The sequence below is a fragment of the Natrix helvetica genome (genome assembly GCF_964273705.1).
Source record: "Natrix helvetica genome assembly, chromosome: 4".
Taxonomy (NCBI): Eukaryota; Metazoa; Chordata; class Lepidosauria; order Squamata; family Natricidae; genus Natrix; species Natrix helvetica.
In genome coordinates, this window is record NC_138550.1 from 68404155 (window position 1) to 68540092 (window position 135938).

The following is a 135938-nucleotide window of genomic DNA, read 5'->3' on the forward strand; positions in this document are numbered from 1 at the left end:
AAGTTGGAAAAACTAGTATTCCTCACAGCAAAAGATGAAGGGGTTGGAGCCCCAAAAACTAAAGGGGAGAATGAAGATATAGAAGATAAGGACAAGACAACAGATGAATTTATTAATGGAGCAAATGTGGGTGAAAGTGGAATGAAGGACACATGGAAGAGGGATTTCAACAAATTGGAGCTCTGCCCCAGATTTCAAGATACAGAAGAAGAAAAAAGGGTAATGATGATGGATTTAAGAAGAGAAACTCTTTCAGAAACACAATTGATAACCAAAAATAAGCTAACTTTAAATATAATTGGAGGGCAACGGGATTACCTGAGAGATCCTTCAAGCAACAAAGTGCAGAGAGAAATCTATAAAAACCTTATAAAGGAGATAAAAAGAAGACTGACACCACAATTGGCAAGAGAGATAAAACTATTTTGTTATTGGAAAGATACAGGTTGACAATGAAAGTTGATAATAAAAAATTAGTTAATCTTGGTTGAGCAATAAGTAGGAATTTAGTAATTTTTAGATTGTTTTAGATTGTTATTAAATGTTTATTCATCAACAATTAAATAACTATAATTAACAGTAATGGAATGATAATGGATACAACTTAATGATATATACTATGTACTGTTAAACTAGTAAAAGAAATCTGGATATAGATTGCAAATTGTGACCTGGGAAAAAGACCTATAAATTCTACCAACAAACTTCTATTTAGGTTTTGTCATAAAGGTGTAGTTTTGGGGGGGGGTGTTGATGAGAGGAGTTGGGGTGATAAATAGTAAATGACTTTTAGCTAATTATAATAACAATAAGGAAATGTTAATGGATATTGTTTAATGATATATACATGCTCTGGTATTGGTAAAAGCAACTTGGATATAATATTCTAAACAGCGAAAAAAAAAGCTTAGAAACTTCATTAATTGATTTTTACTCAGAATAGGCCATAAAAGTATTATGTTATTGGAGGATTTTTGTAATAGCTAACAAGTGCCATTATGTGGTTGTGTTTTTAAGTATGAATAAGTTCAGGCAGAAGCATGTTCAAATAATTGTAGTCAAATGAGAATTGTGATATATTGATGGTAAGATATATAAAGATTTTTTATTTAAAGTGTATAATCTATTATGAACTACAAGTAATGACTATGGAAGAAATGCACAAAAGTTATTTGTAACCAGTCAACACACTTTCTACAAGATGTATTGAAGGATGATTCTTTTTTGTGTTTTTGTTCAATTAAAATAAAAAAAATCTTTAAAAAATTACTAGAACAGGGTGTTGATTTATCATGGTGACCACAAATGTAAATGCAATTGAGGTATGATAAAGATGTTAAGATATATGGCATTTATAAAGAGCAAACAACATTTGACCAAATACTGTTAACAGTAGATGAAAAGTTAATTAAGAAATTATATAACTTTTCTCCTGAAGCATAAAATGGAAGAGGAAATCGTGAAAGAACAAATGATAAAATGGGCACAGAACTTTGGCTATAATATTGAATTGGATAAATGGGAAAAAATTTGGGGAACAAACTTAAAAATGACACTATCAGTTGCATACAAGGAAAACCAGTACAAAATGTTTTACAGATGGCACCTGACACCAACAAGGTTAGCTAAAATCTCAACAAATACTTCCCCAAAATGCTGGAAATATGGATCAATACATGGAACATACTACCACTTATGGTGGACCTGTGAGGAGTCTAAAAGTTTTTGGAAAAGGATCAAAAAGTGGCTAGAGGTAATAACAGGTGTTAAAATAGAATGGAAACCTGAAATTTTTTTATTAGGAATAATGACTGCGAAATATAAAAAAGAAATTCAGTATTTAATATTACATATAATTACAGCAGTGAGGATTGCCTTTGCCCAGAAATGGAAAAACAAATTAATTCCAAGTGAAGATGAAATAATAAGAAAGGTTATGGACTGTGCTGAAATGGACAAATTAACAAAAGAATCCAGGGAAAAGAAGAAACAGAACACTACCAGATATGGGATAAATGGTATAGGTGGATGGAGGAACGAAATAAGGATCAATGAAGGAAGACAACAAAGCCCAAAAATAGTAGTTAAGGAGAATTAACACATATATATGTATCCAAGTGGTTTAAATTTACTAGAGGTAATCAGCCAATATAGCAGATATAGTAAGATAAGAGGGTTAAGAATGGTGAAATGCAAATGAAATATAATAGAAGGGGAAACAATATTAAGGAGAGCGATATTGATTGGCAATTGCTATTAGAAAGAACAGGAAGCTCCTGTTCGTATTGTATTGTGTAAATGTGGTGTACGTCTAAGTTTTGTGTGTGTATATTTTACATGTTTGTAAATAAAATTTTAAAAAAAAATTAAAAAAGAAATTATATAACTTTTTACTAAGCCTAAAAATGGAAGATGAACAGGTGAAAGAGACAATGATAGTATGGGCAATTTTTTTTGGATATACTATGAACTAGATAACTGGCAAAAACTTTGGGAAAGAAACTATAAATTGACTATGGCAACCACTTATAAAGAAAGCTTGTATAAAATGTTTTATAGGTGGCACTTACCACCTGCGAGACTACCAAAAATGTTTAAAAATATTTCCACCAAATGTTGGAAATGTAATCAGAAACCATAGGCATATACTATCACCTATGATGGACATGGCCAAAAGCAAAAAAAAAAAAAGGGGGGGGGGAGAAAATACATATGTGGTTAGAAAAAATGTTAAGACAGCATATAGATTTTAAGTCAAAATTATTTTTGTTAGGCATAATACCAGAAAAATATGATAAAGGGAATGTATATTTGATATTATATGTGCTAATAACAGCAAGAATTGTATTTGCACAACATTGGAAAAGCAAGGAAACACCTACGAAAGAAGTTATAATTAAAAAAATATAGGACTGTGCAGAAATGGACAGATTAACACTAAAGATAAAAGAAGACACAGATATTTTCAAACTTGGGACATTTTTTCAATAGTTCCATAACAGGGATAGAAATTAGGAACTTAAGAAATATTATTATGTAAATGAATGGACCCAGACAGTACACTGCTTATTAAGCACATATTGTATGTTTCAAAAAAACTCAATTAAAAATTAACTGAAACTGAACAAAAGTGGACAATATGGGACAAAGGCTTTTGCAGTCAGGTGGGCACTCCTGACTTGGAGACCCTTCATGGAGGGGTGTAAAATACCCTTCCAGATGTGGACTGACCAAAAGTTATTTGGGCATAAGCACATACATGGAACATATATTGCATACACCAATAGTATCAGTCACCTGTTCCAGGAATAAAAGCTGAGAAGCAAGCAGAACGTAATGACATCTCCTCCCATAAAACTATTAAAAACAGTTGGGTCACAAGGATTTTGTGATAGCATTAATTGGGGAATAAGCAAAACAAAAATGTGCCTTGTTTTAGAGATTCAGTACAGAGGTTAGTGTCCAGGAAATTGGATGGCCTGTGGATGTATGGAACAGTTCAACTGAATATAGCTGGACAAATTTCCTGCTTGATTGTAACATGGGGCGCCTCCCAGTATCTTCGAAAGGAAATAGGAAGCTGCTTCTCTATTGCAACTTAGTGCAGGACATGTACCACTTATTTCAGTTCAATTACCAGTGAGCAGCCAAGTTCTTAATACTTTCAAATTCAGATCCAGTTTCATTATTTAGGTCTCCTTCACAGCCACTTATAGCTGAGGTGCAGTGGTGGGATTCAAATAATTTAACAACTGGTTCTCTGCCCTAATGATTTCTTCCAACAACCAGTTCACCAAACTGCTCAGAAGATTAACAACTGGTTCTCTCGAAGTGATGCGAACTGGCTGAATCCCACCACTGCTGAGGTGTCCAAAGCAGAAGATACTGTTTCTGAGCTTGCCTATTTACTGACACGAGGGAAACGGAAACAAAGGTTGAACTCTGATTTGCACAACCATAGATTTAGTCCAAAGCATCACCATTTAGTTCAGAATTCAGCTGAGCAATTTCCCCAACCCTGCCCATCCAGCATCACCAAAAGGAAAAAAAGCCCTTAAAAAAAAGATTAATAGCTCAACTCAGGGGTAGAAAGTGTCTGGCCTGAATGTGTGCACTTAATGAATTGTGTACAACTCATAATATTTTATTTCTATTTTTTGTACTTGAACATATTTGAATAATACACAGACACACACACACACACACACACACACACATGAGAAGTTTTAGTTTTCTTTTATTTTTATATTTTAATTTGTTTGATTGATGTGAACTGCCCAGAGAATTGGATGGCATACAAGATTTATTTGTTGTAAGTCCCCAATTTATGACAGTTCATGTACTGACCGTTCAAAGTTACAACAGCACTGAAAAAAGTGACATGACTATTTTTCACACTTATGACTATTGCTGCACCCCCATCGTCATGTGATCAAAATTCAGATGCTTGGCAACTGACTCATATTTATGATGGTTGCAGTGTCCTGGGGTCATGTGACCATATTTTGTGACCTTCTGACAAGCAAAGTCAATGGGGAAGCCAGATTCATTTAGCAATTATGTTACTAACTTAGCAATTGCAGTTACATATTTAATAACTGTGGTTAGAAAGGTCATAAAATGGGGCAAAATTCATTTAACAAATGTCTTGCTCAGCCATAGAAATTTTGGGCTCAATTGAGGTTATAAGTCGAGGACTACCTAATGTCAGTGTTCCAAATAGCATCCAAAATTAAATCAGAGTCCAAGGCAAAGTATTGCTCAAAGTTCCAATTTATTAAGAGAGCCATGTTGGCACATCTGGGAAAACCCGAATCTGAAGCTTCTCGGTTTTCCCCACCCAGGTTAAAATTCACGATCTTGCCCCCACACCCACAAGTCCATCACAGGGTCCAATCTTCCACTGTCATCCTGGCAGTTCCACCCATCCAGTTCCTGTCAGGTGCAGAGGTGCCAAGACAAAGGATGATCTTGGCATTCTAGAAAGGAATTTTATTTTGGCTACATAGCATTTTACTCCATACTATTCCCCCTCCCAAATCCTCACCATAGAAACAACATAGAAGAATAATAGAAAGTGTGGCAGGCCAAAGATCCAAAAGGAACATGGCTGCAGGCCTGACAGCTATATTATCAAAGCTCTTATTCCCATAACCTCTAACTAGTGAAACCATGCATCATATGGCAACAATTTGTGAATAAGATACCTCATATGGGCTAATTTACAGTATATGTCCAAAATGGACTAACTTAAATGTAGATGTGCAAAATCTGGGACCTATGATTCCCATGAAAATATTTCATGACATAAAATTATCATAGAACTGTTTATGGCATAATACAAAATGTCATAAATCATTTCCTGGCCTATTTGACTATGATATTCAGTTGAACATTGGCTATTTTCACAGCATATATAGCTCTGAATATATCCCAACCTTTCCAGTGAAGACGTAGATTAAGTTCTGTCATTGTTGAAGGCACTGAGGAATCTGGTAAGGAAATAACTGAAAGGATGACCCAATGACTCATATGTTGCTTGGTTATTATTATTATAACAATTATTATAACAATAGCAGTAGTACTTAGATTTATATACTTATATATGATATGTATAATATTATATTCAATGGGTGGCAATGACTGAGGTGAGGCAAGGCCCGACTAACACGGCTTTATTAAACAGCTAACACAACAGCAACTCAGAACCCAAGATAAAGAACAGTTCCTGCTTGACAGCAATTTATATGCAGGCAGTCCTGCGGTTAGCCAATCAGAGAACAGAGACTCTCCCACTCTGACACACATGCACATCTCAACCAATGGCAAGCCTTGGAGATGAAGCCATGACTCCAAGGCTAGGACATAACACTCCTCTCCACCAGTCAGTACAAGCGTAATCTTGCAAATATGCAGGCCGCCTGCACGTGCGGTCCGATCTTCTTTGCTCGGCTGGAACTGACGCCGTAGAAGGGGCAGGAGGAGTCTTCTCCAGGGGAACTGCCTGCTACTGTACTGTACTGCCCAGCGACTCTGGATGGCTAAGGTAAGTCTGGTGCCAGAACACCGGACTGCCAGGATGGGCAACACTGAGTTTCAAAAGAGGTGTCCAAAGTAACCGGAGAATCTATAGGCCCAACTGGGAAGAGATCAGCTGGCATCGGTGTCGAGGCCATCTGCAGTTGTAGCTGAACAATGTGGTGCCGCCCAATGCATCCATCGCCTAGGCCAACCCTGTAAGAGCAGGACCTGTTAATTGCAGAATGTGTCCCGGTAACCACCTCTGCTCAACCCCATAGTAACGTGCAAAAACCAGATCCCCCATTTTGAAACCCCTGGCGGGGTTATCGTTGACAATAGGTTTGTCATTGCAGTAGCTGGGGTGAAGTCGATCTAGGTTAGTCGGGAGGTGGCGGCCCATTAACAGCTGTGCAGGGCTGTTGTTGGTTTGGGGACATGGGACTGTGTGCTGCACTAACAGGTATCTGTCAATTCGGGCCTGACAATCCCCTGGCCCTAGCCTAGCTAGGGACTCTTTAACAGATCGCACCATCCGCTCAGCCATGTCATTGCTGGAGGGATGGTAAGGGGCCACCAGAACGTGGCAGATACCGTGACCGCTAGGAACATCTGGAAAGATGCAGATGTCAATTGGGCATCATTATCTGACACCAGGACATCCGGGCACCCATGAGTCGTGAACATCCTAATGAGAGCCTCAGTAGTGGTCGATGACATTAGGACGATTTCCACCCACTTTGAGTATGCATTGACCACTACCAGGAACATCTGGCTATGGAACGGTCCTGCAAAATCCACATGCATCCTAGTCCAGGGAGCCTTGGGGTCCTCCCATTTCCTAGGTTTTGCCACAGGGGGAGCTGGCCTGGACTGCTGACATTCCTGACACCTAGTCACCCACTACGCAATATCCTGATCCAAACCAGTCTACCACACGTAGCTCCGACTGAGGGCCTTCATCCTCACTATTATTATTATTATTTATTCACATTTCTAAACCACCCCCTCTCCCAAAAAGGGACTTGGGGCGGTGTACAGTCCACAATAAATCACAGATAAAATGCAAATATAAATAGGGCTATAAATATATGTATGTATGTATGTGGAGGAGGTTAAAATTAATCCCAGGATGCCCTTCATGCAGACAGTGGAGGATAGGTTCCTGCAATTGAGGGGGAATGACCACCCTATGGCCCCACAGCAGGCACCCCCTAGTACCGACAGTTCATGTTGCCTGTGTTTGAATGGCAGGAACTGTGAGGGAACTGGCGTCTGCGGCCAACCCCTCCTTACCCAGTCTAAAATCTGAGCCAAAGTAGCGTCCCTAATCGAATGAGTGGCAACATCTGTGGCTGTCAAGGGAACAGGGAGGTCCTCAATCAGTAAAACTAGAGGGTCAGGATCCAGGTCATCCCCGGATGCCAGCAGGGGGCAATGGCTTAGGGCATCAGCATGCCCCACCTGCTTCCCAGGGTGATAGACAAGTTTGTAATTGTAAGCAGCAAGGAAGATGGCCCAATGGGACATGTGAGGCGATAATATCACAGGAGTTTGTCTATCACCTGCTAGTAACCCTAATAAAGGCTTGTGGTCTGTCACTAGCTCAAAAAAACATCCATACAGGTAGCTGTGGAATTGTTTAATTCCAGCTACTGCTGCTAATGCCTCCTTGTCCAATTGGCTATAGTTGTGTTCCGGAGCGGACAGGGTCCTGGAAAAGTACGCCAAGGGTGCCTCAGATCCATTAGGAAGCTTGTGGCTCAGGACAGCACCCACCCCAAAAGGAGATGCATCACAAGTGAGCATCAGGGGAAGGTGGTCACAATACTGGACAAGGACAGCGTTGGAAGTTAATAGGTCCTTGACAGCCATAAAAGCGGCTGCTTCCCTCCGACCCCACCTCCACGTGGCCCCACTATCGAGAAGCCAATGCAGGGGTTCTGCAATAGATGCTTTATAGGGCAAAAAGACAGAGTAAAAATTGAGGGGCCAAGTAAAGCTTGCAATTGGGCCTTATTGTTGGGTACAGGAGCCTGTTTAATGGCTGAAATTTTAGAGGGGGTCAGATGGATGCCTGTGGCATCAATCAGATACCCTAAGAATTCCACTTCGTGTACCCCTATATGACATTTTGAAGGCTTAAGTTTCAACCCCACCACCAGGAACTTTGATAAGACGGCACGCAGCCACGCCATGAGTTCAATACTGTGTCTGGCGGAAATAAGTACATCATCAAAGTACAGGATGACCCCCGGAATGCCATGGAGCAGTTGCTCCATGAGGCTCTGGAAAGTGCCCGGGGCTACACTGACCCCAAACTGGAGCTGCCAGCATCTAAAAGCTCTCCTGTGGGTGATGATGGTCTGCGCTTCCGCAGCAGCAGCATCCACAGGGAGCTGCTGGTATGCTTGGGCGAGATCCAGCTTGGCGAAAATGGAGCCCCGCCCCAATGTATGAAACAGTTCCTGTACTACAGGGACAGGGTAGGGGTTGGATTGGAGACCCCTATTTATGGTACATTTAAAATCTCCCCATAATCTAATGAAGCCATCAGATTTCAGGGGAATCATGATGGGGGTTTCCCATTTGGAGTAATCTACGGGCTCTAAGACCCCTTGGGCAACCAATTTGTCTAGTTCAGCATCCACTTTCGGACGCAGGGCCAGGGGGATCCTTCTGGGCTTGAGACGGATGGGAGCGATCTGTGGGTCCAAATTAAAACTAATGGGGGTTCCCTTATAGTTACCTAATGACCCATCAAAAACTGCAGCAAACTCCTTCATCAGGCTTTCGAACTGATCATGGCCTGCCGTTGCATGCACGCCAGCAATGCTGAGGCCCAGGGCATTGAACCAGTCTAAGCCTAGTAGACTGGGAAGGTTGCCCTGGACGACGATGAGAGGAAGCCTGCCCTTAAAACTTGGAGTGACCACTTGGAACCGGCCACTACCAACTATTGGAATATAGTTTCCATGATAGTCCCGCAACTTCATAAAACAAGGTGACAGGCTAAGGAAGGTACCAAATGCATGATATTGGACCAGGAGACAATAATAATAATAATAATAATAATAATAATAATAATAATAATAATAATAATAATAATAATAATAATAATAATAATAATAATATATTTATTTCTTAGCCGCACCCTCTCCCGAAGGACTCGGGGCGGCGTACAATGAAACATATGAAATAAATATGTGGACAAAACAAACATATAACAGAGACATATACTGAGACACACACAAGGAGGAGGTCGGCTGATCAATAAAAACAATTAAAATACAGTATTTAAAAACCCCTAGAAATTAAATATAATTAAGATACCCAGTTAAAAACCCGTCAGGAGCGATATGGTTAGATCAAAGTTGAGCCAGGCCAGCTGCTTGGAATAGGTGGGTCTTAAGCTTAATACGAAAGGAGCGGAGGTCAGAGGTATTCCTAATATCCGGAGGGAGGTCATTCCACAGGGCTGGGCCCGCCACAGAGAAGGCTCTACTCCTAGGCGCCGCCCCACGACACTGTCTAGTGGACGGCACCTGGAGGAGGCCCTCTCTGTGCGAGCGAATTGGTCGCAGGGATGTATGGGGCAGAATACGATCCCGCAAGTAACTAGGTCCTAAGCCATGGAGCGCTTTAAAGATAGTTATCAAAACCTTGAAATGCACAATAGACTTGGAAGAGCCGGCATCCACCTCCATGCAGCAGGGCTTGCCCTCGAGCTGGACGCTGAGGTAAATCTTCTTTCCCGACGTTGCGTTGGCTTGGCTGGTCAGCGGAACGGCCTGCCACTGTTCGTGGAAAATTGCAAAACAGTCCTCCGATGTGTGATAAGACCGTAGCTTTGGCTTGCGGTTATATGATCGGTCAGCTGGTTGACCCTGAGGGGGGAGGATGATGCGTGGCACACCTTAGCTAAATGTCCCTTCTTTCCACACTTGTGGCAAATAGCTGATTTGAAACAACACCAGGCACGGGCATGGTTCCCACCACAACCAGCACAATGGCTCTGAGGTAAATTTTTCCGTGATCGCCCTGCACCACCTAGGAGGCCTGGCCACCATCAAAGCACGGGGGCGGTGGGTGGTAGCTTGCTTGGCATGGTCAGTCTCCTAGGCAAGTCCAGGGTGTCTGTCCCCCACAACTGGTTCCCCACCTCCCTTCCCGGTGAAATTTTCCAAGGTGTGGTTTCAAAAGCAGCCTCCCATCCCTTGTGCCCGGCTCCTGCTGAGCTCTGCAAAGGAGGAGAAGAGCCTTTGGGGAGGGAGGAGGAGGAGGATGGAGGAGGAGGAGGCGCGTGCATGGGCCCATGCCAGCTGGGCAACCAGTGCTAAGAAAGAGCCTCACAGCTTTTGAAGGGAGGAGGGGAGAAGGAAAGGGAGAATGCGGAGTTGCCTTTCAGGGATGCCAAAGCGGTGGGAAACCAGCACCGCCACCAGAGTCTAAAACTTTCAGCGGCTCCAAACAGGTGAGGCTTCCCTTGCTCCCCTTGCAAGGGAGTAGTAAGCGTCATTTTTGCATTCCTGCCTCCGCTGGACTTTGACCTGGAGTTTACCAGCCATCTTAAAGAGAAATGGATGCTCAGACCTGCACGGTCCTGAGTGATGTGGCTCTCTCCAGGTAAGCACCCACTCTCCTTCCTGCTGTTTTTTGTCACTGAGGGGCAAAAGGCAGAGTGGGGCGCCCCATTTAGCAAAGTTCAACAGGTGGGGAGGTAAGTGGCTCTCCTGTTCCTCTACCTCCTAGTGCCCCCTTCCTTTAAAAAAAACATGTCTTTGCTTCACTTAGGGGAGCTCTGGGGATGATGGGTCTTATGGAGGCAGTGACCAGCTGCCCTCAGGAGGGCGAGGAGAACAGTCTCTTTGCCTTTGCGGTGGTTTGACTGGGAATGGCAAGCCTGGCTGAACTTTTAGGGGAGAAGAGTCTCTGAATAGTTACGCTGGATAAACATGCATAGAGTTGTGTGGTTGCACCTTATTTGAAAAGATACAAAGACCCTAAACCAGCTGGGTTTATTCCTAAGTAAGTTTCGGTTTTCTGTGAGTTGTGGAAACTGGGAAGATTTATTCTGAATGTCCCCAAATCTTGAGGCTTGAGTGAGGAAGTAATTATTATTTCTTTAAAGGATGGGGGGAAGAGGAAAATCTTCACTTGATTGAAAGCAAAGATAAGTTAGCAACCCTTAGTGGAGAGGAATGTGAGTATGGTATACTGTGTTGGTGGAATAATAATAATTCACCTTACAAAGCATTCCTGTTTGCTTGAGTAGAACAATACTCCTTAGCTCTGGAAAGGGCAAGTCAGCTCAACTTGATTTAAGAAAAAAAGCTTATTGTTGGACTTCTAAGTGTTGAAAGATAGTGCTTGCTCCTTCCTTGAGCATACTAAAACAAACTTGAGTAGTTATGTGGATTTAATGTGATATTTTGCAAGGACTGGGAAATCTCTCATGCAGTCTCTGAACAAGAAAAATGTATTTGCATGTTAAAGGGGAAAACAAGTGGGCTAATTATAATCTTAAACTATTTTTGGCTTACTATATAGATAATTTAGTACAAAGCCATACACAACAGCATTAGATTTCTGTGGTTTTATCTTCTTTGGTTGGTTTTGGGGGAAGCTATGGAAAGCTAAAACAAATGCTGTGTAACAAGGAAGCGTGAAACATTCCTTTTGATTCATTGGAGAATTAAAACCAACATTATTTCAAAGGAGAGAAGTTTCATATCATGCAACTTTCATCAAAACTACTTCACATGCCCTTAAATCTTGGGGGAGTAGGGGGGGGAGACAATAGTGAACATCTAGGAAGTAGGGTAGTAGTGGCAAATATTTTAGAATAACATTGTGATGCAACTATTATAAATTGTTCAGCAATAATTTAACTAAAAGAATTGTGCATACTGTTAGATATTCACTCTAGCTACCAGAGTTTCCACTCTGGTCCTCTGTTCCAGCAGGAACAGAGGTTTAGTCCTATTGGCTAAGAGGTCTGACAGCTCCCTATAAAAAGGGCTGCTGTCAGACCAAGCGTTGCTGGATTGTACATACTTGTCTTGTTATAATAAAGAGCTGTTGTTACGTTAAGCCAGTGTCTGCCTTCTCATTACCCGATCTAACACTGGCGACGAGGATGGGATTGAGAGGCAGATAGGTGAAGAAACGAACAACAAGACATCCAGCAAGTAGATCCAGCCCGGAGCTTCCATTTTGAATGGCAAAATCGAATTGCCTCAACTAAATGGCCATGCACGCCCCACCAACTCCGTATGATCCGGTTGCCAAACACTGGGAATCGTACATGTTACGGTTCGAATGCTTCCTCGAGGCAAACCACCTCATGGGCATCCCAGACACCTGAAAAAAGAACCCCTTCCTGGGGTACTATGGCAGAGAGGTCTTCGAAACAGCAAAGGACTTATCGGAGTCAACCCCACTCCAAGTGGTTCCTTGGGTGGCATTACAGCAGACCCTGAAGACCCACTACGTGCCCAAACCATCGAGGCACATTCGCCGCCACGAATTCAACATTAGAAATCAGAAGGAAGGCGAATCCATCAATCAATACGTGGCGGCACTGCGAAAGGCGGTGACTTATTGCGATTTCCATGACCTGGACAGCTTAATATTAGACCGCATAATCTGCAGCGTGTGGGATATTAATCTGCAGAGACGTTTGCTTGCCAGATCAAACATGTCTCTGCAGATCACACTTGATGAGGCCAGAGTGTCCGAATCAGCAGACAAGTCCATGGAAGACTTGCAGCGTCAACATAATGTGCCACAAACCATGCAGAAGCAAACATGCGTCCATCACGAGGCCGCTGAACAAGAACCCTCTGACAGCGAAGAAGATGACAGCTACTGCATGTGCAGTAGCCGCACAAAGCTGGCACAAAAATTCAACTCGTGTTTGCCACCTTGCGCTAGCTGTGGAGGAGACCATGCCTGGTCTACCTGTCAGTTCTGAGACGCAACCTGCCAGCGTTGCAATAAGAAGTGGCACATTGCCAAAGTGTGCCGGAGCGAATTCCCTGCCACTGCTTGGCAGCCAAAAACCACTCCAAACCGCCAACAGAGACCCAACCCAGGGGCCTGGGAGAAACCACAAGGGTGCCCAAAGAGAGAACCAAAGGTTACCTATCAAACCACGATAGGACAAGTCCGTACTAGCCGGTCAAACAAGCTGAAGGTCACTGTCCTCATTGAGGATGCTCCTTGTGAGCTAGAAATTGACACAAGATCATCTTTAATGATCATCTCATGGTCGACCCTGAAGCAAGCCATCCCGAGCCTGAAAAAACAGCACCTTCGCACCCCAGACATTAGCCTGCGCGACTACCAGGGGAACCAAATCCCCATCGTAGGCCAAGGCACCTTCCAGGTACGCTTCAAGGATTTCTGCACCAAGCTCCCTGTGACTGTGGCCAAAGCACCTCTGCAGAGCCTTGTGGGGCTCGATTGGTTTGAAGCCCTAGGCTTGGAAGTGACCGGAATCAACTCCGTGAAAGACGATGGCGCTGAGGCCATCTTTAAGGAGTTTGAGGATGTCTTCAGTCCCGGCCTCGGTAAGTATGTGGGGATGCCAATCTCTTTTAGCTTGGACCCCAACATAGCGCCTATCAGGCTTAAGCCCAGGAGAGTACCTTTCGCTCTCCACCCTAAAATCGATAGGGAAATTGACAAGCTCATGAGCCAGGGAATCCTAGAGCCAGTTGACCATGCACACTGGGAGACCCCTATTGTGACCCCGGTCAAGCCCAACGGATCAGTCCGCATATGCATGGACTATAAATGCACAATTAACAACGTGGGACAACAAAGCGCATACCCTGTATCCATTGTACAGCACTTACTACATTCACTAGGCCCAGGAATTTTTTTTGCTAAATTGGACATGGCACAGGCATACCAGCAGTTGCCTGTAGATGGCGCCACAGCGGAGGCTCAAACCATTGTAACACACAGGGGTGCATTCAAATGCCACTGCCTGCAATTTGGAGTTAGTATCGCCCCTGGACTTTTCCAAAGCATCATGGAACGGCTTTTGCAGGGGATACCAGGAGTCATCCCCTATTTCGACGGCATCTTGGTATCGGCTGCAAACGAGGCGCAACTTTTAAAATGGGTAAGAATGGTTTTGACCAGAATTCGCGAAAACGGCCTCCAGCTCAAAAAAGAAAAATGCAAAATTAATGTACCAAGGGTTGAATTCCTGGTGTACATGATAGATGGCTCTGGGATTCACCTGACATCACAAAAAAGAAACGCCATTCAGGAAGCCCCCACACCCCGCACTCAAGCTGAGCTGCAGGCGTTCCTCGGGCTCCTTAATTTCTACAGCATCTTTCTCAAACAGAAAGCCACCATCGCTGAACCATTGCATCATCTCAAATTTCAAATTTCAAATTTTTAATTTGTTAGCCGCTCCCTCTCCGCAAAGGACTCAGGGTGGCGTACAATAAAAATATACATACATACATATAGACATACAGATCCACACATATACATACATATACATACATGGAGGAGGTAGTAATCAAACATATATCACATATAACCGCCCTGCCGCCCTGTTTAGGGTGACTCGCTCCCTTTTATCGCAGGGGGCGCGGGGGACACCCTTACAGGGTAGAGCAGAGGAGTTTGGGGAATATCTTCAGGACAAAATCGATCAGATCCGGAGCGGGTGGACCTCCGTCAGTGGACCAGACGAGCCGCCAACAGCGAGTCTTGAGAGACCATTCTGGGAGGAGTTTGACTCTGTTGCCCCCGAGGATTTGGACAGGTTGCGTGGACGGCTGCGACCCACCACTTGTTTAACGGACCCGTGCCCCTCCTGGCTGGTACTGGCAGCCTGGGAGGTGACACGAGGCTGGCTCCTGGGCCTGGTGAGCACCTCACTGAGTGAGGGATACTTACCAACCGCCTTGAAAGAGGCGGTGGTGAGACCCTTGCTCAAGAGGCCTGCGCTCGACCCAATGGAGCTAGCTAACTATCGTCCAGTCTCCAACCTCCCCTTCTTGGCGAAGGTTGTCGAGAATGTGGTGGCGCAGCAGCTCCCGCGACACCTAGACGAATCCGACATCCGGCCCGGACACAGCACTGAGACAGCCTTGGTCGCGTTGGTGGATGATCTCTGGAGGGCCAGAGATAGGGGTTGTTCCTCTATCCTGGTCCTATTAGACCTCTCGGCGGCTTTTGATACCATCGACCATGGTATCCTATTGCGCCGGTTGGAGGGGATGGGAGTCGGAGGCACCGTTTTGCGGTGGTTCGGCTCCTACCTCTCCGACCGGAAGCAATGTGTGTTGACAGGGGGGCAGAGATCGTCCCTGAGGCCACTCACTTGTGGGGTGCCACAGGGGTCGGTCCTCTCGCCTCTCCTGTTCAACGCATATGTGAAGCCGCTGGGTGAGATCATCCGTGGTTTTGGGGTTGAGTACCATCTTTACGCTGATGATACTCAGCTGTATATTTCAACCCCAAACCACCCCAACGAGGCTGTCGAAGTGATGTCCCGGTGTTTGGAAGCCGTCGGGGTCTGGATGGGGGACAACAGACTCAAACTCAACCCCTCCAAGACCGAGTGGCTGTGGTTACCGGCACCTCGGTTCAGCCAGCTGACTCCATCGCTGGCCATAGGGGGCGAACAATTGTCCCCTGTGGAGCGGGCGCGCAATTTGGGCGTCCTCCTTGATGCCCGGCTGTCAATGGAGGACCATGTGGCAGCCGTGGCAAGGGGGGCGTTCCACCAGGTTCGCCTGGTGCGCCAATTGCGCCCCCTACTGGACCGGAGTGCCCTGCGCACGGTCACTCATGCGCTGGTGACGTCTCGCCTGGACTACTGCAATGCCCTCTACATGGGGCTTCCCTTGGGACGCATCCGGAGACTGCAGCTAGTTCAGAACGCAGCCGCGCGGGTTATTATGGGAAGTACACGTTACTCCCACATAACACCTCTCCTGCGCGAGCTGCACTGGCTACCTGTGGCCTTTCGGGTGCGTTTCAAGGTATTGATCACCATCTTTAAAGCGCTCCATGGCAGAGGACCTAGTTACCTGCAGGATCGCATCCTACCACACACGTCCCTGCGACCTATCCGCTCACACAGAGAGGGGCTCCTCCTGGTGCCGTCTGCTAGGCAATGCCAGCGGGCGACACCTAGGAGCAGATCCTTCTCTGTGATGGGCCCAACCCTCTGGAATGACCTCCCCCCAGACATTCGAACTACCACCGACCTCCGTTCCTTCCGGCAAAAGTTAAAGACTCACCTGTTTCAATCAGCTGGCCTGGCACTTTCTTAGTTTTACCTCCCAGGGATTTATTTTATTTTAGGGTTTGGGGTTTTAATTGTGATGTTTTAAGATTAGAATTATTTATTTCTTAGTACAGCCTATCTCCCCCTCCAAATGTATCTTAAATGTAGTTTAAATGTATTTAATTATTATGACTGGTTTTATAATATTGACTGTACACCGCCCCGAGTCCCTTTTAGGGAGAGGGGCGGTCTAAAAATCTAAGAAATAAAATAATAAATAATAAATAAATTAATAATAATAATAGAAAATTAAAATTAGCCATTAAAATATCCCATGATAAAATACAATTTAAAAAGGACTGTCAGGAGAAGGATAAACTACGGTTGAGCCAGGCCAGATAATTGAAAGAGGTGGGTCTTGAGCTTTACACAGAAGGAGCGGAGATCAGAAGTAATCCTGATGTCAAGGGGGAGGTCATTCCACAGGGCTGGGCCCATCACAGAGAAGGCCCTGCTCCTGGGTGTCGCCCCCCGACACTGTTTAGCGGACGGCACCCAGAGAAGTCCCTCTCTGTGTGAGCGGATTGGTCGTAGGGATGTATGGGGCAGGATGCAATCCCGCAAATAACTAGGTCCTATGCCATGGAGCGCTTTAAAGATCGTAATCAAAACCTTGAAACGCACCCGATAGACCACAGGAAGCCAGTGCAGCTCGCGCAGGAGAGGTGTTACATGGGAGAACCTGGTCCTCCCCATAATCACCCGCGCGGCCGCATTCTGAACCAACTGTAGTCTCCGAGTGCATCTCAAGGGAAGCCCCATGTAGAGAGCATTGCAGTAGTCCAGGCGAGACGTCACTAGCGCATGGGTGACTGTGCGCAAGGCATCCCGGTCCAATAAGGGGCACAATTGGTGCACCAGGCGGACCTGGTGGAACGCCCCCCTTGCCAAGGCTGTTACATGGTCATCCATGGACAACCGGGCATCTAGGAGGACGCCCAAATTGCGCGCCCGTTCCATGGGGGCCAGTTGCTCGCCCCCAATGGCCAGAGATGGAAGCAACTGGTTGAACCGGGGGGCCGGAAGCCACAGCCACTCCGTCTTGGAGGGGTTGAGTTTAAGTCGGTTGTCATCCATCCAGACCTATACGGCTTCCAGGCACCGGGACATCATTTCGACGGCCTCGTTGGGGTGGTCCGGGGTGGAGATGTACAGCTGAGTGTCATCAGCATACAGATGGTATCCCACCCCAAAGCCACGGATGATCTCGCCCAGCGGTTTCATGTATGTGTTGAACAGGAGTGGCGAGAGAACCAACCCCTGTGGCACCCCGCAAGTGAGGGGGCTCAGGGTCGATCTCTGCTCCCCTGCCAACACACGTTGCGTCCGGCCGGAGAGGTAGGAGCCGAACCACCGCAAAACGGTGCCCCTGACTCCCAACCCCCATAGCCGGTGCAACAGGATACCATGGTCGATGGTATCGAAAGCCGCCGAGAGATCTAATAGGACCAGGACAGAGGAACAACCCCTATCTCTGGCCCTCTGGTCACGTGTAAACTCCCAGGATGCCAGTACAAGCCAGGAGGGGCACGGGCCCAATAAACATGTGGTAGGTCGCAGACGTCCACGTAACTTGTCCAAATCCTCGATGGCAACCGAGTCAAACTCCTCCCAGAATGGTCTCTCAAGACTCGCCACGGGCGTCTCCACTGGACCACTGAAAGGGACCCATCCCATCCGGATTTGAGCGACTTTGTCCTGCAGATATTTCCCAAACTCCTCTGCTCTGCCCTGTAAAGGGGCTTCCCGCGGCCTCTGAAACAAGAGGGAGCGAGTCACCCAGAACAGGGCAGCAGGGCGGTTATCTGCAGACGCAATAAGAGTGGCACAATGGTGACGTTTGGCCGCTCTTAATGCCACAAGGTACGTCCTTAAGTAGGTTAGTTCCTGTGCTCGGTTAAATTCGGAGCGGGAGGATCTCCAACGACTCTCTAGGCATCTCTTATGGCGTTTCATCACCCTTAGCTCCTTGGTAAACCAAGGAGCCAGGGTGGTTCGTTGCCGCAGGAGAGGCCGCAGAGGCGCCACCCGGTCAAGGGCCCCGGCAGTCGCACTATTCCATGCGGCTACCAGGTCCTCCACCCGGGGGCGGGTCAGGTCTACAGGAGGTGGCCCAAGCTCCGTCTGGAACTTATCTGGTTCCATCAGGCGCTTGGGGTGGAACCATCTAATGCCTTCCGGCTCCGCCTCCCCGCAACGGGGGGTAGCACCAGGGAAGTCAAGTCGGAGAAGTGAGTGATCCGACCATGACAGGGGAGTGATAGTTAAATCCCCTATTCCCAGATCACTCGTCCACTGGCCAGAGACAAAAACAAGGTCCAACGTGTGGCCCCCTTCGTGGGTAGGGCCCTGAATTAATTGGGTCAGGTCCATGGCTGTCATGGAAGCCATGAACTCCCGAACCCCCTCAGACTCTTCTCCCATCGACGGCAAGTTGAAATCCCCCATCACTAAAAGTTTGGGGGTCTCAACCGCCACCGATGCGATCAGCTTGAGGAGTTCAGGCAGGGCCGCTGATGTATAGCGAAGAGCCAGGTACACTATCAGCAGGCCCCACTGCCTCCCTGGGCCCCATCTCATGACAAGGGACTCACACCCGGATGTCTGCGGCACAGTGAACTCTCTCAGCTCTAAGTCTTCCCCGATAATCACTGCTACCCCACCGCCCCTTCCCTGGGCCCGAGGCTGGTGAAATGCTCGATAACCTGGCGGGCACATTTCCACGAAGGGGAGACCTCCCTCGTGGCCCAACCAGGTCTCAGTTATTCCTGCGAGGTCCGGCTCCCCCTCCAGAGTTAGATCATTGATGAGGGGGGCCTTGTTAACAACTGACCTCGCATTGCATAACAACAGTCTCAGGCCCTGAGTCTGTAGATCCTGACCACCTAGTATGCGGGGGTTGGTACAAGTGACCGGGTATAACCAGCACCCCCGGTCTCCCAACCGACTACGAGTTCTTAATCTGTCCTCGCACCTGCCCCTCCCCACGACTGTTGATATCAGAGAGCCCTGTAATGGAATGCTGTCTTCCGCCTCCTCCTCCACTCCCTCCTCTTTCGGCCACACCTAATTGCCTGGCTCTACCATCACTCCTGACCTGGTCCATCCCCCCCCCATCCCTGGAACCCCTTACAATTTTTAAAATACAATTAATTAAAAAAACCCTCAAAGAACGCTTCCTCCACCTCTCTGGGTTAATCAACCCGTCCTCGAGGTGGGCCTTTGAGAGGGCTGGAGGCCATAACTGCGAGAGGGGGGACTCTCGCAGCTGCAGCAGGTCTAGCCTCGAGTATATCATGTTAAAACAGGGCTAAAACACGTCAAGTGGGAGCTGTCGATGTTAGTATGGGTTAGTGAACCACCGTTTCCCACTAGGGGATAAATACACATCCTAGATGGAACGGATGGAATAGTCCTGTCTGAGGGGATAGGCAGATGGATATAGTCCGCATCTTGATGGAAATGATGGGCTGATGGAATAATAAGATAGGATAAGATAGCCAACTGGTAAATAGAGAGGACTGGGAGGTAATGGGCGGTAGGGGCGGGTAGCCCAGGTAAATGAGTGGTAAATGCGTGGGGGGGGGGTTGTGTTAGGCATGGCAGGGGTATAAAGTCAAACCTTCTGCCTAGGCCGCTGATGTTCCTGCAGCCGCTGATGTTCCTGTGGCCTGCAGCCTCTCTGCGGCCCTCCTGCTGTTCTTTCAATTCCCTCCGGCACCTCGGGCCTCGCTCTCCTTCCCTTCCTCCTTCCGGTGCCTCGGTGATCTTTCAATTCCCTCCGGCGCCTCGGGCCTCGCTCGTGCCTCTCTCTCCTTCCCGCGGCCCTCCCGCTGGTCTGGGCTCACAGCTGATCGCTGTTCGGGCCGCTCGGTTCTCATGAGTCGCCGCCATCCTGCCATGAATCTTCCCGTCCTTTCAGTCCAGACCAACTCCGTCATCCAGCTCCCCTCCGTTCAGGGCCTTCACCGCCTCGCCGCTCCATACCGCTCCGTTCAAAAAACGCCAGTCACCACGCCAGCCAGCCAGCCAGCCAGCCAGCGCACTATCCACCTTCTGCCCGGCTGCCAGACCGACCTAACGGGCCAGCCTGGGTCCCGGGCGACAGCCAGTGTGGTTAGCAACAAAAATCCCGACCCTCGAGCTGGAAATGAGGGTCGGCAGCATCCCTGCCCGTCAAAAAGCCCATCGCAATAAGCGGAGCTCAGAGGCAGACCTCCATTCCTCCGGAAGCTCCTCCTCCAGTTCTCTGGCGAAGAGCGCCAAGTGGTCCTGGGGCCGAGCCAAGGCCGCCCCAGTCAAGCACCTTCTGACTGTCGATTCCCGGCTGGTCCAGAACAGCCAGACCCTGCCGTTGGTGTTAACCTGCGACGCATCCCCTTTCGGCGTTGGCACTGTTCTTAGCCACCGCATGCCAAACGGCACAGAAGCCCCCATTGCTTTGTACTTGAGAACCTTGTCTTCCGCGGAAAGAAACTACAGCCAAATGGACCAAGAGGCTTTGGCTGCAGTAGCGGGAGTTAAAAGGTTCCACGAGTACCTTTACAGCCGGGACTTCGAACTTGCGATGGACCACAAGCCTTTGTTGGGACTATTGGTTGGGGACCAATCTACCCCGGTCTCTCATGACCAGGTGGACTGTTTTCCTGGCTGCTTACTCCTACAAACTGATCCACCACCCTGGTTCCACGTTGGGACACGCAGATGCTTTAAGTCACTGTCCCCTACCTGAACAGCTCACTGACCCCACTCTCGAGACACCAGTCCTACTTATTGACTGCCTGGACACTGGACCTGTCTCGTCCAATGACATTATTCTGCGAAGGACTCCACCATCAAGCAAATCTTGAACTGGGTGTGGAGTGGGTGGCCCAAGGGGCCTATTGGGGCCGAATTTAAAATTGTTTTTGCAAAACGTGATGAGTTGTCCGTAATCAAAGGCTGTTTACTGTGGGGGGGACTGGGTGGTTGTTCCAAACAAACTGCGTAAGGCAGTATTGGAAGCATTACATGTGGGGCATCATGGAATAGTCAGGATGAAGTCTTTGACTAGGAGCTACATGTGGTTGCCCAACATGGACAGGGAGATAGAAGAATGGGTGACTACCTGCACTCTGTGCCAGGAATCTAGACCAGCTACCCCAGAGGTGCCCGCTAAGGAGTGGGAGTGGCCTCAAGCACCCTGGTCTAGGGTGCACATTGACTTCACTGGCCCCATTCATGGCCAATCGTTCCTTGTAGTTGTGGACGCATACTCGAAGTGATTAGAGGTAGCCCTAATGACCTCCACCACAGCAGAGGCGGTCATCAAGGTGCTACGGAGACTTTTCTCCATGCACGGCCTGCCCGATGTCTTGGTCTCTGACAAAGGGCCCCAATTATTGGCCATGCAATTCGAGACCTACTTAGCAAGTCAGGGAATCAGGCATGCCCTGGTCGCACCGTTCCATCCGGCTTCTAATGGTCAGGCGGAGAGAATGGTGCGATCCGCAAAAGAGGCCCTCGCTAGGATGGGCCCGGGGGATTGGCAAACACAGGTTGATCACTATTTGTTAATCCAACACATTATGCCAAGTGCCACTACCGGGAGAAGCCCCTCCAAGTTACTCATGAGTCGCCGGCTAAGGTCCCACTTAGTGTCAGGCCTGTAGTTATGTTCTTTTAAGGATCTTTGGCCTGCCACACTTTCTATTATTTTTCTATGTGTTTCATTAGTGTAGTAGTTGGGATGGGGGAACAGAAAGGAGTAGGATTGTGGAATGTTTTGTTGTCATTCTTTCTAGAAGCTCAAGGTCATCTTTTGTCTCCGCACCTCGACACCTGACCGGAAGCAGAGGGGTGTAGATGCCAGCGTGGAAGATGATGATTGGAACATGTGATGGATTATGGGGTGTGGGGATAGATCATGAACTTTCAACTGGGTGGAATTCCAGGAAAAAGATCAGAGTTGGAATTCAATAGTAAAGTGCTAACTTGCCTGTATGATTAAATTGGAACTTTAAGGATGATTCTGCCTTGGTCTCTGATTGATTTCATACATGGTATTTAGAACGCTGACACTTAGACCGGCTACACCAAACTACTCTGCTGCATCGCCCCCTGACTCCACAAGCAAAATTCAAGACTTTAGCGTAGGTTTCTTTAAGAATCTTCGGCCTGTAACACTTTCTTATAATTTCCTATGCTGTTTCATTAATGTAGTAATTGGGAGGGGGGAATAGAAAGGAGTAAGATTGTGGAATGTGTTGTTGTGATTCTTTTCTAGAAGCCAAGGTCATCTTTTGTCTCCGCACCTCGAAATTTGACCAGAAGAAGCTGGGTGGAGATGCCAGCGTGGAAGAAATGGATTGGGGCATGTGATTGATTATGGGTGTGGGGATAAATCATGAACTTTCAACTGGGTGAACTCTCAGGATGTAAATCAGAGTTGGAATTCCACAGATGTGCCAACATGCCTGTATATTAAATTGGAACTTTAAGGATGATTCTGCCTTGGACTTTGATTTATATCTGCATGGTATTTGGAACGTGGACATTCAGTATATGCCCACAACTACGCCGGGGGAACTCTGTGGATCCCTGCCACAGTGATAGGCATCACCGGGCCTCGCTCTTATCTGTTAGAGCTAGAGGATGGTAGAAATTGGAGGAGGCATGTTGACCAACTCCATGGTCGCCTCTCCCACTCCAATCTTAGAACACCAGACGAAACTCCTGAACAAATCAGCCATAGCCCTACCCAAAAGGAGCAAACGCTCACTCCTTCTACAGCCAGCTCAAACCCGAGGGTACTGGGAAATTTATCTGAATTTGTTGCAGGCCCACAGCGAGCTCCAAGCGAGCAAATCCCAGAAGCTCCAGCCGCGGCTGGGAAAAGTTCCAGCAGGTTCCACAGAGTGGAGCTGGAGAGCAGACAGGTCCATCTGACCTACCTGAAGAACCGGTTCCAAATGAACTGCGCAGGTCTGGTAGAGTAAGACAAAGACCCCCTACTTACTGGACTTTGTAACCAATAGGAACATCCCAATGAAGAGGGGAGGGGTGTTAGATATTCACTCTAGCTACCAGAGTTTCCACTCTGGTCCTCTGTTCTGGCGGGAACAGAGGTTTAATCCTATTGGTTAAGAGGTCTGACAGCTCCCTATAAAAGGGGCTGCTGTCAGACTAAATGTTGCTGGATTGTACATACTTGTCTTGTTATAATAAAGAGCTGTTGTTACGTTAAGCTGGTGTCTGCCTTCTCATTACCCAATCCAACACATACTATATACAAATTGTTACTTCTTAGCAGGAAGTCCAATATTTTTTTCTTTGCATTTTCCCATTTGGCTGAGTTTTTCAGTACTCCGACATACTATTCTTTTTTGTTTTAAAGAATTTTATTGGTTTTTAAAATTTATGGGAAAAGGGTAGGTGGATATACAAAAAATTTTTGGCAGCTCCATCGTGCTAGAGGTAGGAATCTCTCCAATTCTCACAACTTTTACAGGAAAAAAAAAAACAAAAGATAAAAGTTAAGCAGGAACAGCATCTTATTATACATTGTATCAACCATGTGTTCAATCATCTCTTTTGCCTTTTTCTAATATATCAACAATTACAATGATATTCCAGATATATTTATTTTTGTGACCTAAGTCTTTCGATTATTGTTCCCTCCTCCCTGTCCCCAGGTGGAGCAGCAGCCCCTCCCTCCTTCATGTCTTGTGTATTGTCTTTTTCACTACCTCTTATATTTCTGTCCTCTAGGAGGCCAGTATGTTTTTTAATGAAGGCCTCTGCCTTCACAACTGTGTTAATTCTAATTCTGTTTCCCTCCCAGAAGATCAGCATTCCTTCTGGCAATAACCATCACCGCCCCGAGTCCCTACGGGGAGAGCGGGCGGTCTATAAATTTAATAAACCTAAACCTAAACCATCTAAACCAAATTCCTTTATTATATAATTTCTTTGATAAGGAGGAATACTTCCTCCTCTTATCTCTTATTTTTTTCGGAATTTGCTTCAGAATGGCAATTTCTTTATCTTTATATTTTAGTGGTCCCCCCCTTTGAGCCCCTAGAATCTCATCCCTCACGGCCTTCCTAAGAAATTCAACATGTACTTCCCTTGGAACATTATGTGTTCTGGCATATGCTGAATTAATCCTATAAACCAGATCCATATCACACCACAACTGTTCTTTATCTCTTTTAATATATTCTGCTAAAATTGTACTCATAATATCCTTAAGATCTTCATCTTCTGTCTCCGGTAGGTTCTGGAATCTGAGAAAGAAGGACATTCTTTCAAGTTCTATCTTTGCCATAAAATTTTCCAATTCTATATTCCCCTTCTGGACTGCCTTAACCTCCTCCCCCAGCCCAATTGCACCCTCCTCCAGCACACCAATTCTCTGTTTATTTTCTGTTATTTGTTGCTGCACACTTTTAAGCTCTTCTCTAAAATCTGCCACCTCCTTTTTCAACTCATTTTGTCCCTGAATAAGAGCCTGAAACATTTGAGTAACAGATAAATCTTTTGAACTCTCTCCAGTCCTTTCTTGTTGTGAAAATGATGAAATTTTTGTCTGTTGAGTCATTGGACTGGATGTAGAAGAAGTCGGTGCCGAGACTGCTTTGCCTGAGGGTGGTTTTCTGGGCCCCATTGTCTAAGTTCAGAGATGAGTATAAATCTTTTGCAAAAGAAATGGTGTCTGTGAAGCACACAGCCGAGCAAGTCCGAGAAGACAGGCAAATCCAAAAGTGAAAATTAACCCTCCGTCACAGTTCCAAGCCAAGAAGTGACTTAAAAATATATATCAAATAATCCAAATCCAGAAAGACCACGTAACAGGAGAGGCTCCAAGAGTCCTTCATGGGGGGTAATATAAAGCCAGACTTTCTTCGAAGGTAGTTTCAAAAGGCAGACTTCATTTATAAGTGTGAAGAAGAAGATGGAAGCAGACCATCTTAGCTCCCCCTTTCACAGGGAACCAGGAGCAGAACATCAAAATTTTCCATAAAGTTTTCAAAATAACTCAGCAATCACCTCTTGCAATTGTGATATAAATCTTTTCACATAGTTAGTTCAAGTGGCTAATTCAACTTTTTGCTCTCTCTCTCCATTCCGAGATTGAGAGATAGTCCAAATGCCGCTTTGCCTGAGAGGGGTAGAAGAAAAAAGAAGCCGCCCTCCAATCTTCCAACTTCAAACAGATTGAATCCACAACTTACAAAAAAGCCGCTGCTCATCAATTAAAAGCAGTTAAGGAGATTGAGGCGAACTTCTCACCTCCAGCACTTCAGCCGCTGCATGTAGTTAACTCGTTCCTTACGGAATCCATTCATCGAAGGTGCGGCTATGCATCCCCTACGCTCCCTGGCTCCTGAGGTGAAACTGGAAACCCCCCCATGGCTGCCGCCTATCCGGGGGGTTCCAGCAAGCCACCCTATGGCAGGTGGTCCCTCCAAGACTGCCTGTGCTCCTAAAAGGAGCCCACCGGGGAAGCGAACAGTGGACCAACATCCGTCGCCTTCGGAAGCCGGAAGCGATCTCAACATACTATTCTTTTTTATTGGGGACATATTTATTGGGTTTCAGTCTCCCATCAGTTAAGAAGACAAGAACTGCAAAGCAGGTGGTTGTGCAAATATCAAACGTATTTTTGGAATGTATGTGTGATGCTACCATTGTGAATTTCTTGTTAAGAACACTTATCAAGTTTTAATATTATGACTGTCTAACTTATTTAGAGGGCGAGTGCTTGCTTGTTGCAGTAAAGTACAAATGCCATAAGCAAAATACCTGTTTACTCAGAGGTATATTCCTGCTTAAATTGCTTGATATTAGTGTTAAATTGTATAGCTCACAGCAGTACAGAAACCTTACATAGCAACGGCTACTCTTGAGGGTCCACATTGGCTATTTCTGCTTCCAAGTGATGCTTTTGAAATCTACTGGAACATAATAGGGATTTCTGCACTGAGAAGCAGAAGGCTTTTGAGACACTGGAAAGCAGTGGGAACTTTTGCTACTTCTAAGTACTTCCAAATCCAATAAGAAATGTATTATCTTTCCTTGAGCCTCTTTATGCAGGAACAGGCACTGAAAAATCCTTTAAAGAAATGGAAACAGTGAGTGAGTGTGTGTCTGTGTGTTGGGGGGGGGTGTTTCTGTTGTGTAGGATTGGAATATAATTTATTGGCCCTGGATTTTGAGGGTGAAGGGAAGTTGCAGAAGCTGAAATGCGGTTGGGACAGACTGGAAAGTCCTATGTCTTCTCTATTTTACATTTTCAGAGATTATATACAGTATAAAGAGTTAACAGTTGCACCGATTGTACTTTATGTTTGTGTACACAAAACAAAGAACAGGTAGTTCAGCACATGACAGCCTGTCAATCTGAAATACTCTGAAACAAATAGGTTTTGTTTCTGATGCACATAATTCCAAGGCCAAGATCTTAAGAGGGTGGCCAATCCAAGTAGTTTCCCCTCTACTTACACAGTATATTGTATATTATGCTCTACAAAGTGGTTTAAACAACAAAGGCAAGTGTGAGAGAGCACACTGTTCTGCAAATAATCTTACTAGCCTTTTGTATGTTGCTTATGTGTAGTGGTGTTAGTAATAGCACAAAACTAATTATATTTACACACTGCATTTTCCTGTAGATTGTGGTATGAATTTATTTTTTAAGCAACAGGCCAGAGCCTGTTCATATTAATAAGTAGGAAATCTGTTGGACATCAAAATTATTTTAAAAGTCTCATTATGTAGAACTCTTTTTAGTAGTCTGGATTATGGAAGAATTGCAGGAAAATATTAGTAATGCATATAAAACAGAAACAAGCTAAAATAGGGGTGGTGGTGAATCAACTTCTTGTTTATTGCCCATGTTTTGTTACAAACTACTCTGTTGCCTGTTTTTTTAGCAATAATGGTTACATTGAGTATGATATTAATATATAAAGCATGTGATATGGTTCCAGGATCAGAGCTAGTCTTTATTTGAATGGCCTGAAGGTGTGTTAACATTCAAGGAAGCTAAAGCTGCAATCTAGGAAATGCAGTTCTTGGCCCTCTAAGTACTTGGAAAATAGACCACCTGTGAACCATATGTAAAACCATCCTGATTGCCATATGGAAAAAAAGTATGAAATAGGCCTGTATAAATCATTGGATGGGATTTCAAAGCATTGGAAAGTTGTGGGAGTACTTTGGAACATCTGCTTCATTGACCAGATCTGGAGGAGTGCTCAGAGCCCTGTAAAATAACTTGCCTAGCTTTAGTACAAATGCTAGGACTGCATGGTACTTTGGGTTCTGTTCCAAACAAAGTACTGAAGAGAATACAAGACTGTAAATATAGTACCCACCCACAACTCTTTAAAGTAGATACTTCATGAATCCAGGAAAAAGGTGCCGCTGCTTTAAAAAGTACCAAGTAGATGCTGTGACTGTTACATTCCTATATATTCAAAAACAGTGCATAGCCCTAACAAACATTATTATTTAATGAATTTAAGTTGTTTCCACTGCTTTGAAGTTAAATTCAGATGTATGGATGCCTCTTTCTTTTCTGTGTAATTTATATCTCTATCTTGACTGGGAATGCTGACATCGTATTGACCACTCCCTCCTGGTCACATGACTGCCAAGCCACTCCTATCCAGTCATATGGCCAGCAAGCCACTCCTACAAAGCAGGCCACACCTACAGAAGAGGTTCTTAAAAATTTTTTAAAAAACAAGATTTTTATTGGTTTTACAACAAATAATTGGGAAAAGGGATGGTGGGTAAGGTTACAAATTTTGACAGCTACATTATGCAGGAAATGGCCCTCCCCCCCATTCTCATAACTTTCATTTATTAATACATTAAGTTGTTACTAAATAATATTTTGTCAGCATATTTTAGCCTTTTATCTTCAAGTAGTTTCAATCATTTTATATCAAACAGATTTTCTAGTTCATTTTTGTGATCTAAGTTTTCTCAGTGTTGCCTCTTCTCCCCCCACCAGCAAGGCTCCAGCACCTCCCGTGTCCTGTGTGTCCCGTGTAGTGTCATCAGATTTGTCCAGGAGGACTTTGTTTTTTTCCATGAAGGCCTCAGCCTCCATAGTTGTGTTGATTCTAACTCTAGTGTCCTCTCAGAATATCAGCATACCTTCTGGCATAAGCCATCTAAGCCACACCCCTTTCTGGTATAATTTCTTCACTAAAAGCGAATATTTTTTTTCTTTTATCTCTAACTTTCTTTGGGATTTGTTTCAAGATGGCTATTTCTCTATCTTTATATTTTAATACTTGCCCCCTTTTTGCACTCAGAATCTCATCTCTTGTAGTCTTTCTGAGAAATTTAATGTGGACCTCCCTTGGAACATTGTGTGTTCTCGCATATGCTGAATTTACTCTATAGACCAGGTCAATATCCCACCCTATATGTTGTCTGTCTTTTTTGATATATTCAGCCAATAAATTTGTCATGATGTCCCTCAAATCTTCATCATCAGCTTCAGTTACATTTTGAAATCTAAGGAAAAAAGACATCCTTTCAAACTCCATTTTTATCTGATGGTTCTCAAGTTCTTGGTTTCCTTTCTGGACCCACCCCCCACCTCCCTCCTCATCTCAGCCGTCCCCTCCTCCAAAAGTTCCAATCTTTGTGTATTTTGGGCCGTTCGGTTCTGGTTTTCTCTGAGCTGTTCATTCATTTCTCTTAGTTGATTCTTTAGTTCCTCCTGCCCCTTTAAGATCATTTGAAATCTGTTGAGTTGGGTCCACCTCAAGGGGCTTAGGCTGGAGCAAGGATGTTAGGGTCTGTTGTCCAGTGGGGCTGGACACTGAGGATGTTGGGGCAGAACCAGCAAAGCCTGGTTTCCCCGGTGGTGGTTTTTTTGGCGCCATTGTGGTAAGAAGAGCTCAGAAGTGTCTGTGTCAATACAGGGAAAAGGCAATTGTAAAGGTAGATAGCTGAGAGAGATCACGAGGCAGGCAGTCCAGACAAATAAAGACCTCTTCTAAAGTCTAAATCCAGGCAATAAAATCCATTGTTCCAAGTCCAGGATAAAATGTAACAAGAGATATCTCTGAGTGTCATGGAGACAAAGACAAAACACCAGCAATTTCTGTGGGTGGAGTCAAATTTCAAAGTACATGAAGACAACGGAAGTGTGCCATCTTGCCTTGCCAGCACCGGGATCAGAAGGCAACAAACCAAAAGTTTTCAAAGTTTTCAAAAAGTCAGATCATCACCTCATTTCACAATTGCAGTAAAATAAATCTACTGGTTGCTATGAGCGTGACTTCATTCCAGAGCTCGCCCCCTCCTCCTCCTCTGGGGGCAGAGAGCAGTTTAGAGCCGCTTATCCAAGGGGGGGGAAATCCCCCTCCCTCCAGTCACACTTCCCAGGAGCGGATTGAATTTTTTTTTTTTAAAAAAAGCTGACATTCCATTTTTTTCCTTCAGTCAAGAAAGGGAACGGGGGGAATTTCCACCTCACCGCATTGCAGCTGCAGCCTTCGAATCGTCAATCTCGCCCAGCTGCCTCGACGCAAAGGCGCAAAGAAGCGCCTCCCCTTTTGCCTCCTGGTGCCTAGGGCGATGCAGGGAGCCCCCCTCAGCCGCCGCCAACACAGGGGGTCACCCGCTAAGCCGCCCCCTCAGCAGGGGCCCCTACAAGGCTCCCTTTGCCCCCCCCCGATCTGGGGGGAGCCCACCAAGGGCGCGCAGGGCGAGCAAAGCATGCCCGTCGCGATCCACAGCCGGAACCGGAAGTCTCAGGTTCTAAAAAAATTTTGAAACCCACCACTGTTGTACAGGTATCTGATGTTATTCTGCCCAGTTTCACTTGCTGATTCCTGTCTGTTGGAAAGCCTATGATTCACTTACATGTGTGGTCAGGCACAGGTAACTGGTTTTGTTTATGACTGACCATCAAAACAACTCTGGACAACCAACACAATAAAAATATCAATAATACAATAAAACAAAAATAAATAAAAAAAGGTGATGGCCAAGGATAAACTGGTCAACAGCAAATTTGTATAATCCCCAGGTCTGAAAGAATCGCCATAGATTTGGGGGGATTTTGTAGCCAAGGAAACAGTATCTTTATTCTGCAAGATTTAAACAAGAAGTAACTCAAAATTCGGCAACCCATCCAGGAGTGCAGCTTGGCCTCTCCCCCCCCCCAAAAAAAATTGGCCTGCTTTCACAGGGGAGGGATGGGCGAAGGGGAGAAATGCGCCTGCCCTCCAAAAGCAGGGATGTATCTAGATGTATATTCATATTTGAATCGCCATAGATTTGTAATCTACGTTAATCAGAAGTTGTCATTTCCTCAGTATGTATTTATAGACCTTACATATGAAGATTCTATTATATGTAACAATCTTAACTGGCAGGATAATGAAAAGGTTTGCAGGACTAAAATAAATCTTTATGAGTTTTATTTTTCTAGCTTAGCTATAACATTGATGGCGGTGGAGTGTACAGGCATAGTGCTTGAAAATAAGCCAAGTAAGTCTACAAATTAAGGGCCAATTCTTAACAAGAGTTTCTTGTTCCAAAAAAGATATAGATCAATATAAATATTCAATATCAGTATGTTCCCATTACAGTTTAAATTCTTATATTCAAAATGAGGTATACATATACATGTAATTTATTTATTTATTTATTTATTTATTTCTTAGATTTTTAGACCGCCCCTCTCCCAAAAAGGGACTCGGGGCGGTGTACAGTCAATACAATAAAACCAGTCATAAAATTAAATGCATTTAAGCTACATTTAAGATACATTTGGAGGGGAGATAGGCTGTACTAAGAAATAAATAATTCTAATCCTAAAAATATCACAATTAAAACCCCAAACCCTAAAATAAAATAAATCCCTGGGAGGTAAAACTAAGAAAGTGCCAGGCCAGCTGATTGAAACAGGTGAGTCTTTAACTTTTGCCGGAAGGAACGGAGGTCGGTGGTAGTTCGAATGTCTGGGGGGAGGTCATTCCAGAGGGTTGGGCCCATCACAGAGAAGGATCTACTCCTAGGTGTCGCCCGCTGGCATTGCCTAGCAGACGGCACCAGGAGGAGCCCCTCCCTGTGTGAGCGGATAGGTCGCAGGGACGTATGTGGAAGGATGCGATCCTGCAGATAACTAGGTCCTCTGCCATGGAGCGCTTTAAAGATGGTGATCAATACCTTGAAACGCACCCGAAAGGCCACAGGTAGCCAGTGCAGCTCGCGCAGGAGAGGTGTTACGTGGGAGTAACGTGTACTTCCCATAATAACCCGCGCGGCTGCGTTCTGAACTAGCTGCAGTCTCCGGATGCGTCCCAAGGGAAGCCCCATGTAGAGGGCATTGCAGTAGTCCAGGCGAGACGTCACCAGCGCATGAGTGACCGTGCGCAGGGCACTCCGGTCCAGTAGGGGCGCAATTGGCGCACCAGGTGAACCTGGTGGAACGCCCCCCTTGCCACGGTATAAAATATTCTGATGTAGAGGATCATTGCCACATTCACAGGAAAGTGAATAATTTCTGTTTGCAGGGTGAGAGAAAGCAATAGGAAGGAAACTTCTCTTGAACAATGGGAGGAAATGGAAGAATGAGTTGGTGTGAGGGGGAACAACAGCCAAGTAGTAGGAGGAGCTGCTTCATTTGTGGGAAGGTATCTACATCTGAACTGTTCTCCAAACAGGAATTTGAAGGATATCTTACAACTCGGGTCTTACATAACCAACTGTAGTGACTTTTAGTGAAGAGTGGGATAAAAGGTAAGTGTTTCTTATCAATATATCATATCAGTATAGTCAAGATCCATTTTTTTGCAAAGAGAAAAAATGATGAAGGTTTCCAAAATAGCAGGAAAGAAGTGACAGGGATTAGCAAAGAATCCTCATAACATGTTATGGTTAAGAAATTGTTAAAATTGTTTGGGGGCTGCCCAATTTGGTATAAAATGGGTAGTTATATAAATATTTTAAATAAATAAATAGAAAGTCCTGCTTCAAATCTTGTTATTGCTATTATTCCATAATGTAACACTTTAATTGTTTGAATTGTCTGCCAGTTCAGATAGTAAATATGACTAATGGCCAGCAAGCTATCAACTACAAAATTTATTTTATCTCTTCTGGTTTACTCCATAGATAATCATGACCAGAACAAGTGCAAGGCTTGAAAAATATTTAGAAAGTTGATAAAGCAAATTTCTTTTACCAAGAATGAAATTGTTAATTATTTTAATGATTCTAAATTTTGTTTTGATTTTTGTTGTATGTCTCATAAACTGTATTTGTATTGATGTAAGTAATATTGACCACTGGAATAAATAGATATGTGCAGCATAAATTCAATAAAAAATAAATAGGTGAACATTAAACTAAATAGGCTACCATGAGAAAAAATATACAAAACTTTAGTTTTTCAACATAATGGATTGTCATTGTTTATCAGGTGATAAAGATGTAGAAATAGTTACACAAATTCTGAGTTATCCTCATTAAAATCTGTTTAATATAAAAGAAACCTATTTATGATGAAACACGACCTGTTTGTAAGGAACGTCCATGCCAAATTCCTAATAGGTTCAGGTTTTGTACAAAAGTAAGATATTTTTTCTTAGATTCACTGAAGACTGAATAGCTGAAAGTGCTCTATAATAATTTGTTAGTCCTCGTTTCCTGGGAAAGGAAGGTCCCTATTGTTAAAATAGGGTGTTTTTGTCATAAACAGAATATTAGCCATAATAACTATATTGAGTTCAGGGAACAGCAATTTGAACTCTTTATTTGAACTGAGCATCTATTTATTTTTGCCAGCCAACTGAAGCCAAAACTAAGAATTCAGACTAGAAAACCTAGTGTATTTATTCTTTTTTCACTGATACCAGATTTAGTATAGACTACTATACTAAAGCAGAGCAAATCAGGAGATCAACATACCGCAAGTACAAGCCTTAAATCCGTAGATTATATCTCCTTCTGTAAACCTAAAGGGAACTTTAAAAAAATGGCGCCGGAATAATAAAGGGTGTGGTGAAAGCGAAAGTGAAGCGGAAAGCAGAATAGCACTTGTTAAGTGCTTGTTAGTGCTGTTGGAAGACTTGAGAGAACAGGTGGATTTTCCGGACAGAATAAATTGGTTGTTAAAAAGCTTGATTTGAATACTTTGAAATGGCTTCAAAACAAACAAAATTAAGTGTCTCTAAAAGTGCTGGCAGTTCTCCAGCGCAGTCACAAAAGCTGCAATCTTTACTATCTCCGGTGGAAACACAAACACAAACCTTGACACTGGAGGCTCTGGAAATGCCCTGAGGATAAGGGTTTTGAAAGAACATAACCAAAAAAAATTAAGAGAGATTTTTGCAGAAGCTTTCACTCAATTAACTGGGGAGGCCGAATGTGCCTGGCAAATTGACAAAATTTACCGTGTTAATTCATGGATTGCCAGACAAAGACAACTGCCAAGAGATATTGTAATCTATTTTGTCACCAGGAAAATTAGGAATGGGAGATGGGAGACCCCAGCCGGATAGGTGGTGAATTACCTGGGAGAAAGACATCGTCTCAACTCTGTCTGGAAGGCAAAAGATTTTTATAGCATAGTATTAAAGGCAGGATGCCCTCCATCTCCAGGTCCCAAAGAAAGAAAAGAGACAGAGGACCCCAGGCAGCAAGATAGCCAGGCACAAACTGGGGTTGTGAGTTTACTGCAGGAAACAGAAGAAATTATGGAACAAAGATAAATCCATTCGACCACTAAACGTAAAGAACAAGAATCAAAGTCTCAACAAGCTGAGATGATAGTCCAAGAAAATATAAATATGAACACAGAAGCTGTGGGAGGAGCAAGACCGAAGGTGAAATCCCAGCGAGATTTCCAGGCAGCTCTTAGAAAGCTTCAGGGAGCTGAAGATGACAATTAAATTTCTAACTTGGAACGTTAATGGCTTAAACTCACCACAAAAAAGGAAAAAAATATTTCACTATTTGAAACAATTTAAAAATGATGTAATTTGTCTACAAGAAACACACATTAGAACACAGGATCAGAAATACTTGATGAACGCAAGACTGGGACCACACTTCGTAGCATTCTGCTCTGGAGAAGAAAAACAGTACAGTCATATATTTAAGAAAAGACTTAAAAGGCTGAATTAATTGAAGCAGATCCTCAAGGAAGATATATTGCAATTGAACTATTAATAGAAGGAAAGAAAATACTCTTAACAGGAGTATATGCTCCCAATCAACAACAAGAAAAATTTTATAAGTTGCTCCACACTAAATTAACACAATGGGGTTATAGATCCTGTGTTTTATTGGGTGACTGGAATGGAGTACTGAATCCCTTTCAAGACAAGAAGAGGCTTTTGCAAAATACTCAAACACGAACAAGATTACCTAAATCCTTTTTTGATATGATGGATGATTTTCAATTGAGAGATATCTGGAGAGAACCGAGGGAGTTCACTGTACCTCAGATACCCGGGTGTGAGTCCCTTGGTGTGAAATGGGGCCCAGGGAGGCAGTGGGGCTTGCTGATTGTATACTTGGCTCCTCGCTATGCATCAGCAGCCCTGCCCGAGCTCCTCGAGCTGATCTCAGAGACGGCAGTTGAGACCCCCAAGCTTATGGTCATGGGGGATTTCAACTTGCCGTCGATGGGGGAAGCATCCGAGGTAGCTCGGGAGTTCATGGCTTCCATGACAGCCATGGACCTGACCCAATTAATTCAGGGCCCCACACACGAAGGTGGCCACACTCTGGACCTTGTTTTCGTATCTGAACAGTGGACGAGTGATCTGGGAAGAGGGGATGTAATCATCACTCCCCTGTCATGGTCAGATCACTCATGTCTCCGGCTGGACTTCCCTGGCGCTACCCCCCACCGCGAGGAGGCGGAACCAAACTGTCCAAGTTGGTACCGCCCCAGGCGCCTCATGGAACCGGATAGGTTCCAGATGGAGCTTGGGCCATTCCCTGTAGCCCTGACCCGCTCTCGCTCTGAGAACCTAGTGGCCGCCTGGAATAGGGCGGCCGCTGGGGCCCTGGACCGAGTTGCGCCTTTGCGGCCTCTCCTGCGGCGACGACCCACCCAGGCTCCTTGGTTTACCAAGGACCTGAGGGTGATGAAGCGCCGTAGGAGACGCCTAGAGGGCAGGTGGAGGTCCTCGCGCTCCGAATCTGACCGAACACAGGTAAGAGCCTATTCACGGACTTACCTTGTGGCATTAAGAGTGGCCAAACGTAGACATTGTGCCACTCTTATTGCGTCCGCCGATAACCGCCCTGCCGCCCTGTTTCGGGTGACCCGCTCTCTCTTATCACAGAGGACGCGGGAAGCCCCTTTAGTTTGGGGAATATCTGCAGGACAAAATCGCTCAGATCCGGAGCGGATGGGCCCCCTTCAGTGGACCAGAGGAGCCGCCAACAGTGAGTCTTGTGAGACCTTTCTGGGAGGAGTTTGATTCTGTTGCCCCCGAGGATTTGGATAGGTTGCGTGGACGGCTGCAACCGACCACATGTTTAATGGACCCGTGTCCCTCCTGGTTGGTACTGGCATCCTGGGAAGTGACACGAGGCTGGCTACTGGGCTTGGTGAACGCTTCTTTGGGCGAGGGGTCCTTACCTACCGCCTTGAAAGAGGCGGTGGTGAGGCCCTTACTCAAGAGGCCTTCCCTTGACCCGATGGAGCTAGCTAATTATTGTCCAGTCTCCAACCTTCCCTTTTTAGCGAAGGTTGTAGAGAATGTGGTGGCACAGCAGTTTCCACGGCACCTTGAGGAATCCGAATATCTAGACCCACGCCAGTCCGGCTTCCGGCCCGGACACAGCACAGAGACGGCCTTGGTCGCGTTGGTTGATGATCTCTGGAGGGCCAGAGATAGGGGTTGTTACTCTATCCTGGTCCTATTAGATCTGTCAGCGGCTTTTGATACCATCGACCATGGTATCCTATTGCGCTGGCTGGGGGGGATGGGAGTTGGAGGCACCGTTCTCCGGTGGTTCAGCTCCTACCTCTCCGACCGGACGCAATGTGTGTTGGCAGGGGGGCAGAGGTCGACCCTGAGGCCACTCACTTGTGGGGTGCCTCAGGGGTCAGTCCTCTCGCCCCTTCTGTTCAACGCATATGTGAAGCCGCTGGGGGAGATCATCCGTGGTTTTGGGGTGGAGTATCATCTGTACGCTGATGATACTCAGCTGTACATTTCCACCCCAGACCACCCCAACGAGGCTGTCAAGGTGATGACCCGGTGTTTGGAAGCCGTCGGGGTCTGGATGGGGGACAACAGACTCAAGCTCAACCCCTCCAAGACTGAGTGGTTGTGGCTACCGGCACCCCGGTTCAGTCAATTGATTCCATCACTGACCATAGGGGGCGAGCAATTGCCCCCTGTGGAACGGGCGTGCAATTTGGGCGTCCTCCTAGATGCCCGGCTGTCAATGGATGACCATGTGGCAGCCGTGGCAAGGGGGGCGTTCCACCAGGTTCGCCTGGTGCGCCAATTGCGCCCCCTACTGGACCGGGATGCCCTACGCACGGTCACTCATGCACTGGTGACGTCTCGGCTGGACTACTGCAATGCCCTCTACATAGGGCTTCCCTTGGGACGCGCTCGAAGACTGCAGCTAGTCCAGAACGCAGCTGCGTGGGCTATTATGGGGAGTACTAGGTACTCCCACGTAACACCGCTCCAGCGTGAGCTGCACTGGCTGCCTGTGGTCTTTCGGGTGCGTTTCAAGGTGTTAATTACCATCTTTAAAGCTCTCCATGGCTCAGGACCTAGTTACTTGCGGGATCGCATCCTACCACACACTTCCCTGCGACCAATTCGCTCTCACAGGGAGGGACTCCTCCGGGTGCCGTCCACTAAGCAATGCCAACGGGCGGCGCCTAGGAGTAGAGCCTTCTCTGTGATGGGCCCAACCCTCTGGAATGACCTCCCCCCCGATATTAGAACCACCACCGACTTCCGCTCCTTCCGACAAAAACTGAAGACTCACCTGTTCCGTTTAGCCGGCTTGGCCCATTTATAGTCTTATTCTACCTCCTGGCAGACATTTTTAATTGGGTATTTTTTAGGGGTTATTTTAAATATTGTTTTTAAATGCTTTGCTTTATGTACAGTTTCTTATAGCCTCCTCATTTAGGTACTGAGTATGTAATTATGTTTGTACTTTCGATTTATTTATGTGTTTTATCTGACTGTACACCGCCCCGAGTCCCTTTGGGGAGAGGGGGCAGTATAAAAGTCCAAATAAAGTAAAGTAAGTAAGAACAGAATGTTAAAGAACAGGATTTCACATTTTTTTCGGATAGGCATCAATCCCTTTCTAGAATTGATTTTATACTAATTACAAATGACTTTTTTTCCAGGGTGAAGAAGACTAAGATATGCCCAAGAACTTTAACAGATCACAACCCGGTTTGGATGGAATTTGAATATGGAGATTGACCTAGGAGGTCTTGGAGATTAAATGAAAATCTATTTAGATATGAGAGATATGTTACGGAATGTTGAAAGAATATTTTGCTTTTAATATGCATAAGGGGACATCTATGGAAAGCACCTCTCATGTATGCAAGTAAAGCATACATGAGAGGTGCTTTAATAAATTTGAATAATATTTATAGGCGCAGACAAAGGGAAAAACAAAGGGAATTAGAGGAAGAGATTAAAAAAAGAGCAGGATTTAATGTCTAAAGCAGATGATAAGAAGATAAAAGAGGTAATTACCTTATTGCAAGGGCAGTTTAATATGTTGATGTCAGACCAGATAGCCACTAATCTTCTATATGCTAAACACAACACTTTTTGAAATGCCAATAAACCAGGTAGATGGTTAGCATATATGTTAAGGAAAAAACAAAGACCTCGTAATATAGAGAAAGTAGAATACAAAGGGAAATAAGTTTTTCAACAGGATATGATTAAAAAGACTTTTTTAGAATTTTACAGCAGATTGTATGCTGGTGACAAAATACAAGGGTCAGACATAGACAGATATTTGGAGAAAGAGAAAATTTCTATACTCACAGATGAGCAAAGGGGAAGATTGAATCAACTTGTAACTACAGAGGAAATTTTCCTGGCAATTAAGCAGTTAAAAATTGGCAATGCTCCTGGCACAGATGGTTTGACAGCAGTTTATTATAAAAAGTTACAACTAGAAATGATGGAACCTCTTAGGGAACTATTTAATACAATCCAAATGGAAGGCAGGGTTCACCATCCTGGAAAACAGCTTTTATTTCATTGATTCCAAAAGAAGATCAGGATCCTACCCAGCCAAAAAACTACAGGCCTATTTCATTACTTACTACAGATTATAAAATTTTTGCTAAAATATTGGTAAACAGGTTAATGCCAATTGCGCAACAAACGATTCACAATGATCAGTCTGGTTTTATACAGGGGAGACAAATGTAAAGTAATGTAAGACAAATCATCAATATAATGGAATATTTGGGAAAGTATAACCAAAAGCAGTGCTTTTATTCTTAGATGCGTAGAAAGCATTCGATCAAGTCAATTGGTAATTTTTAATAAAAATATTAAGATGCAGTTTGGAGAGCATTTCATGCAATCTATCAAAGCAATATACCAGAAACATCAGTGATATTGAAGCAAGTTCCAAGGAAGGTGAGAGAAATAAGAAGGGAATACCACTTTCTGACTAAGAGTCTGAATAAAAAAGGGGTGAGTTTCAAGTGGCTTGTTCCCAAAGGGATTTTAGTAAATTGGCAAGAACAAAGGCACAGATTAGATATACTAGAGAAAGAAGAATTATTTTATGAACAATATATAGTAGCACAGGAGGGAATGCTGGTAAGAAAAGAGGGAGGAGCTAAATGCCAGGAAGCTAAGGGAAAAGATCAAAGGGAGATGGAGAAAGAACAGGAAGAAAAAGTGTTAAGAGAAGGAGCAAGAGCTAAAGAGACAAAGGAGCGAGGGAGCTAAGAATGACTAGATCAATTAAATCTATAAATCAATGACATGGAGGAAAAAAGTACTCTCCATTAACATAAATGGATTAAAATCGGCAATAAAAAAGAACATTGAACGAATTAGAGAAATGCTGAAATTTGGCAAAGATTAAAACTAGAAACCATCATAGATCTGCCAATAATCAATCTTGCTAGACTAATCTTGCCTCACTTTTTGATTGGATAATGTCTTGAATAGGTTTAGGGAGTGTTGTTGTACAGATATTGACATCAGCAAATCATCTTGAAAAAACTTAATGACATACCATTCAGGCTGGATGACAGGATAATTAAAATATATACATAGCTGTCTCAAAATGCATAAACAGTATTTGCCAGTGGTTCCTTATCACATTGGAGAGAGATTCTGTGTGGGATTCCACAAAGAAATGTTTTGGGTCCTCTTTTTTCAGTATTCTTATGAATGAATTTGAAGAATAGGGGTGATTATGCTGCCAAATTTGTAGATTACCCAATATTGGATGAGATAGATAACATCCCAGAACACAGAAATAAAATTCAGTATGTTATCAATATATTAGAGGAATGGGTGAAAGTGAAATAATGAAACAGAACTGTAAGGTACTGCCTTGCCAGCCTTCTCAAGAAAGCAGAACTCTTGAAATGAACAGCATTTCAAAAGGAACTTTTATTGGAAGACAGTGATAGCAGAGAGGGTGCAGGCAGAATCTGAATTTCATGCACTGGAGTGTTAGGTTAAACGGCTGCTTCCAGCAATATATGGAAAAAGAATTTTCATATTTCTTCCAGGAAAATAGAAAGGAAGACACATCATTACAGAACATATGGGACACTTGTAATGCATACATCAGAGGCCATGCAATGGCATACTTGGGGAAAAAGAATAGACAGAACAGACAAACTCAAAAGAAGTTGGAATGAGAGTATAAAAGTTTGGAGACAGAACTGCAGAAAAACCCACAAAACAAAAAAGTAAAAAATATGATGGAGCTGCCAAAACATAAATTGAACCTAATAGAAAATGAAGACTTGGCAAATAAAATAAAATTGGCAAAACAAAACTTTTTTGAAAATGCAAATAAACCAGGATGTTGACTGGCTTACAAGATGAAAAAGGAAAGAGAAAAAAGGCTGATAAGCCAATTGGCGGGTGAAATAGGGAATCTACAGCATTCAAATGAAAAAAAGAAAAAAATAATTGAGAACTTCTACAATAAGTTGTATCAACATGAGAGGGTTCCAGAAGGGAAAATAAGACAATTCTTAGAGAAAACTAGAATAACTAAAATCCCAGGAAAATTTAAGAAGGCATTAGAAGAAAGAATTACAATGATGGAAGTAACAGAAGGCATCAAAAGACAAAAGAAGGGGAAAACACCAGGAGCAGATGGATTACCAGCAGAACTGTACCAAATATTACAAGAAGTATTAAGTAATGTCATGTTGGAACTATTTAATGAATTACTAAGGGAGGCAAAGATGCCAGAAACATGGACAGAGGCATATATAACGCTTATACCAAAAGAAGAGTCAGATCTACAAGTAAAGAACTATAGACCTATTTCACTATTAAATGTGGATTACAAAATTTTTGCATCAATAATGGCAGAAAGAATGAAGAGACTGTTAAATGAATTCATACACATGGACCAAAATGGATTTCTCCCTAAGAGACAGATCAGAGACAATATGTGAATTGTATTGAATACGCTAGAGTACTATGAAGCCCACCCAGAGAAGCAAATGATGTTGTTATTTTTGGACGCGCAAAAGGCTTTTGATAATGTGAACTGGCAATTTATGATAATGCAACTTCAAATGATGGGATTTGGTGAGGGATTTATAAATATGATCAAAACGATATACAATAATCAATCGGCAAAGGCAGGGGTGGGGAACCATGGCTCTTTTGCGACTTGTGGACTTCAACTCCCAGAATTCCAGAACCAACATGGCTGCCTCAGGAATTCTGGGAGTTGAAGTCCCCCAGTCATAAAGGGGCCATTGTTTCCCACCTCTGCTATAGAGCAGGGACCTCCACCCTCCAGCAAACCTCCAAGCTTTGCTGGCTGAGGAATTCTGGGAGTTGAAGTCCACAAGTCGCAAAAGAGCCATGGTTCCCCACCCCTGGGCAAAGGTAATGGTAAACGGTGATATGACAGGAAAGATAGCAATTAAGAAGGGAACTAGACAAGGATGTCCACTATCGCCATTATTATTTATACTGACACGAGAGATTTTGAATAGAGAAATATGACAAAATAAAGAAGTAAAAGGTATGAGGGTCAAGAAAAAAGAATATAAATTACAAGCATTTGCAGATGATTTGGTGTTTATTATGGATGATCCAATAGAAACATGGCCAAACCTAGTTGAAATAATAGAAGAATATGGAGAAGTAGCGGGTTTGAAGATTAATAAAGATAAAATAAAAGTTTTGGTGAAAAATATGACAGAAAAACAGAAAACAGAGTTGATGGGGGAACTGGACATACAGGTGGTGAAAAAAGTGAAATATTTGGGTATTCAATTGACATCAAGGTGTGTAACACTAAAGGAGGATAACTATTATAAGGTGAGAAAACAAATAGAAATAGATCTGGAAAGATGGAAAAACCTACAATTATCATTGATGGGAAGGATAGCAGTAGTAAAGATGAATATATTACCAAGATACCTATTCCAAACAATACCAATAAAAGTAGAGAAAAAATACTTTGAAAGTATGAATAAAATAGTGGGGAAATATATATGGCAGGGGGGAAAGCAAGAATTATTATAAAAACATTGCAAGATGCAAGAGTTTGAAGTGGATTTGTATTACCAAACTGGGAATTGTATTATCAAGCAGTGGGATTAGCTTGGATGAAAGAATTGATTTTATTGAAAAATACAAGATTATTGACATTGGAGGGTCATGATTTGCAACTGGTTTGGCATGCTTTTTTGTGGTATGATAAAAGTAAGGCACATGGCTATTTTCAAAGACATTATGTAAGGAAACTATATAGCTACCTATTGGTACCGTCGGCGTTGGAAGACGCTCCCTAGGGAATGCCAGCCCCGTGAACAGCGCAAATCAGCTGTCTAGTGGTTTGAAAACTCCGCCCTTGGGAAAAGAAGGGGGGTTAGCAAACGGGCGAGGGCACAGCTCCCCGGGACCCCCAGGAGTGAACCTGGGGTACGAAGGGTCAGAGCGCCCCAGAAGCCCGACATAGCTCCTCATCCAGAATGCTTCTGCTTTTGCAGAAACGAAACGTCACGACCACCCTTGCTGCCAATGTTTAGATTTATATTTGAAAGATACGCAAGCAGAGCAAAACAGGAATCAAGATAATTGTAAGTACAAACCTTAATTCCGGAGTAATATACTTCCCTCTGTGAAGACAAAAGGACTTAAAGATGGTGATTGAATAATAAAGGGTGTGTCAAAAGTGAAACTTAAAAGGGGCAGCATTTGTTAACTGCCTGTTAATGATGTTAAAAGACTCAAAAGTTTAAGATCAAAGAAAACAGTATTGGCTAACAAATGTGGGAGAATAGGTGGACTTTTTGGATTTAATAAACTGGCCGCTGAAAAGTTTGCTTTAATATTTTGAAATGGCTTCAAAGCAAGCAAAACCAAGCGCTTCTAAGAGCGCTGGAAATTCCCCAGCCCAGAGACAGAGATTACAATCTTTATCACCCCCAGTAGAAACAAAAACTCTGACACTTGAAGATCTCCAAAAGGCATTAAAGGATCAAGCCGTTGTCTTGCAGGAAAGGATTTCAAATGCTTTTAAAGACGTGTCTGAAGAAATGTCTGGAATTAAGGATTTAATCCAAACCCGTAATCAACAGATTAGGGAGGACATTGTAGATGCATTTAAGGGTTTACTTGGTTATGTAACATCTCTGGATGAGAAGGTGGAAGAAATTAATCAGTCAAACATCAAGTTGGAGAATAAAGTTGAGGAGGCACAAAGTAAAATTGATAAATCAGAGGCGGAAGTTACAATGATACAATATAGAACAATGGCATTTGCTTTAAGAATAAGAGGTTTGAAAGAAAAGAACCAGGAAAATCTGAGAGATATTTTTGCCAAAGCTTTTGCCCAATTAACTGGTGAACCAAAGGTGGAGTGTGCCTGGCAGATCGATAAAATTTACCATATTAATTCATGGATTGCCAGACAGAGACAACTACCAAGAGATATTGTAATTTATTTTGTCACCAGGAAAACTAGGAATGAAATATTGTAAGCAACTTACAAAAATAAGTTACAAGTGGCAAGACAAGACGTGGTAGTATTGAAGGAAATCCCCCCAAAAATGTTGTGATCCAGAAAGGATTATGCATTTTTAGTGGATGAACTTAAAAGTCACCAGATTCAATTTAGATGGGAGGCCCCAGTCGGATTGGTGGTGAATTATCAAGGACAAAGATATCATCTTAACACAGTTTGGAAAGCAAGAGATTTTTATAGCAATGTATTAAAAGCTGGATACCCCCCATCCCCAGGACCCAAAGGAAGAAAAGAAGCAGGCGAGAACAGACAACAAGATATTCAGGTACAAGCGGGAGCTGCTCAAGCTCTGGATTTACCTGAGGAGATAGAAGAAATTATGGAAAAAAGACAAACTCGAGCGGCCACTAAACGCAAAGAGCAAGAATTAGAGATGCAGCAAGCCCAGACAATAATCCAAGAAATTACAAATACGAACACAGAAGCTGTGGGGGGAGCAAGACCAAAGGTGAAATCCCAGCAAGATTTCCAGGCAGCTCTTAGAAAGCTTCAGGGAGCTGAAGATGACAATTAAATTTCTAACCTGAAACGTTAATGATTTAAACTCACCACAAAAAAGGAAAAAAATATTTCACTATCTGAAACAATTTAAAAATGATGTAATTTGTTTGCAAGAAACACATATTAGAACACAGGATCAGAAATACTTGATGAACGCAAGATTGGGACCATACTTTGTGGCATCTGCTCCAGAGAAGAAAAATGGTATAGTTATATACTTAAGAAAATATTTAAAGGCTGAATTAATTGAAGCAGATCCTCAAGGAAGATATATTAACAGGAGCATATGCTCCCAATCAACAACAAGAAAAATTTTACAAGTTGCTTCATACCAAATTAACACAATAGGATTATAGATCGTGTATATTATTGGGTGACTGGAATGGAGTACTGGACACCATCAAAGACAAGATGGTGTCCAGTACATACTCCCACATACATCCCTGCGGCCAATTCGCTCACACAGAGAGGGACTTCTCCTGGTGCCGTCCACTAGGCAATGCCAACGGGCGACACCAAGGAGTAGGGCCTTCTCTGTGATGGGCCCAACCCTCTGGAATGACCTCCCCCCCGACATTAGAACCACTACTGACCTCCGCTCCTTCCGGCAAAAATTGAAGACTCACCTGTTCCGATTAGCAGGCCTGGCATAATTACAACTGTCCCTCCTGGCAAATGTATTAACTGGTTATTTTAGGGGTATTGTTTTTAACCTATTGTGTGTGTTTTAGGGGTTCAAAATCCTATATTTATATATATTGCTTTGTACAGTTCTTTTAATTCCATTTTTAACCTCCTCCATTCCAACTGTACATATTCAATTTTTATTGTATTTTGATATATTTTGCATGGACTGTACACCGCCCCGAGTCCCTTTTTGGGAGAGGGGGCGGTCTAGAAGCATGAATAATAAATAAAAATAAATAAAGAAGAGACTACTGCAAAATAGTCAAACACGAACAAGACTCCCTAAATCCTTTTTTGAGTTGATGGATCATATGGAACTGATAGACATTGGAGGGAACGGAATGTTAAAGAACGGGATTTTACATTTTTCTCGGATAGGCATCAATCCTTTTCCAGAATTGACTTCATACTAATTACAAATGATTTACTTTCTAGGGTGAAGAAGACGAAGATATGCCTGAGAACTCTAACAGATCATAATCCGGTTTGGATGGAATTAGAATATAGAGAGGGATCTAGGAGGTGTTGGAGGTTAAATGAAAATTTATTTAGATATGAGAGAAATGTAATAGAATGTAAAAAAACAATTGAAAGAATATTTTGCTTTTAACATGCATAAGGGGACATCAATGGAAATGGTTTGGGATGCAAGCAAAGCTTACATGAGAGGTGTCTTAATAAATGTGAACAATCTATATAGGCGCAGACAGGGGGGGAAACAAAGGGAATTAGAAGAAGAGATAAAAAAAGAAAGAGCAGGCATTAATATCTAACCCAGATGATAAGAAGACAAGAGAAGCAATTACTTTATTGCAAGGGCAGTTCAATATGTTGATGTCAGATCAAGCAGCCACTAACCTGATATATGCTAAACATAATATTTTTTGTAATGCAAATAAACCAGGTAGACGGCTAGCGTACATGTTAAGGAAAAAACAAAAGTCTTGTACTATAGAGAAAGTAGAATACAAAGGCAAAGAAGTTTATCAACAGGATATGATTAAAAAGACTTTCTCAGAATATAATACTAGATTGTACGCTGGTGATAAAATACAAGGTTTAGATATAGATAGATATCTGGAGAAAGTGAAAATACCTATAGTTACAGATGAACAAAGGGAAAGACTGAATCAACTTGTAACCACAGAGGAAATCCTCCTGGCAATTAAGCATTGGGAAGGCCCCCTGTACAGATGGATTGACAGCAGTTTATTATAAAAAGTTACAATTAGAAATGGTAGATCCTCTTAAGAAATTATTTAATAAAACTCAAATGGAAGGAAGGGCACCACCATCTTGGAGAACAGCCTTTATTTCCCTGATTTCAAAAGAAGATCAGGACCACACTCAGCCAAAAAACTATAGACCTATTTCATTACTTAATACAGATTATAAAATCTTTGCTAAAATATTAGCAAATAGGTTGATGTCAATTATACAACAAACGATTCATAATGATCAATCCGGTTTTATACAGGGGAGACAAATGAAAAGTAATGTAAGACAAATTGTTAATATATTGGAATATTTGGGGAAGAACAACCAAGTCCCCGCAGTGCTTTTATTCTTAGATGCAGAGAAAGCATTTGACCGAGTGAATTGGCAATTTCTAATAAAAATAATACAAAAGATGCATTTTGGAGAGTATTTCACACAATCTATCAAGGCAATATACCAGAAACAGACAGCACAAATTATAGTTAATAGTAGTTTAACAGAATCCTTCAAAATTGAAAAAGGAACAAGACAGGGGTGTCCCCTGTCTCCATTATTTTTTATCTTAACTTTGGAGTTATTGTTGAATAGAATACGTGGGTCAGATGACCTACAGGGAATTAAGATTAGGCATTATGAATATAGAGTACAAGAATTTGCGGATGGCTTGGTTGTAACTTTAACCCAACCGGGGAAATCAGCTATAGGTCTAATGAACATAATTAATCAATATGGTCAAGTATCTGGGTTCAAAATAAATCTAGGAAAAACAAAGATGATCGTTAAAAATATGACCACAAATCAAAAAGAAGAACTAGAAAGAGTAACAGGATGTGAGATAGTAGAAAAGGTTAAATATTTAGGAGTCTACATTACAACCTCAAATGGGAAATTATATAAGTATAATTATGAACCATTATGGCATAAAATACAGTTAGAGATGAATAAATGGAAAAAACTACAATTGTCATTGTTGGGAAGGATAGCAGCAGTAAAAATGAATGTTTTGCCTAAGTTTCTATTTCTCTTTCAAATGACACCAATACTTTAAAAAGATGCAAATTTGGAAGAATGGCAGAAAGGTATTAATAACTTTGTCTGGGTAGGGAAGAAACCAAGAGTAAAACTTAAAATAATGCAAGATATACGGGAAAGAGGAGGTTTGAAAATGCCCAATTTAAAATTATGCTATGAAGCAGTACTTTCATCAACAATTAGTGATTGGATTAATCTAACAGAGATTAGAATATTGAATATTGAGGGATATGATTTGGTATATGGTTGGCACGCTTATTTAATATATGATAAGAAGGTGGATAAGATTTTTAAAAGCCATATATTAAGGAATGCCCTATTGCGTGTCTGGAAAAAATGCCAATATAGGTTAAATGATAAGATACCTACGTGGGTAGTACCCAGACACGCAATAGAGAATATAAGTATAGAACAAAAACAGGATGTAATTACATATAGAGAACTTCTTAATATAGAGAGAGGTGTACTACAGTTAAAGCCTTTGAACGTATTAAGAGAGGAAAGGGTAATTCAAACCTGGTTCCAGTATGGACAGTTACAAGCTAGATGGAAAAAAGATCAGACAATTGGTATCACACAAAATGAGGATAGTTTGGTAAAACAAATTAGGGACCAGAGTCAAATGCATATAAAAAGGTTGTATAATATACTGATAGAAATAGATTCTGAAACAGAGTTAGTTAAAGACTGTATGATAAAATGGGCACAAAATTTCAAAGAGCCAATAATGATGGAAACATGGGAAAAATTTGGGTAAGAAATGTAAAATTTATGCAAGCTCAGAATTTGAGAGAGAATTTTTATAAGATGTTGTATAGATGGCATTTAGATCCCCCAAAATTATCTTGTATGTATCCGAATTTACAACCTAAATGTTGGAGATGTGATTGTGCTGATGCGACATATATGCTGATGCGACATATATGGTGGACTTGCAAAAAAGTCAAAGCATTTTGGATAAAAATATGGTGGGGTATTCAAAATATACTTTAAAAAAGGATGAAGTTCACCTCCCAGCTGTTTTTGTTAGGTATAATTACAGACTGTAGAGTTATAGAGACTAATTTGATTTTGAACTTAACGACGGCAGCAGATTGTTGGTGACGCAGTACTGGAAGAGGGAAGAATTGCCTACTATTCAAGAATGGACGCTAAAAGTAGTAAATCTAGCAGAGATGGCCAAAATTACAGCATATTTGAAGGACCATCCGGATGAGAAATATAAGTTGGAATGGAGAAGATGGATTGACTATATTCAAAATAAATATCGGACTAGGAAATTATGTTAGCGTATGATTGTTAAATGTTTATACCCTGTATTTTGCTCTGGGAGGTTGGGGGGGAGGAAGGGTCAGAGGGTGGGAAGGGGAAGGGGTAATATTTGTAAAAATTTGTCAAAACCTTTAATAAAGCAGAGATGAATAGGTTGACAATGAAAATAAAGGATAAAGAGGAATTGGAATACTTCAAGACATGGGAAGATTTTATGATTGGCTAGAGAAAGGAAGCTAGAAAAGAAATTGGGAGAAGATAAAGAACCCAGTCTATGCACTATTGAATGGAAAAGGGGGGAAGAAGAGGAAAACAGAAAAGAAAATATTAAATATATAAGTATATATTCAAGAGCGAGATATAAAGGGAGGGAAACATAACTAAAGTAGATTAGTGAAGATAAGAAATGATACTAAATTATATCTGGGTTTGCGGAAATACCATCCCATGGAAACATAAACTGAGCTTTGAAAGAGACACCTACAATAGAAAAAGAAAGGGAGAGAGGGGGAGAGAATGAGAGGAAGATTGGGGAAAGAAGAAAGAGGTAGTGAAAGGAGGATAGAAGGGAGAGGAAGAGAAGTAGGAGAAAGGTAAGGGAAGAAGAAGGGGAAGGAGAGGAGGAAGGAAGGAAGCTTAGAAGGGAGGAAGGGAGAAAAGAAAGGGAAAATAAGGTGGTGTTACAACAGGTGGAAGAGATGGTAAATAAAGCGACCCAACCTGTATATTACAGCCTATTAAATGAAATAATAAATGTATAAGAATGACAAATGTAAAGAATAACAATTATGTGAATTATACTTAAAATGGTATGTAAGAAAATAAAAAATAAAAAAATTGGGGGGGGGAGTAGTAGAGATTCCAACCTAGAATTAAGGAGAAATTGTTGAGAGTCAGAACATCTGTGAAATGGCTTGTGGGTGCTCCCTCACTGTAGGTTGGACAGCCATTTGGACAGCCATTTGTCTGGAATGGTATAGGGTCTCCTGCTTGGAGAGGGTGTTGGACTAGAAGACTTCCAATGTCCTTTCCAATTCTCTATTCTGTATATTGAAAGAAACTTATTTTTTGTTATTTTTGACATTTGTTGCAAGTCTTAGTTTATTCTGAGCCTTACTCCTCTTGCAGATGTAGGATATTTGCTGACATTCTGTTTTGGTTATGTGTCCCTTTTCTTATATTTGTCTATTTTTCTTTCAGTTTGTCAGAGTTCATTGTGCATGCAGGTTTGGTCTGGGATCTCGTTTTATTTCTCTGTGGCATTGTGTTTGATTAGGCTTTTATGGACTCATTTTTCAGATTCCCATGGTTCTTGTTTTTCCCTTCCATCCTTGGAATCTTTCCTAATCCGAGTCCCTTCTGGGAGAGGGGGCGGTCTAGAAGCACAAATAAATTGAAATTGAATTGAATCTCTCTCTTAATATGTTGAAGTGAGCTCTCTTAAAGTCTAAATCTAGTGACTTGGTTCAATTACTTGTGCCTGCATTATCTTGAATTTTAATATGTCATGGTTATTCATCCCCCAGGTTTCTACAACTTCTATCATTTCATCCCTATTCGTAAGAATTAAGTTCGGTATAGTTGACACCCCCCCCCCCCTGTAATGATGTGTAAGTTTTATGTTATATTTTAAGTGCAATTGCTGTGCTTAGCTCTTTAAGAAGGCTAGGAAACAGTTAACCTTTTTAATGATGTCATCCCGGACAGAAGTTAGTTTTACAGATGGCTGCCGCTGAATAAAGACAAGCTCTGGTCAAGCTCCTTGCTGTCTTTCTTTATTTTATGCCAAGGTCATCACATGGTACCAGGAGTGGGGTGAGAAGAATCATGGCAGCAAAGAGCAACACAAAGAACACTCCTTCCCTGGATTTGGAATCAGGGAATGTATCTGAAAACTGGTTAAGGTGGAAGGAACTGATAGAGCTTGTGTTTGCAGGACCTGATGCAAACAATTGGACTAATCAGCAAAAAGCAGCACACTTTCTAATATGTGTGGGACAGAAAGGACGTGATGTGTGCAGAGCCTGGCAAGCAAGTGGGGAGATCACTGCAGAGGACAATAATAATAATAATAATAATAATAATTTGAATTTATTAGCCGCTCCCTTTCCAGGCAGGACTCGGGGCGGCGTACAATGGGCATATAAAACATAAAACATGTGTACAAACACACAAACATACATATATACAAAGACACACATACACGGAGGAGGTAACAAATTACAACATTTAGACAGTTAAAAATCACCATTAAAATACCCCAATTATAAAAAACCCAATGTACAATTAAAATTTAAAATTTAAAAAGACAGTCAGGAGGAGTGAGAAAAATTACGGTTGAGCCAGGCCAGATAATTGAAAGAGGTGGGTCTTCAGCTGTACACGGAAGGAGCGGAGATCGGAAGTAATCCTGATGTCACGGGGGAGGTCATTCCACAGGGCTGGGCCCATCACAGAGAAGGCTCTGCTCCTGGGTGTCGCCCCCCCGACACTGTTTGGCGGACGGCACCCGGAGAAGTCCCTCTCTGTGTGAGCGAATTGGTCGTAGGGATGTGTGGGGCAGGATGCGATCCTGCATGTAACTAGGCCCTGTGCCATGAAGCGCTTTAAAGATCATAATCAAAACCTTGAAACGCACTCGGTAGACCACAGGAAGCCAGTGCAGCTCGCGCAGGAGAGGTGTTACAGGGGAGTATCTAGTCCTCCCCATAATCACCCGCGCGGCCGCGTTCTGGACCAACTGTAGTCTCCGAGTGCATCTCAAGGGAAGCCCCATGTAGAGAGCATTGCAGTAGTCCAGGCGAGACGTCACTAGCGCATGGGTGACTGTGCGTAGGGCATCCCGGTCCAATAAGGGGCGCAATTGGCGCATCAGGCGGACCTGATGGAACGCCCCCCTTGTTACATGGTCATCCATGGACAGCCGGGCATCTAGGAGGACGCCCAGATTGCGCACCTGTTCCATGGGGGCTAGTTGCACGCCCCCGATGGCCAGAGATGGAAGCACCTGGTTGAACCGGGAGGCCGGAAGCCACAGCCACTCCGTCTTGGAAGGGTTAAGTTTTAGTCGGTTGCCATCCATCCAGACCCGTACGGCCTCCAAACACCGGGACATCATTTCGACGGCCTCATTGGGGTGGTTCGGGGTGGAAATGTATAGCTGAGTATCATCAGCATACAGATGATATCCCACCCCAAAACCACGGATGATCTCGCCCAGCGGTTTCATGTATGTGTTGAACAGGAGAGGCGAGAGCACCGATCCCTGTGGCACTCCACATGTGAGTGGCCTCCGGGTCGATCTCTGCTCCCCTGCCAACACACGTTGCGTCCGGTCAGAGAGGTAGGAGCCAAACCACCGTAAAACGGTGCCCCTGACTCCCAACCCCTCTAGCCGGTGCAACAGGATACCATGGTCGATGGTATCGAACGCCGCCGAGAGATCTAATAGGACCAGGATAGAGGAACAACCCCTATCTCTGGCCCTCCAGAGATCATCAACCAATGCGACCAAGGCCGTCTCCGTGCTGTGCCCGGGTCGGAAGCCGGACTGGCGCGGGTCTAGATAATCATTTTCCTCCAGGTGACGTGGGAACTGCTGTACCACCACACTCTCTACAACCTTCGCTAAGAAAGGAAGGTTGGAGACTGGACGATAATTGACTAGGTCCGTTGGGTCCAGGGAAGGCTTCTTGAGCAGGGGCCTCACCACCGCCTCTTTCAAGGTGGCCGGTAGAGACCCCTCACCCAACGAGGCGTTCACTAGGCCCAGGAGCCAGTCGCGCGTAACCTCCCAGGATGCCAGTACAAGCCAGGAGGGACACGGGTCCAATAAACATGTGGTGGGTCACAGACGTCCACGCAACCTGACCAAATCCTCGATGGCAACCGAGTCAAACTCCTCCCAAAGCGGTCCCTCAAGACTCGCCACGGGCGTCTCTACTGAACCACTGAAAGGGGCCCATCCCATCCGGATTTGAGCGACTTTGTCCTGTAGATATTTCCCAAACTCCTCTGCTCTGCCCTGTAAAGGGGCTTCCCGCGGTCTCTCAAACAAGAGGGAGCGAGTCACCCGAAACAGGGCGGCAGGGCGGTTATCTGCGGACGCAATAAGAGCGGCGCAATGTTGACGTTTGGCCGCTCTTAATGCCACGAGGTACGTCCTCAAATAGGCTCGTGCCTGTGCTCGGTCAAATTCGGAACGGGAGGATCTCCAACGACTCTCTAGGCGTCTCTTGTGGCGTTTCATCACCCTTAGCTCCTCGGTAAACCAAGGGGCCAGGGTGGTTCGTCGCCGCAGGAGAGGCAGCAAAGGCGCCACCCGGTCTAGGGCCCCGGTAGTCGCACTATTCCGTCTACCAGGTCCTCCACTCGGGGGCGGGTCAGGTCCACAGGAGGTGGCCCAAGCTCCGTCTGGTTCCATCAGGCACTTGGGCGGAACCATCTAATACCTTCCAGTTCCGCCTTCTCGCGGCGGGGGGTAGCACCAGGGAAGTCCAGCCGGAGAAGTGAGTGATCCGACCATGACAGGGGAATAATGGCTGGATCCCCTATTCCCAGATCACTCATCCACTGGCCAGAGACAAAGACAAGATCCAGCGTGTGGCCTCCCTCGTGAGTAGGGCCCTGAATTAACTGGGTCAGGTCCATGGCTGTCATGGAAGCCATGAACTCCCGAACCCCCTCAGACGCTTCTCCCATCGACGGCAGATTAAAATCCCCCATCACTAAAAGTTTGGGGGTCTCAACCGCCACCGATGAGATCAGCTCAAGGAGTTCAGGCAGGGCCGCTGACGTATAGCGAGGAGCCAGGTATACTATCAGCAGGCCCAACTGCCTCCCTGGGCCCCATCTCACGACAAGGGACTCACACCCGGATGTCTGTGGCACGGTGAACTCTCTCGGCTCTAAGTCTTCCCGGATAATCACTGCTACCCCGCCGCCCCTTCCCTGGGCCCGAGGCTGGTGAAATGCTCGATAACCTGGCGGGCACATTTCCACGAGGGGTAGACCTCCCTCGTGGCCCAACCAGGTCTCGGTTATTCCTGCGAGGTCCGGCTCCCCCTCCAAAATTAGATCGTGGATGAGGGGATGAGAAAACAGAGGTACTGTTTGCGAAGTTTGAAGCATACTGTAACCCGAGAAAAAACTCCACAGTGCAGAGAAAGCTGTTTTATGAGAGAAACCAGTGTGGAGGTGAATCTGTGGATGATTGGGTGACCCAGCTGCGCTTGCTTGCCAAAGACTGTGCTTTTTATGATGCTGGAGATATGATTAAAGACCGTATTTTGATGGGCAGTAAGTCTAAGGAAGTCCAGGAAAAACTGCTGCAGGAAGAAGACTTAAATCTTGAGAAAGCCGTAAGGATTGCCAGAGCATATGAAATATCAAGAAAAGACATGCAGATACTGGAAGGAACACAGCACCAGATCAATGCTATAGAAACTCAAAGCAGTAGATATGATCAAGAAAGGGCATACAAAGGAACAAAAGGCACCTATGGCACTGGAACAAGTAACAGAGTAGCAGCTTGTGGATATTGTGGAAATATGCACCATAAAAACAGTGTCTGTCCTGCAAGGGGGCAAACATGCAACAAATGCAGGAAAAGAGGACATTTTGCTAGGGTGTGTAAACTGTTTTTGCGAACCGAAAGGCCACAAACACGGGCTGTATACGCTATAGAGGACATTAGCAAATAGTTCGTCAATTTCCTCTGCTTTGTTGGGTGGTCAGCAGTATGCTGCCCTTTATTTTTCCTCTAACATATTTGAGAAGAGTTTCCTCCTTGGTGCTGTGTATTTTGGTAGAGGAGTAGTGATTTCTTATGGACAATGCAATTCCCGCTCCTCTTTTGTTTGATCTATTTTTTAAACAATTTATATCTTTCTAACAGTACTTTTGAATCATGGGTTCCATTCCATCAAATTTTGAGTCCTTCTTTCAGGGAGATGGGCAATTCATAAATTTGAAATATAAATAGGTTTCAGTAATTGCAACAACATCATACCTGCTCTTGTGTACTAGGACTTCAGGTTCCCTCTGTTTGTTCCCCACACTTTGAGCAATAGTGTATAAGCATCTGAGTCCTTTATGGCTGATATTTTATTTGCTTCTTGATCACTTAGTGAGTGGAGGGAGGGGAGCAGCAGCTCTGAGCTTTGCTCTCCTTTTTACTCTCTTCTTCTCCTTTCTTAATACCTTCTACTTTTTAATCATTTTTATCAACTTTTTTAACTTTTAACTTTGCTCTCCTTTTTACTCTCTATTTTTATTCTTTTTTAAAAAACACTCTTCTATTTTTAATCAATTTCTAACTTTAACTTTTAAATTTGTTCTCCTGTTACTCTCTATTTTGATTCCTTTTAAAAAACATTCTTCTATTTTAATCAATTTTTAACTTTCAACTTTTAAATTTAAAATTTTTTAAGTTTACTACCTGAGAGGCTCATCTTTTACTCCAGTTTTTACTCTAGGTAGTAAAGCCCTTAGTGAATGAGAGGAAAGTTTTCTCTACTAAGCAACAAGCTTGCTATCCATGGCTGCGACAACACCCAGGCAACCCAAGATAAAATACTTTTTTCAGATAATGGACACTGCAAACTCTCTACTGCAAAGTGATAAAACGGACCAAGACAGGTCTCCTACTTGGAACCACGGGATGGCCTCTCCCAGGGGAAAGAAAACAAAGACGGCACAGCGCTCACCAAGCAGTAAGGAAGGTTGAGCTGGATTGCAGGGGCAGCAGAGAATTGATGGATACTGTCGGCTTGTTTCTCCAACTGTGGGTTGTGCATCCTCCCCCCTTCCCCAGCCAGACAGCTGCAAGGCTTTGGCACTATCTGGGGAAGCACAGCCTGAGGAGAGTCAGTTGGGAGGTCTGTTGGGAGGCTCACAGATCCCTCTGCATACTCAGAAGACAAATGACTCAGCAACTTTAAGTGAGCCAGCTCCATGCCGGGATAACGGATTAGAAATCCCAACTTTAATTCCACCGCTTTCAGGTGGCCCTGCCCCAATGGAGGCCCTGAAAATGATTGGAGAAGGAACTGGGCAGCAGACAAGGAAAAGGAGCAGATCTCCCGTTGACTTAGCTTTTCAACCTCTCTTGAAGCAATCTAAGATTGAGGACTTAGACACTTCATGGGACGTTCTTGTGACTAGCCTAGAGTCTATGCAAGAGAGGGACTTAACCATGGTGTATTTGACTGGCTGATTGTTGGAGGAAGAACAAAAACAGCTTGAAAAGCGACTAGGAGAAGAAGGAGATAATGCTCAGCACAGGCCAATATCTGCAACATCTCAAGATGCAAGCAGAGCAGCTGAGACTGTTTACACAGTGAAACGATGCTTCAAGGGTAGTTCTACAGAGTATCTCCAGAAACAATGCCCTGAGAGGAGAAACAGAGGAGCAGCGAGACATGGGTATAGGGCAGTGATGGCGAACCTTTTTTGGCTCGCGTGCCACAAGTGGGGGGAGCGCAGGGGGGTCAAGTGTGGGCGTGCCGCACCCATAATGCAACGCGCGACCCCCCAGTGTGCATGCGCGCACAATGCGCGACCCCCCCATTTTTACATGCTTTTTTCGCCCTCCCCAGGGTCCAGGGGCTTTATAGGAGCCTGGGGAGGGCGAAAAGAGCCTCCCCCGACCCCCCGGAGGCCCTCCGGAGGCTTCAGGGACCGTCCGGAGGCTTCCCTGAAGCCTTCGGAGCGCTTAAAACCACCCACCGAGCAAACCGGAAGTGACTTCCGGGTTGCTCGGAGGGTGGTTTTAAGTGCTCCGAAGGCATCAGGGAAGCCTCCAGACGGTCCCTGAAGCCTTCGGAACGCTTAAAACGACCCTCCGAGCAACCCGGAAGTCACTTCCGGTTTGCTCAGAGGGTGGTTTTAAGCGTTCCGAAGGCTTCAGGGACGGTCCCTGAAGCCTCCGGGGGGGCAGGGGGCTCTTTTCGCCCTCCCCAGGCTCCTATAAAGCCTCTGGAGCCTGGGGAAGGCGAAAAATAGCTTTTAAAAAGGTGAACTCAGCTGGCCAGCGCGCACATGTGCGCTGGCCAGCTGACAGGACAGCGCCTCGCGTGCCCTGACAAATGGCTCCACGTGCCACTCTTGGCACGCGTGCCATAGGTTCGCCATCACTGGTATAGGGCTACTCAGCACATGAGGAGTGGTTCTTCATCATCATCTTTTTCCCTAGCAGCAACAGCTGAACAGTTTCTGAAAACACTAGAAACACCTGGTTGTTGGACAGTTGGGCGAGTCAGCATATTTATTTGTTTGTTTGTTCGTCAAACATGTACAAGATAACAAGTATAGGTATGACCATAAACATGGAGGTAAATACAGATAAATGGGGACAGTAAGACAGGGACAGTAGGTATGCTGGTGCACTTATGCACACCCCCTTTACAAGAATGGGGTGTGGGCCACGGTAGACAGTTTGAGATTGAGATTGAAACTGAGGGTTTGAGACTGTAACAATGAAGTTGGGTAGAGCATTCCAGGCATTGGCCACTCTGTTGCCGGTCATATTTTCTGCAATCGAGTTTGAAGCTGTTTACCTTGAGTTTGTATTGATTGTTTGCCTGTGTGCTATTGTAGTTGAAGCTGAAGAAGTCATTGATAGGCAAAACATTGTAGATTGAGGACTTGGTTTTGACTCAGCCTTCTGGTGGGGGAGCTTCTGAAGGTGCAACCCCCCAAGCTGAGAATGAAGACTTACCTGAAACTGCGGCTCCTAACCACCCCTTGCATGAGCCTACGCTTGTAGAGCTTCTGGCTCAGCAATGTTTTCTGGTTGCAGAAACTACAGCGAGCATTCAGCTCCAGCTTGATAGAATAGTAAGTACTTTAAACTACTTAGTCTTTTGGATTACCAGTGGGTGTTCTGGGAGGATCACTTGGCAGTCGGTGGTGGCGACAAGGTGTTCCCTACCAAATCCCAGGGAAAGCTTCAAGGAAAGCACTGGCCAACAAAATCTTGGTCAACAAAATTCTATTAACAGTCTGAATTCCGCATCCTATGATTAGCCGCCTGGTCTTACAGCCAAAACAGGTGGCCTTCATCATTAACCCCATTAATGGCAAATTACCTTACTGGAGTTCAATACAGCTGGCGAGGGGTCACCTATTTAAGTTACTGGGGCTCAAAGCTGATGATCTGAAGAAGGTCGAACCCTTACCCTCCCCTTACCACTCCTCCAGAGTGCTACTTAGTTTCGACAATCCCAACATTCCAAAACTACTGTTCAGAAGAGGATCCTGTTTAAGATCCTTTGGCATCCTGCCAAGAAGAGTCTTCAAAGACATATCGACTAAGCCACTTCTGAGTAACCGACAACTTGTGAGTGGCAGGAGATTTATTGCCCCCAAAAGATCCTCAGTGGCATATATTAACGAGCCAACTTTGAATGCTATCCCAGACAATGCACCATATATTAGCTATATACCTACTTCTGCACAACCCTCAGCTGGCGTTCTTTCAGACGGTAGGCTAACTGCTCCTCCTACAACTGGCCAAATCAGCCCCCCGCAGCATGAAACATCTTACCAGGAAGCTTCCCTCGATTTGATCAGCTGGGAAGAGGTGGCCCCAAAAGAAGTGACATCAGCTCAGGGCACCCAAGGTCTCTTGGTTGATGGGTCCCAGGTCAATGTCTCTGGGATTACACCTATCTATGGGACTGATCTGTGTCAAGACGACTTTTGGAACCAGGAGGAGGCACAGCTCTTTGGCTCCTTTAGAGTGCTTCCTCAATTGGAAAGAGCCCAAATCATAAAGCGTCTGGATGCAGTTAAGTCCAAGCTTCAGAGTCTATCAATCTCTGACAAGGATTCCTTTGGACCTCAGGGGTTTTATACTGATTTACCAGCAGACACTCCATTGGCATTTTCTCCAAAAAGTTTAATTCATAAACCTGGAGACGCAGGGCTAACTCAAACCCTGCTTATGACACTGCCGAATACCTTCCAACTAAGCAACCAGTCAATGCCACAAGTACGAACTGGAGTGCGCTTAGAGTCTTACAGCCCCACGAGCAAGGCTCACCTCCCCTCTCTTTTCCCCGGCTTTTGCCTCCCAAGAGGATGACCTTGCCATCTAATAATGGATGCATTTTTTTGGACCCGAAGGGTGCTCTGGAAAAAATTAACACAGAATGACTAGCAAACCTGGTTACACCCCCCCCCCCCCCGCCCTGCACACTCAAGTGCCTTTCGTGGAACATTGCAGGCTGGGGGCGAAGATGCGGCACTGCAGAATTTGCTAACTATATCCACTCATTCGATGTGATCCTGCTTCAGGAGACCTGGGCTTCAGGAGACCTGGGCTTGTGATAAGATATCCTTTTCAGGATTTACGGCCATCTCATTGGCCGCGATTAGACAATCTACAGCAGGGAGGCCTAAAGGTGGTCTAGCTTGTTTGGTCTCTACTTCTTTGAAAGTGGAGACAATGGAACTACCCTCCTGTGGCTCTTTAGATATGGCGCTTTTAATTAAGAAAGGACGTAGTAAACTGTTAGTGTTCAATGTTTATCTTCCCCCGGTGAGGAAGCAAGCCGATATCAAGGCTCAATGGGGCACGCTGGAGAACTATATTACCTGTATGGAAACTAAATTCCCAGCAATGTACATCCTAATAGGGGGTGATTTTAACGCCCATCTGGGAGCTCAAGTCCCTCCAGTGATAGCGGCACTCTACCCCCAAGAAACCCTCCAGGCCATAGGCCATCTGACTTCAGCTAGACATTCTAAGGACGAATTAACAAATGTTGCTGGCACCCAGTTAGCCCTTCTAGCAGCCCAACACAACAAGATAATTCTTGATGGGAGTACCCTAGGTGATCTGGCTGGCGAATTTACTTTTAGTTCCTTACGTGGGAGTAGTGTTATTGATTTTGTACTGGTATCTCGACCCTTAAGAGAGGCAGTCCGTGCTTTTTACGTGGATTGCCTTACGCAGAGCGACCACTACCCCCTGGTTACAATCATTGAGCTTTTTTCAAACATACATCTCCCTAGGGGCCCTCAGATATTAGATCCCTATGTGGCCTCATACACAAGGAGGATCAAATGGTCTCCCAATATTGAAAAAAAGTTTCACTCCTTTTTATCATCTCCGGAGTGTCTCAACTTGTATAATCAGGTACTAGCAAGCAGTGGCTCGGAGATAGTCTTGGCCTTTGAATCACTAATTAAGTGTCCAAAGGGAGCTTGGAGCCATCTGTGGGCCGAGTGGTCTATATCAATCATGAAGTAATACTTGGTTTGACAAAGATTGCTTGATGCTTAGGAACCAGATTAAATGGGTTTACCTGCTCTACCGCAACCGAGGGGACCAACGCCTACCAGAGGACTACTACCGCCTGAAGTGGGAGTACAAAGGATTAATTGCTAAGAAAAAGAAAGCTAAAGAGAGAGAGAAGTGGGATTTACTTCTCCTCTCTATCCAGCAGAAGGACACCTGACTATTTTAGCAAATTGCTGCCAGTTCTTTGCCGGGCCATCGGGAACTCCCTCTATGCTGCATCTCTAACAGAGACTGGGAAAACCATTTATTGGCAATTTACCAGGCGTCAGCAAGTTCAACCGTGCCTGACCCACAGCTGTCTCCTGTAGCCCCTGACTGGCAACCTGTGACCCATGCTGAGATCACCGAGTTTATCTCCGAACTTAAGTCAAAGCTCCTGGCCCTGATGCTATTCCCCCTGATCTGCTAAAATCCAACCCTGAATGGTGGATTCCTCTTTTGGCAAGACTCTTCACATATATTAATTCCTCTGGCAGAGTACCTTCCTCCTGGAGCTTAGCAATTATTGTGCCAGTTTTTAAACGAGGAAATAGAAACAACCCAGCTGACTATCACCCCATAAGCCTGCTCTCCATTATTGGGAAATCGTATGCCAAATACCTCCATCGCAGACTCCTCACTTGGGTTGAGGAATCCAATATCATTGGTGCTGAAAAAATTGGGTTTAAAGCGGGCTGTGCCACACTAGATCACTGCTTTGCCCTAGCGCACCTGGTCAACAAATATACTACTATACCAGGTGGCAAATTCTTCACTGCTTTCATCGACCTAAAGTCAGCATTTGACTCAGTCCCTAGGGGTTTGTTGTGGTCAAAACTGCTTAAACGTTCTATTGACAGACGTTTGCTGTTCTTAATTAGGTCCTTGTACAATCAGACCTCTAGCCAGGTCAGGTGTGGTCTGCAGGGAGAACTTTCTAATCCTATCCCAATTAAGAATGGAGTAAGGCAGGGGTGTGTTCTGGCTCCTCTTCTGTTTAATATATTTTTATCTGACCTGGCTGGTTACATCGGACATATTGAGTCCCACACCCCGAAGCTGACAACTACAAAGATCCCGCTTCTTCTTTACGCTGATGATGCGGTTCTCCTTTCATTGTCAAGGCCAGGACTGAAAAGATTACTTTCTGCATTTGGGTCTTACTGTGCTGAAAACCATTTGGCTATTAACTATGATAAATCAAAAGTACTAGTGTTTACTAGAGCCCGGAAATTGTATAACTGGGATATCAGTGGCAATGCTGTTAAGCAGGTTTTCCATTTTAAGTATCTAGGTATTCAATTTCAGAACACTGGTGCCTGGACTAGACATCGAACCCAGGTGCTGAACTCGGCCTCCTGTAGTCACCAGCAGATTTTAAGATTCTTTTATACCCAGGGTGGCCAGTTCATTCCCTCTGCCCTACGTATTTACAAAGCCAAAACGCTGGCCCAAACTCTTTACGGCATTCCCATATGGATATGGGGCTTCAAGGATTGCATTGAAAGAATCCAGGCTGCTTTCCTTAGAAAACTTCTGGGTCTTCCCCCTTGTGTTGGTTTTGCCCTGATATACCTGGAACTAGGCATTCGATTGGTGGAATGTATGGCCTGGATAAACACCTTTAAATGGTTGTTTCGGGTGCTCTTTCTGGCAGTTCCTGGCAGCTACCTCTCCCTGGTGTTCACGGGCTCCCATATTTCTCGCTGGGAGAAAGAGCTGCTGACGAAACTTCATCTGCTAGGTTTCACGGAGGATGCCTTGGGAAACTACGACCTCAAGGATGCCCAATTTAGGATAGTCCAACGGCTTGTGGACATTGATTTACAATATCTACGAGCCAGAGCCAATAAAACTTGCTCCCCCCTGACTCTCAATCAAGTTAACAACTATGGATTGAGGATGGCTTCCTATTTTTATACCCTAACCATTCCCAAGTATAGAAGAGCTTTTTCCCTAGCTCGCTTCAATGTCTTGCCCTCAGCACTTCTGAATGGTCGTTACAAGAGGCTCCCGATTAATAAGCGGCTGTGCCCTTGTGACAGAGCTGAGGTTGAGACAGCAGAGCATGTCCTTCTATTTTGCCCTATGTATAGCGCGGACAGATCTAGGTTACTGTCTCTTCCTGAAATCGTCCCATCTGGTCCTGATGGCTGTGATTTGTTTGTGCATTGCCTTGGGGATGTCTCCTCGTACATCACCTCTCAGGTTTCCGGGTTTTTCTTGAGAGCTGTGACCATTAGAGGAGAGAGCTGAATCCTCCCTTAGTTGGGGTTTTGGTGACTGGCTGCTGTGTCTCTTTTGTAGTGGTCGTGTTTTGGTCTGTGACTGTAAATAAAGTATTATTATTATTTGCTTCTTATTTCTTCTATTTTCTCTTCCTTCTTGCCACTTCTTTCCTTGTTGTTTGATTGGTTATTGTGGGGTTTATGTTTCCTGAAGATTTCACTCCTTCCCCTCCCTTCCAGTTTTAGTTTAAAGTCTTTGGATAAGCTAAGCCAATTGGGCTTTAAACTAAAACTAGAAACACATTCCAATCACATTCTTCCCAGCTCTTGTTGGTTGTCGTCCATCCCCTGCCAGAAGCCCTTTCTACAGATACTGTAAAGCATGGTCCCAAAATCCAAGGGCACCACCCTTGAGCCAATGGTTTACTTTCCATCAGAAATACAGATAAGAATCATCTGTGCTCTTTTCGGCTTCCCTGCCTATAGTAGTCTCTTGATATTGCTTTCAGGATTTTTCTCATATCATTCATCTCAAGAAATCATCAGTCACAAAACAACAAGAGAGTTCCATATCAGGAAAGTATTAACATTACGCACACCCAGTATTCACTGAAAATTGTGTATTTGGAATTCTTTAAAATGTATATTTATTTGGCATTTCAATTTCCTTAAAGATATTGCCCTTATTTCACCATTTTCACAAGGGAATTTATGCAATACTATTCCAGCTCTTTCAATAGCCTCAGCACACTCTATACCTTTATAACTTTTTATATTTTTCTTGCAGCTTTATATACTGAAAGAACAAAATTCAGATTATGAATTTCTAGGTGCATATAGGAGAAAACAAGAAAGAAATTAGAAGTAACTACCTGATGCTTTATGCCAATTGCTCTATTGGGCACATTTCCAGTTTGGGTCCTATTGAAAGAATTTGTCTAATTTGTTTGTTGTCTAATACTTCATAAGCTATTCTCTGATGGCCCACCTTTTCAGCTTTTTTATCCTCCTCTAGCTCTTCTGATGAAAGGTCTTTGGGTCCTGAAGTGAAGTTAGTCTCAGTTGCATAACTAACAGCAGAATTTATTGCTTCTTGTGAAGAACGTGCCTTAGGGTATCCTCCCTCTGTTTCATTTATGGCTATATTTGTATTGGCTGTTACATTTAAATGAGTCTCTGATCCAATTAAATCATCTGCAGTAGTCTCCTTTGGTGGTCTTTCAGAATCTGGCTGAACTAATTTTCTTTCCTGGACTCCATCTGTATGAACAATTCCATTCTGTGACCCAGTCCATTGAAGTTTCTCATTGCTATAAGTCTCCTGGTCTGTATCAGCTACATCCGGCTTCTTCTCATGAAAAGATTCCTCCTGGGATTGGTTGGTTTTTTTCTCAATATGGGTGACATGAAATCTAGAGGGTGGAAAAAGACAGATCACTCAGCATCAGCAAATTATTCAGAAAGAACCTACATCATTTTTGTTGCCTGATCAGTGAAGATCAGATTTTAAGATCCAGAGGCAGAATCTAAGTGTCAAAATATGATGGGTTTTGTTAGTCCCTTTTGCTGAACTTGCAGAAGAATTATTACATTTTCCTCATGTGTTTTTGATTGATTTATTTTGACTTGGGCAGAAGTCAGGGAATGGGCCTTGTGTGGAAATTTACCTAATTCCTATCTATTTCTTCTATTTATTTCTTAGCTTGTTCTCTAAATTTCCAAAGAATTAGCCAATTGGAACACTGAAATCTGAACATCCCAATCCTCTTGCTGCATTGGCATGCTAAACTTCACTACTGATGCTTCTTCATTCCCATTTGTCTATCTACACTGTTTTTCAATAGCACCTTCTCAGACAACTGCTCAATTCATGTGTTATCTTTTATTTCAAACGTTGACCTTTTATTAATAGTTCTATCCAAAATGCATTCATTTCCATCCATTGGAAAATTTAGTTGAGGGAGTGACTAATACAGCAACTGAGGGGAAATGATTATGTAATGCTGGAATTCTTAATTTTCAGCTGCTAAATTACCGTAATGTTAATGGGGAAATAGTATGCTATTCAATTCCTATTTTGGTTCAGTTTTCTCTAACAAAAAAGTATGTACTTTAGCAGGGCAGGTTAAAGGAGCAGAATCTATTAAACTGTAGCTTAATTGAGGTGTGTGTGTGTGTGTCTGTGCGTGTGTGTGTGTGTCTGCATGTGTGTATGTGTCTGTGTGTGTGTATGTATGTAAAAATAAATAAAAGGAAAGACCAAACAAACTGCAGACTGATAAATCTTATGCTGAAAATTGGTAAAGATTAAAACTAGAAACCATCATAGATTTGCCAATAATCAATCTTGCTAGACTAATCTTGCCTCACTTTTTGATTGGATAATGTCTCGAATAGGTTTAGGGAATGTTGTTGTACAGATATTGACATCAGCAAATCATCTTGAAAAAACTTAATGACATACCATTCAGGCTGGATGACAGGATAATTAAAATATATACATAGCTGTCTCAAAATGCATAAACAGTATTTGCCAGTGGTTCCTTATCACATTGGAGAGAGATTCTGTGTGGGGTTCCACAAAGAAATGTTTTGGGTCCTCTTTTCTCAGTATTCTTATGAATGAATTTGAAGAATAGGGGTGATTATGCTGCCAAATTTGTAGATTACCCAATATTGGATGAGATAGATAACATCCCAGAACACAGAAATAAAATTAGAGGAATGGGTGAAAGTGAAATAATGAAACAGAACTGTAAGGTCCTGCTTTTCCAGCCTTCTCAAGAAGCAGAATTCTTGAAATGAACAGCATTTCAAAAGGAATTTTTATTGGAAGACAGCGATAGCAGAGAGGGTGCAGGCAGAATCTGAATTTCATGCACTGGAGTGTTAGGTTAAACGGCTGCTTCCGGGCCGCTCCCAATGTCCAGTTCATCCTTGTGCCAATCCCAAAGTGTGAAGATGTTGTGAGAACTTCAGGCTGAGAAGGTGATAACAGGCACTTCCCAGGCACCACAAACTTGCTCCTCCAGTGGTGAGACAAAACAGATGGCCCAAGGAATATTCCCCCCCCCCAACATCCCAAAGCGACATCAAAGCAGAGAACAAGAACAAAGGAAAATCTCATGCAAGCGTAGCCCGAATCCTCCCCCTCTCTCTGGAATGACAAGATCCTGATAGAGATCAACAAGACATGACATGCTGCCCCCCTAAGAAAAGAAGACATCCACCTGGAGACAAAGAAAATAATAAAGAGGAAGACAATAATAAGAACAATTAGTTAGGTTTGTCAGGGTAGAGTTGGTGGAAGTGCTTGATTAATCAAGTGGCTCTGTGTTTTTTTGTGAACCCACACATTTTGAGATGTGGGGAGGTCTTTCCAGGCCACTAAATACTGGGTGGACCCATGGTGCCGTCTTGTATCAAGGATCTGTTTAACCTCAAAGTGTTGTTTGCCCTCTACCATAATGGGTTGTGGTAAGGGTGTGTGTGGTATGGGTCATAAAAGTGAGGTCACTTTGGATTTTAATAGGCTGCAATGGAAGATTGGTGCAGACCCCCAACTTTAAATGGTTTAGGATCCACTCTCTGTTTGTCTGCCTGAGCTTTATAGGCTCCTTTTGCTTCATCTAGGGCTTTGCAGACCATGGGCCAGGTGGTCTTTAGCTGGTTGATCCACTACTTTAGGGAGGGGATCGTTGGTTCAGTAGTGAGTAATTCAGGCATCAGATTAAATTCTTGGCCTGTGACTACTTGGAATGGGGTAAAACCCTTGCTGGTGTGCACTGAATTGTTGTATGCTACTTCCACAAATGTTAACAGTTGGTCCAGTCGTCCTGTTGGTAGTTACTAAAGCATTGGAGGTACTGTTCCAGAACAAAGTTAACTTGTTCCATTGCCCCATTTGTTTGAGGTTGGTGATTAGAACTGAGGCCCTGATTGCTTCCCAGAAGGCCCAAAAAACTTTCCAGAATTTGGACCACCCAGAAACTGGACCTCCCACAATCTGATATAATTTGGCATGGAGTGCCATGTAAGTGGTATATATGAAGTAAAAATAGTTTTGCTAGAGTTTTGGCCATTGGGATTTTCTGGCATGGGACCAAGGGGACCTGTTTTGAAAAAAGGTCCGTGCTACCCAAATTACTATGTTTCTGGAGCTCTCTGAGAGTTCTAGGATAAAATCTATAGAAATCTCTCTCCAGGGTACTGAAGGATCAGCTACCAGCTGCAGGAGATAAGGAATTTTTCCTTGCCTGCACTTCACCGCTGTGCAGGCAGGGCAGCCAGCAACATAACTGTTTCAATGTCCTTTTTAAGGAATGGCCACCAAAATTGTCATTTTGGGGGGTGCAGAGTTTTTATAAACCCAAAGTTTGTAAAATTTGGAGTCATGGAAGGCTTCCATGGTTTTTAGCCTTGCTTTAGCTAGCTGGGACATAATAGTTTTCCTCCTACCCATGGTATTCCACCTTGCATGGAGCAAGTGTTTTGTGGTTAAGGGACCACTTGTCCTTCTCTAGAGCCTGTTTAAAGGCCACAATGAAGGTGTTTTCTGCAGGGGGGGCGTCCCCTTTTGCTTGTGATCTTGTGATCTGTGCTGCTAATTATGATGCAGGGAGCATGGGTTTAACTATTTCTGTCTTCGCACTGTTAAATTGGTACAGTCTGGACAAAGAGTCTGCCAAGAAATTCCCCCTCCCCCCCCAGCAAGTAGTGGAGGGTGAAGTTAAATCACTGGAAGTATTGGGCCCAACAGACTTGCTTGGGGGACATTTTCCTTGGGGCTTTTAGGGCTTTCAGATTCTTGTAGTTGGTCCATACCTGGAAAGATATTTTATTCCCTTCCAGGAAGTGTCACCAAGTGAGGAGAACCCATCTGACTGTAAATGCTTCCTTCTCCCATATTGCCCAATGCTGCTTGGTTTCGGTTAGTTTTTTCAATGTGTATGCACACAGCTGTAGTTGACCCCCCCTTGTTTTTCTGAAAGAAGCACATCCCCCCCAGACACATTGCTGGTGTCGGTCTGAATCACAAAGGGGTTTCGGGGGGGTCTGGGTGTTTCAACACTGGCTCAGCTGAAAAGAGCTTTTTTTAGCTTCTTGAATGCTGCTTGGCATTTCATGTTCCACTTTAGTGGTGGCTAGGTTTAGGCTTATCTACTACCTTGGTTCTCAGCAAGTTAGTAATAGGGAGGGCAATTTGGGTGAATGATGGGATGAATTGCCTATAGAAATTTGTGAACCCTAGAGCTTTGTAGCTGTTTTTGGGTGTGCAGAGCTTCCCATTCTAACACCACTCACACTTTTTATGGATCCTCTTCCACCCCTGGTGCAAGATCTGGTATTCCAAGTACTCTCTTTTGTCTTTGTGGAATTCACATTTTGAGAGCTTAGCATATAGTTTGGCAGCTCAGTTTTTTTTCAAGACTACCAGTACCAGCTTTATATGCTCAGCTTTTGTTTCAGTATATATCAGAATGTCATCAAGGTACACCAAAACACCCTTATATATATATATGTTCATGCAGTACCCCTTTTATCAACTGCATGGACACTGTAGGGGCCTTGTGGAGCCCAAACAGAAGCACTGGAAACACCCAAATGGGCAGTTAAAAGCTGTCTTCCACTCATCTCCCTCCCAAATACTGACTCAGTAATAGGCTTCCCACAAATCCAGATTAGAAAGAATCTTGCCCTTTGAAACAGAAATGCTGGGGTGTGGCCTGAATCTCAGCAACAGGACGTGTTCTCCAGGGGGCTCTCTGAAGAACCATCAGATTCCTGCTGTGTCAGGGGTTGGGTTAACCATAGGTGTCCTGGGGTGACAGTGAAGGGGGGGCACAAGTGGGTGTGGTCAGGGAACCCACAATTCCCGTAAAACGCCTGCAATTGCCTCTAGACCCAAAGCAGGGACAACAGGCATTGTCAGCTACCATAGCTGAGAGGCTACAACAAAGCATTGAAAATCAACGTGGTGATTGTCTGGGTGAGATAATAAGAGTGCTTGAAAGTGCAACCTTCCTGTAAATTAATTTTTAACCCCTGGTTGAAAACTTTTTAAAGAAAGAGTGGCAGGAGACGGGGGGAATGGGTGTTACAAAGCTCTCCCACCCTTGGGCCAGCAGCGAACAGATGGAGCCATTAGCAAGACAAAGGAAGCGATAGATCTTGACAACTGTTTAAGGGAATAGAAAGCAAATTGGAATCTCTTGGTATTTGACTCTTACTCTATGCCTTTGATTTTCTTGGTAACTTTTGATAATCTCTGAGATTTGCTTTCGAAGCCTGGAATTTAAAAGATAAATATGTTGAATTAATTGTCTGCATTGCTATCTAGTAGTAAATGTTGCCCGGTAAAAGCTGCTAAGAAGGGTTGACCTTAACCTATTGCTGACCACACCGAATTGATGATAAAGTTCTCTAGAAAAGAAAATAAGACCAACTTTGTAAACATTGCCTTGCCCTTCCTTGCTACTTTATAATGGGCTGCTGAGAATATCTTTCTGACAGTGTGTTTTCCCCCTTTTTTTTCTATGGGGAGAAGAAATTTGGATAACCCAGGCAACTTATACTAAATATTCTTTTTTTTTCTTCCTCTCCTTCTGTTCATTTGGCTACTTTGGGTCATCTTTTACCTACCCAATTTTTATCTTTTTCTTTCTTTTTTTATTCCATCTCTTCTTTTCTTTTTTTGCCTCTTTGCAAGGAGGTGTGGATTATCATTGTGGAATTAATTTTGTGACTCCCCCCCCCTTTTGGGGGGGTGAGTGCATTTTCACCAATCTTTTTTCTTGTTTCCTATCTTTTTTCCTTTTTTTAAATTCACATGGGCATTATAAAGCGAATGGATTAAGGTAGCAAGAACCTGAAGATGGGATCCAAGAACAGGGGTTGGTTTAATGGAGGCTGGTGCTTGGGCTGCAGTGGGCAACTCCAGGACTACAATCAAACTACTAATCTATTCTTTGGATTATAAAATCCATTAACATAAATGGACTAAACTTGGCAATAAAAAGAAGAACATTGAACAAATTAGAGAAATTGAAATTGGACATTATATGCTTACAGGAAGTACATATTAGAAAACAACATAGAAAATCTTTGGAACAGGTAAAACTCTCTGTATTGATCTGCGGGGTTTGAATGCCATATGCATAAAGAACACCTCCCCCTCTACCTCATGAAAGATATGTTGAACCACTTGGCCAAACTGGACTTGAGAGAGGCATATTACCACATAGGAATCAGAGAGAGAGATGAATGGAAGACCGCTTTTAACTGCCCCCTTGGCAGTTTTCAATTCAAAGTTATGCCATTTGGGCTATAAGGGGCCCCTGAAGTCTTCATGCAGTACATAAATGAGGTGCTACATGAGCACCTGTACTGCGGAGTGCTCGTTTATCTTGATTACATCTTGGTCTTTTCTGAAACCCTAGAAGAACATATGAAGCTGGTACTACAAGTTCTGAAAAAACTTCTAGCCAACCCCTGAAGTGGACAATGGACTGTCAAAAAGCATTCGAGAAATTAAAACGTCTCTTTGCCCAATAGCCCATACTGCAACACCCCAATCCAGAACAGCAATTCATAATCCAGACAGATGCCAGTGATGTATCTGTAGTGGCAGTGTTGCTGCAAAAGAACAAAGAAGGACACCTTTTGCCATGCGCTTATGTCTCCAAAAAACTCACCTCTACTGAAAGGAGGTGGGCCATTTGGGAGAAAGAAGTGTATATGGTCAGGTGGGCCCTGCTCACTTGGAGACATTTTCTGGAAGGGGGAAATGTGCCCATCGAGGTCTGGACCCACCATAAAAATCTCAAAGCTCTCAAAAGCCCTCGAAGACTGTCCCCAAAGCAAGTTCACTGGGCACTATGCTGTACTTCCGAAGATTTAAATTTGAATTAAAACACATCCCTGCAGGGAAGAACTTATTGGCGGATGCCTTGTCAAGAAAACCGCAGTACGACAGTAAGAAGGAAGAAGTGGTTCACCCCATCCTTTCTCCTTCCCACCAAAAGGCGGCCCAAGTCACCACCTAAACCAGGATAAGCTGATGACAGCGATGAAATCGGCACTGCCAGCAGACCCATGGCTCAACAATAACAAGGACATCCTATGTACCGGGAGGTTTTGTTGATTGGAGCTTTGTGTATTCAAGCAGAACTTTTCCCTTTCTTCGCGGTTTGTTTTGACAGCTCATTACAGAGCGATAGGGGTAAGCCAAATGTCCCTTTGAAGCGTGTTTTCAACCAGAGAAGAGGGGGGGAAACGGCTTTTGTGAATCCATGTTTTAACTTTAAAAAAACTTTCCAAGCGAGAGCTCTTTGTTTAAGATGGCGGAGTGTCAAGAAAATGGAGAGATTGTAAATCTGGAGACAATATTTTCAGAATTACTAAAATTAACAAATTTATATGAGAAGATTGAACAAAAACTGGAACTTTTGGAACAGTTAACAGAAAGACATGATCGAAAATTTGACGATGTTCACCAAATGCAAAATGAGGAGATTAAAACTCAAATAATTGAAGTGGAAAATGAATATAAAGCGATTAAACTTGCTGACATTTACGGTAATTGGTTTGTCTTTGAAAATGCAAAGAATGGAATACTGAAAGAGGAAATAAATGGAGAGGAAATCTATTTCAAAGAGCAAGACATAGAAGAAGAAGAAAAAAGTAAAGAATTTATGGACTATGAAACTTTAACGAAATTTGGATAACACTGCTGACAACTAAAGACAAGTGGAATAAAGAAGCAGAAAGAGGGCATCAGGATTATGTGAGAGATCTTACAAGCAAGGAGTTACTAGGACCAGTCCATACAAAGCTGATTAAAAAGAAGCTTAGAAGATTGATACCACAAATGGCAGAGGACATAAGATTGTTTTGTTATTGGAAAGATACAGGTTGATAGATGGAAGAGTATAATTTAAAACCACTAGCTAAACCTAGTGAAACTCTTGTGATAATAGATATAATTAAATAAAAAATTGATAATGATAATACTGTATACAATGTGTAGTGTTATGATAAGTAATAATTGGATATGAATACTGAATGATATCCGATATTATATATAAAGGTTAATAATAATAATAACAATAAAAAAGAGAACTAAATTAGACACAGTTAAGTTTTGATTATTAGGGGGGAAATGTTGTGACATAGAATATAGCCAAATAAAGAAAGGATAATAATAATAATCCATACATATGTATGGGTACAATATAAGGAAATTGGATGTAAATTGCAAACAGTGATCTGGAAAGGAAGATTAGAAAACTCTGTTATTAAATATTATGGATATTTAGCTAGAATAGGATATAAGGATTTAATGTTAATGGAGGATTTTATAAATAAGTAAATGAAATGCCGGTATGTGGTTATGTATTAAATTTTGCTATATTCCATAATGAAGGACATTTAAACAATTATAGTCAAATAAAAGTGGAGGTATGATGATGGTAATATGTATAAACATTTGAGTTAAGATACTAGAGTTAATATGAATTATACTTGATGACGGTAGAAGAGAGGCACAAAAAACGTTTGTAACCAACTGATACACTTTCTACAGGATGTAAAGAAGGAGGATTTTTATGTTTGTTTTGAAAATTAAAAATAAATAAAAAAGTTTTTGGCAAAAAAAAAAAACAAGGACATCCTAACGATGAAAGATGGCTTAGCCTGGAAGGGATCCAAACTGTATGTCCCCCGAGTTTGAGGCTGGAAGTTCTAGAGCAAAGCCATGATCCAAAACTAGGAGGCCACTTTGGATTCTTTGGCTCCACCTCACGAGGCACCAATTTTGGTGGCCAAAAATGAAATCGGAAGTGGAAGATTACGTAAAAAGCTGTGCCACTTGTGCAACCATGAAAATATGGCAAGTGAAGCCCCCTGGACTGCCCTAGCCGACCATGGGAAGAGATTGCAATGAACGGACAGGGAGTTTTCCAGCAGCCGGCCCACCATAGAGAGCACTCCTAGAGCGGCCGATGCTGAAAGACTCGGCCCGAGTTTTGAAGTTGCGCGGAGCGGAGCGGAGCGGAGCGGGGCGGCGGCGGCGGCGGGCAGCAGCAGCCAGCAGCGGTGGCCTGGGAGAGCCTGGCAAGGGCTTGGTGAAGCTGCGAGTGGAACAGGCGCTCACGCAACCCCCTTCTCCAGCCGGGCAGAGCTCCATGCACTGACCTAGGGGGTATCCCGAATGTGCCAAGCCGCAGGAGCTGGGGAGCGGGCAGAGCACCACATGGCTTGGCACTTTGGGGATTGCCCCCTAGGTCAGTGAATGGCGCTCTTCCCGGCTGGAGAGGGGATTTGCCGGGCGGCTGCTCGTGGGCATGATTACCTCATGGCTGCTTCGCCCCTGAGGCTGTGCCCGGCTCTTCGGGAGCCAGTTCACAAGGGAGCAGCCACCCGGCAACTCTCCCCTTCGGCCAGGCAGAACGCCACTCCCCAACCTAGCGGTATCCCGAAGGCAGCAAGCAACGTTTGCGCTCCCCCCCCCTGCGACTTGGCGCTTTCGGAATAATGCTAGGTCAGTGAGCGGTGCTCTGCCTGGCCAGAGGGGGGGTTTATTTTCGGGGGTGGGCTTATATTTTTGCCCACGCGAAAAATGTGGCATGGGTTTAGTTTCGGGACAGGTTGTATTTTCGGGGAAACACGGTAGCAGAAATGGCAGAAGCATACAAGAAGCAAGCTGATAAACACTGCTTGCTCCAATCCCCCAATATGTGTGCGTTTGTGTATTATACACACACACACATACATGCACACATATACATATATACATACACACACACACATCATGCATGCATGCATGCATGCATACATACATACATACATACATACAAATAAAAGAAGAGACAGATGCTGCTATCTCCAGAACTTAAAATATAGTATCCACTTAGCTTTCATTAGCCTATGCTAACATCGTCAGAGTGTAAAAACTACCATTGAGGAGATATTTGCCTTTATACATCATTAATCAATTTGGCCATTGCGCATGTGATAGGCCCATCCACCCAGCTCTCACCTGTAATTAGCTCTGCCGTTTTTACTTCAGACATGTTCATGGAGGTTTAGCTCCTGTTGCTTCCTCCCCTACTGTGCACAGCTTAGGCTGCTCATCCCCAAGGAATGACGCTGAGCTGTCCAATGTTGCTTTAATGGTATTCTCTCTGGCCTTTTCCCACACATCCCCCCTCCTCCACCTCAGAGGCACATCTTATATATCAACCAGATTCATTCGTTGTTTTGCCTGTGATCTTGTAACTGGCATGACTTGTTCCTCATTGTTCACATCTATTATGGCTTGTGGCAATTCTGTTGAGCTCCTCAGCATTTGACCCAGGCTGGCTGTGTCTCTACAGGACAAATATGCATGCCCAAAGGGGGGAGTGCCATCGATATCTACTCCCAGATAGCAATTGGTCTCTGCTCATCCTGCAGGATGGAGTTATTGTTGGAAAACCAGGTTTCTTTCAGTAGGCATCCCCCGTTAGTTGCATTGTGGGCAACAACTTCAGCCTCTTGAAAATTGAACATGTGAGTGGGAGCGAAGTGCCCCTGTACTTGCCTCTTCCGGCCCTTGTTGGTGCTGTGTGCACCTCAGTCACTTGTGGATATTTGAACTTGCTCTCCACCCCAAGACACTGGCCCGGCCCAGCTGCGGGGATGTTCCACGTCTTAATGGGCTCCCGAAGGAGGCGGGGATGCCATCTCCCCCATTGTGAAGCACTCTAAATTTAACTCTGTTATGCAAGGTGCTGCGAGAGCAGTGGGCAGACCATGGTGGTAGTAACAGCAGTGGTGTTGGCCGCAGCTGGGCTAGGCCAGTGTCTTAGAGCGGAAAGTGACTGAGGTGTGCGCAGCACCAACAAGGGCTGGAAGAAGCATCTGTGAGATGAGGCAAGTACAGGGACGCTTCGCTCCCACTCTGGAATGTGGAGCGAGTCTCCATCCCATGCCATTGCCCTTACCTTCTCAGGCCAGGCGAGGAATGACTGGGAGGGCAGGGTGAGGTGAGGAGCCAACCAGTGGTGGGTTCAGCTGACAGGGAGCCACAACAAGGGGACAAAAGAGCCGCATATGGCTCCAGAGCCAGGGATTGTCAACACCCAAACTAGCCATACCCAATTCCTGCAATCGGTCTTTATTTTTTAGCCTCCAGGCCTCTACTCATCTCTGTTGCTCTTTGTTCCTTTAATAAAAAGCTGTGTTCTTTTTTATTCAATTTTACACAGACCTCATTTCAAGCACAGGTAGTCTTCGACTTATGAGCACAATTGACCCCAAAATTTCTTTTACTAAGTGAGACATTTGTTAAGTGGATTTTGCCCCATTTTACAACTCTTCTTGCCCCAGTTGTTAAGTGAATCACTGTAGATGTTAGTATCACAGTTGTTAAATGAATCTGGCTTCCACATTGACTTTGCTTGCAGAAGGTCACAGAAGGGATCACATGACCCCAGGACACTGCAACTGTCATAAATATGAGTTATTTGCCAAGAATCTGAATTTTGATCATATGACCATTGGGATGTTGCAATGGTCATAACTGTGAAAAATGGCCATAAGTCACTTTTTTCAGTGCTGTTGTAATTTCACACAGTAACTAAATGAACTAACTGGACAAATATAATTTTCAATGTTTGTCCAGTGCTGGACAAACTTTAAAAAGAGTTTATAGAATATCTTCAAAGAATGGCAATGATGATCAAGGATTTATGAATTAAATTGTATGAGGAGAGACTGAATGTTAGAAAAAATTTTCTAAAAGTAATACCAAGAAGCGAACATGGTTTCTTAAAAACAGATCATGCCAAATGAACTTTATTGCTTCTTTGATAAAGTGCCTAAATTAGTGGATCAGGAAATAATGTGGATACACTTTACTTGGACTTCAGTAACACATTTGATAAAGTACAGCACAGCCTACTTCTTGGTAAGATAGAACAATGTGGGATAGACAGTACCACCACCAGATGCAGTTGACTGATCAACCACATTCAATGGGTAGTCCTCAATAAAACTACATCTACATGAAGGGAAGCATGCTGTGGAGTACCTCCGGGTTGTGTGCTGGGAATATTGCTCTTCAACATCTTTTTAAATGATCTGGATGAGGAAACAGAAGGAGAACTCATCAAACTTGCAGACAACACTAAGCTGGGAGGAATAGAAGATAGACTCAAGATATAGAAGGCTCTTGACAGACTTGAGCCCTACCCAACAAGATGCAATTCAGTGATGACAAAAGTAGGTATAAGCCAGCAGTATGCCAGTGCAATCAAGATCATAAGAAGTGATAGTACCGCTTTTGTACTGCACTAATGAGGCCACACGTGGAATACTGCATCCAGTTCTGGCCACCAGGATAAAAAACAGATGTTCAGGCTCTAGAAAAGGGCACTAAATCATATGATGAACAGTTAAGGGAACTAGGAATGTCCAACCTGGAACTAAGGAGAAGCTTTCTCACAGTAAGAAGAATTAACCAGTGGAATAGCTTGCCACCCGGAGTTGTGGGTGCACCATTGATGAAGGTCTTCAAGAAAACAATGGACAGACATTTGTCTGGATTAGAATAAGGTCCCCTGCCTTGAGCCAGAGATTGGAATAGAAACCTCTGAGATCCCTTCCAGTCCTATGGGTCTACAATAACAGTTTGACAGCAGAACCAATTACGCAAAGGAATGGCTATGATGAAGTGAAGGCTAGCCTAAGATTTGGGCCTCTTTCAAATCTATGATTTTGTGATCCATAACCATCTCTTGCCTTCTGGTCACCATTCTTCCCTCTCTTCAATTGATCTCTGTGCTTTTCCTTTAAGAATTCTTTATTTTGTGCAATATTGATCCCTCAGTGTATTTTTTAATAGGAACTCTTTCAGCATGTGAATATATATGCACACCTAAATCCTGAATTAATTTCTTTAAAATAGAAATATAATCCTAGAATTACATGAATGCATTAGGCCTTCTGCAGTCTGATACCCATCATATGTGTTAGGTTACCGTTCCCACAATTTCTACCAGCCATTTTACAATCTGACAGATGTGAGGTTGGGCTACCCAACACAAGTTGCGAAAAACTTTCTAGTTCAGTTTACTGCTAGTTCAGAAATCCTGAGCAACTCCAATAGCTGGCGGAGATTTGCCCTCTGAATCGGCGTTGGGAGAGGCAGCATGGCAACATGGCTGCACAAGAAGCTGGCTTCTGGCCAAAGTATCTGAGCAGGAGTGTGTGGGAGACGGGATGAAAACCCTGGTAAGAAGATTTAATTAACCAACAGACATAAATCAGAATTTGGAAAAGGCAAAGAACCTTGAGAGTATAAATATCGATGGACAGATTGGGATTTTGGCAGAAAGAAAGAAGGGGAAAAATGGAGGGTTAAATCACAAGACCAAAAAGAACTTCTTGCTTTAAACAACTTGGAGACAGAAGTTGTGACAAACCCATTGAAACACAAGCTTTGAATTTGGATTTGGATTTGAAAAGACTGTGTCTTTAAAAGAGATTAGGAGAGTGAAATGGAAACTAAAAACATACCAAGGCGATTTGGTTTGTTCGAGTTTCTAACATACATAGCTTAAGCAACTCTAATTAATGAGAGGTGGAATGTAACAAGGGGGGAAAATCAAGAAAAAATCACTATTTTCTCACTTATAACCTAATCTTGTCTGTGCAACGAATGGAATATGACACCTTGAGCAGGAAGTTTTAATTAACCAATTGTCATAAATCAGAATTTGGAAAAAGCAGGAGGCGAGGAGAAACATACCAAGGAGACTTGCTGTGTTCGAGTTCGTTCTAATTAATATATTTTAAGCAATTCTAACCAATGAGAGGTGGAATGTAATGAGGGGGAAAATTAAATAAAATCAAGAGCTGGGAAAATACGAAGTTTTTTGCCGGAGGGAGAACAAAGGATCAAGATGGCTCCCTCTCCTCTTCCTCTTTACATTAGTTGAATTAGCTAAATTTAAGGTGGATCAGAACTCTGAAATAAGAACTGTATAACTAACTGGATCACTTCCGGTTTCTGCTGGCGACGGACGTGCTGTCCACTGCTCGTCTCCCCAGTGGGCTCCGAAAGGAGCACAGGGGTCCCTGGAGGGGTCCCCTGCCATAGGGCAGCTTGCTGAAGCCCCCCAGAATTGGTGGCAGCCGGCAGGGGTGATTTTCAGCTTCGCCTAGGAGCCAGGGAGCGGAGGGGGGGAGGGACAGCGTTGTGCTGTTCGCCCTTTCACCGAATGGCTCTGGAGGGAGAAAGAATATCTGGAGAAGCGCAGCTGGAGACTGGCAGTGGGGATTCTATCCTGAGCTCAGTGATCATTTAAAAGAAAGGCAGCAGACTTCTGTAAGTCTTTTGTGTTCTGGCTATTTGAATGGAGATTAGAGGGGGTGTTTTCTTTCCATTACCCCCCCTTCGGACTAAGTGGCATTTGTCTGAGCTCTCTTGAAGAGAGAGAATAAAGAAGGATTTGTCACTTGCGCCAGTTAACTGAGAAAGATTTTTATCAAAGTTGTAAAATGATCGTGGAGCCGCTCCCTAAAAAAAAACTTTTTACGTGACTTTTGATTCCTTTCTCCCTGTGGAAAGGGAGGCCAAGATGGCGCCGCCCTCCTTCCTTTGTCTACTTATAAATGAAATTTGCCCTTTGAAACTACTCTCAAAGGAAAAAAAATCCCTTTTGGAGTTGCTGTTTACTCTCTCTGAGGGAAGCCAAGGCTCCTCCCTGTTACGTGGATCTTCTGAACTTTTGACTATTTGATTTCTTATTCTTGGATTGCCTCTGCCCTGGAATTGTCAACTTTTGAGCTTTCGGTTTTGTCTGACTCCTGAGACCAGCACAGCTACGAAACCCTCGAATGCCATCTTCTTGGGAAAAAACTTACATCTCTGAACCTAAACAATGGGGCCAAAGAAACCTCTGACGGGCAAGTCACATGCAGCCCCCACATCTGCTTCTCCCAGCCCCATTATCCAACAGACTAAGATTAGCTCACTGTTACAGAAGGAGGAGGCTGCAGAGGGGAAAAAAGAACTATCTGTTACTCAAATGTTTCAAGAACTTTTGAGAGGCCAAAATGAATTGAGAAAAGAAATGACAGAGGTTAAAGAGGAACTCAGAGATGTTAAACACCACATTGCAGGAAATAAACAGAGAATTATGGTGTGGGAGGAGGGAGCAGCAGAGCTGGGGGAGGGGGTCAAAACAATCCAGAAGGGAAAGGCAGACTTGGAATTTTTTTTGACAAAAATAGAATTTGAAAGAATGTCCTTTTTTCTTAGATTCCAGAACCTACCAGAGACAGAAAATGAAGACCTTAAGGATATTATGAGTACAATCTTAGCAGATTATATTAAGAGAGATAAAAAACAATTGTGGTGGGACATGGATCTAGTCTATAGGATAAACTCAGCATATGCTAGAAGTCACAATGTTCCAAGGGAGATACATGTTAAATTTCTCAGGAGGACCACAAGGGATGAGGTGCTTGGGACCCAAAGAGAGAGACCACTGAAATATAAAGAGGAAGAGATCACCATCCTTAAGCAGATTCCCCCAAAAAATAAGAGAGAGAAGGAGGAAGTACTCCTTCCTATCAAAAAAATTATACATTAAAGGGATCTGGTTTAGATGGCTACTGCCAGAGGGAATGTTGATCTTCTGGGAGGGAAACAGGATTATAATTAATACAGTGCAGGAGGTGGAAGCCTTCATTAAGAAGCATCTCTCTCTCCCAGGGGATGAAAGTGAGGATAGTGGAAGGGACAGTAAGATACAAGATAAGGAGGGGGGGCGAGGCTTCCTCTGGGGGCAGGGAAGAAGGAGCAATATTGAAAAGGCTCAGATCACAAAAATAAAACTTTTCAAAATAATAGTAATTGGTGATATCATAGAAAGTGACAAAGAAAAATGAATGAACACATGGTTGACAATATAGAATGAGACCATGTAAATGAGATGAAGAGTGCAGAGGAGAGGAGAGATGTAAGGGAAGAAGAGAGGGATAGGAGAGAGGGCAGGGAGGGGGAAGAGGAGTAAAGAAAGAAGGAGTAGAAAGGGGAGAGAGGAGAAGGAGTGAAGAAGGGGAAGTAGAGAAGGACGACAGAGAGAAGAAAGGAGGAGAGAGGGAGAAGAAAGTGATGGATAGGGTATAAATATGGCGTATGGAGAGCAGAAGAGCCAATAATCATTTTTGGGAGTTGATGGTAAGACGAATCAATGTAAACATTTAACAATATAATATAATGTTGGTTATGTAACAGTAACTATGTGGTTATTTATGAAAAACAAAAAACTTTTTTTTAAAAAAAAGAGTTGTTAACCTAATCTTGCATAGCTTCTTCTCCGGTAATATTGAACTGCAAACTAGGGCATGCAAAACCTTTGCTAGACCAATTCTTGAAAATTATACATTAAAGGGATCTGGTTTAGATGGCTACATATCAGACATAAATACAATAGAAAGAGTCCAGAGATATTTCATGAGAAGAGTCCTCCACTCCTCTGCTCGCAACAGAATACCTTATGCCACCAGAATTTTGGGTTTTAGAATTTAGAATATTGCCATCTTTGATCCAAACTAAGTGTAGTACATAAAATTATCTGCTACAATGTCCTACCTGTCAATGAATGCTTCAGCTTCAATCACAACAACACACGAGCTCACAATAGATACAAACTTATGGTAAACCACTTCAAACTTGATTGCAGAAAATACAACTTCAGTAACAGAGTTGTCAATGCCTGGAATGCATTACCTAACACTGTGGTTTCTTCCTCCAAACCACCAAAATTTTAACCTTAGACTGTCTATGTCAACCTCACCCCATTCCTAAGAGGTCTTTAAGGGACATGCATAAGCGCATCAGCATGCCTACTGTCCCTGTCCTACTATTCCCCTGTATTTGTATTCATTCCATGTATTCATAATCATGTCTATACTTATATCTGTTATCTAATTCATGCTTCACAAAATAAAATAGATAAATAAAATAGAATAATAGAGTTGGAAGGGATGTTGGAAGTCATCTGGTCCAACCCCTTGCTCAAACAAAAGAACTCTACACCACTTCAGACAAAGGGCTGTCTAGTCTTTTCTTGAAAGCCTCCAGTGATGGGGCACTCACAATTTCTGAAGACAAATCTTCCCACTGATTGTTCTCACTGTTAGTTTTTTCCACCTTAATTCTAGGTTGCTTCTCTCCTTGATTATTTCCCATCCATTGTTTCTTGTATTGCCTTCTGGTGTATTGGAAAATAGATTGACATACACACAAACCCCTCATCTTTGTGGCAGTCTCTTAAATACTGGGACACTGTTATCATATTTCCCATAGTCCTTCTTTTCACTAGACTAGACAAAACAATACCTGAAACCATTCTTCATATGCTTTAACCCTCTGATCCCTAATCATCTTTGTTACTCTTTTCTGCAGTCTTTCCAGAGTCTCAACATCTTTTTTATATTGTAGTGACCAAAATTGGATGCAGTGTTCCAAATGTGGCTTTTCTAAAGCTTTGTAAAGAAATACTAATATTTCACATGATCTTGATTCTATTCATCTATTAATGCAGCCTAGGATTACATTGGCTTTTTTGGCTCCTGCTGCATACTGTTGGCTCATTTTTTTTGACAACATTTTTTTGTTTTTTCATTTTCATAACATATAATCACATGTATACTATTGCATAGCCAAGATCATATTGTATTACATAGCTAACATTGTATTGTATTGTATTGTATTGTATTATTAAATGTTTCCATGAATTCATCTTACCATCAACTCCCAAAAACAATTATTGGCTCTTCTGCTCTCTATACACAATATTTATACCTTATCCATCACTTTCTTCTCCCTCTCTCCTCCCCTTCCCTACCTCCTTTCTTCCCTCTGTCATCCTTCCCTTCTCCACTTCCCCTTCCTCTCTCCTTCTCCTCTCTCCCCTTTCCACTCCTCATTTCTCTCCTTCCCTTCCCCCCCTGCCCTCTCTCCTCCCCTTACCTCTCTCCTCTACTTCCCACTCTTCATCTCATTTACTTGGTGTATTTCAGCTTCTGAGCAAGCTCCACTTTATGTTGATGGTCTTTATAATTTCTTTTCAATATACACATTTAATTTTAACATGTATTCTCCTCCTTTTTAGAAAAAATAGAACAAAAAGTATACATATATAGTCATTGTGCTTTTAAACCACCACCACCCCCAAGCCTAATTTTGGCCGAGATGTAGACCTGGTTACAATTCCCAGCTATTCTCATCATTATCTTTATATAATTATACATGCTCCCAATTTGTGATTCTGTCTTTAAATCTCTATAGTTTCCCATTGTAGGTATATTTCATGTTCCCTCTCCATTTTTCCATATCTTGGATTAGATTACCCATAATTGTCTCTAGATGGCACTCCTCACTGTTCAATGTTCATTACAATTCCCTTAATCTATTATATAGAATAACAAGCAGTAAACATCTCACTTTATTCATCATCTTAAAAGTTCTATATATGTCCATGTTTCCTATATTTTAATCCATGCTTAGTTGTCCTTCTATTGTCATATTCAATCAATTAGCAGTTTAATTATCACATATAAAAGTGAATCACAAACCTCTGCTTTACAACCTCCCAATATCAGTTTCATATTTATCCATATTACATATTTTTTAACCTTTATTTAGCTATCTTTCCATTATCATATTCAACCAATTAGCAACTTCATTTCATTGTCATAAAATTAGGAATAAACCCCTTATCTTAGCTTTATATTTTCCCATATAACAGTTTCTAGTTGTCTGATTTTTTCCTAGTAAGTCTTGTGTCCTACTTCTCTGTTCCTGTCTTCTCTCTTTTCTTTGTTTTAATACATCCACTCTCTTCAATTTTCCCCAGGCCACCATCAAAAAGATATTTTATATTTCTCTTTGTTGGGGCATAATCTCCTACTTCAATTTTCCTTATGCCACTAACAACCTGCAAAACCTCTTTTGTCTGCTTTTTATTCCCTTATGTTGGGACACCTTTTTACAATTTTCCCTACATCACTGCCAAGACCAATGGAGTTTTTAATCTGCTTTTTATTTCCCTCCATTTCTACCCTTTCATTGTCTTGCCCCCCTTCTTCTTTGAATTCTTCTTTAGATATCTGCTTCTCTGGATTCAAAATTCTACTTAGGGTTGATTTTAATGATTTATAAATTATTTTTTATAATTTCACATAGTTCTTCAAATTCCCAGTTTTCCATGATGTCTAGTTCCAAAGTTACAGTTAGTTATACAGTTCTTATTTCAGAGTTCCGATCCACCTTAAATTTATCTACTTCAGCTGCTGTGGGGAAGAGCAATGGGAGCCATCTTGGTCTTTCGTTCTTCCTTAATGTCCAGTTCCAAAATTGCAGTTAGTTATACAAGTCTAATTTCAAGGTTCTGGTCCACCTTAAATTTAGTTAATTCAAGTACTGTGAAACCGGAAGAGAAGGGAGGGACTCCTCCAGGTGCCATCCGCCAAGCAGTGCCAGCGGGTGACGCCTAGGAGTAGAGCCTTCTCTGTGATGGGCCCGACCCTCTGGAATGACCTCCCCCCCGATATTAGAACTACTAACGACCTCCGCTCCTTCCGACAGAAGCTCAAGACCCACCTGTTCGAGTTCCGGTTCCGGCGGCGGCGGCAGCGGGCAGCTCTTTGCCTGCTCCGGCTCCCCGGTGGGCTTCCCCACTCCTTGGGGGGCACAGGACACCCCGCAGAGGGGTCCTGCCGGAGGGGCGGCATCGCGGAGGACTCCTGCAGCGGCGGTAGCCGGCGGGAGCTCTCTCGCGCGCCCAATGCACCGGGGAGCAAGCTCGGAGGGCGCTTCGCGTTCCTACGCCTCGCGCCTCGCTATAAGCCGACTGGAGAATGCTACAATTGAAGGAAGCAGCTGCGGTGCGGTGAGGTTGCTTCTCTCTTCATCCCTTACTTTGCATGAAGATTTACTCAGCTTTTAAAACTTTAAAATAACTTTCGGAGCATTTTAGAGGTGCGGCTGGAGGGAGGGGGGTTTCCCCCCCCCTTGGACAAGCGGCGAGAAACAATTTTGCTCTCAGCCCCCGGGGAAGGAGGAGGGGGGAGAGCCAACGAATGAAGCCTCACTTAGGCTGAGATGATTTTCTTTTCAATTTAATCCTACATATTACAATGATTTGAGGACTTTTGGAACTTTTTAAAACTTTGTTACGCCTCTGTGCCCAAAACTGGCAGGGCAAGATGGCACACTTCCGTTGTCTTTATGAACTCTGAAACCTGACTCCACCTTTAAAACTCAGGCTTCCGGTCTTTGTCTCCGTGTCTCCCAGAGGAATCTCTTGTGGATTGGTATTTTTTCAACCTTCTAGGGGAAATTTTCTATCTATTGCCAGACTTATTGGAGAGACTCTCTTCTGCCTGATTCTTCTGCTCCCGGATTCACCTGGCTACCCTTCTTTTCTAACTGCTTACTTCATATTTGGACTGAACTTCTAACGTTATAAAGGATGGCATCTAAAAGACCCCCTCCTGGAAAACCTGGCTTTGCCACTTCTGCTCCAACATCCGCAACATCCAGTCCAGCCACACAGTCAAAGATAACAGAATTGATGCAACATAAGACTACAGAGATGGACTTTCAACAAATGCTTCAACAAATTCTACAGGGCCAGGAGGAAATCAAGAAACAGCTAAGGGAAATGAAAGATGAAATTAAAGAAAATCAAGCCCAAATATATAAGAACTCACAAAGACTGAATCTTGTGGAAGGGGGGGTGGAGGAGGTGAGGGGGGGTGGAAGCTGTGCAGAAAGGGAACAAAGATCTTGACATCCAACAGATGAAATTAGAATTTGAGAGAATGTCCTATTATCTTAGATTTCAAAATGTTATAGAAGAAGATGGGGAAAATATAAGGGACATCATGACAAACATTCTGGCTGACTACATACACAAAGAAAAACAACAGATGGGGTGGGATATAGACCTGGTTTATAGAGTGAACTCAGCTTACGCTAGAACACACAATGTACCCAGGGAGGTTCACATTAAATTCCTTAGAAAAAGCACAAGAGATGAGATTCTGGGTGTACAAAGGGGGCAAGCATTGACATATCATGATATGGAGATAACCATTCTGAAGCAGATCCCTAAGAAGATTAGAGAAAAAAGAAAAAATTATTCGCAATTAGCGAATAAATTATACCAGAAAGGGGTGTGGTTTAGATGGTTGATGCCTGAAGGTATGCTGATATTCTGGGAGGAGACAAGAATCAGAATTAATTCACCCATAGAGGCGCAGGCCTTTATGGAAAAAAATAAAACACTCCTAGAGAAACCACCAGACACCACAACGGACACGCAGGACACGGGAGGGGCCAGAGCTCTGCCAGTGGAGGGAGATGGGGCAATAGCAAGAAGACTCAGATCACAGAAATAAATAAGAAAATCATATTATTATAAATTGACCGAAAGTGAAAATGGAATTATATTAGGATTTTATATTGAATTGTTTAATTTGATTGAATTTAATAATAGAACTAATATGCTGATTGTAATCAATTATATACTAATGCATTATATATAAATGTATACTATGGGTATGGAGGGAGGGGTGCCTCTCACATTTTGCAACTGCCAAAATTTGTATACCTGTCCATTTACCCTTTTCCCTATAAATTTTGAAAAACCAATAAAATTTTATTACAAAAAAAAAGACCCACCTGTTCCAATTAGCTGGCTTAGCCGATTTATAGCTCCATCTTCCACCTCCTGGCAAACATTTTATTGGGAATTTTTTAAGGGAATTTAAATTTTATTTGTATTTTAACTAAATATTGTACAGTATATTTTTTACCTCCTCCGTCTACGTCTATGTCTATGTCTATGTATTTGTATATGGTTTTAATAATGACTGTACACTGCCCCGAGTCCTGCTTAGGAAAGGGTGCGGTCTAGAAATAAAAGATTATTATTATTATTATTATTATTATTATTATTATTATTATTATTATTATTATTATTATTATTATTATTATTATTATTATTATTATTCAGAGCTCACATCCCCCCCATCTGTCCAGCTGGAGAACTTCCTGTCCACTGTTGGCTCATATTTAAGTGATTGTCCACTAGGACTCCAAGATCCCTCTCACAGTTACTGACATTGAGCCAAGTTTGACTATTTGTCAACTGTTCCACTGGTTGAGAGAGCAAAGGAGACTCCTGTGATATCTTTTACCAAGGGTATAACTTCACTGAAAATTCCATATCAATACAGAAGTGGAAAAGCCAAACATTTTCATGCACAAACAGCATAGGAAAACTGTCCACTTTCCCCTGGTCCTCCCAGTGTCCATTGTCTAGCCAATTGGTTACACTTGTGTTAGTTTGGGAATGGTCTCTCCATCTTTCCCAGCCAGTGACCTTGGGGAGATGGATCTGTCTCAGGCTTCAAGTTGGCACATTTGTATTCCTTTACCCTCCCCAATACCACCCTTGCATTTCAATGCCTTCCCTCCCATTGCTGAGGTCTGGTTGTAAGCAGGATTTGCATAGCGAGCTGACCGTGACATCTGTACAGTTGGTTTTTCTTACCTGTGTAAAATCTTAATTATATTTACCTTGAATTTCATTTTATTAGATAGAGCCAAGTGTTCAAGTCTGTCAAGATTCTTTTGGATTTTGAGCCTATCTTTTGGATTATTGTGCATTCCTGCCAGTTTATTGTCATCTGCATGTTTGATGAGTTCCAATTCTATTCCCTCATCTATATTGTTTATGAAGATATTGAAGAGTACGAGGCCTAAAACTGAACCTTGGGGTATCCCACTACTTACTTCCCCCCATGTGGATGTAATTCTGTTGAGGACTATATATTGAGCAGGGGGTTGGACTAAAAGACCTCCAAGGTTTATCAGCTCTGTTATTTTGTTAAGAGATGAGTTATGGGATGAAATTGTTTATACTTTTTCTTTCTCTTTCTTGGAATTTTTTCTTGTACCTTTTTCTTTCTCTTCTTTTTTGTATTATTATTATTATTATTATTATTATTATTATTATTATTATTATTATTATTATTATTATTATTATTATTATTATTATTATTATTATTATTATTATTATTATTATTATTATTATTATTATTATTATTATTATTAACTTGCTTTTAACAAAATTATTTTTAAAAAAATGGTTCAAAGATCCAGGCCTGTTTTCACAGCATGCCACAGAGGTAAAAGTATCCAGTGTCTGAATATGCCTATGAAACCAAAACTAAAATATGTATTAAATATAGTTTTTCTTTCAAATTAAGAATTATGTTCCTTCTCAGATTAAAAGCAGCTATTATGTAATTTGAATTCCAATAGTATTCCTTCTTTGCAATTTTTATATCAATATATTTAAGTGAAGGAATATTGATATTCCTTATCCTTGACCAGTCAGAAAACATCAAGAATTGTTCCCATTGTGGAGATTTTTAAAATTATCAGTAATAATGAGAAAATATATAGAAATTATTTTAAATTTTTTGGGAACTGATATTCAGATTCAGGTTAGGTATTAATGTGATGATGCTTTAGCTTGAATATTACATTTGACTCCCTGTATTTATTTATTACAACTGACAACTCAAACAATAAATGTACTTAAATTCAAATACTAAATACAATTAATATTTTGGTCATGTTGATTTTCTTTTATATTGATTTTTGGTGAAGGTGATAAGTGTGACCAATTAAAAAGATACTGTGTTTTCCCAAAAATAAGACCCAGTCTTGTTTTCTTTTAGGCCTTGAAATAAGCACTGGGGCTTATTTTGGGGGGATTCTTATTTCCTTTGAGTGCCACCACCCAGAGACAGGTGGGTGGAGCTGCCCAATGGGCACAGTGACTTACCTCAGGGGCCCCATGACTCCACACCCCAACAACTGCCTTGTATCAGTATCCATGTGCGGCAGGAGTCCACGTAGCCACAGCCCACTTCTTCTGGCACTGTCACGGCACCAAAGCAGGAGGTCAGGTGACACAGCCAGGCCATCCACACCCCAATAATTGCCTTGCCTCTTGGTGGTGACCCACTTCTTCCGGCACTGGTGCAGCACTGCAGGACGCTGAACAATGTGCTGGTGCTGCGACCACGAGGTGAGGTGGAGAGGGAATGGAGGACAAGGCGAGGCAGATGGTGGGTGGAAGATGAGGCGAGGAAAGTGGGGAGGGGGTGGAGTTGCCATACTTGCACACTGGCTTACCTAAGGGCCCCCTCAATCAGACCATCCACCCCTAACCCTAACCCACAATGCCTAATCCAAGCCCTAACCCCCACCACCCCAGGGCAACCTGTGTGGCGTTGAAATTATGACTGCTGGGCAGGATCTCTCCCAACAAACTTCCCTTCCAGAGCAAATTGCCTCTCTATAATCAAGTCCTGAAATATTGTGGGAAGTGTGTGCTTAGAAGCAATGCACAGCCTCTCCCAGTTACAAGAATTGCAGGCAATGCTGCCATTTTCAAACAATCTTCCAGGGTGTGAACCCCACACTTTCAGCTGTTTTCAGCACCGCTTGATTTCTCACCCCATCCCACCCCTGCCAGGCTGATCTGATGGGTAGGATTGACTTCCGCCTTCCCTGCCACTGTGGTCTGTGGCCACTCTACAAATGGGGAATGACCATCCCCCAAACCCCACCACTGTCAAAGTGGATCCTGGGTGCTGCGCTGCAATGGAGAGATGGAAAGTGGAGCAAGGAAAGGAGAAGGAGTGGGGAGAAGAGGATAAATGGCTGAGTGAGAAGTGGGGCCAGGCACCAAAGTACTACCACCGCCAGGGAGAGGGGGAAGGAAGGGAGAGATCTGATCCAACCTCTATATGTATGTTGTGTGTGTGTGTGTGTGAGAGAGAGAGAGAGATAGAGAGAGAGAGAGAGACAGAGAGACAGAGAGATAGAGAGAGACAGAGAGACAGAGAGAGCAATCCGATCCATCCTCTTTGTCTGTATGCCTCCTGCTCAGTTGTGGCCGCAAGCCAGAGGCCTCCTGCTCAGTAAAAGTGTTGGTGTCAGGCCTACAGTCATATTCCTTTTAGGATCTTTGGCCTGCCACACACTCTCTCTTTCTTTCCTATGCTGTTTCATTAGTAGGGCAATTGGGAGGGGGAATAGTAAGGAGTAGAATTGTAGAATGTGTTGTTGTCAAAATAAAACATTCCTTTCTAGAAGCCCAAGGTCATTCTTTGTCTCCACACCTCTGCATTTGACCGGAACTAGATGGATGGAAATGCCAGTGTGGCAGTGCAAGATTGGACCATGTGATGGACTTGTGGGAGTGGGGAAAGAGGATGAACTTTCAACTGGGTTGGAAACCCAGGAAGTTTCCCACAGATGTACCAATATTCTCTCTTATTAAATTGGAACTTTGAGGAAAGCTCTGCCTTGGACTCTGATTTAATTCTGAATGATATTTGGAATGCTGACAGTTGGAGTATGGGTGCTTTGGCTGCAGGGTTCCTGAGGTGCATGGATACAGGGCGCATGGGGCAGTTTCATCCCCTGCCACCTGCTTCACTGACTTCTTTTTTTTTAAAGAATTTTATTGGTTTTTAAGCATTTATGGGAAAGGGTAAAAAGGTACATAGAAAATTTTGGCAGCTCCCATGCTAGTGGTAGAAATCCCTCCAAATCTCACAATTTTTACAATGCTAAAAACAATGTATAAAAGATAAGCATAAACAGAGTCTTGTTCTACATTATATCAGCCATGTGTTCAATCATCTCTTTCTTTGTCACTTTCTACTATATCAACAATTACCATAATATTTCAAATACATTTATTTTTGTGACCTGAGCCTTTTCGATATTGCTCCCTCCTCCCTGTCCCCAGATGGAGCCACAGGCCCCCCTTCCTTCATATCTTGTACATTACTACCTTTTTCACCACCTCCCTATTTTCGTCCTCTAGGAGAGAAATATGTTTTTTAATGAAGGCTTCTGCCTCCTCCACTGTATTAATTCTAATTCTATTTCCCTCCCAAAAAATCAACATTCCCTCTGGCAGTAACCATCTGAACCAAACTCCTTTGTTGTATAATTTCTTTGATAAGGAGGAATACTTCCTCCTTTTTCCCTTATTTTTTTTGGAATGTGCTTAAGAATGGTAATTTCTTTATCTTTATATTTTAATGGTCCCTCCCTTTGGGCCCCCAGCACCACATCCCTCGTGGTCCTCCTAAGAAATTTAACATGTACCTCCCTTGGAACATTGTGTGTTCTAGCATATGCTGAATTAATCCTGTAAACCAGATCCATATCCCAACACAACTGTTCTTTGTTTCTCTTAATATATTTTGCTAAAATTGTACTCATAATATCCTTAAGATCTTCATTTTCTGTCTCTGGTAGGTTCTGGAATCTGAGAAAAAAGGACATTCTTTCAAGTTCTATTTTTGCCATAGAATTTTCCAATTCTAAATTTCCCTTCTGGACTGCCTTAACCTCCTCCCCCAATCCAGCTGCCCCCTCCTCCAACACCCCAATTCTTTGTTTATTTTCTGTTATATGATGTTGTACACCTCTGAGTTCATCTTTGAGATCTGTCACTTCTTTTTTTCAGCTCATTTTGATCCCTCATAATTTCCTGAAACATTTGGGTAACAGATAACTCTTTTGAGCTCTCTCCAGTCCCTTCTTGTTGTAACAATGAAGTAATTTTCATCTGCTGCATGCTTGGACCGGAAGTGGCAGAAGCAGGAGCCGAGAGTGACTAGCCCTTTGGTGTTTTTTGGGGCCCCATTTATCTGAGTTCAGGGATGATAAGTCTTTTACAAAGAGAATGGTGTCAGTGGAGCACCCAGCTGTGCCGGTCCAAGGTGGCAGGCAAATCCAAAAGTGAAAAGTTAGTTCTCCTTTACAGTTCCAAGGCACGAAGGTACACCAGAAAGGGGAAAAGTCAGATAATCAAAATTAATCAGGAAGACCACATAACAGGAGAGGTTCAGTGCACCTTCAGAGGGGGTATTAAAACAATACCAGAGATTTTTTTTCAAAGGTAGTTTCAAAAGGCAGGCTTCATTTATAAGTACAAAAACGAAGACGGAGGGACGCCATCTTGGCTCCTCCTTTCTCAGGGAGAAGAACAAGGATTTCCATAAAGTTTTTTCCTTTTAAGAAAACAGCTCAGCAATCACCTCTTGCAGCTGTGATATCGATCTTTCTCACATAGTTAGTACAAGTGGCAAGTCAGCCTTTATTCTCTCTCCATTCCGATATAGAGAGATAGTTCAAATGCCGCTTTGTCCGAGGGGGGGGGGTAAAGAGAAAGAAACATCCCCCTCTAATCTTCCAGTTTCAAATAGATTGAACAGAAACTTATAATAGTCTGCTGCTTATCCGTTAACGATGTTTAAGGAGATTAGGATGGATCTCCCCCCACTGGCATTCCAGCCGCTCTTCCTTCGATTAACTCCTTCCTCCCGGAGCCCATTTGGTGAAAGGGCAGACAGCCAGAAGCTGTTTCATGCCCCCCCTCTGCTCCCCAGCTCCTGGGGCGAGGCTTGAAACACCCCCGCCGGCTGCCGCCAAATCTGGGGTGGTTCCAGCAAGCCACCCTGCGGCAGGAGACCCCTCCATGGCCCCTGTGCTCCTGAAAGGAGCCCACCGGGGAGATGAGCATCGGACAACACATCCGACACCTACAGGAACCGGAAGTGATCTTGCTTCACCTGACTTCATGATGGCAGCACCAGTGTGCCAAGCAACCAAACTGTGGGATGAAGTGGGGAGGTCTTAACTAGGGTTTCCTTTTGATATAAGGCCTATATTAGGTGCAGGCCTGAAAATCAGGCTAGGGCTTATTTTTGGGAAAACATGGTACAAAATAACCAAATAATAAAGTAGGTAACTCTATAACTCTATACTCTATACTCTATATATCATGTTTTCCCAAAAATAAGACCCAGTCTTGTTTTCTTTTACCTCCGAAATAAACACTAGGACTTGTTTTAGGGGAAACATGATTTCAGGGTAATCAGCCTGGCTAGGTGCCCCAGCCCCCAGCGCACACACAAGATCCGGCAAGCGCACAAGAACCAATTGTATCTGGCAGCAGCTACAGTCCCTTGATCAGTGAACTCTGGGGCTGCGCAGAGCAAAAGGTGCAGAGCGGAAGATAGGTGATCCCAACAAAACAAGGGGCCTGCAGACAAGCTGAGAGAAGTGAAGACGAACCTCCTGTGGCTGCCCACCACTCCGGCTCACTGCTGCTCGGCTTTCCTGTTGTCTGCACATTTGGATTGCTTACCTCCCCCAACCTTTCCTTCCACCTGCTGCTTCCAGTGGCGGGTTCCTACTGGTTTGGACAGATTCAGCAGAACCGGTAGTGGTTTGGTGACCTGGGTCGCTGGAACTGGCAGCAACCCAGGCCTGCCATGCCCCCAAACTGGTTCTCTGGGCGGTGCCTATGGTGCTTCCATCTTGTTTTTTGCTTCTGCGCATGCCCATAGGAATTTTTATTGTATTGTGCATGCGCTCACAGTGAAGTGTGCACGTGCGCCCATGAGCGAACTGGCAGTAGTGACTTCCAGAACCCACCCCTGTGCTGCTTGCACATAGGTACTCAATTCCCCTGTGCTGTGCAAGCTACAGCTGCTGCCAGACATTGTGTGCTCACTGCCTCCTATGCTGACCATGCCTACCCCACCTCACTATGTCTTATTTTAGGAGTACGGCTTATATTAGGTGCATGTGTAATAAAACAGGCTGGGGCTTATTTTTGGGAGAGGTCATATTTTCAGGGAAACACAGTATAAGTTTTTGCATTGACCTCTAGACCCCCAACCACTTATATGCATCTTTAAGGCTTCTGATTCATTGTAGAACAACTTTTTTTAAAAAAAGAACTGATGGTTTTATGTGTACAAAGGATTCCCTTGTACATTTGGATAAATTGGAAATGTTCTATTATTTAAAATATTGCTGCTATGGCATTTTATGTGTCTTCAGGTGAGTCTGTAAAGAAAAGAGCCATAGAAACTCCATATTTAAACTCTGTTATAACCTAACCATTTAAAAGACATTAAGATAAGGAGTTGTGTAAGAAACGTAGGAAAAACACAGTTATAAATTGTTTAGTAAATTCTAGGTCAGGTCAGGGTAAGATTGGCAGAAAAGCAGCTCTCATGCTAAAATTGATAGTATGTTATGAAGAAATGTAGCAATTATTAGCGGGTTTTCTTGTCCAGGAAACTGCTGCGAAATAGCCAAAAATTTATCTAACGTGAACTGGCCAATGAGAATGAGTGGCATTTGGTTGTTTTCTTCCTTTGCTGAAAATGTATTTAAATCATGTATTCATATTCATACTTTGCTCTCTCCCATCTCTTGTAATAGAGTGGGGGAGAACCCTTTTGCAAAAGAAATAAGAATAAACAGCTTTTTATTGTTCAATTGAATCTCCCGATGCTTCTCTGAGGGGATTTGAATCTCACAATTGATGCTGAACAGAGACTTGAAGACAATCGTCTGCTGCATGAGGAGCTACCTGAAGAGCTAGGGATACCATGCCACAATTTTGGCATTTGGGAAGGGGTACCTCCTTTTCCAGGAGAGGATTGCTCTTCACCAAAATGAACTGATGGAGAACTGAACAAGGAGCAGGCCGAGCAGAGAGATCAGGCACCACTGATGCATCGGCCCAAGTGAGTAATTAAATATAGTGTACTTAAGGGGTGTCTCACTGGGTGGTCTAACTCCTTGAATGGATGATGGTGATGTGTGTTGAGATGCACTAGAAGGGATTAGGAATCTCTTTGCAAATGGTAACAAGAGCTCTTTTTATTGTTCAATTGAGTCTCCTGATGTTCCTCTGAGGGGGTTTGAATCTCACAATTTATCAAAGAATAAAATAAGATTGGTTTGGCATGATCTATTTTTAACAAACCTATGCTGACTACTAGTTATAACTTTATTTGCTTCTGGTTGGTGGCAGATCTGGTTTTTTATCTTTTCCAGGATTTTCCCATGTACTGATGTTAGACTGATTGGTCTGTAGTTTCCTGGGTCTGTTTTTGTTCCTTTCTTGGAAATGAGAACCTTTTCAAATCCTTAGGTACATCCCCGGTGCTCCAGGGACAAATCTTCAAGTTCAAACTCCAGCCCAAGGTAGGAGACCTTATACCATCCCAGACAAATGGCTGTCCATTTTTTAAAAATCTCCAGTGATGGGAGCATCCACAGCCCTTGGAAACAATCTGTCAGGAAATTCTTCTTAACTCCAGGTTGGAATTCCACTCATTGAGTTCCTTTAATTTTCTGATAAGATTTCAAGATTGGTTGTCATTGACTCCTTCGTAGGGCTGAAAAAGAGTGACTTTGTGGCTAAATTGGGAATAGAACTCACACTCTCCCAATTTCTAGTATTGATTAGTACATCAAATGGGCTTTCTTATGCCTTAGAACCTGACACTATTACTCTGCTTGTATTTCATTAGATTCTTATTGTGAGTTAATCCAAAACACTTCTATATACAGCAAACTAACACCTACCTGCCAACTGAAAAGACTGTTGTTTCCCCAGGGTGCATCTTGCTTTTGCTCTCTTTTGATCGTCCCTGACGATGTATGGGAGGTCTCTTTTTCTTGCTGCAATGAATGCAAGGTGCTTGTGTTGAACCTAAGTGCACTGTGTGGTGATGAGGAATGTCACCATCTTGGTTGCTACGATGTGGACATAGAGCACTGGAGAAAAGAAAAGACAAAGGCAATCAGCTGGGCCATTATATTTAAAGATTAGCAGCTATATAAATGGAATTCCAAAGCAAACCCCATTAGCACATATAACACAATGCTAGCACAGAGAAACCTGCACTTGAAGGCAAAATCAGACTTCCACTCAGACTATTTCCAAACCCATGGATAGTACGATATAATCCATGAAACCCCATTTTCTACAATGTACATCTACTGAGGCCCAAATCAAATAAATAGGAGCTGCATAAGAACATTACCCAATTGCTATACAACAATATAACATCCTGCATCAACACAATTAACATCCTGCATCAACATCCTGCATCAACAATTAACTAGGGCCATCTGAGCCTGACCTTTTGTTCTGGTTTTTTATCATACTGCAAAAAGATGGGCTGCAATATCTTTAGCCCCTCTGAATGACAGACATCGAATAGTCATTCAAATAGAGTGAAAACTACCCATATGCATTCAATATGCAGCTGTTCTTACCACTCTTCTCTATCCTTGTAGACCCCATAGGCTATGCTGGGGCAGACCTCTAAATATTTCCTCTCCAACCACATTCCTTCCCTGCCTCTGGAATTTGAAACAACCAGGAAGAAAACCCTCAATTAGCACTTAGTGGCATTGTGGAGGGATTGCAAGAGATGGCTGAGAATAGCTTTTAAAGTTCCCCACTTATGGCTGGTAATCTCCATTACACTTATGTTATGTTGAAAATGAATAATAAGGCAGAATGTAGGTCATACACATACACACCTATATACACTCACTGCTATATCATGTGATTTAGTCCTGAGCATGACTGAGGGAAGGAAGAAGGAAAACACGAGAGATTCTCAAGATGTGATCGATACCAAATTGAACCTATATGATCTCCTTGTCAGCTTTGGAAGCCATATTAACAATGGAGGGTTCCATGCTGCCACATTCTTGTGCTTGAGAAATTAGGAAGGGGGATATAGTAGAGGTGCCCTCCTTCAGAACGTAGTTAGACATAATAGCATTCTTCTTTTTGGTCAAGGTCATGGTATTCCTGCACCTGGAGGGATGATTGAAGTGATGTCTCGAATTGGGACAGATTGGGGTTGGACCATGTGATGGACTGGTGGGTGCAGGGGATGGGTTTCGACTTTTGACTTACTGAGAAAAAGCCCAGAAATCTCAGATTCGGGTTTTCCCAGATGTCCCTCTATACCTACACTAATAAATGGGAGCTTTGAGAAATGCCTGTCTTGGAGTTTTTCAATAGAGTTTGGGTTTTAAGGAATGCTGACATTAACCTGAATCCATAAGTAGTCAAACAGCACCCTGAAAGGGGGCTGTCCAGGGTGCTGAGCCCCAGCACCAACCTGAAACTTAGGCAGTGCAAAGACTCAGCGAAGATGAAGGGGAGAGAGGAGATCGTAGAAGGAGCTGTGGGAACGGATACCAGAGAACTTATCAAGACCCAGTATTCTCCTTCTGAAGACGTGGTGCGAGCGCTTGAAGCTGCAGAGATGACACAAAAGCTAGGCCTAAGGAGACAGATTCCTGGAAAAATTACCACTCCGATCCAACTCTAGAGATGGGACTGGAAGAAAGACCACTGGAATATTGTTTCACTCCAGCCCAATGAAGACAATCCATGAGCCCGAATGGAGGAATGTGAGAATTTTGGGGTCTGAAAACTCCTGGGACTGGAATCTGTTGCCTCCGTCTCGAAGTCAATCATTGACAGGACTCCTGGAGTGTTTTGAATGACTTGAAGTGGGAAGTTATGCACCGCAGTCCCAACCTCCTCAAGTGAGATGGAGTTTAACACAACCCACATTCACTTTTCCTGATCCAGGACCTGGTGGTGGAACTAGCATGGTATCAACACCTTTCCACTCAGCCAGAGATGACCGAGGGATCAGTTCGGTGCAACAGGGTCAAGCAGCAGGAGGGAGACAGCAGATGCAGGTGGCATTGGGAATGATACAACCGCCAGTTTCCCCCTGCCGCCAACCTGCCTTCATGCTTCCCCTTGCAGAATGTATCCCCCCAGGCTGGGAATTCTATCCCAGCCATGGATGGGTCCAGTGCCAGTGGACACCAGCACCATTTACGCCACCTTTTTCGGGATCACCATGGGCCCAATATTCCCCAATGATCCTCCCACAAAACCCTGGGAGGAGATTGCAATGGACTTTATTGTCGAATTTCTGGAAAGTGGAAGAAATATGGTAAATTGGACTGTCATTGATTTATTCTCCAAACAAGCCCACTTCACAGCCTGCACGGACTGCCTATTGCCAAAAAGCTAGCAAAAAAATTTGTGAAGCACATTTACAGGCTTCATGGTGTTCCATAGTGAGTAATATCAGATCACAGAGTCCAACTTACTGCTAAGTTCTGGAGGGATTTCCTAAGGTCCATCGGATCGTCCCAGCGGCTTAGCTCGGCTTTTCATCCCCCGACTAACAGATCAGTGGAACGATCCAATGCAATGGTGGAACAATGCATTAGATGTTATGTAAATTATCAACAAAAAAACTGGGTGGATTTATTACCATTCGCAGAAGTGGCTCATAATAAATGCAGTACATAATGCAGTACTACCGTTCGCAGAAGTGGCTCATAATAATGCAGTACTACTGTACAGGGCTGACTCCTTTTCAAATAACTACTGGCATGGATTTTGTGCCTATGCCTGAATTGCCTAGAAAACCCCCCATCTCCATGTCCCTAACAGAATGGATAGCCTCATTACAAAAAAGATGGAAGGATACGAAGAAAGCTTTAGCGGAAGCAGTTGAAAAACAGGCAGACAAGCACAGGTCTCTCCAACCACCTTTTCGAATAGGAGATAAAATGTATTTGTCAACCAAATACCTAAGATTGAGGTTACCGAGCAAGAAATTCAGACCTAAATTCATCGGTCCTTTTCCTATAGTGAAAGTGATGAACTCTGTGACTGTCCAACTTACCGTCCCTCGGATACTAGGGAAAATACAGCCAGTGTTTCACAGCAGCTTATTGAAACCAAAGATAGAATCTACCCATACCAACTGCCCCTCCCCAACCTATGATAGTGCAGGATGAAACTCATTATGAAGTTAAGAAGATTCTTGACTCTAGACTGCATTGGGGTTGATTACAGTATTTAGTACTCTGGAAAGGATATCTTTTGTCAGAAGCTAACTGGTAAAGAGTTGGGATATGAAGGCTGATAGACTAGTGAAACAATTCCATGATAAATTTCCTGACAAAGGCCCTCCTGGGTGGGGAGGGGGAGGAAGAGGGGGTTAAGTGTTTTGATAGACATTACATTAACTCCTGTTTTGTGTTTTGTCTATTTCATTTTCCAGGACATGCTTTTTTCTTCAAGGGGAGGGGGGGGACACCTGTCAGCTTTGGAAGCCATATTAACACACGAAGCTTCCACGCTGCCACATTCTTGTCCTTAGGAAATTAGGAAGGGGGATTTAGTAGAAGGAATGTAGTTAGATATAATAGTATTTTCGGTCAAGGTCATAGTATTCCTGCACCTGGAGGAGGAGTGGTTGAAGTGATATCTCAAGTTGGGTTGAATTAGGATTAGACCATGGACTGGTGGGTGTAGGGGATGGGTTTGGACTTTTGACTTACTGAGGGAAAACCCAGAAATCTCAGATTCGGGTTTTCCCAGATGTGCCTGTATATCTACTCTAACAAATGGGAGCTTTGAGAAATGCCTGTCTCAGAGTTTTTCATTGGAGTTTGGGTTTTCCGGAATGCTGACACACCTCACCTGGGTACAGGCACTGGCAGTGGGAGATCAGCATCACTTTCACCCAGCATTTCTTTTAGAACTTCAACATTTGCTATAAAGGGAAGAAAGTAAAAATGTATCAAAGAAGGCCCCGGGTGCTATGGCTTTACTTAACTAAGAGAAAGTTATGCCCACCTTCATTTTGAATGATACATTTCACTATTTTTTCTACAGTATCCTCATTCAGATCCTCATCATCATCTGAAACAAAAAGAAATATAGAAGTGAAAATAGAGTAATTGTATCCAGTAATTAGTGCAACCTTCGAAGAATCCTGAAAACTCTCAAATACTGCCCGATTAAAAGGTAAAGGTAAAGGTTCCCCTCACACATATGTGCTAGTCATTCCCGACTCTAGGGGGCGGTACTTATCTCTGTTTCAAAGCCAAAGAGATAGCACTGTCCAAAGACATCTCCATGGTCATATGGCGGTCATGACTAAATGCCAAAGGTACACGGAACACTGTTCTGATGAACAAGCTCAGCGTCTTAGCCACTGAGCCACCATGTCCCTTTTACTGACCAGTTACAAACCCTTAATTATTTTAATTATTTTTGTTTTGTCCTTTTCTTTCAATATGGCCCCTCATCCCTTCTGTTTGTTATTTCCCTTGTGCAGTTTCAAAACTGCACAAGGGAAATAGGTAGGTAATCTTTTGAATTATGGATGCTTATTATTTGTTTATTTTTCCCCATCATTACATGAGAACAATTGGTTGATTATTTACAGCAAAAAATTGAATGAATAATGAATGAATGGTTAATTTTGGTTGCAAAAAAAGTCAGTTGTAAGGGCTCATTTACCAAAGGAACTATTTAATAAAGGACACCAAACCAAAAAGATGGAAAACCTCTGGCAGGGAACGGTCTCTATAGTAATTTTTCATTTCTATGCTAATGCATGCAGTTTATTTTGAAAAAGCATACAAAACATGAAAGCAGGATGACTATGCAATAGGTTGACAACAATACCATTTCAGTTCTCCTGAAAATTGTTTCTTCTACATTGTCCATTGAATGATATAAATGCTGATTCATATTCTTCTACATTTAATCATACATTGTTATTATAAAATAATTAGGACAGGACAGGGCAGGACAGAATGAGCTGGAAGGGACTTTGGAGGTCTTCTAGTCCAGCCTCCTGCTCAAGCAGGAGAACTTATACCATTTCAGATAAGTAACTCCCTATGCCATAGGTGTCAAACTCAAGGCCCGCAGGCCACATCCGTTCGACAGGGTGCTTATATCTGTCCCAGTGATGGGTTTAAAAATTTTTTAGAACCTATTCTGTAGGTGTGGCCTGTTTTCTGGGAGTGGCTTGATGGTCATATGACTAAGTGGGAGTGGCTTGTCAGTCATGTGACTGGGTGGGAGTGGCCAAGTCAATGTCACTGAATTCTTTGCCCCAATGAATGACCTACAAAAAGAAGATAAAATAAAGGAAATTTATTATTTTGTGCACTTACTACTTAAATAAGAATAAAATAAGTACACAAAACAATAAAAGAGCTACTTACAGAAGGAAAATGATTGTCCTTGCCGGTCTTCAATATCACTGACCACCTTGCTTCAATGACCTGCACAAACAAGAGACACAGAAATGAACTCTTCGATTGCATGCACTGCATCAGGATGAAACAAGCACACAAAACAATAAAACAGCTACTTACAGAGGAAAGATGACTGTCCTTGCTGGTTTTCTATACCACCACCTCACCACCTTGCTCCAATAACCTGTACAAAGAAGAGACACAAAAAGGAAGACTTTAATTGCATACACTTATACCTTACATAAGAATAACACAATGAAAGAGATACACTCAAGTACTTACTTGTGTTATTGGTTTTGTGGTTGAAGATGTTTCCAGATTGTTCTTAGGCTTCCAGACTCCTCAGTTGCACTTTTCTTGGTCTTCACTCGTGGATCATCAGCCGTGTGATAGTGTGCTCTGAGCCACTTTTTGACTGTAGGAATTGGATCCCATCTCTTATCAGGCATGCCAACAACACTTATCATCATCAGATTACTAATATTTGGAACAGTTAGGTGGGTTCTTTGCTCTCTAGCTTTTTTTGATACTGTCAGGAATTTTGTAGGTGTTTGGATCTTTGATCACATTTTCCAAAAATTCTCTGTAGTCGTTCAAATCAATTTCATGATTAAACATTTCACCAAATTCAATCAATCCTGCCTCTGCTTCTGCCCATGGAATGACTACATCTTCAATGTTCCAGTAATCTGGCTCCAAATATGTGAGAAATTATAATTTGTTTGCGTTTGGCAATTGGCTACCTGTTTTTAGATGGTCACAATCCACCAGCCTTTTCTTCAAATTGGTAATGATGCTTGCCAAAAGATTTTCACTAGGAAGGGCAACAAATCATTGATTTGAAACTAATGTTATGTTTTTGAAGGCTTCTGAAGCTAGCATTCTGTCAACATTTTTTTCATATGGGCCCTTTCCCCGTTTAAGCATTTCAAATACTTTAATTGATCACAATACCAATTTTTTCGGCCTTGATGATATCTGCATTTCTCCCCTGCAGGGCATTTGACAGAAGAGAAATCTCATTTAGAATATCAATCACGAGGGCCAAATCATTCAAAAAATTTAAATTTCAAAATGGAGGGCCAAAATGGGAATCTTTCATTGTCCCAAAAAATCTGATGTAGCACTGGATAAGCACGCCACACAGCTATGGTTGCTCTTAAACTACAGACAGCCCATCTTGGTCCCAAAACTCTGCCAATTTCAATGCGCAGTTGTTCAGAGATTTAGAAAAGTTAATTCTGGCTCTTGCAGGATTTCTGAAAAGTGGTGTGTATTTTATCAAGGAAGATCTTGAAGAGGTTGAATTGTTTTATTTCTTTTATTGCATAATCCAGCACAAGTTGGAGGCGGTGGTTCAAGCAGTGCCAGATTACGATGTTTGGGAAGTCTTATGCTACTCTGGTGCTGACTCCAGATTTTCTCCCAAACATAATGTTGGCACCATCGGAGCAGAAAGCTATTAAATTCTTCTGCAGATATTCGGTGGTAAACCCAACTTTACGTAAGCTTCCCATCACTGCAGAACATATGGTCTCTGCATCTTGTTTCTCTAATTCCTACAGCTCAACGAAAATGGTTGCTTGGCATTCTGGATCCTCAACTCTAACAAAAACTATCAGAACTGCTTTCATTGAAAGCGTTGAGGCTTCATCGATTATTAGACACACCTTTAGATTCTTTGCAATAATCCTGGAAAACACGGTGGTTGTAATTTTGGTTCAATGAATTCAACTATTTTCACCATGGATCTCTGTGAATGCAAGCCAACTCCCACATCTACTCCAACCGTAGTTAGCAAATTTACCTGCGCTTCGATGTCTGAGAATGGATTGCATCTTTGTGCCAGATCGTAAACAGTAACAAATATTTTGCAAGTACTGGATAAATGTTTGTCAGATGAGTTATCTATGGATTTGGTTAAAGCATCCTGGTCCCATTGTTTACTGTTCTCTCAACAAATAAGATGTGCTTTTGATTGAAAATGTTCCTTCATTTTTTTTCTGAGAGATGATTGCTGATTCTCCTTAGTTGTCCCTGCTGCCACAACCTGGAAATTTTTCCACTCTCTAGAAACATGAAGATTTTTCTCTAATGAGAACATGGGTTTTGCACAGTACTCACATCCTAACTTTTTGTCAGATACTGCCAGTGAATCATGCTTCTCCTTGAAGTTTCTATATTGCTGCAAACTCTAGAAGTCAGGAAGTTTTGAAAATTCAGTGGAGGAGATGGAATTGCTGCTTTCTCCAACTTCAAGTGGTGTTGGTTCTGGTGCTAGCGGTGTTGGTGCTGGTGATGTTGGTGCTGGTGACTGTTGTGGATTAGCTGATTGCTTCTTGTTTTTTTGGAGAAGAAAGCGGTCATACTCTTTTGCCTCTTCTTCATCCTGTTAAATAATACTAACTGCAAAAAAAATACAACAATATTGGACTTGATTGTGGTTGTAAGCTGAGGACTACAGTTAACAGAAGGGACCTCTGTTTTCACCCAACAATATACAGTCTTTTCAGGAAGGATGTCCCCCAACAAACAGGAAAGATATAATTCATCTAAGATGTTAGATCAAATAGAATGAATGTCATAGGTAGATTCACAGTGCAATACAGATTTCTTTTTCTGAAATTTATTCCTCAGTTCAAAAAACAGGAATATATGAATTAGGTTCAGTACTTAGGTCAGTCCAAGTAGCTATTCAAGAGTTAGTGGTGTCATGGTTAGAAGTAATGGTAAAGCAAGATGTGGATTTAAAACCAGAAATATTTTGTTGGATATTTCAAAGGGAATACAATACATATTTAATTTTACACATGTTAACAGCTGCTGGAATTGTGTTTGCACAACAGTGGAAAAACAAAGATATGAAAATATATAAATATTAGAATGTGCAGGAATGAATAAATTTACAATTAAAATCAAGAAGGCTTTGAATACTTTTTCACGTGGGATTTGTTTTATCAATGGCTAACTTGCAGAAACAGAATTAGAAATCTAAAAGTATGAAAGAAAACACCAATTATGTAAGGAAAGGTCACTAAAATGTGTAAGCAAATATTATTAGTATTTGATCATTATTAATATGTAGATAACTGCTGCGGGGCATTACACACACACACACACACACACACCAGGAAAGCACCAAAAGAATAGGTTCCCCCTCCCAAAGACTGCAGATGAAACCAGTTTTCCCCCTAACCCTAAGGACAGGAAAGACAAAGCCACTGGAATAAAAAAAATCAAGGCATTGTGGGAAATTATAAAGGACAGTGCCAGAAAGCTCACAGAAAACAGTGGTTTCCCCCTTTAAGAAAACACTAGACAAAAACACCACTGAAAAGGTAAATTTTAAGTACACCCTGTGAAGTTTCCAAGAGTTGCCCTAATTAATTTACGAGCCCCAAGACAAGGTTTAAAAAAGACCATTCATTTATTCGGACTAACATCTTGGCACAGACTTCTGTGTAGCTGAAACTAAATCCCACTTAATGGCGTCTGAACTTTACCCGTCTTCCCTTCCCTCTGGCTGAGGTCATCAATCACATTCTCCAACAGTATGTTATGATAGGGTTCTGGACATGCGCATTCACATCCCAGTACAGAAATATGACACTTTTACTCTGGCCAAAAGTATGCATGGCATTCCCCCCCCCCCTTCTCAAGTTGATAGTAGTCATGGAACACTTTAGGTGTTGACATCCGGCTCCACTCACTTCCTGAAAGCGACCTGTGTAAAACAAAGCAATTTGAGTACAGGTGTATAACTTAGGGATATGTCCCTCCCCCAGGCTTGCTTGGATTTTCTGCATGGAAGTTTGCTATTAGGTGATCAGCCTGGATATTTCTACTTTTCACCCAAGATGCCTCCGGTAATGGGTAGCCCTTCCACTTGATTAAGTATTGGAATTGTCTCCTCTGCCACCTTGAATCGAGGATTCGTTGAACTTCATAATGGGTTTGGCCCCCTATGATCATAGGGCCTGGGGGCTCCTAGGGTAGTGGTCTCAGAGTGGACCCGATCACAGGTTTTAAGAGGCTACTATGAAACGCTGGGTGTATTTTTCCCAACAATTGAGGTAGTTTCAATTGCACTGTAACTGGGTTGATGATCTTTACTATGGGGAATGGTCCCATAAACTTCGGCCCCAATTTCTTGCTAGGCAGTTTTAATCTCAAATATTTTGTGGAGCCCGGTGTTTATCTGCCTGTTTCTTATAGGTTTGTGCCACTTTAGCCAGTGCCTTTTTGACATTTTCCCAGGTTGATTTCAGCATCGACATCCAATCAGTCAAGCTGACTGAGGAGGGGGGATCCCTTGGAGTCCAAATCACGGTGTTTCCCCCACTTTTTGGCAACTCTACCATAAAGTCCATTGTGATCTCCTCCCACAGCCTCATTGGCTCTGCTACTGTTTGCAGCAGTCCGGGGGGTTTTCCTGGTCGTCTCTTCATTGTGGCGCAGATGGTGCAACTTTTCATGTAATCTTTCTAAATGCCAGGCCACCAGAACTGCCTCCGGGCTAAGTGTAAAGTCTTTAGGAACCCAAAGTGGCCTGCTGGTTTGGCGTCGTGACTCCTCTGGAGAACTAGAGTACGTAGGGATTCTGGGACGTAGAGTTTCGTCCCCTTCCATGCAAGGTCATCTCTTTTCGTCAAGATGTGTTGGTTGTTTTGGAACCAGGGGTCTGCTAGCAGTTCAGTTTTGAGTCTCGTGGTTAGGTCGCTTGCGGGTAGGTCTTGCTGGTAACAGCATTGCCACCTGGTGGTTACTTGGGCAGCTGTTTGAGTAGAAGGAATGATGGCGTCCACTATATGCTCCCGTTTGCATTTGTACTGAGGTATGCGGGAGAGGGAATCAGCTAGAAAGTTCCTCCCGCCTGGAATGTGCTTTAAGACAAAATTAAAATGGTTGAAGTATTGAGCCCATTTGTCAGCATTCCAAGTATCATGCAGAATTAAATCAGAATCCAAGGCAAAACATTCCCTAAAGTTCCAATTTAATAACACATACATCTTAGCACATCTGTGGAATTCCAACTCTGATTTGCTTCCTGGAATTCCACCCAGTTGAAAGTTCATCATCTATCCCCACACCCATAAATCCATCACATGGTCCAATCTTCTTCTTCCATGCTGGCATCTACACCCCTCTGCTTCTGGTCAGGTGTCAAGGTGCGGAGACAAAATATGACCTTGGTTTCTAGAAAAGAATGACAACAACACATTCCACAATTCTACTCCTTTCTATTCCCCCCTCCCAACTACTACACTAATGAAACAGTGTAGGAAAATAATAGAAAGTGTGGCACGCCAAAGATCCTAAAAGGAACATAACTACAGGCCTGATATGCAGCCTCTCCTCAGAAGAAAAACGTTTCCTGTAAAGAGAATAACATAAAAGTTAACATAACAAAAATTAACCACCTCTTTTCCCCCCTCTCCCAGGCTTATTGGGAAACTTCTCATGGAATTGTTTTACTAACTTCTCCACTTTTAGGTTCCTATTTTTCACCCACATAGCTTCAAACAAAGGGTAACCCTTCCAATGCACTAAGTACTGTAAGCGACCCCTATTCAGCCTGGAGTCTACAATTTTCCCACCTCCGATTGTGTTTCCCCTTCTATCACTACAGGAGGAGAGAAAGCTTGGGTGGATGCTCTTATGCTGGACCCAATTACTGGTTTCAACAAGGTACAATGAAATTCTGGGTCAATTTTCCCTAGACTTCTGGGTAGACTGAGTTGAACTGTAACTGGGTTTACTATCTTCACTATTGGGAATGGATCTAGAAATTTTGGACCCAATCCCTTACTAGGCATTCTTAATCTCATGTATTTGGTAGATACAAAAACTTTGTCCCCCACATGGTAGGGGGTTTGGAGCGAGCGATGTTGATCAGCTTGCTTCTTGTAGGCTTCTGCCGCAACTGCTAGAGCCTTCTTTGTATTCTCCCATCCGTTCTTTAGCACATCCATCCATTCATTCAAAGACATGGAGGAAAGAGGTTCTCTAGGCAACTCAGGCATGGCAACAAATTCCATGCCACTGGTAATCTGGAAACCCGTTAATCCTGTGCTGCTGTGGACCGCATCGTTGTATGCCACTTCGGCGAAGGGTAGCAAGTCTGACCAGTTGTCTTGCTGATAGTCCACAAAACACCGGATGTATTCTTCCACCACCGCATTGGCTCTCTCTGCTGCATAGTTCATGCTGGGATGAACCTCTGAGCTCAGTTCTTGTGTGGACCCAATGGATCTCAGAACCTCTCTACAGAACTTGGCTGTGAACTGGACTCCGCTAGTTCTAGCCTCATTGGTTCAGTTAGGTGGGTGGCATAGGCTCCTCCCATTAAGGACCCGTCGACCTGCAATCAATCTCCTGCTGCCTGATTTTCCCTCCAAGCAGCCCAAACATTGGAGGGGTGTGTGCTCGGAGAGCCCGGGCTTCAGGAAACCCAGAAAAAAATTATTTTAAAAGTCCATTTCAGCTATCTGTGAAGTTTCCAAGAGTTGCCCTAATTAATTTACAAGCCCCAAGACAAGGTTCAAAAAAACCCCATTCATTTATTAGGACTTACATCTTGGCACGGACTTCTGTGTAGCTGAAACTAAATCCCACTTAATGGCCTCTGAACTTTACCCCTATCTCCCCTCCCCTCTGGCTGAGGTCATCAATCACATTCTCCAGGGATCGGCTGCAATGAAGGCCACAGCTGATCCCCGGCCTTGCCTAGAGCACAGGGCACTGCAGCTAGCTTCCCGCCACCCCCACATGAAGTTGCCAGCCAAGCACCAAGCAGTCCTGTGCTCTAGGCAAAGCCGAGGATCGGCTGCGGTCTTCGTTGCAACCGATCCTCAGCCTTGCCTAGAACACATAGTGCTGCAGCTAGCTTCCCACCACCCCCACGCGAAGTTGCCAACCAAGCGCCAAGCAGTCCTGCACTCTAGGCAAGGCCGGGAATCTGCTGCAACAAAAGCCACAGCTGATCCCCGGCCTTGCCTAGAGCGCAGGGCGCTGCAGCTAGCTTCCCACCACCACTACCCACGAAGTCAGCGGCTGAGCCCCACGCAGTCTTGTGTTCTAGGCAAGGCCGGGGATCAGCTGCGGCCATCGTTGGAGCTGATCCTCAGCTTTGCCTAGAGCATAGGGTGCTGCAGCTATCTTCCCGCCACCCCACCACCCCCACGCGAAGTTGCTGGCCGAGCGCCAAGCGGTCCTGCATTCTACACAAGGCCGTGGATTGGCTGCAACAAAGGGCGCAGCTGATCCCCAGCCTTGCCTAAAGTGCAGGGCGCTGCAGCTAGCTTCCTGCCATCACCCCCACAAAGTCACCAGCTGAGCACCATGCAGTCCTGTGCTCTAGGCAAGGCCAGGGATTGGCTGCAACGAAGGCCACAGCCGATCCCCGACCTTACCTAGAGCACAGGGTGCTGCAGATAGCTTCCCTCTGCCCCCGCTCCCTCACGTGAAAGTCACCAGCCGAGCGCCACATGGTCCTGCGCTGTAGGCAAGGCCAGGGATCAGCTGCAACTAAGGCCACAGCCGATTCCTGGCCTTGCCTACAGCGCAAGGCACTGCAGCTAACTTCCCTCTGCCCCTGCCCCCCCCTCACAAAAGTCGCCAGCCGAGTGCCACACGGTCCTGCATTCTAGGCAAGGCTGGGGATCGGCTGCAACAAAGGCTGCAGCTGATTCCTGGCCTTGCCTAGAGTGCAGGGCACTGCAGCTAGCTTCCCACTGCCCCCCTACACACTGTGTAAAGTCGCAGCCGTAGGCTTACTTACCTGAGGAAGCAGCAGTTACAATTGGCCTGGGACAATTGGCATCAGTTCTCCAAACTGGTGGCAAAAGTCCCTGGTGGCCCTGCCCACACACGCCTGATCACCCTGTCACTTCTCACTTCTTCTGGCTACTTGACACACCCACCCAATCTGAATGTTTCTCCCTCCATTCACAGCAGAGCTGCTGCAGCCTGTCCCTTTAAGGTAGACCCAGGGAGGGAGGGGGCTGGGAAGGATCATAAAGGGAGCAGCAACTTCACTGTGAACAGAGGGAGAAACATTCAGATCATCTCTGCTGCAGTTAATGTTGAATTCTGTGGCAGAGACAACCCAAACGTTTCTCCCTCCATTCAAAGCAAAGCTGCTGCTCCCTTTATGGTCCCCCCAGTCCCCTCCCACCTGGGGACTATCTTAAAGGGACAGGCTTTAGCAGCTCTGCTGTGAACGGAGGAAGAAACATTTGGTTTCAATGTTAAATGCAACAGAGATCATCCAAACATTTCTCCATCTGTTCACAGAGGAGCTGCTGCAGCCTGTCCCTTTAAGGTACTTCGACCCCCAGGAGGGAGGAGGTCAGGGGGGACCATAAAGGGAGCAGCAGCTCCGCTGTGAATGGACTCATACACACATTTTTCCTAGAGGGTTCTGTGGGTATGGCTTGGTGGAATGCAATTTCCTGTCACTAAATTGTTGGTGCATGCATAATATGAATAATGAAACCTAAGTTAATAAAAATCACATTTTAATATCTTCTTAGTATCAGAAAATTTCAAGACAAATTGAGTCATTTTCTTCAAACGAAGAGGATGAAAAATGGAAGTAGCACAAACAATACTTGGGATTTGGGGAAAACTATTTTTACCTCTAAATCTGGACAATTGTTAGTCTCATTAAAAGGTTTTCCATTTAAAATATGAAGATTAATTGCATCCTAACAGGCCTCTCTATTTTGGCTTCTTCAGTTCTTACTACCTATGCCGATACCACAACTCCTTTAGCAGCTCATATTAACTTGAATAATCTCCATTAATGGAAACAGCTCTTAGACCCTGGAGGGTCTTTGGGCTAGGGTTGGATTGCCCATATTCACTGCTCCAGTCCTACCCCTCCCACAGTCTGGTTCTGAAACCCATCTGGTTGGGGAGATTTCTCAGACGTGATTGTCAGTATATTTTCACAATAAAACTAAATGAGTTGCAAAACCAGGAGAACAGAAAAGACAACTATGTACATTCTGCTTTGATATAAGTTCACTTTAGTTCTGTGTCAATTTACCTCAAATTATCAAAAGTGGTAGCAGCTATAACCCAACACGCATTAGACTAGGAATGGTGTTTCTACATTTTAGAAATTATACTGTTTTAAAGCACCATGCCTGCAACTTCAGAATTAAGGAGCAGTTTTTGGCTTGACTGAACTCCTCATCACAAGATGCTGCCAAGAAATTTAGTTTCTCTCCCCCCACCCCACCTTCCAGTTACTTACCATCTTGGAGTTGTGTCAGAGATTCCTTGTTGTCAGAGTCAAATTCATCACTGAACGTCCGACAGCGGTATCCCTTTTTCTTTAGGATATGGCAAATGAAAAAGCCCACAAGACCCATGACAAAGAAGACCAAGACCAACAGGACCAGCATATATAAGCCATGTTGGGGGTCCACATCCCCATCTGTGGTGCTGCTGTGCTCTGACATCCGGAGCTAGAAAACGGATGGTAAGACTCAGAGTTCTTTGAGATTCACTTTTGTTGTTCCTGCTGAAGCTATTATTGTGGTGGTGACTGCTACTATTATTATTGCTATCCATCACTTCACAAACATATCCTAAAAGCAACATTTTGATCTTAATTGAGCGATTATCCATCCAGAAAGTGAGATATACAAACGAGAAAAGAAGGCTCTTCTAAAAACATCCTGCTTCTCAGCTACACTGAGACCCTTCTTTCCTCCAATTCCCGTATTTACTTTTTCTAGTCAATTCCAGATCGCTTGCTGGCTCGTGCGCCCGCGCACTTTCCCGCCGCCCTTCCCTCCATGCCTCGCACTCATTGCCTCTTCCTTAATGACATTTCCCAAGGTCGCTGCTGCTTTTACAATATGCAATAATTTTCTGCGTTTTGATCGCCTCTCGGAGGACCCCAACCGCTTTTCCTACTTGGAGCAAGAGCTATGGTGGGTGGATGGGGTTAATATTTACTAATACCTCTCATCTAGATTCCTTGGCGCGACCTCCCTCTAGTTTCAGCCCTGTCCTTTTCCGGGACGTGGATTCTTCCCAAGGGCAGAGCGGAGGCTGCTTTCGCGCTTCTCTTTGCTGCAACGCTTCTACATTGGAAACGCAAACTGCCCCTGTCACTGGCTCTGCTGATGCCCCCCACCCCGGCCTCTTCTTATTGTCTATCCCAGGCACTGTACTCACAAAAAAGAAGGCAGAGTTCAGCTGCGAATGTAGGAATCCTATTTAGGCGAGCAATAGGATTGCAGCAAGGCTGCAAAAGCCAGAATATAAACAAGTCACTTTTTTAGACTGCGACAGCCCTACCAGCCCTACCATTTACCTATTTCCAGAACTGCCTGCCAAGCCGTCCTTTCCAGACTCAGCACTAATCTCTGCATCTACTTCGTTATCCTTCCGAGGTATGTCCCATCACAAAAATCTCCTCTCCCTTCAGAATACCCCTGTCCATGAGGCACTGCCCCCTTCTGTCATCAGTATTGTGCATTCCTGCTTTAAGGTGCAGTACCCTGAATGCTGCAGCTTCTGATATACAGTACCTGGAAGATTCTGCTTTGGGTAAATCTATCCACTTTCATCTGTCTCCTAGCAACTCTGCATCTTGAGCTGCCAAATAGTATTCTAAGCACCTTTTAGTCTCACCATTTCATTATGGGCACAAAGATGAAGAGTAAATAGCAATATCCACCTCAGGGGCTACCAAGGTTTTTTGCAGGAATAGCAGTAGTCATCCAGCATCTAAGAAATATCTTTGAAGTTTTAGCAATATCTCAAGAAAAGCCTACAAAGACTCCCCTGGTCTGAGAGGGCAATAGCTGGAAGGTTTCTAGAGGAACCACTATGGATAACTATGGGGCTAAGAAATAAGTTTATCATTGCCATATAAAACCAATCACCAGACTTATGTGTGTACTTGTTTCTCATTTTTCTAGTGAGCCTTTCTTATATGGTCTCTTTTGAAACCCTCTTCCACATGGTGTTCACATAAAAGCCATTCACGTCAGATATGGACATCAGATATAGGACAGTATACATATATAAAGACCCCATGGAAGCTGAACTTCTATTTGTGTGCATGTTCAGCCCTACAATATTCATGGGGCGTAGCATTCACAATTGATATTGAAAGCACAGATATTGGGATCTAGGCTAATGATAAGTTATACTAGTAGTTCTCCTGCTCCTTTAAATATAATTACTAGTTACAGTACTTGAAAGAGAACAACATATCCTACAAGTTTTCATAAAACTAGATTTGTTAAGTTCACATATATGTAAATTTAAAATCAAGGGAGGTTTTTCTTTGTGTCATCAAGTCAGTCTTGACTTCTGTCAATTGTATAGAGAAGTTCCTGCAGCTTTCTCGCCAAGATTTGCAGAATTTTTTGTCATTGCCTTTTCTCTAGGGATGAGAGTTACTGGCCCAAGGTCACCCAGATGGCTTTGTGCCTATGCCAGGACTAGAACTCAGTAGTCTCCCAGTTTCAGTCCTTGTGTCTTTAACCACTACACTGCACTCCATTTCAAAAGCATCATTGAGTTTCACAAATGTGAAATGTAAAAAAAGAACAGTAAAATTACATTTGAGAATACAGTATGTGGGTTCCCCCCTCACCCTGAATGATTATAGCCATTGGCTCCCCTAAACATTAACAGAATGATAAGACCTTCCAGCAATACTGTTAGATAAATTAAGAAGCTGAAGTGAATGGTCTTTTTAGAAACTACTCAAAAGTTTAATCTGCATAGATTAAAGAAGTGGTAGAAAGGCTGGATACAAAATGGGGGAAATGGAACTATAAATTGTTAAAAACAACTTCCCCTAGGGACTACTTTGAAATGGGAATAACTCAGTGGTAGGATTCAATTTTTTTTACTATTGGTTCTGTGGGCATGGCATGGCAGGAGTAGCATGGCATGGCTTGGTGGGCATGGCTTGGTGGTGTGGCAGGGGAAGGATACTGTAAAATCTCCATTTCTACCCCACTTCAGGGGAAGGATACTGTAAAATTTCCATTCCCTCCCCACTCCAGGGGAAGGTTACTGCAAAAACCCCATTTCCTCCCGATCAGCTGGGACTCAGGAGGCAGAGAATAGATGGGGGTCAAAGGTGGCATTTACTGGTTCTCCGAACTACTCAAAATTTCCGCTACTGGTTCTCTAGAACTAGTCAGAACCTGCTGAATACCACCTCTGGAATAACTACAAGGGAACATAAGAGAAAAGAGATTAGATTGAAAGCTTTTTTCTTCTTGATTATAAAATCCTTTTTTTTAATGTTGCATTTTCTGGCAATACCAGGATGGCAGTACCAGCATGCCAACAGAGATGTTGTACAATCCACTGCAAATATAGAAATTATTCAAAATAGGCAGAATAATGTTATGAAGATATAGCACTTACGATATAATGTTTATGAATTTACATGGAATATTCAGGACAATGACAAGATACAAAGCATCAAAATAATATGTTTTGCTAAGCTTTCCCACCCATAAAGACTAAACAAAAATATGAGAAGTACCGGTATGTTTTGTAATATCACCACAACTTACATTTTATATGCACTTCATAATTTTTTAGTTTCTACAAATGTCAAGTAATAATGAAAAACAGATTTTAAATAAAATACACCAATTTGTGGGCCAATTGCTCTTTGATGATAAAAAAAATCCTTTCAAAGCACTTTGTTGTTAATTGCAAAGTCGTGCCCGACCCATCGCTACCCCATTGATAATGTTCCTTCAGGCCTTCCTGTCCTCTACGATCCTCTGGAGTCATGCCTACTGCTTCGGTGACGCCATCCAGCCACCTCATTCTCTGTCATCCCCTTCTTCTTTTGCCCCCAATCTTTCCCAGCATTAGGCTCTTCTCCAATGAGTCCTTCCTTCACATTAGGTGGCCAAAGTATTTGAGTTTCAGCTTCAGGATTTGGCCTTCTAAAGAGCAGTCAGGTTTGATCTCCTCTAGGACTGTCCGGTTTGATCATCTTGCAGTCCAAGGGACTCGCAGGAGTCTTCTCCAGCACCATAGTAAAAAGGCCTTAATTCTTTGGTGCTCAGCCTTTCTTATGGTCCAACTTTCACAGTCATACATTGCAACTGGGAAAACCATAGCCTTGACTTTTGTTGGCAGGGTGATGTCTCTGCTTTTTAGTATGCTGTCTAGATTTGCCATAGCTTTCCTCCCCAGGAGCAAGCATCTTTGGGGATCTGGAGCCCAGGAAAATAAAATCTTGTCACTAACTCCATTTCTTCTCCATCTATTTACCAGGAATTGAGAGGGCCAGATGCCATGATCTTTTCTTAATGTTGAGTTTCAAGCCAGCTTTTGCACTCTCCTTCTTTATCTGCATCAAGAGGCTCTTCAGTTCCTCTTCACTTTCTGCCATTAGAATGGTATCATCTGTATATCTGAGGTTGTTGATATTTCTCCCGGCAATCCTAATTCCAATTTTTGATTCATATAGCCCCACCTTTCTCATGATGTGCTCTGCATATAAGTTAAATAGGCATGGTGACAGTATACAGCCTTGCCGGACTCCTTTCCCAATTTTGAACCAATCAGTGGTTCCGTGTCCAGTTCTCAGTTGCTTCTTCATCCGTATATATGTTTCTCAAGAGACAAATAAGATGGTTTGGTACTCCCATCTTTAAGAACTTGCCACAATTTGTTGTGATCCACACAATCAAAGGCTTTGACATAGTCAAAGAAGCAAAAGTAGATGTTTTTCTGGAACTCCCTAGCTTTCTCCATGATCCAGCATATGTTGGCAATTTGATTTCTAGTTTCTCTGCCTCTTCGAAATCCTGCACGTACTTGATCCATATACTGCTGGAATCTCACTTGTAGGATTTTGAACATAACTTTACTAGCATGTCAAATGAGGCAATGGTGCGATGGTTTGAACATTCTTTGGCATTGCCTTTCTTTGGAATTGGAATGTAAACTGACCTTTTCCAATCCTGTGGCCACTGTTGAGTTTTCCAAATTTGCTGGCAAATTGGGTGTAGCACTTTTACTGCATCAGCTTTTAAGATTTTGAATAGCTCAGCTGGAATACTGTCACCTCCACTAGCTTTGTTGTTGCTCAAATTTCCTAAGTCCCATTTGACTTCACATTCTAGAATGTCTGGTTCTAGGTCAGTGACCACCCCATCACGGTTATCAGTGATGTTAAACTTGTTCTTATATAGTTCTTCTGTGTAATTTTGCCACCTCTTCTGCTTCTGTTAGGTCCCTGCCATTTTGGTCCTTTATCATGCCCATCTTTGCATGAAACATTCCCTTCATATCTCCAATTTTCTTGAAGAGATCTATGGCCCTCCCTATTCTATTGTTTTTTTTTTTCTATTTCTTTGCACTGTTCATTTAAGAAGGCATTCTTATCTCTTCTAGCTATTCTCTGGAATTCTGCATTCAATTGGGTGTGTCTTTCTCTTTCTTCCTTGCCTTTCACTTCCCTTCTTTCCTTAGCTATTTGCAACGTTCCTCAGACAGACATTTTGCTTTCTTGCATTTCTTTTTCTTTGGGATGGTTTTAATTGTTACCTCTTGTACAATGTTGCGAATCTCTGTCCATAGTTCTTCAGGCACACTTCCTTCCCAACTTCCTCTGGAAAGTCAGCTGTGAAGTTCACCCTCCAATGGACCAATGAGAAAGTGCCTGATGGATTTGGGACAATGTGCCAGGATCATAGATGGAGCAGGAAAGAGGAGCAAATGGGAGGGGGAAGGGAGAGGGCAGGGATGATGGGCATGGGAGTAGGGGGAAGAAAGGCCCCTCTCAATGGCTCCCTGTCAGACAAACACTTCAGGACAAAATGCCAGGATTGTAGACAGGGCGGGAAAGAGGAGCGCATGGGAGGGGGAAGGGAGAGGGAAGACAAATGCTTCAATGTCTATAAATACCCAGGCAATGCTGGGTCATCAGCTATTATATTATAATACACCCAAATTGCAAAACATGGATTCACAGTCCTGTGCACAAGACTTCAGCTGAAACTATTAAAATTCATATTCTTTTCCCTTAATAATTGAAACACTATATGAAGCCATAGGTATTAGGTGATGATGATAACAATATATCAAGACCTGAGTACCATGAATGAAAGGTGCCATTATGCTAAGCTAACTATTGCAAAACATGGATTCACAGTCCTGTGCACAAGACTTCAGCTGAAACGATTAAAAGAGGAATTCATATTCTTTTCCCTTAATAATTAAAAGAAACACTATATGAAGCCATAGGTATTAGGTGATGATGATAACAATATATCAAGACCTGAGTACCATGAATGAAAGGTATCATTATGCTAAGCTAACTAGCTAATAATAGACATAATTATATCATGTACTATAAAACAGCAGAGACCAACAACAAAACAGAGCCAGGTTGGTGTAGTTCAGGGGTAGTCAACCTTTTTATACCTACCGCCCACTTTTGTATTTCTGGTAGTATTAAAATTTTCTAACCGCCCACCGGTTCCACAGTAATGGTGATTTATAAAGTAGGAAAGTAACTTTACTTTATAAAATTTATAAAGCAGAGTTACAGCAAACTCCTACCACCCACCATGAAAGCTGGAACACCCTCTAGTGGGCAGTAGGAACCAGGTTGACTATCACTGGTGTAGTTGTTACAAGTGCTGACCTAGAAACCAAGAAACTGAGTTCTAGTACCCACATAGGCATAAAAGCCGCTGGGTGATTTGTGGCCAGTCACTGTCTCCCACCTAACTTACCTCACAGGATTGTTGTTGTGGGAGAAATAGTGAGGAAAATAGGAGGAAAGAGCATGTTCGTGGCTTGAGTTACTTATAAAATAATATAGGTCTAATAATAAGTATAATAATAATAATAAAGGATAAAAGTCTAATAGATACATTTATGCATCAGGATAGATAACATTCCAACAAATTTGATCTGCAGTGAAATGGGCTGATGGTGTAAAGGTGATATTACATTATGAGACTGGTGAAGCTATAGTTTTCCATCCACTCTACTTCTTGGGATGAAGTGGGATCAGCTGGGTCTTTCCTAATCTAAAATGTGTTAAACATTCTAGAAATTTTGTAGTAGTGGCAGGCAGCCACAGGAGGCTCATCTTCACTTGGTGACTCTGGCAGAAGATGGAGGCAGGGTCATTAGGCAGGCAATCCTGATGCACCACATGGGCCACAGGCAAGCCGAAATGTGAATATGAGCCTCCCGCAGCTACCAGCTCGCTTTGGCCCACCGACTCTTGGCTTTTCTGTGGCCCACACATCATGTCTGGATCATCTGCCTTTCCCCCTGAGCCTTTGCCTCTATTAACTGCCAGTAACACCATGAGAAGATGAGTCTCTCTTGGCTGGACGCCACTCCAGGTTGATTCTCAGCTTTCCCATGGCCTGCACAGCGCATCCAGATTGTGCTCCTCCCCCAATCTCTACTTTCACCTGCTGCTTGGACAGGTAATCAACTCACCTGCATTGTGCGGGCTGTGGCTGCTGCTGAACACCATCAGCCCGCTCACACTCACTGCCTCCTGTACTTGGGGCAGGTCTTATTTTTGGGGAAACACAGTATATTGTCCCCCCAGTTGAATACTGATAGATGTATTACTGCAATAATAGTTCCTCCCTTGCAAAACAGGCCCACAGTTTCTAAACCTCTGCAAATCTATTTGCAATCATATGACCTTTCATCTATGTGCTGTATATAAAAAAGGTCATTAACAGATAATCCAAAAGTGAAGTTAAACCTCAAAACCCTCTGTTAACAATCTATTAATCTTTGAGTTATGAATGTAATGGAGCCTGCCAATAACATTCATAACTTTATTGCAATGAATCATATAAAATGAATGTGCAAACTCCCTGCTTTCACCCACGCATACACTAATGGAATATGCAGGTTGTTAAGTGCACATGAGGTATTACAGGCTGGGAAAGGCCTTGGGAGGCCTAGTGATGGAATAGGCCACCTGCTTAAGATCACCCAAAGCTTCCCTCAACCCACTGAGACACCTCATGCTCCCTACAATTGTTTCCCCACCTCACCCCCCATCCTGTTGCACTGGGTCATTTACTTTGCAAAGATTTAGTGAACTGTCTCCTCTCCAGCCTCTCTGCCACACAACATCACAGTCACCAGAAGCTTCCAGTCTCCATGCAAAATGTTTGGAAACAGAGGGAACATTTTGAGACAGCGGGCTTTTGCAATTGTGGGGAGTTGTGGGGGGGAATAGGCAGGATGAATGTTGCAGTGCCTCTGTGGTCATTTGTAAGGGTGAATAACTGCTGTGGTCCTGCAACATTCATAATTTCGGAACTGTGCCGCAAATATTTGGGGCATATTGGGGGAGGGGTTATTGGGTAACTTTGAACAGTCACTAAGTGAATTATCATAACTTGGGAATTACTTGTATTGCATTTAACTCGCAGAAAATCTACAAAGGTTTGTCTGCCACAAACCACTATAATCATTAACTCTGATCTATCCAATATCCAAATAGAATAATAATAATAATAATAATAATAATAATAATAATAATAATAATAATAACAACAACAATACCAATAAAACCCATAGGCGTGTTATTTTGAAGCATAAGGTCCTCATTAATGCAGAATTACAAGACATTGCAAACAGAGTGAGGTTCACCAAAAAGACAGTGAGAGATGAAGTATACAAAAGAACAAGAGATAAACCCATGAAATACAAAGGGAGAGAAATCTAGACGCTAAAACAGATACCTAGGAGAGTCAGAGATCAGAGGAGACAGTATCAATTTATGACTGCATAATTGATTAAATATAATGTCATATTCAGGTGGTTAATACCAGAAGGAATTATGATCTTCTGGCAAGAGAAAAAAATTAGGGTGGACACCATAGACAAGGCACATGCATTTTTTTTGAATATCACTTTATGACAAATGAAGATCAGGAAAGTAGAGAGGAGAGAGAAAGCAAAAGCCAAGATGAATTGCAAATAGAGCAAAAATCTTTAGAGCAAGAAGAAAGAGTGAGGGTGGAAAATGAGTGTGCAGAATGAGAAGATGTAAGAACAAAAGGAGAGAGAGAGAGATATGAGAACAACCAGAAGGGCAAGATCTATATATAAGTGAAAAGATGGATGAGGAAGTTAAGTTGCTATCTGTTAACATAAATGGATTGAATTCCCCTGAAAAAAGAAAACAAATATTTACAAAACTACAAAGGTTAAAATTGAACATAATCTGCCTCCAAGAAGTACACATCAAAAAACAACATGGCAACATATTAGAACACCCCAAAATTTGGAAATGTACTCATCTCTGGCATATCAAAAAAAGAAAGGTATAGCATTATATATTAGAGTCTCTAAAAGCCAAAGAAATATATACAGATGAAGAAGGAAGAATACTAATTGCAGAGATATCAATAAACCAGAAACAAACCCTTCTGATTGCAACATATGCCCCAAATAGCAAGTAGGAAGAGTTTTACAAAAGACTTCACAAAAAGATAGAATTAGAGTACGAAAATATATTTTTAATAGAGGATTTCAATGCAATTGTGGATGTCAAAAAAGATTACAGAAGCAGCAAAAGAAACAAAAGAGGAAGAAGAACACTTTCAAAAACCTTCTTCGGGCGGACACAAGAATTGGGATTGCAGGATGCATGGAGAGAGTTAAACTCCAAAACAAGCCAATACACATTCTATTCAAATAGTCATCAATCATGGTCGAGAATAGACAAGGTGCAGATGACATCAGGAATGAGAGTAGGTATCCAAGAGGTAGATATAACAACAAATACATGGGCAGACCACAACCCCATAAAAGTCATATGGAAGGGACAAAAGAAGAAAACGAGGTGGACAATGAATCAAGCCATCCTAAAAGACAAGGAATTTACACAAATGGTGGAAAAGGAAAGGAAATTCTTCTTTTAAAAAAAGAAGAAACATCATTGCAAAATGTTTGGAACATGGCAAAAGCATACATGCGATGACTAACGATAACATATAGCAAGAAGAAATAAGGAAAAGAAAAAGCAGCAAAATATACTACAAGATGAGCTTAAAAGATTAGAGATAGAATTAAAGAAAGACCTGCAAAAAAAAGAGAGAAAAGAAAAAGGACTTAATAAAACATAAATTGAACTTAATAGTGCAAGATGAAATGGCACAAAAAATTAAAATGGCAAAACAAACTTTTTTAAACGTGCAAATAAGCCAGATAGATGGTTAGTATACAAGTTAAAAAAAAGAAAAAGTGTTCTCTTTTTATAGCAATTACAAGATGAAAAGGGAAACCTTCAATATAGAAATGAAGAAAAAAAGAAAACAACCCAGGAATTCTTTAGGAAATTGTATAGTCAAGAAAATATATCAGAACATATTACTAAACAATATTTGGAAAAAAGGGGTCTAAACCAAATCTTGGACACAACAAGAATAATGCTAAATGAAAGAATAACAGCAATAGAAATGATAGAAGCAATTAATAGATTTAAAAAAACCAATAAAACACCAGGATTGGACGGGATTCCTGCAGAACTTTATAAACATATACAAGATTCACTAGGATCATTTCTACAATGAAGCGTTATCAACGACCAAGTTCCCTAAAATATGGACAGAAGCATATATTACACTAATTCCAAAAGAAGATACAGACCATCAACAGATTAAAAAATGCAGACCAATTTCACTATTAAATACTGATTATAAAATATTCGCCTCTATAAATTCAGAAAGATTAAAAAGGTTTCTAAATGAATTCATACATCTTGACCAGAACAGTTTCTTACCAAAAAGACAATTGGAAAATAACATGAGGGAGAAGAGTACAGGTGGCAGGCTTAAAATAAACAAGGAAAAGACCAAGATACTGGCAAAGAATCTTACAAATAAACATAACATTGAATTGACGGAAAAGATGGGCATGCAGATAACTAAAAAAGTTAAATATTTGGGAATCTGGCTGACAGCAAGATGTATATCTATTAAAGAAGACAACCATACCAAATTAATACAGCAAATAAAGTTAGATTTGGATAAATGGAAAAACTTACAACTGTTGCTGATTGGAAGAATAGCCACAATTAAAATGAATATTCTACCAAAAATTCTATTTCTATTTCAAATAATTCCAATAAAAATAGGGAACATTTTTTCGAAGACAAACAGATTTATATCAAAATTTATTTGGCAAGGCAAAAAAAACAAGAATTAAATTGAAAATGCTACAAGATACTAAAAACAAGGGAGGATTCAGCCTACCAGACTGGGAGCTGTACTATCTGGCTTCAGTGCTTGCATGGTTAAAAGAGTGGATAAATCTAAAGAATAAAAGGATATTGATGATAGAAGGACGTGACCTACAACTGGAATGACATGCATTTATATGGTACGGGAAAAATAAACCGCATAGTTACTTCCAAAGAAACTATGTTAGAAACGTGTTGCTGTCAGTTTGGGGAAAAATTAAATGGAACAATTATATGAAAATGCCAGTCTGACTGTCTATGATGGAAGCACTAATATATCCTAATGTTCTAGACCTGGATAAAACAGTAAGATATAAAGATATATTAAATGAACAGGGGAACCTGAAAACAAAACAGGAACTAAAGAATCAGGGAATTGATTTGGACTGGTGGTCCTATATGCAAATTCAAATGAGATATAAGAAAGATACAGACTTATATGGATTCTATAGTGAACCACAAGATCTGGATAAGTTACTACTAAGTACAGATGAAAAATAGATAAAGAAAATTTAAAACTATCTATTCAATTTTAAAATGGAAGGCAAATCTGTAAAGGAAACTATGATAATATGGGCAAAAAAAAATGGGTGCTCTATAGAACTGGATAATTGGCAAAAAGTGTGGGAAAGAAATTATAAATTAACAATATCAGCAGCATATAAAGAAAATCTGTACAAAATGTTCTATAGATGGCATTTACCACCAGCAAGATTGGCAAATATGTTCCCAAATATGTCACCAGAGTGTTGGAAATGCAAAAAAGGTACAGGGATCCTACTATCTTATGTGGTGGACCTGTCCATCGGTGAAAGAATACTGGTTAAAGATAAAAGGGTGGTTAGAGGAGATGACAACTCAACAAATAGACCAAAAAGCAGAATTATTTTTAGTAGGTATACTACCAGGGAAGTATATAATAAAGGAATTATATATTTAATGTTACATATAATAACAGCAGCTAAAATTATCTATGCACAAAATTGGAAAAATGGAAGTATACCTATGGATGAGATGGTAATAAAAAAATATTAGAATGTGCTGAAATGGAACATGTTAACGATGGAACCTAAAGATAAAGGAAAAACAAAATACCACTCAATATGGGACTCAATATACAAATGGTTAGATAATAGGTATAGAGAGTAGAAAACTTAATAATGAAAATAAATATAGATACAAATTAGAATCTACATAGCAAGCAAAGCTCTATTGGATTGTACGCAATTGTAAATCAAAATGCATAGAGTAACAAATGTATAGATAGTAATGGTACAACCATAGGAATAATCGATATTATTATAACATAAAATACTATCTATGTTTTAAAAAATCATATTAAGTGTATTTTCCATAAATGCAATTCCAAGAAAATTATGATTATATTTGAAAGAGACGGTACTTGGAAAATGTATTGTACCTCACAGAGAAATGGAAATTTATATATAATAAGGAAAGGAGAAAGATGAAAGGAAAAGAAAGTGGAGAAATGAAGAGAGAGAGGAAAATGGAGTAGAGCGGGTCAGGGCAGAGGAGAGGAGAGAAGGAGAGAAAAGTCGATGGAAAAGGAGAAGGAAAAGAAGGAAGAAGAGGGAAGTAGAGAGGGGAAAGGAGAAAAGGAAATGGATGAGGTGAGAGGACTAGGAGAGAGGGAAGGAGAGGGAAGTGGAGAAGAGGAGAGAGAAGAGGGGAGAGGAGAAGAGGAAAAGAGGAGAAGGAAGTATAGAGGGGAAAGGAGAGAGATAAATATATGGAAAGTTATGGTACAATTATGAAAATAATGTCTATAACTATGACATACAACATTATATATTTAAAAGAGATTATAAATGTATGATTAAGAGAATATTGGTTATAATCAGGGTTTATAAAACTATGTCTACTCAAAAAGGACTAGATACAGGCAGTACACGGCCACTGCAAAACTGGAAATGTGGTGTATTATAAAGAAAAATATACAATAAATATAATTATTTTAAAAAAGAAAGAGGTCTCTATAATGTTTCTGTTTTCTGCATTGCTGTGCTATGAGTTTCGGTTTCCTGCATTGCTGCACTGTGGGAGAGTGAGAGCATTATTTGCACTGCTTTAAATTGCTGTTTTTTTAAGTGGGAAAGTTTAGTTCCTGCCTAGACCTCTTGCTATCACAAGCCTTTCAATAAAAGTTCCTTTTCGAACAACTTCAGTTTCAAGAGTCCTGCTTTCTTGGGAAGATTGGAGAGGTAAGATCTTACACTTTCTTTCAATTACAAATATCAAACCAATAAAAATCCATCCTAATTCCAATTGACTCATTAGGTTTAAGTCAATCCTTCCAGCTTGTCTTCATGGAATAAAATATTTTTCTTCTCTGAAATATTTGTCAAGTAGTATAAGCTTCTTTTTTTCAATGTCCATCAGGAAAAAGGCCCAAACTTGTCCTTTTAAAAGTTGCAAATTTTCTTGGAGCTCTTCTTTCAATTGTTTTGGGGGGTTTATATTTAAACCATCATAATAAGAATTAGTGTCAGGGATTCAACAGGAAGTTATCCAGCTGGACAGACGTGGGGAATAAAGAGTCTCACATGAACCCTGTCTGACAAACTTACTCCAGTGATCCTTTTTTGGATCAGAACCCTCCTGGAGGGCGGGGCAAGAAGGGTAGCATCTCACCAGACCCAGAGGGAGGCAACAGGTCCCTTGCAGGTCAGAGATTTGCCTTATGAATCGGAGTGGGGGCGGCAGTCTGCAATATGGCTGACAAGATGCTGACTTCTCATTTAAGCCAATGAACAGACGGGTGAGGAAGAGATGAAAGACCAATAAAAAAAATTATCTAACCCACAGCCATAAATCAAACCTGATAAAGGCAAAGAAATCTTGAGAGCATAAATAATATTGATGGTCAGACAGGGATTTTCTCCAAAAGAAAGAAAGAAATAAAAAGTAAATGGAGGGTTGAAACACCAGCCCCTCCCAAAAGCTAAACAAATTCAGACAGAAAAGGAGAAAGCAGAGAAATGACAAACCACTTCAAATAAAAACTCTAAATTTGGCTTTGGATATGAAATAGAAACTAAACATTTCGAAGGATTACTTCGCTTTGAAGCAACTCCAAAAAAATCAAGGGAAAAAAACACTTCTTCTTATTGATAAATGATAACTTAACCTTGACTGTGCAGGAAGTTTTAATTAACCAACTGCCATAAATCAGAATTTGGGAAAGCAGGAGGCAAAAGAGAAACGTACCCGAATCTGGATGTTTGAAAGTTTGTTCCAATTGATATGTTTTGAGCAGCTGTGGCTGACCAGAGGCGGAAGGTGACAGGGGAAAGAATTATTACAGAGTCAAGAACTGGGAAATGTGAGGGGTATTTTTTTCCTTCTTCTGTCCTTTTTTTTGCTCTGCAAAAGAATAAAATGGCCACAGCTTCTCTTCCGGTCCCACAGTAGTTGAAATTTAAGGTGTACCAGAGCCTCAAAATAAGACTTGCAAAACTAACTGCAATTTTGGAACTGGACATTAAGGAAGAACAAAAGACCAAGATGGCTCCCATCGCTCTTCCCCACAGCAGCTGAAGTAGATAAATTTAAGGTGGATCAGAATTCTGAAATAAGAACTGTAACTTTGGAACTGGACATCATGGAAAGCTGGGAATTTGAAGAACTACATGAAATTATAAAAAATATGTATAAATCAGTAAAATCAGTAAAATCAAGCCTACATAGAATTCTGACACCAGAGAAGCAGATATCTAAAGAAAAATTCAAAGAAGAAGGGGGGCAAGGTAATGAAGGGGTAGAAATGGAAAGAAATAAAAAGCAGACAAAAAACTCCATTAGTCTTGTCAGTGGTATAGGGAAAACTGTAAAAAGAGGAGGTGTTCCAACAAAAGGGAATAAAAAGCAGACAAAAGAGGTTGAGGCTGTTAGTGGCCTAAGGAAAATTGAAGTAGGAGGTTTTGCCCCAACAAAGAGAAATAAAAAATATCATTTTGATGGTGACCTGGGGAAAATTGAAGAGAGTGGATGTGTCAAAACAAAGAAAAGGGAGAAGATAGGAACAGAGAAGTGGGACAAAAGACTTACTAGGAAAAAATCAGATAACTAGAAACTTTTATATGAGAAAATATAAAACTAAGATAAGGGTTTTATTCCTAAATATGATAATAAAATGGAGTGCTAATTGGTTGAATATAATAAGATAACTAAACAAAGGTTAAATATATGGAATATGGATAAATATGATACTGATATGGGGAGGTTATAAAGCAGAGGTTTGTGATACACTTTTATACACGATAATTAAACTGAGTTGCAAATTGACTGAATATAACAATATAAGGACAATTAAGCATGGGTTAAAATATATGAAACATGGACATATTTTTTTAAAAGATGATGAATAAAGTGAGATGTTTACTGCTGTTGTTCTATATAATAGACTAAGAGAATTGTAATGAACATTGAACAGTGAGGATTGCCATTTATAGACAATTAAGGGTAATCTAAGATATGGAAAATGGAGAGGGAACATGAAATACATCTACAATGGGAAACTATTGAAATTTAAAGACAGAATCACTAACTGGGAGCATGTAAGGATGTATAATTATATAAAGATAATGATGAGAATAGCTGGGAATTATAACCAGGTCTATATCTCAGCCAAAATTAGGTTGGGGGGGGTGTTTAAAAGTACAATCACTATGTATGTATACTTTTTTGTTCTATTTTTTTTAAAAAAGGAGAATACATGTTAAAATTAAATATGTATGTTGAAAAAGAATTATAAATACCATCAACATAAAATGGAGCTTGCTCAGAAGCTGAAATACACCAAGTAAATGAGATGAAGAGTGGGAAATAGAGGAGAGAGGGAAGAAGAGAGGGATAGGAGAGAGGGCAAGGAGAGAGGGCAAGGGGGGAGAGGAGGAGAGAAATGAGGAGTGGAAAGGGGGAGAGGAGAAGGAGAGTGGAAGGGGAAGTAGAGAAGGGAAGGGTGACAGAGGCAAGAAAGGAGGTGGGGGGAGGAGAAAGAGAGAAGAAAGTGATGGATAAGGTACAAATATGGTGTATGGAGAGCAGAAGAGCCAATAATTGATTTTGGGAGTTGAATTGATGTAAACATTTAATAATACAATATGATTACTGTGAGGAGGTCACTGTGCCTCTGATAGGCGGGTGTGAGTCCCTCTTTGTGAAGTGGGGCCTTGGAGCTCAGGTGGGCCTTTTTGTTACATACCTGTCTCCCTGCTATGTTTCATCGGCCCTGCCGGAGCTGCTTAATGTATTAGTTGGATTGACGGTTGATTTCCCCAGGCTCATGGTCCTGGGGGATTTCAATCTGCCTTCCATTGGCGAGACATCTGAGTCAGCTTGGGAGTTCATGGCTTCCATGACAGCTATGGACCTAACTCAGTTAATTCAAGACCCCACCCATAATGGGGGACATACGCTCAACCTGATTTTTGTCTCTGGGCAGTGGATGAATGATCAAGATTTAGGGGATATTTCTATTCAACCCTTGTCATGGTCTGATCATTTCCTCATCAGGCTTGACTTCCATACCGCTACCCCTCGCCGCAGGGAGGCGGAACCGACTAGATGGTTCCGCCCCAGGTTCCTGATGGAGCTTGGGACTTTTCCTGAATCCCTTGCTCACAACTCGACCAAAGCCCTAGTGGAAGCCTGGGATAGGGCTGCCGCTGGGGCTTTGGATCGTGTTGTGCCTTTGCGGCCTCTGACCCGGTGTCGATCCTGGATGGCTCCCTGGTTTACTGAGGAGCTCCGGGAGATGAAACGCCGGAAAAGACGCCTAGAGAGAGGCTGGAGGGCCAGCCAGTCCGAATCTGATCGAACACTAGTAAGAATTCATAATAAATCCTACTTAGTGGCGATAGAAGCAGCAAAACGGCAATATTTTTCCGCTCTTATCGCATCTGCAGATAACCGCCCAGCTGCCCTGTTTAGGGTGACCCGCTCCTTACTTAACCAAGGAACTGGGGAAGACCACTTGCAGGGTAGGGCTGAAGACTTTGTTCAGTATCTGCAGGATAAAATCGCTCAGATCCGGACAGGCTTGGACTCTGACTGGGTAGATTTGGGCGAGCCAATGGGGATGAATCTTGAGGAGATAATCTGGGATGGGTTTGACTCTGTGACCCCCGAAGGCATGGACAGGATTATGGGGAGACTCAGTGCTGCCACTTGTGTGCTGGACCCATGTCCCTCTTGGTTAGTTTCGGCTTCCTGGGAGGTGACACGAGGCTGGCTCCAGGCGATTACCAACGCTTCATTGAGAGAGGGGTTCTTTCCCACTGCCTTGAAGGAGGCGGTGGTGAGGCCCCTCCTCAAGAAACCTTCCCTGGACCCAGGTTCTTAAGCCAACTATCGTCCGGTCTCCAACCTTCGCTTTGTAGCGAAGGTTGTCGAGAGTGTGGTAGCATGTCAGCTTCCCCAGTACTGGGATGAAGCTGTCTACCTGGATCTGTTTCAGTTGGGTTTCAGGCCCGGGTACAGCACGGAGACGGCATTGGTCGCGTTGGTCGGTGATCTCTGGCGGGCCCGGGACAGGGGCTGTTTCTCTGTCCTGGTCCTATTAGACCTCTCGGCGGCTTTCAATACCATCGACCATGGTATCCTACTGCGACGACTCGGGGGGTTGGGAGTGGGGGGCACCGTTTTACAGTGGTTCTCCTTCTACCTGTCGGATCGGTCGCAGTTTGTGTTGACTGGAGGGCAGAGATCGACCCCCAGGCGCGTCATTTGTGGGGTGCCCCAGGGGTCGGTTCTCTCACCCCTCCTGTTCAACATATACATGAAACCGCTGGGCGAGATCATCCGTGGTTTTGGGGTATGGTATCATCAATATGCTGATGATACCCAACTTTTCATCTCTACCCCAAACCACCCAAACGATGCCCTCGACGTGATGTCCCGATGCCTGGAGGCTGTGCGGATCTGGATGGGGAGGAACCGACTCAAGCTCAATCCCTCCAAGACTGAGTGGCTGTGGTTCCCGTCATCCCGATTTGTACATCTTGTTCCATCTTTGACGATAGGGGGAGAAATCTTAGCCCCCTCAGAGAAGGCTCACAATCTGGGAGTCCTCCTGGATACGCGGCTTAGTTTAGAAGAACACCTGACGGCCATGACCAGGGGGGGCTTTTACCAGGTTCGCCTGGTACGTCAGTTGCGCCCCTTCCTGGATCGGGTTGCTCTGTGCACAGTCACTCATGCCCTCGTCCTTTCTCACCTGGACTACTGCAATGCTCTCTACATGGGGCTGCCCTTGAAGAGCACCCGGAGGCTTCAGCTGGTCCAGAATGCGGCCGCGCGGGTTGTCATGGGGGTACCTAGGTACTCCCATGTTACACCCCTTTTAGGCGGCCTGCACTGGTTGCCGGTTGTTTTCCAAGTGCGATTCAAGGTATTAATTATGACCTTTAAAGCGCTCCATGGCTTAGGCCAGACAGTGTCGGCTGGTGACCCCCAGGGGGAGAGCCTTCTCTGTGGGAGCGCCTTCCCTCTGGAATGAGCTGCCCCCGGAGCTTCACATAATTCCCGACCTCCGGTCCTTCCGACGCGCCCTAAAAAGTTGGCTTTTCCAGCAAGCCGGCCTGGCCTGTTAATTTTAACTTATTTTAAATGTATTTTTTAAAAAATTTGTTTGTTTTTTGGATATGGATTTAATCTTTTTTAACTTTTGGGATGTGTGTTTTTAATGTTGTATGCCGCCCTGAGTCCTTTTGGAGAAGGGCGGCATATAAATCCAAATAAACCAAACGATATTGGCTATGTAATAGTATCCATGTGATTATATGTTATGAAAATGAAAAAAATAAAAAAAAACTTTACAAAAAAGAATTAGTGTCAGATTTATATTCCAAAATTGCAATTGATTCCTCTGCATTGCCAGCTACTTGTGAAATTGCCTTGGTGGTTTGGTAACTTTCTATATGTATTTGCATTTCTGAAGTAGTTTGAGTTTTTTCAACATCCTTGGAACATAACTGATCTATGAACTGACAGATTTTATTTAAAGATCTTTCAAATACATCTCTAATTATTTGCTCCTCCATCTTCTTAACTCCCTCTTTACTCAAAGAGTAGCTTTTTTGTAAGAATTGCTGGCCAACTGGGAATCATGAAAATCTGAAGTTGTAGCCCCCCTCAGCAAAGCAGACCAAGCTACAAATTACTAAAAATAGTAGATTAAATTTATAACTTTCTGCCCTTATATTTTTCCATCAACCTTTTTTTTAAAAAAGATACTCCACACTTTTGGCTTGCCTTAGCAGCCTTCTTCCTTGTTGTTTAACAAGAAGAAATCCCCAAAATGGCACAGATCTTCAAAAAGGAGTAATAGGGTGTAAAATAAGATAAATCTGTTAAATGTTAGAAATGTCATCACTTACCAGGATCATATTATCATATGTGGTGGACATGAATGGAAACTAAGAATTATTGGGTTAAAATACAAACATGGTTAGAGGAAAATGTTACACCGACATATAGAATTGAGACCAGAGCTATTTCTATTGGGTATCTTATCAGAAAAATATGGTAAAGATGCATATTTCATTATACATGTTATAACAGCAGCTAGAATTATATTTGCACACAACCGGAAAGCAGATAAAATCCCATCAGAAGGAGAGATAATAAAGAAAATTTTAGACTGTACAGAAATCAATAGGTTAACACTGAGAATAAAAGATAAAGAGGAATTGGTGTACTTCAAGACGGGGCAATTTTACCATTGGTTAGAAAAGGAATATGAATAAAAGAACACAGGTTAAATAATCCAGATGACACACTGTTAAAGGAAGGAGGGGAAATGGGAGAAATAGAACAGTATTAATATACAAATATATGTTTAAAAGATTTTATATGTGGAACTATTATAATGTAAAGTAAGAGGAGGAAGAGGGAATTTAAGAGTGTTATGTAGAGAGGAGGGCAGGGCTGACGTCCGGATGAGGCAACATGCAATCTTGTAGCTCCAAGATTGCTGTTAATATCTCTGCTGCCAGTTATTTTGAACCTAAACCGTCCCGAAGAGACAGTGATAGAGAGGGGCATATCCTGTTGATCTCGGGGATATTGCAAAGTCCCTGTTTGACCCAGGAGTAGCCGTTTCTTGCCGGCAACAGCGAGGCAGCCATATAGCTGCTAAAATCAGGACAGCTCCCAAACGGAGGAGAAACATAAGAGAAGCGTGTCGTTTTGGTGATTTTTTTTTTCATTAACATCTGAGAGAACACCCTAAAAGACTAAAAAAAATAAAGTTGAAATTGAAGACAGAAAGTGGATAAGCGGCGAGATTTGGCCAGAAAGTCAAAAGGATTGTTTTTATTTTCTTCCTTTCTAAAGGGGGATTTTTTTTATATAAAAGTTTTTTTTATTTTTAATTTTCAAAACGAACACAACATATCCTCCTTTACATACTGTAGAAAGTGTATCAGTTGGTTACAAAAAGGCTTACGTGCATCTCTTCCACAGTCAACAAACATAATTCATATTAACTCAAGTATTTTAACTCAGATATTTATATATGTTACCATCATCATACCTCCTTTTCATTTGACTATAATTATTTAAACGTCCTTCATCATAAAATATACCAAGATTTAATACATAACCACATACTGGCATTTCATTTACTATTTCTAAAATCCTCCAATAACACTGAATCCTTATGTCCTATTCTAGCTAAACATCCATAATATTTAATAACAAAGTTTTCTAATCCTTCTTTCCAAATCATTGTTTACAATTTACATCCAATTTCCTTATGTTGTACCCATACCTATATATACGTGGTTATCATTAGACCTCCTTTATTTAACTACATCCTGTATCATAACATTTTCCCCCTGATATTCAAGACTTAACTGTATCCAACTTAGTTCTTTTTTTAATTAATCTTTATATATAATCCAAGAGGGTTTCTAATCTTCCTTTCATGGGTACCATTCAATATTCATATCCCATTATTGCTTATCATGACACTACACATTGTATACATTATTATCATTATCAATTATTTATTTAACTATATCTATTATCACTAAATTTCACTAAGTTTAACTAGTTTTAAATTATACTCTTCCATCTATCAACCTATATCTCTCCAGTAGCAAAACAGTCTCATATCTTCTGCCATTTGTGGTGTTAGTCCTTTAATCATCTCCTTAATCAATTTTGTATGGACTCCTCTTAGCAACTCTTTGCTTATAAAATCTCTCATGTAATTTCGATGCCCTTCTTCTGTTTCCTTAATCAGCTTATCTTTGATTGTCAGTAGTGTTATCAATGAGATTGCTAATAAAATTTCTCTCTTTAAATCCATAAACTCTTTTATTTTTTCTTCTTCTGTATCTTGCCATCTGGGGTAGGTTTCCCCTCCATTTAATTCCTCTTTCAGTATTCCACACTTTCCATTTTCAAAAACAAACCAATCACCATAAATATCAGCAATTTTAATTTCTTTATATTCATTTTCCTCTTCGGTTTTTTGGATTTTAACTTCCACTTTTTCCATTTGATGAACATCTTCAACTTCTTCATCATATTTTGCTGTTAGATGCACTAAGCCTTCCAACTTCTTCTCTATCCTCTCACATGTATTTGATAATTTCTGTATTTCTGAGAATATCTTTTGCAGACTTAAAACTTCTTTCTGCTGTTGAAATTGTGCCATTATCTCCAGCTAACAAACACTGCTGCTCTAGCTTAGAAGGTTTTAACAAAGATTAAGCATCAATTCACATTAACATTTCATGTTCACCTTTCTCTGGTTAAAAATATACTTCAAAGGAACATCTGTGTGTGTTTCTTCTTATCACTCTCTATAAACAAGCAGTGAGATCTTGAAGTACCAAGCCAGGATAATCAGTGAAAGAAAATAGTGTTTCGTTTCCAATGCACAAACCTCCAGCCTCCGAGTAGCAGTGTTATTGTTGCTGTTAGGGTTCTAAATACCATGTATGAAATAAATCATTGTCCAAGGCAGAATCTTCCTTAAAGTTCCCATTTATTCATAACAGGCATGTTAGCACGGCTATGGAATTCCAACTCTGATTTGCATCCTGGAATTCCACCCAGTTGAAAGTTCATGATCTATCCCAACACCCACAAATCCATCACATGTTCCAATCATTATTTTCCACGCTGGCATCTACACCCCTCTGGTTCCGGTCAGGTGTCGAGGTGCGGAGACAAAAGATGATCTTGGCTTCTATAAAAGAATGTCAACAATCCATTCTACAATCCTACTCCTTTCTATTCCCCCCTCCCAACTACTACACTATTGAAACAGCATAGAAAATTATAAGAAAGTGTGGCAGGCCAAAGATCCTAAAAAGAACATAACTACAGGCCTTGACAGGCGGCCTCTCCTCAAAAGAAAAATGTTTCCTGCAAAGAGAATAATATAAAAGTTAACATAACAAAATTAACCACCTCTTCTCCACCCAGGGGAACCCTTTGACTTCTCGGGAAACTTCCCATTGAATTGCTTTACTAACTTCTCCACTTTTAGGTTCCCACTGTTCACCCAATTAGCTTCAGACCAAGGGTAACCCTTCCAATGCACTAAGTACTGTAAGCGACCCCTATTCACCCTGAAATCTACAATTTTTTCCACCTCAGATTGTGTTTCCCCTTCTATCACTACAGGAGGAAATTGAGCTTGGGTGGATGCTCTTCTGTTAGACCTAATTACTGGTTTCAACAAGCTACAATGAAATTCTGGGTCAATTTCCCCTAGACTTCTGGGTAGACTGAGTTGAACTGTAACTGGGTTAATTATCTTCACTATTGGGAATGGACCTAGAAATTTTGGACCCAATTCCTTGCTAAGCATTTCTAATGTTATGTATTTGGTAGATACAAAAACATGGTCCCCCACATGGTAGGGATTTAGGATTTAGCGATGTTGATCATCTTCCTTCTGGTAGGCTTCTGCCGCAACTGCTAGAGCCTTCTTCGTATTCTCCCATCCTTTCTTTAGCATGTCCATCCATTCATTCTTTGACATGAAAGAAGGAGGTTCTCTAGGCAACTCAGGCATGGCAACAACTTCCATGCCACTGGTAATCTGGAAACCCGCTAATCCTCTGTTGCTGTGGACCGCATTGTTGTACGCCACTTCGGCGGATAGCAAGTCCGACCAGTTGTCACTCTGATAGTCCACAAAACACCGGATGTATTGTTCCACAACCGCATTGACTTCCTCTGCTGCGCCGTTCATGCTGGGATGAACCTCTGAGCTCAGTTCTTGTGTGGACCCAATGGATCTCAGGACCTCTCTCCAGAACTTGGCTGTGAACTGGACTCCACGGTCTGAAATGATCCTCTTGGGTACTCCGTGCAGGCGATAAATGTGTTTCACAAACATTTTCGCTAATTCGTTTGCGGATGGCAATCCTGAGCAAGCAATGAAGTGTGCCTGCTTAGAAAACAAATCAATAACAGTCCAAATTACTTTATGCCCACTGCTGTCTGGGAGTTCCACGATGAAGTCCATTGCGACCTCTTCCCATGGCCGTTTACGGCTCTCTGCTGCAGGTGCTGTAGGTTCTGGGCTCTTGGATTCAATCATCCACGGCTGGCCTTTTTCCTCCTCCGAGGCCTTCCCCTTGGTAGGACTCTTCGTCACCTGAAGTTGGGGATCCTCTTCCAGAGGTCGGTTGGGCATTTCCCCCTCCGAGGCCTCCCCCTTGGTAGGACTCTTTGTCACCTTTAGTTGGGGATCCTCCTCTGGAGATTGTTTGCCCTTTTCCTCTTGCGAGGCCTCCCTCTTGGTAGGACACTTCGTCACCTTAAGTTGGGGATCCTCTTCCAGAGGTTGTTGGCCCAGCTGACTTTTCTGTGCTGGCATCTGGGGCCCTCTCTTTACCACCATGGCGATTGGTACACACATTTGTTCTTCGGCAATTCCCTCCTCCGAGGCCTCCCCCTTGGTAGGACTCTTCGTCACCATAAGTTGGGGATCCTCTTCCAGAGGTCGTTTAGGCTTTTCCCCCTCCGTGGCCTCCCCCTTAGTTGGACTCTTCGTCACCTTAAGTTGGGGATCCTCCTCCGGAGATTGTTTGCCCTTTTCCTCTTCCGAGGCCTCCCCCTTGGTAGGACACTTCCTCACCTTAAGTTGGGGATCCTCTTCCAGAGGTTGTTGGCCCAGATGACTCTTCTGTGGTGGCATCTGGGACCCTCTCTTTACCTCCGTAGTGGTTGGTGCGCATGTTTGTGGCATTGGGGCTGGAGCCAAGCACTCTGACGCTCTCTGGCCAAGTTGACAACAATGGTGGCATTTAATTGGCCCCCACGAGGAATGGAACCTAGTTACATCTCTAAACTTAGGAACCGTTTCATCACACTGCCTTGCTCTCCAACTTGCAGCTGCCCCCTTGGTAAACCCTTCTTCCATGGTGGAGATTGCTTCTCTGTAGGAAGGTGGGGTAAGAACCTTTTGGGCATTTGCAGATGCACCTTGTCCCGCTTCCCATCTTGCAGGCCTCTCTTTGGTAATCCCTTCTTCCATGTTGGAGATTGCTACTCTGTAGGAAGGTGGGGTAAGAACCACTTGGGGCCTTGCAGGCGCACATTTTCCCGCCATCCATCCCGCAGGCCTCCCTTTGATAATACCTTCTTCCATGGAGATTTCTTCTCTGTAGGAAGGTCTGGTAAGAACCTTTTGGGGCCTTGCAGGGGAGACTGGAACCGTTGGGGAGGTCACTCCCTCGGTTGGCCACTGCCCAGCTTTCTGCCATGGTGCCATCTGCTGAGGGAGGGCAGGTGCCCACTGGCATCCCTCCCATCCATGACCTGGGGTTAAGACCCATCCCGGGGTTGCCTGCTTCACAGGTTGCAGCTCAACCAATGATGGCTGGCTAGGGGGGTTATTGTGCCAAGGACCCTCCTGCTGGCTTGGAGGAGTTATGGGCCAAGTAGGTGCCCTCTGCTGGCTTGGAGCATTTTCCCATGCTGATGGCAAAGGAGGTGGCCAGTGGCATCCAAAATCTGGGAAGAAAACCCAATCTGGTTTTGCTTCATTTACTGGTTGCAGCCCATTTGTGGTGGCTGGCAAGTGAAAGATGCTGACCAAAACCCTTCTTCCTGCCTCGGTTGAAATTCCCATTTTGAAAGGGAATTTGTCTCCCAGTTAGTTGCAGGGTAATAAGCCATTTCATTTATTGCCGTCTGGAAGGAGTCCAAACCTCCGTTCTAGGGTGTTTTTTTTTCCCAAGCCTTGCTTCCAAGCTGGGGGGAAGGAGGGGGAGCATGCACTCACGTTTTGCTAAAGAAGTTTGGTCTGAGACTTTCATTCCTCTTGTCATTTCTAGTCTGCAGAATCCTTCCCCCCTCCTGCATTCCTCCAGATGAAATAAAACTGGAAGCAGCATTCCATTGCCTTTGAAGTTCCGGCACTCAGCTTCTTATCACCAAAACCTTTCTCATTATTTCTTCGCTGATATTTTACACTGTCCCGGTCAGCGTTGGGAATGCAGCAACCCCCCCCCCGTCACCAGCTCTTCCATCACCAGCCCCTCCCCCTTTGAGAGGGGGAGGGTGCTAGTGAATTATTTTAAAAAAGAGAGTTGGAATAATGTTAGGTGGTGGACATGCACATCTGTGAAAAAATATTGGGAAAAAATAAAAGATTGGCTAGAGGAGATTACTACACACCAAATTGTACTAATACCTGAATTATTTTTGTTAGGAATTTTAAAAGGAAATTATGAAAAAAAATATTAGATACTTAATTCTACACATAATCACAACAGCGAGAATTACATTCGCACAAAACTGGAAAAATAATTATACACCAACAGAAGAAAATGTAATAAAAAAAATATTGGAATGTGCAGAGATGGATAGGCTCACAAAAGAACTAAAAGAGAAAGAAGAATCTGAATATTACTCCGTATGGGATTTATGGTATAATTGGCTAGAGGAAAAGGAGGGAAAAGCAGGAAAGCAAAAAAGAAAGGAAGAAAGATCAACAAATTAATAAACAACTACAAAACCGGAAATGATTAAAAGATAGAAATATGAGATAGACTGTAAAATAAATACACTGTAAATAGACTGTAGCAAATAAATATTATACAAAACAACTCAAATGTAGTAAAGGCTGTTATACATAGAATATATAGAATATTATATATAGAATGAAAAAAAGATGTATGAAATAAATAAATGCACATATATATAAAGTTATAGTTATAAAAGATTTATTTGTATAGATAAAAGAATCAGATATGTAAAAATATGTAATGTGTTGCAAAGATGTGAAGTTTGTACAAACAAAATAGAAAGTTAAAAAAAGATTCCTTGGCAAGAAACTGGGACCACAGTTTGTGGGGCCATTCCCCATATAAAGATCATCAACCCAGTCACAGTGCTATTGAAATTGCCCCGACTGCTAGGGAAGATACACCCAGTATTCCATAGTAGTCTCTTAAAATGCATGGTCGGATCCACCCTGAGACCACTGCCCCAGGAGCAGGCCCTGTGATCATAGGGGGCCAAACCCATTATGAGTTGCAACGCATCCTTGATTTGAGTTGGCACAGGAGACTACTCCAGTACTTAATCAAGTGGAAGGGCTATCCCTTGTCAGAGCCATCTTGGGTAAAGAGTAGAAATATCCAGGCTGATCGCCTTATAGAAAGATTCTATGAAAAAAATCCAAACAAACCTGGTGGGAGGACATAGCTGTCAGAGTTCCAAATATCATGCAGAATTAAATCAGACTCCACGCCAGAGCTATCTCTAAAGTTCCAATTTAATAATACAGACATATTGACAAATCTGTGGGAATCCCAATTCTGGAAGTTACCTGGGATTCCCACCCAGTTGAAAGTTCATGATCTTGTCCCCCACCCACCAATCCATCACATGGTTCAATCTTCTTCTTCCACGCTGGCATCTCCACCCCACTGTTTCCGGTCAGGTGTCGAGGTGCATAGACACAGAATAACTTTGAGCTTCTAGAAAGGATTTTTTTGCTTTGAAAACAACACATTCTACCCCTTGCTATTCCCTACCCTTAATGAAAAGGCATACTAAAGATGAAGCTAGACTGAGAGAGTGTGGCAGACCAAAGATTCTTAAAGGAACCGCTGCAGGCCTGACAGGCGGCCTCTCTTCAAAAGGGAAACATTTTCTGGAAAAGAAAAATAACATAAAAGTTGCCATAACACCATTAACCAACTCTGCCTCCCCCAGGGGGACCCTTTGGCTTATCAGGGAACTTCTCATGGAATTGTTTCACTAATTTATCTGCTTTTAGATCTCAACTTTTCACCCACGTAGCTTCAGACAAAGGGTACCCCTTCCAATGCACTAAATACTGTAGGCGACCTCTATACAGCCTGGAATCTAAGATTTTTTTTCACCTCATAATGTGTTTCCCCTTCTACCACTACAGGAGGAGGAGGAGCTTGGGTGGATAGTCTTATGCTAGACCCCATTACTGGTTTTAACAAGCTACAATGGAATACCGGATAAATTTTCCCTAGAATTCTGGGTAGGCTGAGTCAAACTGTAACTGGGTTAATTATCTTTTCTATTGGGAAAGGACCTAGAAATTTTGGACCTAATTTCTTACTAGGCATTCTTAATCTTATGTATTTGGTAGATACAAAAACTTTGTCCCCCACACGAAAGGAGGGTTGGAGTGAGCGATGTTTATCAGCTTGCTTCTTGTAGGCTTCTGCCACATCTGCTAGAGCCTTCTTCGTATTTTCCCATCCCTGCTTTAGTGTGTCCATCCATTCATTCAG

At 42.7% G+C, this 135938-nt stretch overlaps 1 protein-coding gene across 6 annotated transcripts; it reads right to left on the reverse strand.

Moving 5' to 3' along the window:
- Window positions 1–62432: 62432 nt before the first annotated feature.
- RELL2 (RELT like 2) lies at window positions 62433–109363 on the reverse strand. 6 transcript variants are annotated; one of them, XM_081950480.1, is made up of 7 exons: window positions 109243–109363; window positions 108172–108385; window positions 97492–97557; window positions 97336–97408; window positions 93375–93566; window positions 86737–86832; window positions 62433–63228 (listed from the first exon to the last, which is right to left on the reverse strand). In XM_081950480.1, exons 2-7 carry the CDS (start codon window positions 108377–108379, stop codon window positions 62697–62699), a joined length of 1167 nt encoding a protein of 388 aa, XP_081806606.1. In that variant the 5' UTR covers window positions 108380–108385; window positions 109243–109363; the 3' UTR covers window positions 62433–62696. The 6 variants fall into 6 exon arrangements, with proteins under 6 accessions (XP_081806606.1, XP_081806607.1, XP_081806608.1 ...); XM_081950481.1 differs by lacking the exon at window positions 109243–109363 and adding an exon at window positions 108888–108962; XM_081950484.1 differs by lacking the exon at window positions 86737–86832 and adding an exon at window positions 74889–74938 and having other exon boundaries at window positions 63012–63228.
- Between the last annotated feature and the right edge of the window lie 26575 nt (window positions 109364–135938).

What these genes read in the sequence shown, in the direction of transcription:
- RELL2 (XM_081950480.1), bottom strand. Translation starts at nt 108,379, where the DNA reads ATGTCAGAGCACAGCAGCACCACAGATGGGGATGTGGACCCCCAACAT. An exon ending in TCTGACACAACTCCAAGATG is followed by an intron (nt 97,558 to 108,171) that starts GTAAGTAACTGG and finishes TTTTTGTTTCAG; the next exon opens with ATGATGATGAGGATCTGAAT. An exon ending in ATGTATCATTCAAAATGAAG is followed by an intron (nt 97,409 to 97,491) that starts GTGGGCATAACT and finishes TTCCCTTTATAG; the next exon opens with CAAATGTTGAAGTTCTAAAA.